The sequence below is a fragment of the Rhinopithecus roxellana genome, chromosome 5 (assembly GCF_007565055.1).
Source record: "Rhinopithecus roxellana isolate Shanxi Qingling chromosome 5, ASM756505v1, whole genome shotgun sequence".
NCBI classification, from domain to species: Eukaryota; Metazoa; Chordata; class Mammalia; order Primates; family Cercopithecidae; genus Rhinopithecus; species Rhinopithecus roxellana.
In genome coordinates, this window is record NC_044553.1 from 61,041,705 (window position 1) to 61,172,218 (window position 130,514).

General features: G+C 47.5%; 5 protein-coding genes, 1 long non-coding RNA gene and 1 other non-coding gene across 20 annotated transcripts; 3 read left to right on the plus strand and 4 right to left on the minus strand.

Annotated features, from left to right (window-relative positions):
• Window positions 1-18,602: 18,602 nt before the first annotated feature.
• Window positions 18,603-29,761, plus strand: HAUS4 (HAUS augmin like complex subunit 4). Of its 5 annotated transcripts, none has more exons than XM_010378367.2 (10): window positions 18,603-18,829; window positions 20,561-20,637; window positions 23,375-23,517; window positions 23,603-23,734; window positions 24,353-24,487; window positions 25,627-25,723; window positions 27,955-28,100; window positions 28,233-28,363; window positions 28,740-28,808; window positions 29,272-29,761. In XM_010378367.2, exons 2-10 carry the CDS (start codon window positions 20,583-20,585, stop codon window positions 29,453-29,455), a joined length of 1,092 nt encoding a protein of 363 aa, XP_010376669.1. In that variant the 5' UTR covers window positions 18,603-18,829; window positions 20,561-20,582; the 3' UTR covers window positions 29,456-29,761. The 5 variants fall into 5 exon arrangements, with proteins under 5 accessions (XP_010376669.1, XP_010376670.1, XP_010376672.1 ...); XM_010378368.2 differs by having other exon boundaries at window positions 18,609-18,821; XM_010378370.2 differs by lacking the exon at window positions 24,353-24,487 and having other exon boundaries at window positions 18,609-18,829.
• Window positions 21,052-44,999, minus strand: LOC104674140. Its single transcript, XR_749606.2, has 3 exons — window positions 44,857-44,999; window positions 42,599-42,648; window positions 21,052-21,413 (listed from the first exon to the last, which is right to left on the minus strand). It is a non-coding gene; the product is annotated as an uncharacterized LOC104674140 (long non-coding RNA).
• On the minus strand, window positions 44,836-44,908 carry TRNAR-ACG. The gene has a single exon. It is a non-coding gene; the product is annotated as a tRNA-Arg (tRNA).
• A 28-nt stretch (window positions 45,000-45,027) lies between the features above and the next one.
• On the plus strand, window positions 45,028-54,047 carry PRMT5 (protein arginine methyltransferase 5). 5 transcript variants are annotated; one of them, XR_749605.2, is made up of 18 exons: window positions 45,028-45,365; window positions 46,000-46,118; window positions 46,402-46,487; window positions 46,967-47,101; window positions 47,794-47,906; window positions 48,041-48,090; window positions 48,299-48,462; window positions 49,554-49,715; window positions 49,884-49,961; window positions 50,052-50,110; window positions 50,197-50,319; window positions 50,406-50,581; window positions 51,403-51,512; window positions 51,716-51,809; window positions 51,992-52,108; window positions 52,311-52,375; window positions 53,518-53,733; window positions 53,842-54,043. XR_749605.2 is itself a non-coding variant. In XM_030929681.1 (18 exons), the coding sequence occupies exons 1-18, from the start codon at window positions 45,256-45,258 to the stop codon at window positions 53,860-53,862; spliced, it is 1,851 nt and encodes a 616-aa protein (XP_030785541.1). In that variant the 5' UTR covers window positions 45,028-45,255; the 3' UTR covers window positions 53,863-54,043. The 5 variants fall into 5 exon arrangements, 4 of the variants coding, with proteins under 4 accessions (XP_030785541.1, XP_030785542.1, XP_030785540.1 ...); XM_030929681.1 differs by having other exon boundaries at window positions 53,518-53,586; XM_030929682.1 differs by having other exon boundaries at window positions 53,521-53,586.
• A 1,335-nt stretch (window positions 54,048-55,382) lies between these two features.
• On the plus strand, window positions 55,383-75,346 carry RBM23 (RNA binding motif protein 23). Of its 6 annotated transcripts, XM_030930766.1 has the most exons (15): window positions 55,398-55,568; window positions 56,682-56,789; window positions 63,544-63,619; window positions 65,047-65,162; window positions 66,588-66,635; window positions 68,991-69,164; window positions 69,714-69,767; window positions 69,920-70,037; window positions 70,127-70,279; window positions 70,361-70,498; window positions 71,854-71,919; window positions 73,785-73,980; window positions 74,063-74,188; window positions 74,285-74,354; window positions 74,435-75,346. In XM_030930766.1, the coding sequence occupies exons 2-15, from the start codon at window positions 56,749-56,751 to the stop codon at window positions 74,436-74,438; spliced, it is 1,380 nt and encodes a 459-aa protein (XP_030786626.1). In that variant the 5' UTR covers window positions 55,398-55,568; window positions 56,682-56,748; the 3' UTR covers window positions 74,439-75,346. The 6 variants fall into 6 exon arrangements, with proteins under 6 accessions (XP_010376661.1, XP_010376663.1, XP_030786626.1 ...); XM_010378359.2 differs by lacking the exon at window positions 56,682-56,789 and having other exon boundaries at window positions 55,383-55,568; XM_030930768.1 differs by lacking the exon at window positions 66,588-66,635.
• A 14,392-nt stretch (window positions 75,347-89,738) lies between these two features.
• REM2 (RRAD and GEM like GTPase 2) lies at window positions 89,739-94,231 on the minus strand. The gene is made up of 5 exons (XM_010378358.2): window positions 94,023-94,231; window positions 92,398-92,739; window positions 92,074-92,147; window positions 91,177-91,384; window positions 89,739-90,794 (listed from the first exon to the last, which is right to left on the minus strand). Exons 1-5 carry the CDS (start codon window positions 94,123-94,125, stop codon window positions 90,499-90,501), a joined length of 1,023 nt encoding a protein of 340 aa, XP_010376660.2. The 5' UTR covers window positions 94,126-94,231; the 3' UTR covers window positions 89,739-90,498.
• Window positions 94,232-99,590: 5,359 nt separating this feature from the next.
• LRP10 (LDL receptor related protein 10) lies at window positions 99,591-106,334 on the minus strand. Its single transcript, XM_010378357.2, has 7 exons — window positions 105,611-106,334; window positions 105,173-105,217; window positions 104,511-104,646; window positions 102,405-102,595; window positions 101,278-102,295; window positions 100,832-100,961; window positions 99,591-100,710 (listed from the first exon to the last, which is right to left on the minus strand). Exons 1-7 carry the CDS (start codon window positions 105,648-105,650, stop codon window positions 100,123-100,125), a joined length of 2,148 nt encoding a protein of 715 aa, XP_010376659.1. The 5' UTR covers window positions 105,651-106,334; the 3' UTR covers window positions 99,591-100,122.
• Between the last annotated feature and the right edge of the window lie 24,180 nt (window positions 106,335-130,514).

The window sequence follows — 130,514 nt, forward strand, 5'->3', positions numbered from 1 at the left end:
AAAATAAAAAAGTTAGCCAGGCATGGTGGCGTATGCCTGTAGTCCCAGCTACTCAGGAGGCTGAGGCAGGAGAATCACTTAAACCCGGGAGGTGGAGATTGCAGTGAGCCATTGCGCCACTGCACTCCAGCCTGGGCAACAGAGCAAGGTTACGTCTCAAAAGAAAACCGGGCATGGTGGCTCATGCCTGTAATCCCAGCACTTTGGGAGGCCGAGGCGGGTGGATCACGAGGTCAGGAGATCAAGACTATCCTGGCAAACACGGTGAAACCCCGTCTCTACCAAAAATACAAAAAATTAGCCAGGCATGGTGGCAGGCACCTGTAGTCCCAGCTACTCAAGGCAGGAGAATGGCGTGAACCCGGGATGCGGAGGTTGCAGTCAGCCGAGCTTGTGCCACTGCACTCCAGCCTGGGTGACAGCAAGGCTCCATCTCAAAGGAAAAAGAAAAAAGAGTTGGGAGTCTCACTCTGTCACCCAGGCTGGATGGAGTACAGTGGCACAATTATGGCTCACTGCAATCTCTGCCTCCTGGGTTCAAGCAATTCCCCTGCCTCAGCCTTCCAAGTAGCTGGGACTACAGGTATGCACCACCATGCCTGGCTAAGTTTAAAAAAATTTTTTTAGAGACAGCATCTCGCTATGTAGCCCAGGCTGGTCTTAAATTTCTGGCCTCAAGTGATCTCCCACCTTGGCCTCCTAAGTCACTGGGATTACAAGCATGAGCTGCTGTGCCCAGCTCCTGACCCTTTGTTTCTTACTGATTTTGGCCTCTTCTGTTCCTGATCTGACTCATTCCTTTCCAGGTCTGTGCTGATTGTCCTAGCCTCGGGGCTCCCCAACACTCTGTTCTTGCCACTGAGGCTACTTCTTCCTGAGGAAAAATAAATGATAATAGCTGATAAGGGCAGGCCATGACAAAAGAGCAGTGCCAGCCACCCCAACACCATCACTGGCAGGCTCCCAGGTATATCCTGCATCACAAGAGCTTCCCTTCCTCCTATTTGCTGGGAGACTAAATATTTCTGTTTAGTATTTACAGTTTTTTAGTATTTACAGTTGATGATGAAAGATTCGTGGGGTGCTGCCAAGTATACATCAAAAGGTAGGCCTTGTTTGGCCAACTTGCCACCTGATTTAATCAACAACCACTTGCAGAAAGGGGGAAAATGGAGGAATCATGGATCAACTCTGTCTTTTCAGATGACAGTCACAGGACAAGGGTTAGGCTTTGACTGCAGACTTCAGCTCTGCTCTGGCCAGCCCTGTTCACCACAGGCCTGAGTGGGTTATCAAAAATAAAGCTGGTGGCTGGGTGCAGTGGCTCACATCTGTAATCCCAGCACTTTGGGAGACTGAGGCAGGTAGAACACCTGAGGTCAGGAGTTCGAGACCAGCCTGGCCAAAGTGGAGAAATGCTATCTCTACTAAAAACAAAAAATTAGCCAGGCATGGTAGTGGGAACCTGTAGTCCCAGGTACTCAGGAGCCTGAGGCAGGAGAATGGCGTGAACCCGGGAGGCAGAGCTTGCAGTGAGCTGACTTCGCGCCACTGCACTCCAGCCTGGGCGACAGAGCGAGACTCCATCTCAAAAAAAAAGAAAAAATCTGGTGATGGTTCTCTCTCTGCCTTACTCCTTAGAGAGTATCTTCCCCTCCACCACTTGGAGCTCTCAGGGCCAGGGAAATGGTAAGATGCCATTTATAATCAGGCTGGAGACTCTCCTCAGTCAAGAAGGATGTAGAGAAAGACCTACTTCCAAGTACATAAAGCCAGCTGGATGAGAACCTTCAGATTGTACCTATAAAGAAGGGAATAAAAAGAGGAAAAGGGGCCGGGCGCGGTGGCTCACGCCTGTAATCCCAGCACTCCAGGAGGACGAGGTGGGTGGATCGCGAGGTCAAGAGATCGAGACCGTCCTGGCTAACACGGTGAAACCCCCGTCTCTACAAAAAATACAAAAAAATTAGCCGGGCATGGTGGCAGGTGCCTGTAGTCCCAGCCACTTGGGAGGCCGAGGCAGGCGAATGATGTGAACCCCGGAGGCGGAGCTTGCAGTGGGCCGAGATTGCCCCAGTGCACTCCAGCCTGGGCAACAAAGCAAGACTCCGTCTCAGAAAAAAAAAAAAAAAAAAAAAAAAAAAAAACAGGAAAAGGGGCCGGGTATGGTGGCTGACGCCTGTAATCCCAGCACTTTGGGAGGCTGAGGCAGGCAGATCACCTGAGATCAGGAGTTTGTGACCAGCTTAGCCAACATGGTGAAATGCTGTCTCTACTAAAAATACAAAAATTAGCTGGGCATGGTGGCGGGCGCCTGTAGTCCCACGTACTCAGGAGACTGAGGCAGGTGAATCACTTGAACCCGCGAGGCGGAGCTTGCAGTGAGCCAAGATCGGGCCACTGCACTCCAGCCTGGGCGGCAGAGCAAGATTCTGTCTCAAAAGGGCAGCCGTGCGGGGTGGCTCACGCCTATAATCCCAGCACTTTGGGAGGCTGAGGGGGGCAGATCATGAGGTCAGGAGATAGAGTCCACCATGCTGGCTAACACGATGAAAACCCTGTCTCTACTAAAAATACACAAAATTAGGCGTGGTGGCGGGCGCCTGTAGTCCCAGCTACTGGGGAAGCTGAGGTGGGAGAATGGCATGAACCCTGGAGGCAGAGCTTGCAGTGAGCCGATATCAGGGCACTGCACTCCAGCCTGGGTGACAGGGTGAGACTCCGTCTCAAAAAAAAAGGAAAAGGATGGCCAGGCACAGTGGCTTATGCCTGTAATCCCAGCACTTTGGAAGGCTGAGGTGGAAGGATCGCTTGAGTCCAAGAGTTCAAGACCAGCCTGGGCAACATAGTGGGACCCTGACTCTACAAAAAATAAAAAAATTAGCCAGGAGTGGTGTCGTATGTCCATAGTTCCAGCTGCTCTGGAGGCTGAGGTGGGAGGGTCACTTGAGCCTGGGAGGTTGAGGCTGTACTGAGTTGTGAGTAGTGATGGTGCCCTGTGTCAAGAAAGAAAAGAGAGCCATAGGACTGAAATAAGAAGAAGACACAGGTAAGCTAAGGCATTATTTAGTTTGGTGATTTAGAAGCTCTCATGCCCCCAGAGCTGGTCTGAGGTCATTCAGAGCCCTTATGGTAAAGTTCCACGAAAAGAGTCTAATGAATTTCAGTCCTCTCTGCCTTCTCCTACCTTACTGTGAGGAATACCTAAGAATGGGTCTCTTGCTTCTATAGGGGCCTTTAGAATATCCACACTTGGCACTGGTTGTGAAGGACTGAAGTTTTACCTTGAAAACATGAGTAAATCTTTACTGGGACATATAGATTAGACCAGAAAACTGTGATGATAGGAGAGTCATCAGAGACAAATTCTGTTTACTGTGGGTGTCATTTCACCTACAATTGACCTTACTTGGAAAAGATAGTGCTAATCCACGGGAAGGGAAGCAGAGTACCATCCAAGCAGGAAGCGATGGTTAATAAAATATGCTAATCAGGCTTAGAGGGTTCAAGCCAAGTGGGATGTGATTTTAGAGATAACCCAGTCACCTCATTTTACTGAATGAAGAATAGAAACTGAGTGATGATGTGACTTTCCCAAGGTCACACAGCTGGATAATGACTTTCCAACTTTTGAAGAGCAATAAAGGGTTTTTTGGCTTCCTCCCTTCCACCCCCTTTCATAGGGATTCCCACAGCACAAGTAAACTGTAAAGGTTTACATATTGTAAACGAGATAAGCACTTCATTATGATAGAGAATTAGGGAAACTTAGTGGGAAAACCAGGGAACATAAGCACCAATAATGAAAACGTCTGGTTCTTACTGATGTGTTTTTTGTTCATTAGAACTAACAGTAGCCAAAGTACCTTTAAAAGCACACTAGGGGCCGCGTGCGGTGGCTCAAGCCTGTAATCCCAGCCCTTTGGGAGGCCGAGATGGGCAGATCACGAGGTCAGGAGATCGAGACCATCCTGGCTAACACGGTGAAACACCGTCTCTACTAAAAAATACAAAAAAAAACTAGCCGGGCGAGGTGGCGGGCGCCTGTAGTCCCAGCTACTCGGGAGGCTGAGGCAGGAGAATGGCGTAAACCCGGGAGGTGGAGCTTGCAGTGAGCGGAGATCTGGCCAGTGCACTCCAGCCTGGGCGACAGAGCGAGACTCTGTTTCAAAAAAAAAAAAAAAAAAAGCACACTAGGAGAAACAGGGTGGGCGCACTAGCTCATGCCTGTAATCTCAGTACTTTGGGAGGCCAAGGTGAGTGGATCATTTGAGGTCAGGAGTTTGAGACTGGCCTGGCCAACATAGTGAAACCCCTGTCTCTAATAAAAATACAAAAATTAGCTGGGTGTGGTGGCTCATGCGTGTAGTCCCAGCTACTCAGGAGGCTGAGGCACGAGAATCACTTGAGTCCAGGAGACAGAGGTTGCAGTGAGCTGAGATCGTGCCACCACACTCCAGCCTTGATGACAGAGTGAGACTCTGTCTAAAAAAAAAAAAAAAAAAAAAAAAAAAAAAAAAAGGCAGGGTCAGTGGCTCACGCCTGTAATCCCAGCACTTTGGGAGGCCGAGGTGGGTGGATCACCTGAGGCCAGGAGTTTCAGACCAGCCTGGCCAACACGGTGAAACCCCGTTTCTACTAAAAATATAAAAAATTAGCCGAGTGTAGTAGTGGGCACCTGTAATCCCAGCTACTCAGGAGGCTGAGGCAGGAAAATTGCTTGAATCCAGGAGACAGAGGCTGCAGGGAGCCAACATGGTCCCACTGCACTCCAGCCTGGGTGACAGAGTGAGACTCCATCTCAAAAAAATAAAAAAAGGACATTAGAAGCAAAGGAAAAGCAAAGGAAACATACTGAGAGTCCCTGTCCTTGAGGAGGTCACAGTCTAGCCAGAGAGACAAATGCATACATAAAATGACTTGAAAAGATTACAAGCAACATGTCAACAATTGCAAAGTCATTATTAGAAACAAAAGGCGGGGCATGGTGCCTCAGGCTGGTAATCCCAGCATTTTGGGAGGTGGAGATGGGAGGATTGCTTGAGGCCAGTCTGATCAACATAGCAAGACCCCATCTCTATTCAAAAATTTTAAAAAGGTCGGGCTTGGTGGCTCAGGCCTGTAATCCCAGCACTTTGGGAGTCTGAGGCAGGCAGATCACTTGAAGTCAGAAGTTCGAAACCAGCCTGGCCAACATGGTGAAACCTGGTCTCTATTAAAAAACAAAAATTAGCTGGGCATGGTGGTATAAACTTGTAACCCCAGGTCCTCGGGAGGCTGAGGCAGGAGAATCGCTTGAACCCTGGAGGCTGAGGTTGCAGTGAGCCGAGACTGTGCCCCTGCACTCCAGCCTGGGCAACAGAGCAAGACTCCATCTCTAAATAAAAATAAAAAGGCTTAATGTCACAGGGTACACAGTGATGATAAATTAGACTGTCCAGCTTAGATTGTAGATCAGAAGGTGGTAGCCAGCAGGCTAAATCTGGCCTTGAAATGCATTGAATTTGGCCCACTGGGATTTATTTATTTATTTATTTATTGAGATGGAGTCTCGCTCTGTTGCCCAGGCTGGAATGCAGTGGCACGATCTTGGCTCACTGCAACCTCCACCTCCTGGGTTCACACCATTATCTTGCCTCAGCCTCCCGAGTAGCTGGGACTACAGGCACCTGCCACCACGCCCGGCTAATTTTTTGTATTTTTAGTAGAGACAAGGTTTTACCATGTTAACCAAGATAGTCTCAATATCCTGACCTCAGGATCCACCCGCCTTGGCCTCCCAAAGTGCTGGGATTACAGGTGTGAGCCACCATGCCCAGCAAGCGGTTGTTTTTTTAAATAATATTAATTAGGGGCTGGGTGTGATGGCTCACGCCTGAAATTCCAGCACTTGGAGGCTGAGATAGGAGGATGGATTGAGCCCAGGAGTTCTGTAGAGAACTTGCTTCTACAAAATAAAAACTAAAACTAAAATAAAATATTAATTAGAACCCTAGTTGAGGAAAGGAAAATGCCAGCTAATAAATGTAGAAGTAACAGAATCGAAAAACAACATTTTGTGAATATTAATAAAATTATTGATTCTGGCGAAGATGATGATCATTATTATTATTTTGAAATGGAGTTTTGCTCTTGTCATTCAGGCTGGAGTACAATGGCACGATCTCTGTTCACTGCAACCTCTGCCTCCTGGGTTCAAGCGATTCTCCTGCCTCAGCCTCCCAAGTAGCTGGGATTACAGGCACACACCACCACACCCAGCTAATTTTGTATTTTTAGTAGAGATGGGGTTTCACCATTTTGGCCAAGCCGGTCTTGAACTCCTGACCTAGGTGATCCCGATCTGGCAAAGATTATTAATTGGTGTTAAAAAAAACAGGTGAGGGCTGGGCGCGGTGACTCACGCCTGTAATCCCTGCACTTTGGGACGCTGAGGTGGGCAGATCACAAGGTCAGGAGATTGAGACCATCTTGGCTAACACAGTGAAACCCCGTCTCTACTAAAAATATAAAAAATTAACTGGGCGTGGTAACGTGCGCCTATAGTCCCAGCTACTCAGGAGGCTGAGGCAGGAGAATGGCGTGAACCCAGGAGGCAGAGCTTGCAGTGAGCCGAGATCGTGCTACTGCACTCCAGCCTGGGCAACAGAGCGAGACTCCGTCTCAAAAAATATAAAATAAAATAAAATAAAAAATAAAAATAAAAGACAGGTGAATTCGTTGGTGGACAAGTGGACATTCATACACTACCGTAACACTGCAGTCTCTTTTCTTTGAGACTGGGTCTTGCTCTGTTGCCCAGGCTGTAGTGCAGTAGCATAATCACAGCTCACTGCAGCCTTGACTTCCCAGGCAGGCTCAAGGAATCCTCCCACGTCAGTCTACCAAGTAGCAGGGACTACAGGCTCGTGTCACCACGCCCAGCTAATTTTTGTACTTTTTGTAGAGATAAGGTTTTGCCATGTTGTCCAGGCTTGTCTCAAACTCCTGGGTTCAAGCCATGCTCCTGTCTTGGCCTCTCAAAGTGCTGAGATTACAGGCATAAGCCACCTCGCCTGGCTCAGTTTACAGTCATGAGGCTATAAATGTAACTATGTTGGTGGAACCAGACTGTTGGAGGGTAACTATGTTAGAGGGAACAGACCAAATGTCATCGCCCATTTCCTGGAGTCAGTCTTAGCATCACCAATGGTAAACCAGTTCTGGTGTGATGCAGGTATGTAACTCAACCTAGTATATATTCTAGCTGCTTTCCACTCACAAAAAGAAGTAACTTGCAATTTACAGAAAATATTTGGGATAGAGAAACAAACTAAAGGACACTAGGAGGAAGCAACCAGGCAAGTCTAGAAGGTGAGGCATTCTGCCGGCAACTGGCCAGTTCTCTTCAGCAAGTCAGTATGCTTTTTTTTTTTTGGAGACTGAGTTTTGCTCTGTTGCCCCAGGCTGGAGTGCAGTGGTGTGACCTTGACTCACTGCAACCTCCGCCTCCCGGGTTCAATCGATTCTCCTGCCTCAAGCTCCCAAATAGCTGGGATTACAGGTGCATGCCACCACGTCCGGCTAATTTTTATATTTTTTAGTAGGGATGGGGTTTTGTCACGTTGGCCAGGCTGGTCTCAAACTCCTGACCTCAAGTGATCCACCCACATCTGCCTCCCAGAGTCCTACGATTACTGGTGTGAGCCACTGTGCAGCCCAGTATGATTTTTTTAAAAGTCAAAACTGCCGGGCGTGGTGGCTCACGCCTGTAATCTCAGCACTTTGGGAGGCCGAGACGGGCAGATCACAAGGTCAGGAGATCGAGACCATCCTGGCTAACACGGTGAAACCCTGTCTCTACTAAAAATACAAAAAATTAGCCAGGTGTGGTGGCGGGCGCCTGTAGTCCCAGCTACTTGGAAGGCTGAGGCAGGAGAATGGCGTGAACCCGGGAGGCGGAGCTTGCAGTGAGCCGAGATCTCACCACTGCACTCCAGCCTGGGCTACAGAGCAAGACTCCGTCTCAAAAAAAAAAAAAAAAAAAAGTCAAAACTGTGCTAGGGTTGGTCCAATGGTAGTGAGTTATTTCAGTTGATTGTTCACAGTTGTAGATCAAATTCCTTGTTCTCCTCTTTTCCCCCTTCTCACTACTGTACTTGACTATTAATTTTTTTTTTTTTTTTTTAAGACAGAGTTTCGTTCTTCTTGCTCAGGCTGGAGTGCGATGGCATGATCTTGGCTCACGCAACTTCGCTGCCGGGGTTCAAGCAATTCTCCTGCCTAAGCTTCCTGAGTTGCTGGGATTGCAGGAGCTCACCACCATGCCCGGGTAATTTTTTTGTATGTTTAGTAGGGATGGGGTTTTGCCACGTTGGCCAGGCTGGTCTCAAACTCCTGACCTCAGGTGATCTGTCCACCTTGGTCTCCCACAGTGCTGGGATTACAAGCGTGAATCACTGTGACCAGCCTAAAAAAAAATTTTTTTTTTTCGACGGAGTTTCGCTCTTGTTGCCCAGGCTGGAGTGCAATGGCACTATCTTAGCTCACTGTAACCTCCACCTCCCAGGTTCAAGTGATTCTCCTGCTTCAGCATCCTAAGTAGCTGGGATTACAGCATGCCCAGCTAATTTTTTTTTTTTTTTGAGACTGGAGTCTCACTCTGTTGCCCAGGCTGGAGTGTAGCAGTGTGATCTGGGCTCACTGCAAGCTCTGCCTCCTGGGTTCACGCCATTCTCCTGCCTCAGCCTCCCGAGTAGCTGGGACTACAGGTGCATGCCACCACGCCTGGCTAATTTTTTGTATTTTTAGTAGGGATGAGGTTTCACCATGTTAGCCAGGATGGTCTCGATCTCCTGACCTCGTGATCCACCCACCTTGGCCTCCCAAAGTGCTGAGATTACAGGTGTGAGCCACCGCGCCCGGCCCTAATTTTGTATTTTTAGTAGAGTTGGGGTTTCTCCATGTTGGTCAGGCTGGTCTCGAACTCCCAACCTCAGGTGATCCACCCACCTTGGCCTCCCAAAGAGCTGGGATTACAGGTGTGAGCCACTGTGCCCGGCCTAAAATTTTTTTTTTTTTTTTTTTTTTTTTGAGACGGAGTCTTGCTCTGCCGCCCAGGCTAGAGTGCAGTGGCTGGATCTCAGCTCACTGCAAGCTCTGCCTCCCGGGTTTACGCCATTCTCCTGCCTCAGCCTCCCGAGTAGCTGGGACTACAGGCGCCCGCCTCGTCGCCTGGTTAGTTTTTTGTATTTTTTAGTAGAGACGGAGTTTCACCGTATTAGCCAGGATGGTCTCGATCTCCTGACCTCGTGATCCGCCCGTCTCTGCCTCCCAAAGTGCTGGGATTACAGGCTTGAGCCACCGCGCCCAGCCAAATTTTTTTTTTTTTTTTTTTTTTTTTTTTTTTTTTTTTATAATGAAAACTTTTTTAATTTGTTTAGGTGCAGCAGTTCATCCCTGTAATCCTAGTACTTTGGAAGGCCTAGATGGAAGGATTGCTTGAGCCCCTAGGAGTTCAAGACACCCTGAGCAACATAGTGAGGCCGCATCTACAAAAAATATTAATATTAGCCAGATGTGGTGGTGCATACCTATAGTCTCAGCTACTTGGGAGACTAAGGTAGGAGGATCTCTTGAACCCAGGAGTCTGAGCTGCAGTGAGCAATGATCAAGCAACTGCACTCCAGCCTGGGTGACAGGGCAAGACCTCATCTCTAAAAAAAAAAAAATTCATTTTTTAAATTAAAAAAACCTGCTAGGGCCGGGCGCGGTAGCTCAAGCCTGTAATCCCAGCACTTTGGGAGGCCGAGATGGGCGGATCACGAGGTCAGGAGATCGAGACCATCCTGGCTAACACGGTGAAACCCCGTCTCTACTAAAAAATACAAAAAAAAACTAGCCGGGCGAGGTGGCGGGCGCCTGTAGTCCCAGCTACTCGGGAGGCTGAGGCAGGAGAATGGCGTAAACCCGGGAGGCAGAGCTTGCAGTGAGCTGAGATCCGGCCACTGCACTCCAGCCTAGGCGACAGGGCGAGACTCCGTCTCAAAAAAAAACAAAAAAACAAAAAAACAAAAAACCTGCTAGATTAAAGAAACTTAAGGGACATAATAAGTGCATAGTCCTGGACTCCCTATTGATTTAAATAAAGTTTTATAAATGATATTTAGGGATCAGCCAGGTACAGTGGCTCACGTCTGTAATCCCAGCACCTTGGGAGGCCGAGGTGGGCGGATCACGACGTTAGGAGTTCAAGACCAGCCTGGCCAACATGGTGAAACACCGTCCCTACTACAGATACAAAAAAAAAAAAAAATTAGCTGGGTGTGGTGGCACACGCCTATAATCTCAGCTACTTGGGAGGCTGAGGCAAGAGAACTGCTTGAACCCGGGAGGCAGAGGTTGCAGTGAGCCGAGATCGTACCACTGCACTCCAGTCTGGGTGATGGGGCGAGACTCTGTCTCAAAAAAAAAAAAAAAAAAAGAGAGATATTTAGGAGTCAACTGGAAAAATTTGAATATGGACAGAGGATTAGATGAGGAGAAAATTTACTGTGATGGAAAAGTCAAAATTGATACATTCTGAAACCATATATGTGCAGGATAATCGTTTTGTTTTTAAAATGTCTATATATTTATGAAAAAAAGATCTGAAAGGATATACGCAGAGATGTTAACGGTAATCGCTGAATAATAAGATATGTTTTGTTGTTGTTGGCTTCCATTTTCTGTTTTTATACAATGTTTGTGTACTGGCCTCTGTAATAATAATAATAATCTGTTACAAATAAAAACTGGTTGCCTTCATTTACAACTGTGAAATTTCACATAAAAATCTGGATATTTTATATGAAGAGCTGTATTTCTAAGGGTTTTTTTTGTTTGTTTTTGTTTTTAAATAATCAGAAGATCTGTCACCCCCGAGCTTCCATTCCCACATGGCAGCAATCATTCCATCATGACTCTGAACCCATCATCGCTCTCTACCCTAGGGCATTAGGTCCAGTTGTCCACTGGGACTGAATGATGGCTGCTCCTTTGTTTGGCGTAGTCTCTTCTTGGTTTGGCAGTCTCCACCACTCTGAAGTCTGTGCTCTTCACACATCATTTACCCTCCTGGCTCCTGTAGACTTTTGGGTCAGTATCCCATGATTTGTATGATTCTGATGGGCTCCCTCCCCATAAAACCTTCCATTATTTAATCATTTGAAGAAACCAATAAATTAATTTTGAAATGCTGCCCAAGAAATGCATCCATTTCAGAATTATCTGTGCCTGGGGTTTTTTTTTTTATAAGGCAACTCAGTCATGGGAAACCCCTGATGGAATAATCTACTTAGCTACTATGGCTGCATACTGCAAATTAGCTGAGCAAAATTTCTCTTCGGTAAGTGGAATGTAGAAAGTCTACTAAGTTGCTAACTTTCTTAAGGTTTTGCTTTTTTTGCCATAATACGTTAATCATAGGAGGTGTTTCAAAATTCACAATGTGTGTTCTTCCCAACCATGAAACTCCAAATGTCCTTTAGTTGTTCTATTTCTCCCACTGGTTCTGATATAATTTTTAAAGAAGAATATCTTTCATATGCAACTTGGTATAAAACAGTGTTACCACCAGCTTAAAATCCAAGGAGGCCAGGTGCGGTGACTCACACCTGTAATCCCAGCACTTTTGGAGGCCGAGGCTGGCAGATCACAAGGTCAGAAGATCGAGACCATCCTGGCTAACACGGTGAAACCCCGTATCCACTAAAAAATACAAAAAAATAGCCAGGCGTGGTGGCAGGCGCCTGTAGTCCCAGCTACTCTGGAGACTGAGGCAGGAGAATGATGAGAAGCCGGGAGGCAGAGCTTGCAGTGAGCCGAAATCGTGCCACTGCACTCCAGCCTGGGTGACAGAGCGAGACGGAAGGAAAGCTGGATGCAGTGGCTCATGCCTGTAGTCAGGAGTTCGGGAGACTGAGGCTCAAGAAGATGGCTTTAGGCCAGAAGTTCGAGACCAGCCCAGCAACATAGCGAGACCCTGTCTCTACAAAAAATTTTAAAAACTATTGGGGCCTCGTGAGTGTGCCTCTAGTCCCAGCTACTTGGGAGGCTGAGAAGGGAGGATCCCTTGAGCTGAGGAGTTTGAGGCTGCAGTGACCCATGCACTGCAGCCTGAGTGACTGAAACCGGTGCTGCTGTACTTCAGCCTGGGTGACAGAGTGAGACCCTGTCTCTAAATTAATTAATTAAAATCCAAGGAAATACTTTTATCACCCTGGCACATGCTTTCAAGTTATAGCAGCATACTCAATCATTATAACAAGAATTGTACACATTGTGCTTCATGTCTAGCTTTTCAAAATGATACTAGTCTTCCTGTCCTGAATCAATTTCCTTTATGGTCTTATATTCCTTTAAAAATCGTTTCAATCTGTCCCATTTTTGAGCCAAATTTCTTAGCTTTTCTTTGAGCTCTAAATTTTTCTATCAGGCCTACTTCATACACTAGTTCACAATAGTGTCTCAAAGTAAAACGAAGCTCATTCTAGTTTGTATAACAGAAATTTCTGTGAACAGACAGGCAACCCTTGAAGCCTCAAGGGCCTAGCTTTGAAATCCCCTTGGAGGTGTTAAGCAATTGAAAAAATGGCACATTGTGAACATTTGTTCTGAAATTTTCTTATGATGTCATAGGTTGTTACATATTTTTTTATCCACTTGTTTTCTTCTTAAATCATGTGCTTACAATAGGCATGAAATTTTCTAGCTTAATCATCGATAGCTGTAGCTCTGAATACCTTCATTTTGCAGTGAACACCCTTGAAAATAAATCTAAAATTTCTTGACTGCATGTAAAATTTGTTATTTCTGAAATTAGCTTCTCAGTCCATATAATATCAGAATGTATTCAAATACTTTCAAAGTGATATGGCTTATTTTTCAAGTTTTTCTAAACTATTGATCAGTTGAATATGATTCCACCCAGTCACAGTGGCTCATACCTGTAATCCCAACACTTTAGGAGGCCAAGGCAGGTAGATCACTTGGGCCCAGGAGTTCAAGACCAGCCTGGAAAACATAGCAAGATACAGTCTCTACTAAAAACAAAAAAGTAACTGGTCATTGTGGCATGTGCCTAGAATCCCAGCTACTTAGGAGGCTGAGGTGGGAGGATCACCTGAGCCTGGGAGGTCAAGGCTGCAGTGAGCCATGATCACACACACCTCTGCGAGACAGAGAGACAATCTGTCTCAAAAAAAAAAAAAAAAAAAAGATTCTAAGTTCCAATGCTATTTTAACATCCTAGCTTTGCAACTGGTTATTAAAGCCCATGTTTTTAGTAAGAACATGTTCTACTCAAAGATTTCTATTGGTATCACAAACAGAATACAGTACTAAATACTCACCTGGAATTTCTCTCTGGAATTTTTGTTTCCTGGCCTGAGTGTGGGAGGCAAAGTGCCTGCAATGTTCTTACAAATCTCCATTCTCTGCAAATTCTAAACAATGCAGCAAAGGAATGTCCAAGTCTTAAAGGTTACGTAGACTTTTTCTCAGACTCCCACTTACATTTATTACTAAATTAAAAACATACATGAATAGTTTATAGAAGACCAGGTCAACAGCAATGTCTCCGAAATGGTAGAGTTGGATTGAAGGCAGGAGTTATGTCTAATTTATCTTCCTACACCCCGACCTCCCACCCTTACGGGAGTCTAGCTCAGGAATACTTAAGTATGTTCTTGCCTTTATCATTAAAGAGCATTTAAGAAGTGAGTGATTGTATTTTGCATATGGCATAACAGAAGGTGAGATGAACAACACTAATGAAAGGACAGGCCTATAAAAGCCAATCATTCCATGGAATAAACAAAACTATGTAAGGTATTTGTAGCGTGGGGGTAGCTGAAAATTCATTTTTCAACAAATAAGTGCCTCACTGGAATTCGGAACAAACAAGTATGGAGATAGGTACCTTGGGGCTGTTAGAAGCACCTCCTTAAATACAAACCCAAACAAATTAAGGGCTTTTTTTTTTTTTGAGACAGAGTCTTGTTGTCGCCCAGGCTGGAGTACAATGGCGTGATCTCGGCTCATTGAAACCTCCGCCTCCCAGGTTCAAGCGATTCTCCTGCCTCTGCCTCCTGAGAAGCTGGGATTACAGGGCACCTGCCACCACTCCCGGCTAATTTTTGTATTTTTAGTAGGGACGGAGTTTCACCATATTGGTCAGGCTGGTCTCGAACTGCTGACCTCGTGATCCACCCACCTCACTGCACCCGGCCCAAATTAAGGTTTTAAAGAAAGTTTCATATTTATCAGCAATGAAACAACATTAACTTAAAAATTAATTGGTTGGGCATGGTAGCTCATGCCTGTAATCCCAGCACTTTGGGAGGCCAAGGTGGGAGGATCTCTGGAGCCCAAGAGTTCAAGACCAGCCTGGGCAACATAGTGAGACCCCAATGTAGTGAGTACATCGTTATTTGATTCAATTTACATAAGATTCTAGAAAGTCCAAACCATTCTATAGTGACAGAAAACACAGTCAGTAGTTGAGTAGGGCAGGGAGAGGCTAGAGAAAAGAATTACAAACGGGCACAGGTAAACTTTTACAGTATGATACATATGTTCACTATCTTGATCTTGGTGATGGTTTCACACATATATAGCTATATCAAAATGTGTTGAATTTTACACTTTAAATACTGTATGCCAACATACCTCAATGAAGCTGTTTTTTAAAAATCTGGCAAAAAAGAGGCAGAGAGAAGGACAGAGAGAGAGAGAATATGAATGAATTCTAGGGTTTTTCTTACAATTCTTTCTTGTTCAAGGACACCAGATGGTGTCTGATTATAAACTTTTCTTTTCAGCACTTCGCTGCATTTTTTCTTTTTTTTTTGAGATGGAGTCTCTCTCTGTCACCCAGTCTGGAGTACAGTGGTGCAATCTCTGCTCACTGCAAGCTCCGCCTCCCGGGTTCATGCCATTCTCCTGCCTCAGCCTCCCCAGTAGCTGGGATTACAGGTGCCCACCACCATGCCCCTCTAATTTTATGTGTTTTTAGTAGAGATGGGGTTTCATCGTGTTAGCCAGGATGGTCTCAATCTCCTGACCTCGTGATCCACCTGCCTCGGCCTCCCAAGAGTGCTGGGATTACAGGCATGAGCCACTGCGCCTGGCCTTTTGCTGCATTTTTAACTGCCAAGATGGAGTATAGGCTTAACTTTCTAGTCTTATGTAGAGCTGGCCTATAAAATCCTTCACTTCAGTTGGTCCTATCTCCTCTTGGACCTAGAATGCAGTTTATACTCTCCTTGTCTCTGCTTCCATTTCCTGGGATCTTTCCTTCATTCTAAATGATCCAAATTTTCTCTGTCCTTTCAGGCACAATGAAAGTAAGATTTATTTCATCTATCCTATCCTATTTCTGCAGAAAGAATTCTGTACCTTCTTCATATTTCTCTAGTATTTATAATCTAAAGCGCTCTTTTGACACCAATTTGCTGCCTTGTATTATTTGCTTTTCATGTGCATATGTCTTATCTTTTAGATTATGAAGATCTTTGGGACAAGGACTGGGTCATATTTATCTTTGTGTCTCTCCCAAGGCACTTAATAGGTGCATAATAATGTCAATTTAAAACACCTCACTTTTAGTCTTTCCAATGCACTTTCTCAGCCATTATCTCATTTGATCATTACATCAACACTATGAGATTGGAGGAGTTAGAAATAAGTTATTTCCTCCCTTTGACAGATAAGGACCCTGAAGCCCAAGGTCACACAACTTGTAAAGACAGAGATGGAACAGATAATTGCACATGAAGGTCTGATCCAATTCAAGGCTTCTTTGCATCACTATCCCCTCTGTCCTGCTACATCTGCTGCATCCTTCACCCCCTCATTCCCCAAAGTACTTTAGCCAAAGTTTTGTAGTACCATATTAGAGAACTTGACAAATCTGGGAGACAAAATTTCAGTAGATTTCCGATCAGCTCTGAGTCACCAAAGCGTACTTGCTATTTTGTTCCAAGTGCCGTTTGCTACGGACATTATGCCTGATATTTAGCGTTGCTGTGCTACAGAGTTGAGGAAGCATAAATGATTTTTAAAAGCTTTAGAAAATGACAGCAGCTCAATATTAAGCATGAAAGGTGGCAGCTGATGAGCTGACTAAGAATACAAAATTTCTTCACTGGACCACACCATTCCTCTATGTATATTAATAGAGCTCTCTAGCTGGTACTGAAGGAAAAGGTGAAACTCCCCGTCTCTCAGCACACCTAATGGAGATTCCTTCCCTACCACTCCAGGCTATTACCTTATCTGATGTAAGAGATGAGATATACTTGGCACAGTTTACTTAGCATTGCATATTTTCTTTCTTTCTTTTTTTTTTTTTTCCTAGAGACGGGGGTCGTCTCACCATGTGGCCCAGGCTGGTCTCGAACTCCTGGGCTCCAGTGACCCTCCTGCCTTGGCCTCCCAAAGTGCTGGGATTACAGGCATGAGCCACTGCACCCCGCCTATTTTCCTTATATTTAATTTTTATTTATTTTAATTTTTTTTGAGACCGAGTCTCACTCTGTTGCCCAGGGTAGAGTGCAGTGGCACGATCTCAGCTCACTGCAACCTTCGCGTCCTGGGTTCAAGCGATTCTCCTGCCTCAGCCTCTGGAGATAATTTTTTGTATTTTTAGTAGAGAAAAGGATCTCACCAGGTTGGCCAGCCTGGTCTCAAACTCCTGACTTCAGGTGATCCACCTGCCTCAGCCTCCAAAAGTGCTGGGATTACAGGTGTGAGCCACCGTGCCCAGCTCTTTATTTTTTAAAATTTATATTTTTAAAATAATTCACCAAAGGTGGGGGTGGGAATGAGGGTTGGGTTTAAGACTAAGACAGGTGGGCCGGGCGAGGTGGCTCATGCCTGTAATCCCAGCACTTTGGGAGGTGGAGGCGGGCGGATCACGAGGTCAGGAGATTGAGAGCATCCTGGCCAACATGGTGAAACACTGTCTGTACTAAAAATACAAAAAAATTAGCTGGGCTTGGTGGCACGCACCTGTAGTCCCAGCTACTCAGAAGGCTGAGGCAGGAGAATCGCTTGAACCCAGGAGGTGGAGGTTGCAGTGAGCAGAGATCCTGCCACTGCACTCCAGCCTGGCAACTGAGCAAGACTCTCCGTCTGGGGGAAAAAAAACAGATTAAGACAGGTGAAAGATATTTGGCAGGGCAGATTGCTTGAGGTCAGGAGTTCGAGATCATCCTGGCCAATATGGTGAAACCCTGTCTCTACTAAAAATACAAAAGTTAAGGCCGAGGCGGGCGGATCACAAGGTCAGGAGATGGAGACCATCCTGGCGAACACGGTGAAACCCCGTTTCTACTAAAAATACAAAAAATTAGCCGGGCGTGGTGGCAGACTACAGGGTCGCAGCTATTCGAGAGGCTGAGGCACGAGAATGGTGTGAACCCGGGAGGCGGAGGTTGCAGTGAGCCGAGATCGCGCCACTGCACTCCAGCCTGGGCGACAGAGCCAGACTTTGTCTCAAAAAAAAAAAAAAAAAAAAAAAATTAGCCAGGCGTGGTGGCTCGTGCCTGTAATTCCAGCTACTCGGGAGAATGGGGCAGGAGAATCGCTTGAACCCAGGAGGTGGAGATTGCAGTGAGTCGAGATCGCGCCACCGCACTCCAGCCTGGGCAACAAGAGCAAAACTCCGTCTCAAAAACAACAAACAAACAGGCGAATGAGGAATGAGCGCTAATAGGGAGTCTGTGGTGGGAATTCGAGAGGAAGCTGACCCTGAGGAAGCTGCGTATGGTGCCCCGCATGGGCTGGGCTGGGCGGGCAGTGGTGAGGAGACTCGCGGCGTGGGTTGGCAGGTCTGGGAAGGTTCCATGAGCCATTGGGACAGGTTTAGACCCCGCAAATGGCGACCTCGAACTTAACCCTTTGTGCCTCAGTTCTCCCCCTCTGTAAAATGAGTATGATGGTGACTTTCTCACAGGACGCTTTGAGAACTAAATGAGGCCTGGCAGGGCGAGGTGGCTCATGCCTGTAATCCCAGCACTTTGGGAGGCCAAGGCGGGTAGAACACGAGGTCAGGGGATCCATACCAGCCTGGCCAAGATGGTGAAACCCCGTCACTACTAAAAATACAAAAATTAGCCGGGCACGGTGGCGGGAACCTGTGGTCCCAGCTACTCGGGAGGCTGAGGAAGAGAATTGCTTGAACCCGGGAGGTGGAGCTTGCAGTAAGCGGAGATAGCACCACTGCAACCCAGCCTGGGCGACAGAGCGAGACTCCGTCTCAAAAACAAAACAAAACAAAACAAAACAAAATAACAACAACAAAAAGCAAACGAGGCAAGGCAAGCAAAATGCTTGGCCTAGTGCCTGACTCATCGTAGGCCCTCAATAAATGTTAGCAATTACTACCATTTTCTCAGCATCTGCCCTTCACTGGAGAGGCACTAAGGAGAAGGGGCAAAAAAGCCTTTCCGAGACCATCCTGTTTCCCAGTCCGGGTTCCACAACCAGAGCGTGCGAACCCAGGGCGTTGGGAACACAGGGCGCGCACCCGTTGAGGGGCGGGGCCTGCCGTTCCCGCCTCGAATGTGGCCCCGCCCCCACCTCCTTCGACGCAGCCTCTAGTGCACTTTCGGCTCCTTCCCTTTCCCGGGCCTTCCAGCTTGGTCTTTCCGGGCCTCACTTCCCCCAGCCCCTGCGCCCGGCCCGAACGAGAGGTTCCGGAGCCCCGGCGCGGGCGGATTCTGGGGTGTAGACGCTGCTGACCAGCCCGCCCCAGCCGAGGTTCTCGGCACCGCCTTGAGAGCTTCCGCTGCCCCAGGGTGTGCAGGTTTGCTTTAGAGGGTCGGCGGGCGGGGCTTCGGGGAAGAAGAGCTCGGGGAGAGTCATTCCGGCCAGTCCCCGGCCGTGGGCCGGAGAGTCGTCGCCCTTGGGAATCCTTGGCCGCTCAGACAGAAGGGAAGTAGGCGCGGGAGAGCCCGTTCTGCATTTTGATTCATCTCGGGCCCTGTAAGGGTCATATCTTGTGAAAATACCTGTAAAATCAATTTAACGTTCAGTGCAGCGTGTAAAGACAGCGCTACGACTTTAAAAGACGTCTGAGTCAGAACATTTAAATGCTTGGGTCCCTGTAACAGCGTTTTAACACGTCTGAGTGCAGAGGGTGGAGAATCCAGCCTGATTGAGGTTCACACCCTGTAACCTTTAAGAAGAGTAAAGAAAGGCACCCTAAAAAACGCAAGGGGACAGTTACCCTAGGGAGGGACGAACAGCTGGCTTTTTGAAATTTGGGTTGGCCCTCATTTCCAAGTGCGAAATTTGCCTGCAAAACTTTTTATTTGCAGTCATAGATCAACGATAAACAGAATTGTTAAAACACTGAGCTTAACTAAGTAGTGGCTTTTGTTGACAAGTCGATTGTGTTATTAATTCTTAATGTCTCGTCCAAGGCAGGAATCGTTATCTCAGTTTTGCAGGTGGAAAAAGTTTGGCACAGAAAAAAGCATTTTCCTTAAGTTCACAGAAGCAACGGCCGAGCTGCAAATTAAGTCCCAGCATTCTGCCTCCTCAGCTGCGTCCCCCTCTAGACCATGTTAGAAAACAAATGAGTAGTTACTTTGATGTTACTCATAAAACGATCGAGTAAACCAAATGTTCTATAAACATGAAGCGTTAAATCATAATAACCTTCAATGCCTCTTCGGCTTTGGGAGGCTCAGCTGCCCTTTGGAGTTTGATACCTTACACAGAGAAGGGGCAGAGCAAAAACATGTAATGTCAAGGGAAAATTTTTGTCTCCTGAGGCCAAACTGTGCCCATCTTTACCGCCCCTGTGTTGGTGTCATTCCTTTCAGCAAACTCCATGTTCTGGCAAAACACCCACAGCAGTCCCCGCTGCAGCCACATTACGCCTTTGCATTACTCTTTTGCCACTGACCTCGCTGTCAGTCTTCTTGTCATGCTCTTTCCTCCAGGTGTTCTTTTTAGGCTGTTATGTGAAAACCAGTTGTTGTTCAAGTGTGGAATGATTTGTCGTTCCTGAAGGATGATTCTAGAGTTAACGATAAAAAAAAACTACCAACAGATCTTAGATGAAAGTTAAAGAAGCACAAAAAAAGTATTATGGAATTTGATAGCTGAGTTATTTGGGGGGAAAAAGTAGACTTTGATTTTTTTCCCTTTTCCCTCAGTTCACTCATAACTGGGAAGCTGCAGCTCAGTTTTAACTTTGGCACAATGGTGGTGGTGGTGGAGAATCTTCTTGTTTAGACTCAGTGAATTGGAAAGCTCTCTTTTTAGGAGGCTCCTTTTGGACAGCTTGGAGCAAGTGCAAACACGTGTGTGCTTAGAATGTGACATGTTTTGGCACTTGCAAATCTGTTTGTCCATAAAACTTGTGTAAGAGCTTGGGACCCAGGGTGTGTGATACAGGCCCTCTATAAAAGTCATCCTTGAGGTTCCTTTCCAGCTTGTAGACAACAGAAATTTGAACCTAAGATAGTGTCCTTGAAGTAGCCAGCTGTTTATTCATCTTTTTGTTTTCTTTCACTTGGTTCCACAGATTAGAATCCCAAGAAAATCAAATGGCATCCGGGGATTTCTGCTCACCTGGAGAAGGGATGGAAATACTTCAACAAGGTAAGAGTAGCCATTTGCAAAAGGTTTGATGATTTATCCAGAGAGGTCTTATCCAGGTTCTTGTGTTTTCTAGTAAAAAGGATTTATTGGCTCACACGTGTAATCCCAGCACTTTGGGAGGCCAAGGTGGGCGGATCATGAGGTCAGGAGATCGAGACCATCCTGGCTAACACGCTGAAACCCCGTCTCTACTAAAAATACAAAAAATTAGCTGTGCATGGTGGCGGGCACCTGTAGTCCCAGCTACTCGGGAGGCTGAGGCAGGAGAATGGCGTGAACCCGGGAGGTGGAGCTTGCAGTGAGCTGAGATCGTGCCACTGCACTCCAGCCTGGGCAACAGAGCAAGACTCCATCTCAAAAAAAAAAAAAAAAAAAAGGATTTCTAAGTTTCCCCAGTATGGTTTTCCTCGCAGAAGCCTATGTTTCTGAGGAAACTGGAATACATGGAGATCCTTGAACACTCTCTTACTGGAAAACATACTATACTAATTCCTGTTAATGTTGGTTCAATATCTGCTTGTGTAGTGGACTAAAAACTCAAGATGCTCCCAGGCTGATGTTAGCAAGCATATTATAAAAATAAGGGTAGCCAGCAAATTCCTTGAAGGCGTCCTTCCTACCTGTGTCTTAAATATTCTCATATCTTAGTCTCTAAAATTTCAGATCCTTCTATATCTTGAGTTATTTCCATATCTCAGATCCTTTATATATCTTGAATCCTTCAAGAGCTTGCATTTTCTATATCTTGACTATTTCCATATTGGATGCTTCAGTACCTTAGAGAAAAAGAGAGATTTCTTATTTCCCAAGAAGACTTTGGATATAATGTTCCAAAGAATGAAAATTTGGGTGTTTTGGTAAGTAGAGGTAAAAGACCCCGACAGAGAGCATATGGAAAAAGAAATGGAAAGAAAGCTCCGTGAGCATATGGAATAACCAGAGGATCTCAATTTCTTACACTTTTTTCTCATGCCTATGCTGTTTTGTATCTACATGGGTTACTTAACTCTACTGACAATTCTAAGAATTTGGGCCAGCTGGGTGGGTGCGGTGCCTTATGCCTGTAATCGCAGCACTTTGGGAGGCCAAGGCGGGCGGATCACCTGAGGTTGGGAGTTTGAGACCAGCCTGAGCAACATGGAAAAACCCCGTCTCTACTAAAAATGCAAAAATTAGAGGCCGGGCGCGGTGGCTCAGGCCTGTAATCCCAGCACTTTGGGAGGCTGAGGCGGGCGGATCACGAGGTCAGAAGATCAAGACCATCCTGGCTAACACAGTGAAACCCCGCCTCTACTAAAAATACAAAAAAAAAAAAAAAAAGGCCGGGCGCGGTGGCTCAAGCCTGTAATCCCAGCACTTTGGGAGGCCGAGACGGGCGGATCACGAGGTCAGGAGATCAAGACCATCCTGGCTAACACGGTGAAACCCCGTCTCTACTAAAAAATACAAAAATCTAGCCGGGCGAGGTGGCGGGCGCCTGTAGTCCCAGCTACTCCGGAGGCTGAGGCAGGAGAATGGCGTAATGGCGTAAACCCGGGAGGCGGAGCTTGCAGTGAGCTGAGATCCGGCCACTGCACTCCAGCCCGGGCGACAGAGCAAGACTCCGTCTCAAAAAAAAAAAAAAAAAAAAAAAAAAAAAAAATAGCCGCGCATGGTGGCGGGTGTCTGTAGTCCCAGCTACTAGGAAGGCTGAGGCAGGAGAATGGTGTGAATCTGGGAGGCGGAGCTTGCAGTGAGCTGAGATAGTGCCATTGCACTTCAGCTTGGGCAACAGAGTGAGACTCCGTCTCAAAAAAAAAACAACAATTAGCCGGGCGCGGTGGTGCATGCCTGTAATCCCAGCTACTCAGGAGGCTGAGGCAGGAGAATCGTTTAAATCCGGGAGGTGGAGGTTGCAGTGAGCCAAGATTGTGCCATTGCACTCTACCCTGGGCAACAAGAGCAAAACTCCATCTCAAAAGAAAAAGAAAAAAAGAATTTGGGCCAGCTGTGGTGACTCACACCTGTAATCCCAGCACTTTGAGAGGCCAAGGTGGGAGGATCACTTGAGACCAAGAGTTCGAGACCAGCCTGGGCAATGTAGTGAGACCCTGTCTGTAAAAAGAAAAAAAAAAATTAGCTAGTCATGGTGGTTTGCCTTGTAGTGTCAGCTACTCAGGAGGTGGAAGGATTGCTTGATCCGGGGAGGTTAAGGCTGCAGTGAGCTGTGATTGTGCCACTGCACTCCATCCTAGGTGACAGAGTGAGACCCTGTCTCAAGAAGAAAGAAAAATTTGGTTAGTTGAACGTTTAACTTACTCTAAGTGTATTCTGTTAGTCTTGTTTATGTGACTACACATCACATCCAAAGTTGGAACTTCACATGTTGTTTTTTCCCCCCTACTTCAAGAACTCTATTAATTTTGGATCAATGAGGCATTTTGTGCATTGTGATTCCTACTAATGGTCCCTTAATTTTTATTCTATTTGTCTAATATGTACCAACCGCATTTCCATTTCTTAAGATCTTAGTTTATTACTTATTCCCCCTTAATATCTTTATATATAATATACATGCTTGTTACCTTGAGTATCACCCCTAGTTTATTTGTGGATTTAAAAAAAACTAATTAGATTTAGCAATCTTTCCTATAAAAATCCTAGGGGTTTTTTGGAAGTATTAAGTTATGCTCAATTATGTAAAGTAAGAGTCTGCACCTTTTTTGTTTTTTTGTACCTGTGGGGACATGATGTTAAGTGTGCAGCAAACAACTTCCTCCTTGTAACCTGAGTAAAGAGGACTTGTTACAGAACCCATACTTCAGCAAGCTTCTCCTGAATCTCTCACAGCATGTGGATGAGAGTGGCTTAAGCCTCACCCTGGCAAAGGAGCAGGCTCAGGTAAGGGCTTTGGAAGAAGAGATAAAAAGAAGGGAAAATCCTGAGAGAGAGAGAGGTTCCTACCTGAGATTTTTTGGATTTCTAGGCATGGAAGGAAGTTCGACTGCATAAGACAACATGGCTGAGGTCTGAGATTTTACATAGAGTCATTCAAGAGTTGCTTGTGGACTACTATGTGAAGATGCAAGACACAAATGTAACTTCTGAGGACAAAAAGGTGAGGCAAAGGCTGGGCGTGATGGCTCACACCTGTAATCCCAGCACTTTGGGAGCCGGATGCAAGCGGATCACTTGAGGTCAGGAGTTTGAGACCAGCCTGGCCAACATGGTAAAACCCCATCTCTACTAAAAATACAAAAATTAACCAGACGCACTGGCACATGCCTGTAATCCCAGCTACTTGGGAGGCTGAGGCAGGAGTATCGCTTGAATCCAGGAGGCGGAGTTTGCAGTGAGCCAAGATTGTGCCACAGCACTCCAGCCTGGGTGACAGAGCAAGACTCAGTCTCAAAAAAAAGTGAGGTGAAAGAAACTAGGTACAGGAACCACCAGGCCAACTGTGGCTTTGTCTTATGATGTGATCTAGGGGAAGTAGGAGCTTTGAGAAATGGGTTGTCAGAAGAGAAATGGACTGTAGTTATGGGAAGGAGTGGATGTGTTATCAGAGTTTGAAATACAAACATTGACAGAAGTCACTTGCAGCTGAGTTATCCAAGGGGAGATGACATATTTGAGGACTTTGAAAATATGTGAAAAACTGGTTCATGAGGATGGAAGAGGTGGAGTGGGAGAAGTTTTATAGTCACCTCTTTCTGTTTTTTATTCTCTCTGTCAGTTTCATGAGACCCTTGAACAGCGGCTACTTGTAACTGAACTGATGCGGCTCTTAGGTCCTAGCCAGGAGAGGGAGATACCTCCACTGCTGGGGATGGAGAAAGCGGACCTTCTGAAACTCATGCCACTCTCAGAGGTTGGCGGGGAGATATTGGAACCAAATAAATGAAATAGTTTAATTTCTCCCATATCTTTAAAATGTTTTTGGTCAAACTTTATTGTTTTTTTAAAAATGATACACATTCAGGGTGGTCAGACTCAAATAAGAAAAACGTTACACAGGAGCAAGTAAAAGCTGAAATACTGCATCTAGAAGCACAATATTGTTATAAATAGCTTGACATAAATGGTATTATACCCTTCATGCTTATATAGAGAGTATAAGGCTGAGTGTAGTTACTTCCGCCTATAATCTTAGCACTTTGGGAGGCTGAGGTAGGAGGATCAGTTGAGTCCAGGAGTTCAAGACCAGCCTGGGCAATATAGTGAGACCTCATTTCTACCAAAAAAAAAAAAAAGAAAAGTTAGCCAGGTGTGGTGGTGCACACCTGTAGTCCCAGCTACTTGAGAGACTGAGAAGGGAGGTTGTCTTGAGGGTGGGAGGTCAAGGCTGTAGTGAGCTGTGATCATGCCACCGTACTGCAGCCTGGTCAGAGTGAGACCCTGTCTCAAAAAAAGAAAAGTACAGTCTATTGTCATGTAATATATTTTAGATTTCTTTTCAAGTCAATACATAAATGTATATAAGATGATACCTTCTATAGCACTCTTAGCAAAGTATCTAGGCACATAGTGCTTAGTGTTATGTCATCAGTTTAAATCTCTGCTAGGATTCTACTGTATGGATGTAGAATAATTTGCTTAACCTTATTGATGGATATTAAGGTTGTTTCCACATTTTTGCTGTTAGAAACCACAGGGAGATGAACATTCTGGTTCATATGTGTCTTTACCTTTGTATGATTATTTCTGTAGTGTTGGTGCTAAAAGTGGGATTCCTGAGTCAGTGCATACTCATATACAATATTGGTACCTAATGCCAAACTGCTATCCAGAAAGGTATTTTCAGGACTCCTGGATCCCCCATGTGCTCACCAACATGGGGTCTTAACAGTCATTTTATTCTTCGCTAATGGATAGATGAAAAATGAGTCTCTCTGATGTCTCTTGATGCATTTTCTTTGGCTATTATTCAGGTTATCATCATGTATACATTGTTGAGATGTCCTAGTTCTTACAGTCTATTTGCATTTCTGCTTTTACTTCTTTGACTAGGATTTTGTGTGGATGAGGGCTCGGCTACAGCAAGAAGTAGAGGAGCAGCTCAAAAAGAAATGTTTCACTCTGCTCTGCTACTATGATCCCAATTCAGGTGAGTGCTAGCTCTCTGTTCTGCTCACAGCTGGACTTCAGGGTTCCTGGTCTGCTCTTTTGAGAATAATATATTTTGATTTTAGATTTGGGACAGAGGTTTAGAACCATCAGAGATGCTTATTTGTTTCATTGCTGGTGGAATAAAAACAAGGACTTTTTTTTGAGATGGAGTTTCGCTCCTGTTGCCCAGGCTAGAGTGCAATGGTGCCATTTCTGTTCACTGCAACCTCCGCCTCCCAGGTCCAAGTGATTCTCCTGCCTCAGCCTCCCGAGTAGCTGGGATTACAGCCATGCACCACCCCGCTCAGCTAATTTTGTATTTTTAGTAGAGATGGGATTTCTCCATGTTGATTAGGCTGGTCTGGAACTCCCGACCTCAAGTGATCCTCCTGCCTGGGCCTCCCAAAGTGCTGGGATTACAAGCGTGAGCCACCGCGCCCAGCCAAAACAAGGACTTTTGTAAGGACTCTTTTTATTCAGCAAGATACCAAGTGGGAGTGTCCTCCTGCTGCAGGGAAGAATGAGTTCTCTCAGGAGGTTCAGAATGGTTTAGGGAGGAAAGTTCAGACTCATAGAACACCTTATACTCTCTGTATAAACTTGGAGAGTATAATACCATTTATGTCAAGCTGTTTATAATAATGTGTTTCTAGATGTAGTATTCATATTTCAGCGTTTACTTGCTTCTGTATAATGATTTTCTTATTTGAGTCTGACCACCCTGAATGTGCATCTTTTTTTTTTTTTTTTTGAGATGGAGTCTCGTTCTGTCCCCCAGGTTGGAGTGCAGTGGCGTGGTCTCAGCTCACTGCAAGCGCCACCTCCCAGGTTCACTCCATTCTCCTGCCTCAGCCTCCCGAGTAGCTGGGATTACAGGTGCCCGCCATCACGCCTGGCTAATTTTTTGTATTTTTAGTAGAGATGGGGTTTCACCATGTTAGCCAGGATGATCTCAATCTCCTGATCTCAGGAGATCTGCCCGCCTCAGGCTCCCAAAGTGCTGGGATTACAGGCATGAGCCACCACACTCGGCCTCCCTAAACCATTTCTACGACTTAAGAATTAAGGTCCGGGCCTGGCGCGGTGGCTCACGCCTGTAATCCCAGCACTTTGGGAGACCGAGGCGGGTGGATCATGAGGTCAGGCATTCAAGACCAACCTGGCCAACATAGTGAAACCCCGTCCTTACTAAAAATACAAAAAATTAGCTTGGTGTGGTGGCGGGTGCGTGTAATCCCAGCTTCTTGGGAGGCTTAGGCAGGAGAATTGCTTGAACCTGGGAGATGGAGGTTGCAGTGAGCTGAGATCGCGCCACTGCATCCAGCCAAGGTGACAGTGCGAGACTCCATCTCAAAAAAAAAAAAAAATTAAGATCCAAATCTGGAATCAAAGGTAAGAGTGAAGATAATTTATTTAATAATTATGAGAACCAGAACCCCCCCCCCCCTTTTTTTTTAAACTCTGTCACCCAGGCTGGAGTGCAGTGGCACAATCATACCTCAATGCAGCCTCGACCTTCTGGACTTAAGTGATCCTCTCACCTCAGCCTCCCAAGTAGCTGGCACTACAGGCGCGTAGTATGCCTAACTAATATATATATATATTTTTTTGAGATGGAGTCTTGCTCATCACCCAGGCTGGAGTGCAGTGGCACGATCTTGGCTCACTGCAAGCTCCGCCTCCTGGGTTCACGCCATTCTCCTGTCTCAGCCTCCCGAGTAGCTGGGACTACAGGCACCTGCCAACACCCCCAGCTAATTTTTTGTATTTTTAGCAGAAATGGGGTTTCACCGTGTTAGCCAAGATGGTCTCGATCTCCTGACCTTGTGATCCGCCCGCCTCGGCCTCCCAAAGTGCTGGGATTACAGGCGTGAGCCACTGCGCCCGGCCGCCTAACTAATATTTTAGAATATTTTTTGTAGAGACAGGGTCTCACTATGTTGCCCAAACTGGTCTTGAACTCTTGGGCTCAAGGAATCCTGCCTTGGCTAGGATTGCAGTGCTAGGATTGCAGTGCTCCTGCCTTGGCTAGGATTGCAGTGATAGGATTGCAGGCATGAGCCACCATGCCCAGCCCAGAATGGGGCCATTTTTAATAGATTATTAGAAGAAAACCTGTTATAAGGTAGGATTTCTGGGGCTAGATATAGGATAGGGGCACTGGAAAGTTGCTTTAGAGGGGTTGTAGCGATTAGGGTTTTCCTGTCAGTCCTCTGCCCCTTTGCCCAGATGCTGACAGTGAAACCGTGAAGGCAGCAAAGGTGTGGAAACTTGCAGAGGTCCTGGTGGGTGAGCAGCAGCAGTGCCAGGATGCCAAGAGCCAGCAGAAGGAGCAGATGTTGCTGCTGGAGAAGAAGAGTGCTACTTACTCCCAGGTTTATCAGGGCATGGGACAACCCCTTTCCTTTATCCTGACCCCAGGAGCACTTTTGGAGAAGCCAAAGATTCCTGATCTAGGCTCCTTTCTACTATATTTATGCCCTCTTCTTCCTCCATCTGGGGCTCAGGTGCTTCTTCGCTGCCTCACTTTGCTGCAGAGGCTTCTTCAGGAACACCGGCTGAAGACTCAATCCGAGCTAGACCGCATCAATGCCCAGTACCTGGAAGTCAAGTGCAGTGCTATGATCCTTAAGCTGAGGTGAGCTGTGACCCCTGTGGATCTAAGGGATTCTGTCTCACCCTGATAGATATCAGCCCTCTATCCCTCACCCTAATCTCTTTCCTCTCCCTTATCCTAGCACCTTGTGGGTATCCAGTAAATGTCAAATAGGAGTATTAGCTTTTGGATTACCCAAAAGCTTTCAACATCCTTTCAGCATCCTTGAGACTTTTCTTTTACAGCCTTCTGAAATAGGCACTTTACTGTGAGATCAATTGCTCGGGAATTTAGAGTGACCTTGTTTATCCTATCAGTGCTTAGCCCACACCTTGACCATCAGCAGGTACTGTGTCCATTCCCAACCCTGCTGCTATCAGGGACCTTCCACTTGCCATTTCTTTCTTCCCTCTGTCAGGATGGAGGAGCTAAAGATTTTGTCCGACACTTACACGGTTGAGAAAGTGGAAGTTCATCGTCTGATTAGGTGAGAACTCCTAAGAGTCTGGTACAGCTGTTCACAGGTGGTTCTCACATTCCCTAAACTCATTTATTTAAAGATGTTGCCATTTTTGGCTGTGCACGGTGGCTCACACCTGTAATCCCAGCACTTTGGGAGGCTGAGGTCGGCGGATTGCTTGAGGTCAGGAGTTTCAGACCAGCCTGGCCAGTATGGTGAAACCCTGTCTCTACTAAAAAATACAAAAATTAGCTGTCCATGGTGGTGTGTGCCTGTAGTTCCAGCTACTCGAGAGGCTGAGGCAGGAGAATCGCTTGAACTCAGGAGGCAGAGGTTGCAGTGAGCCAAGATCATACCACTGCACTCCAGCCTCCGTGACAGAGTGAGATTCCGTCTCAAAAAAAGAAAAAGAGAAAAAGTTTTCATTTTTGTCTACTACTTTCTGAGGAGCAGCATCCTTATATTGTACCTTCTCTGCCCGGGCTCTTAGGGACCGTTTGGAGGGAGCCATTCACCTACAGGAGCAGGACATGGAGAAGTCAAGACAGGTCCTGAACTCCTATGAGGTCCTTGGGGAGGAGTTTGACAGGCTGGTGAAAGAGTACACCGTACTCAAGCAGGCAACAGAGAACAAGCGGTGGGCTCTCCTGGAGTTCAACAAGGCCTATCGTTGAGCTCTGGCAGGGCCAGGAAACATGGCTTCTGCACAGCTGCTGCCTCCTAATCTTCCTGCTAGTAGGACCACCTTCACCTGGGGCTGCCTTCACTACAAGGGAGTGTGGAAACGCTTATGCTTACTTGAAACACTGCAGTCATTTAGGCACCCTCGTGGTTTCCCTTTATTTTTTTTATAATGACTGGGCCTTTTCTGGAAAATCTAGCAAGCAGATTTATATAATTTTTATGCATAGCTGTGTGTCAGTGTCAGTGCTGTATTGTATTTGATTATCTCCTGAATAAAGTTATGATATTATATCTTAGGATTTTAGTCATTTTCTTTGGGCAAAGATGGAAAAAGAACATTGAAGGCTATGTGGGTAAGGAGGGGGGAACTGAGTGGATCCAAATAGAGACAGATATATGATGCTTATCCAAAGAGTAAGAAGTAGATGTGCCAGCTTGCCTACATCAAGTCTTAGAGGCTTCATTTTGGGAGAGAACCGTGGATTAAATTTGGGCTTGCTCTTGAAGAACTATAATGTCCAAAGGAGTGCTAGATGCTCAGGCAGGTGGGGAGCTATTTTCTAACTATGAGTATCAGTGTAGGAGTTATAATAAAGCAGCTGAGCCTGGAAGCAGTGACTCACACCTGTAACTCCAGCACTTTGGGAGGCCAAAGCAAGAGGATCACTTGAGCCCAGCTGTTCGAGACCAGCCTGGGCAACATAGCAAGACCCCAGCTCTATGAAAAACACTTTTTTTTTTTTTTTTGAGACAGAGTCTCACTCTCTCGCCATGCTGGAGTGCGGTGGCGTGATCTCAGCTCACTGCAGCCTCCGCCTCCCAGGCTCAAGCAATTCTTGTGCATCAGCCACCCTAGTAGCTGGGATTATAGGCATGCACCACCATGGCCAGCTAATGTTTGTATTTTTAGTAGAGACATGGTTTTGCCATGTTGGTCAGGTTGGTCTCGAACTACTGACCTCAAGTGATCCGCCCACCTCGGCCTTGTGAAGTGCTGGGATTACAGGCATGAGCCACCACGCTCAGCTGAAAAAATTGTTTTAATTAGCAAGTGTGATGGTATGTGCCTGTAGTGCCAATATCTCAGGAGGCTGAGGTAGGAGGATCACTTGAACCCAGGAGGTCAAGGCTGCACTGAGCCATGATGGCACCACTGCACTCAGCCTGGGTGACAGAGTGAGATCCTGTCTCAAAAAAAAAAAAAAAAAAAAGCAGCCAGTGTCCCGCTCAGTTATAGGAAAGGACACAAGCCACTTATGTTCCTGGTTCCCTTGGTGTGGTTTGAGGGCTACATTTTCCTCTAAAAGCAGAGGTTTGGAGGAGATCCCCCTGAGGAACCAAGTTCAACAGTCTACTTAGCTTAGAACAAGGCAGAGTCCTGGCTGGTGTCAAAATAGGGGACTATGAATAGAAACAGAAGGCCTCCACCTTTATTTAGAAGAGCCTACTTAGTTTCTGAAACCACTTTCTAGGGAAGCTGTCTTGGGGTATTCTTCTGCTAATATCAAATGATGATCTGGATTTATTTACAAGAGCAATTGATGTCTTTGACTCAACTTTTTTTTTCTTTTTCTCTTTTTGAAACAGGGTCTCACTTTGTTGCCCAGGCTGGAGTGTAGTGGCATAAACATGGTTCACTCTAGCCTCAACCTCCCAGGCTCAAATTATCCTTCCACCTTAGCCCCCTAAGTAGCTGGGACTATAGGCATGTGCCACCATGCCCAGCTAATTTTGTGTATGTGTGTGTGTATATATATATATATATATATATATATATATATTTTTTTTTTTTTTTTTTTAGATAGTCTCGCTGTGTTGCCCTGGCTGGAGTGCAGTGGCACAATCTTGGCTTACCGCAACCTCTGTCTCCTGGGTTCAAACGATTCTTGTGCCTCAGCCTCCCGAGTAGCTGGGATTACAGGTGCCCGCCACCACACCTAGCTAATTTTTGTATTTTTAGTAGAGACGGGGTTTCACCATGTTGGCCAGGCTGGTCTCGAACTCCTGACTTTAGGCAATCCACCCACCTCAGCCTCCCAAAGTCCTGGGATTACAGGTATGAGCCACTGTGCCTGGCCAATTTTTGTATTTTTTGTAGAGATCAATTGCTCAGAGATTCAGTGACCTTGTTTATCCTATCAGTGTTTAACCCATACCTTGACCATCGGCAGGCACTGTGCCCAATCCTAACCCTGCTCCTATCAGAGATCTCCCACTTGACATTTCTTTCTTCCCTCTGTCAGGATGGAGGAGCTAAAGATTTTGTCCAGGCTGGGCATGGTGGCTCACCTGTAATCCCAGAACTTTGAGAGGTGGAGGTGGGTGGATCATCTGAGGTCAGGAGTTCGAGACCAGCCTGGCCAACATGGTGAAACCCCATCTCTACTAAAAATACAAAAATTACCCAGGCATGGTGGTGCATACCTATAATCCCAACTACTAGGGAGGCTGAGGCAGGAGAATTGCTTGAACCCGAGAGGTGGAGGTTGCAGTGAGCCAAGATTGTGCCACTGCACTCCAGCCTGGGTGACAGAGCAAGACTCCATCTCAAAAAGAAAAAAAAAAAAAAAATTTTGTCCAACATGCCACTGCACTGCAGCCTGGGTGACAAAGTGAAACCCTGTTTTTCAAAAAACAAAATGAATTTTTCAGTAGGCTAGTGGTTACTGTATTAGTGCAGATATAGAATATTTACATTATTGCAGAAAGTTCTGTTGGACAGGGCTATAAGCCTGTATTTCCTCAAAACTGGAAGTAGGTCTACAGACTTGATTAGATATGGGTGAAACAATTTTGCAAAGAATACTTAATAAATGACATTACATACTTCACATTACATTACGCTGGAGACATCAGGTCAGAATTTGTCACTTAATTATGCTCAGTTTCATTGCTTGGTTAAGGTGGGAACTGTCAGATACCACATAGTGGTATTTCTCTGGTGTATAAAAATTCGTTTCCTCTTTGTAAGTAGCAGCTGGAAATGAACTTCAAAAATCTCAAAATAGTTCTTCCTGATACTTATAGTATTTAGCATTTCATCAGTCAATTAGTTTTGGTATACTAATCATCTTGAATCATACTAAAGTTTTAGTATTTGAAATAGTAAGGATAAAAACTTTTAAAATGGACCTTGACGCCAGGCGCAGTAGCTCAAGCCTATAATCCCAGCATCTTGCGAGGCCGAGGCTGATGGATCACTTGAGGACAGGAGTTCGAAACCAGCCTGGCCAACATGGCGAAACCCTATCTCTACTAAAAATACAAAAATCAGCCAGGTGTGGTGGTGCATGTCTGTAATCCCAGCTACTCGGGAGGCTGAGGCATAAGAATCACTTGAACCCAGGAGGCAGAGGTTGAGGTGAGCTGAGATCACACCACTGCACTCTAGCCTGGGTGACAGAGTGAGACTCTGTCTCAAAAAAAAAAATGGACCTTGATGAGGTGCAGTGACTTACCCCTGTAATCCCAGCATTTTGGGAGGCCGAGGCAGGTGGATCACTTGAGGTCAGGATTTCGAGACCAGCCTGGCCAGGATGGTGAAACCCCACCTCCACTAAAAATACAAAAATTAGCCAGGCATAGTGGCACATGGCTGGAGTCCTAGCTACTCGGGAGGCTAAGGTGGAGGATTGCTTGAACCTGGAATGGAGAGGTACCAGTTAGCCACCACTGCATTCCAGCCTTGGTGACAGAGTGAGACTGTTTCTAAATAAATAAATAAAAATTGTGTCCTCAATGTTTATAACCTATACACAGTAGTGGACACACAAAACAGTCTAAGAACATAAAGTAACAAGAAGTGCAAATACATATGGTTGCAAACCAGAAGTGAATCAATAATAGAATTTGGGGGCTGGGTACAGTGGCTCACGCTTGTAATCCCAGCACTTCAGAAGGTCAAGGAGGGAGGATTGCTTGAGTCCAGGAGTTTGAGACCAGCCAGGAAGCATAGGGAGAACCTGTCTTTACAAAAATAATTTTTAAAAAATTTTTGTTTGTTTTTTTGTTTTTTGTTTTTTTCCCCCTTCATAGGGGAAAGGGAACAAAAGTCATGTCCAATGTGGCCTGAGGGAGCACTACAGCTGTTTCTCTTGGTCCATTCATTTTGCACATTGACTGGAGGTGGAAGATTTGTCAGAGGTGCCCTTTATACATGCTGCTCTCTATTGTGGCAAAGATGGGAAGGAGCCTTGGAGGACAAGTAGAAGGGGCTGCATGAAAGTGACAGCTGAGGGGCCAGGTGCCATGGCTCATGCCTGTAATCCCAGCACTTCGGGAGGCTGAGGCAGGTGGATCACGAGGTCAAGAGATTGGGACCATCCTGGCAGACATGGCAAAACCCCGTCTCTACTAAAAATACAAAAATTAGCCAGGCGTGGTGGCGTGCACCTATAGTCCCAGCTACAAAGGAGGCTGAGGCAGGAGAATCACTTGAACCCAGGAAGCAGAGGTTGCAGTGAGCCGAGATCACGCCACTGCACTCCACGCCTGGCAACAGAGCGAGACTTCTCCTAAAAAAAAAAAAAAAGAGAAAGTGACAGTTGAGGTTTAGCATCTTGGACCTTAGCTGCTCTATTTCCCTCACACTGCTCAGAAAAGATTTGCACTTACCGCCTCCCTTCATTCTTTCAGTCGAACCTCTCTTTATTTGCCTCTTACCATGTCTGATAAGTCTTACAGATTATTCCCTTGTGATGAGAGGCAAAGGAAATCACCTTCAGAACTTGGAATAGGATCAACTCTGGGACTCTTGGATAAACAAAATCTGTTCCCTGAATATTCTCAATGAAAGGTGAATATGGAGGTGTCCTGGGGAGTGACTGCGTTCTTCCTCGGCCACCACAATCAGGAGACCCAGTGCCCCCTAAGGGCCAGCTTTGGCATCTCCAAAGGAGAAGGGTGCCCTTCACCCTATAAAGAATCTCTCCATATTGGCTGGACGCGGTGGCTCACGCCTGTAATCCCAGCAATTCTTTTGGGGGGAGGCTGAGGCAGGCAGATCACTTGAGGTCAGGAGTTTGAGACCAGCCTGGCCAACATGGTGAAACCAGGTCTCTACTGAAAATACAAAATTAGCCAGGTGTGGTGGTGCACACCTGTAATCGGGAGGCTGAGGCATGATAATAGCTTGAACCTGGGAGGTGGTGGCTGCAGTAAGGCAAGATGGGGCCACTACACTACATCCTGGGCAACAAAGCAAGACTCTGTTTTGGAAAAAAAAAAAAAAAAAAAAAAAAATCTGTCCATATTATCCATCTTGAAGGACCTGGACTAGGTTTTGTTAAAGGAACTAGCAGGCTTCCTTATACCTTGAGACAGCAAAAATATGAGTGAATTTTCAATGGACTAAACAATGTGTAGAAATAATTTACCCTAAAAGATGGTTTGTTTTTGAGTTGCTGAGGTCCCGCCAAAGTGGCTAAGTTCTGGTCTCAGGAAAAAAAAACTGAAGTTTGAAGAGTCCTAAATTTACCAAGCCTGGCTGAATAAAGAATGTGTAACCAAAAGCAAATGACCTGCCTAGGATTTACAAAAGGGTTATCTAAAGAGGAAGGTTGGCCAGGCATGGTGGCTCATGCCTGTAATTCCAGCACTTTGGGAGGCCGAGGCGAGTGGAACACCTGAGGTCAGGAGTTTGAGACCAGCCTGGCCAACATGGTAAAACCCTGTCTCTTCTAAAAATACAAAAATTAGCCAGGCATGGTGGCTCGTGCCTATAGTCCCAGCTACTCGGGAGGCTGAGGCAGGAGAGAGAATTGCTTGAATCCAGGAGGCAGAGGTTGCAGTGAGCTGAGATCATACCATTGCACTCCAGACTGGGCAACAGAGTCAGACTGTGTCTCAAAACAAACAAACAAACAAACAAAAAAACAAGGTCACAACCTGGATATATCTATATATGATTTATTTTAAAGAATTGGCTCATGTGATTATGGGAGCTGGCAAGTCTAAAATCTGTAGGGCAGGCCAGCAGGCTGAAAACAAGCAGAAGTAATGCTACAGTTTTTTGTTTTTTTTCCAACTTTCATTTTAGGTTCAGGGGGTACATGTACAAGTTTATTACATGAGTAAATTGTGTCACTGAGGTTTAGTGTATGAATGATCCCGTCACCCAGTTAGTGAGCATCGTACCTGATAGGTAGTTTTTCAACTGTTGCCCCCCTCCCTCCCTTCCCCTTCTAGCAGTCTCCAGTGTCTATTTCCATCTTTATGTCCATGTGTACTCAGTGTTTAGCTCTCACTTATCAGAACTAGTGGTATTTTGTTTTCTATTCTCGCATTAATTTCTTTTTTTTCTTTTGACACGGAGTCTTGCTCTGTCACCTAGGCTGGATTACACTGGCATGATTGCGGCTGACTGCAACCTCCACCCCCTGGGTTCAAGCAATTCTCCTGCCTCAGCCTCCTGAATAGCTGGGATTACAGGCACCCGCCACCACGTCCGGCTAATTTTTTTGTATTTTTAGTAGAGACAGGGTTTCACCATGTTGGTCAGGATGGTCTCGAACTCCTGACCTTGTGATTCGCCCGTCTTGGCCTCCCAAAGTGCTGGGATTACAGGCATGAGCCACTGCACCCAGCCCAGCCATGACTTTTTAATAATAGCCATTCTGACTAGTGTGAGATGGTATCTTATTGTGGTTTTGATTTGCCTTTCTCTAATGATTAGTGATATTGAACATTTTTTCATATATTTGTTGTCAACATCTATGTCTTCTTTTGAGAAGTGTCTGTTCATGTCTTTTGCCCAGGTTTTTTGTTTGTTTGTTTGTTTTCTTTTTCCGGGAGACAGGGTCTTACTCTGTCAACCAGGCTGGAGTGCAGCTGCAGCCTCAACCTCCTGGGCTCAAAGGATCCTCCCACCACAGCCTCCCTAGTAGCTAGGACTACAGGCACGTACCACCATGCTGGGTTTTTGTTTTGTTTTGTTTTGCAGAGATGTGGTCTCACTCTGTTGCTCAGGTTAGTCTGGAACTCCTGGGCTCAAGCAGTCCTCCCCGCTCTGCCTCCCAAAAGTGTTAGGATCACAGGGGTGAGCCATTGCAACGGGCTGAGAAAATTTTAAAATATTTGTTTCCTTTTTTTTTTCTTTTGAGAAGGAGTTTCGCTCGTTGCCCAGGCTGGAGTGCAATGGCGCTATCTCAGCTCACCGTAACCTCCGCCTCCTGGGTTCAAGTGATTCTCCTGCCTCAGCCTCCCAAGTAACTATGATTTTAAGTGCACCACCAGGCTCAGCTAATTTTTTGTATTTTTAGTAGAGATGGGGTTTTACTGTATTGGTCAAGCTGTTCTTGAACTCCTGACATCAAGTGATCTGCTGACCTTGACCTCCCAAAGTGCTGGGATTATGGGTATGACCGACCATGCCTAGCCTTTTGAGATAATATATTTAAAGTGCCTGGCATGTGGTAGAGCTTAATTAATATTAGCCTGGGCTGGGTATGATGGCTGATGCCTATAATCCCAGCACTTTGGGAGGCTGAGGTAGGTGGACCACGAGGTCAGGAGTTCAAGACCAGCCTGGCCGAGATGGTGAAATCCCATCTCTACTAAAAATACAAAAATTAGCCAGGTGTGGTGGTGGGCACCTGTAATCCCAGCTACTTGGGAGGCTGAGGCAGAGAATTGCTTGAACCCGGGAGTCAGAGGTTGCAGTGAGCCGAGATTGTGCTACTGCACTCTAGCCTCAGTGACAGAGCGAGACTGTGTGTCTCTCTCTCTCTCTCACACACACACACAAAAACAAAACAAAACAAAACAAAACAAACAAACAAAAAGAAACATAAATATTAGCCTGGCTAGGACTATCATGTTATTGTTATGAGGCAAGAATGATTGCTGAAGACTGTATAGCTACACAAGCCTACAGAGAAGGAGGGAGGCCTTGGCTAGACCTTCAAAAGCAAGGACATAAGCACAAAGATCAGGGATAGGTAACAAGTTTATTTATTTTTATTTTTATTTTTATTTTTATTTTTTTTGAGATGGAGTTTCGCTCTTGTTGCCCAGGCTGGAGTGCAATAGCACTATCACGGCTCACTGCAACCTCTGCCTCCTGGGTTCAAGTGATTCTCCTGCATCAGCCTCCCAAGTAGCTGGGATTACAGGCACACACCACCATGCCTGGCTAATTTTTTGTATTTTTAGTAGAGATGGGATTTCACTATGACCAGGATGGTCTTGAACTCCTGACCTCAGGTGATCTGCGTGTCTCGACCTCCCAAAGTGCTGGGATTACAGGCGTGAGCCACTGCGCCCGGCCAAGGTAACAAGTTTTATACGTATTTTAAAAAATATTTTACATGTAATATAAACATGCTTGTACAGAACATTTGGAAAATACAGTTTTTCCACATAGTTGAGGTCATTCTGTGTGTAAAATTTATAATGCGTGTCTCTTAATGGCATGTCATAAGCCTTTCTCCATGTTACTATATTTTCTTTGATAACACTGATTTTAATGGCTGCTGAAGATTTCATTGAGACCAAGTGTGGTGACTCACGCCTGTAATCCCAGCACTTTGGGAGGCCAAGGCAGGCGGATCATTTGAGGTCAGGAGTTCAAGACCAACCTGGCCAGTATGGTGAAACCCCCATCTCTACTGAAAATACAAAGTTAGCCAGGTGGTAGTGGCGTGTGCCTGTAATCCCAGCTATTTGGGAGGCTGAGGCAGGAGAATCACTTGAGCCTGAGAGGCGGAGGTGTCTCAAAAAAAAAAAAAAAAAAAAAGCCACCACTCCCGGCCCCTTTCTCCTTTCTTTTTGAGGTTTCTTTGCTTTTCTTGTCTGATTTTTATTGCAGATTAACAGTAGAATTATTTTATCAAGTAACAAAAGATTCCATCAGAATTGTGATTGAGGCCGGGCGCGGTGGCTCAAGCCTGTAATCCCAGCACTTTGGGAGGCGGAGACGGGCGGATCACGAGGTCAGGAGATCGAGACCATCCTGGCTAACATGGTGAAACCCCGTCTCTACTAAAAAATGCAAAAAACTAGCCGGGCGAGGTGGCGGGCGCCTGTAGTCCCAGCTACTCCGGAGGCTGAGGCAGGAGAATGGCATAAACCCGGGAGGCAGAGCTTGCAGTGAGCTGAAATCCGGCCACTGCACTCCAGCCTGGGCGACAGAGCGAGACTCCGTCTCAAAAAAAAAAAAAAAAAAAAAAAAAAGAATTGTGATTGAATGGGCCGGGCGCGGTGGTTCACGTCTGTAGTCCCAGCACTTTGGGAGGCGGAGGCGGGCAGATCATTAGGTCAGGAGATCCAGCATCCAGCCCATCATGGCTAACACGGTGAACCCCCGTTTCTAATGAAAATACAAAAAGCCGGCTGGGCGCGGTGGCTCAAGCCTGTAATCCCAGCACTTTGGGAGGCCGAGACGGGCGGATCACGAAGTCAGGAAATCGAGACCATCCTGGCTAACACGGTGAAACCCCGTCTCTACTAAAAAAAAAAAATGCAAAAAACTAGCTGGGCGAGGTGGCGGGCGCCTGTAGTCCCAGCTACTCGGGAGGCTGAGGCAGGAGAATGGCGTGAACTCGGGAGGCGGAGCTTGCAGTGAGCCGAGATCGTGCCACTGCACTCCAGCCTGGGTGGCAGAGCGAGGCTCTGTCTCAAAAAAAAAAAAAAAAAAAAAAAGGAATTGTGATTGAATGTTGTAAAAGTGAGAAATTAATTTGGTAAGAATTTACATCTTTGTAAGATTCGTTCTTTTCTTTTCTTTTTTTGTTTTTTGAGGTGGAGTTTCACTCTTGTTGCCCAGGCTGGAGTGCAATGGCACGATCTCGGCTCACCGCAACCTCCGCCTCCCAGGTTCAAGCAATTCTCCTGCCTCAGCCTCCCTAGTAGCTGGGATTATAGGTATGTGCCACCAGGCCCAGCTAATTTTTTGTATTTTTGGTAGAGACGGGGTTTCTCCATGTTGGTCATGGCTGGTCTGGAACTCCCGACCTCAGGTGATCCACCCGCCTCCGCCTCCCAAAGTGCTGGGATTACAGGCGTGAGCCACTGGGCCCGGCCTAAGATTCGTTATTTTCTAAGATTATGGCTTGTTTCTCCATTTTTTTTAGTCTTCTATTATATCTTTCAGCAAAATTTTTTTTCTTTTTGATAGGGTCTTGCTCTGTCACTCAGGATAGAATGCAGTGGTTTGATCACAGCTCACTGCAGACTCAACCTCCCGGGCTCAAGCAATCCTCCCACCTCAGCCTCTTGGGTAGCTGGGACTACAGGTGTGTGGCACCACACTCAGCTCTTTTCTTTTTTTTTTTTTTTTTTTTTTTTTTTTTGAGACGGAGTTTTGTTCTTGTTGCCCAGGCTGGAGAGCAATGGCCCGATCTCGGCTCACTGCAACCACTGCCTGCCTGGTTCAAGCAATTATCCTGCCTCAGCCTCCTGAGTGGCTGGGATTATAGTGCCTGCCACCACGCCCAGCTAATTTTTTTATTTTCAGTAGAGACAGGCTTTCACCATGTTGGCCAGGCTGGTCTCGAACTCCTCAGGTGATCCACCCACCTTGGCCTCCAAAGTGCTGGGATTACAAGCGTGAGCCACTATGCCTGGCTGCTAATTTTTGTTTTTAAGACAGGGTCTCACTCTATCGCCCAGACTGGAGTGCAGTGGCACGATCTCGGCTCAACGGTAATCTCTACCTAAAAGGCTCAAGGGATTCTCCCGCCTTAGCCTCCTGAGTAGCTGGGATTATAGGCATGTGCCATCACACTCGGCTAATTTTTGTATTTTTAGTAGAGACGGGTTTTCACCACGTTGGACAGGCTAACGCCCAGCTAATTTTAAAAAATGTTTTGTAGAGATGGGGTATTGCTATGTTGCCTAGGCTGGCCTTGAACTCCTAGGCTCAAGCAATCCTCCTGCCTCGGCCTCCCAAAGTGTTGGGATTATAAGCATAAGCCACTGTAACCAGCCTATAATTTTCTTTATGTTAGTTTCTCACATTTTTCAGTAAAGATAAATATTTTATAGTAGTGTTACTGTTACCACTGTGAATGGAGAAAATAATAATCAAAATAGCTAATATGTATTGAAGGTTTACTATGTGCAGGGTAGCTTCGAAATGCTTTACTCTGTTAACTAATTTAATACTTATAATAACTTTATAGGAGCTATTATTTACATTCCCATTTTGTGGATGAGAAAACTGAGGCCAGAGGGCTAGGTTCACAGTCCTAGTAAATGAATGAACAGGGCTTTAACCTCTTGCTATCTGGTTTAGCAGGCCATACTCTTAACTATCATATTATTGGGATTTTTTGAAATCAATTATGTCTTTTAACTGGTTATTCTTAGTACATGAGAAGCTACAGATTTATTTTATACTTATCTTGCATCAAGTGACTTCTCTGCATTCTAGTATTAATTCTCATCATTTTAAAATGGATTCTTATGAATTTTCTATGTGTACAATCATATCATCTACAAATAATGATAAATTTACCTCTCCCTTCCTAAAAGTTGTAGTCCCCTTTTTTCTATTTCCAATCTTATTATATTGGATTTTTCAGAATAATATTAAATAACTCAGTGATGAGACTAGATATTCTTGTATCTTTTTTTTTTTTAAGAAAAGGTCTCACTATGTTACCCAGGCTGACCTCGAGCTCCTGGACTCAAGGAATCCTCCCGTCTCAGCCTCCTGAGTAGCTGGGACTATGGGCACTTACAACCATGCAGGGTAGCTCATTTCATCTTTGTTGATCTTATATATACACATATATGATGAATATAAAAACTATTAATATTTATGGCCGAGTGCGGTGGCTCATGCCTCTAATCTCAGCATTTTGGGAAGCCAAGTTGGGCAGATCATGAGGTCAGGAGTTTGAGAACAGTCTGGCCAAAATGATGAAACCCTGTCTGTAATAAAAATACAAAACAAATTAGCCAGGCGTGGTGGCACACGCCTGTAGTCCCAGCTACTCGGGAGGCTAAGGCAGGAGAATTGCTTGAACCCAGGAGGTGGAGGTTGCAGTAAGCCCAGATCGCGCCACTGCACTTCAGCCTGGGCGACAGAGCGAGACTCCGTCTCAAAAAAAAAAAAAGAATACTTATAGAAAATGCAGTTAACGTACTGTGTTCCCTTATTTGACAATTAACAACTGTTAAATTTTGTGTTTTTTTTGTTTTTTTTTTTGAGACGGAGTCTCGCTCTGCCGCCCAGGCTGGAGTGCAGTGGCCGGATCTCAGCTCACTGCAAGCTCCGCCTCCTGGGTTTACGCCATTCTCCTGCATCAGCCTCCCGAGTAGCTGGGACTACAGGCGCCCGCCACCTCGCCCGGCTAGTTTTTTGTATTTTTTAGTAGAGACGGGGTTTCACCGTGTTAGCCAGGATGGTCTCGATCTCCTGACCTCGTGATCCGCTCGTCTCGGCCTCCTAAAGTGCTGGGATTACAGGCTTGAGCCACCACGCCCGGCCATATTTTTTGTTTGGTTTATTTTTGACCTATTCTATAAAGAAATTTGCTAATACCTTTGTGTTAATTATTGGTATAAACCCTAATTGGTTGTGTTATATAATTACTATATTAACATACTGTTAAGTTTTATTTATTAATTCTAAATATTTTAGGAATCTTATATTTATATCCATAAGTGAGGGTCTATAGCTTTTTTGGGAGTGTTATTTCTGACAGATTTTGATATTAGATGTGTTCTGTCTTCATAAATAAATTGGGTAGTTTTCCATCTTTTTCTATGTTCAGAACAGTTACTGCTTTCTATTCATTTTGACAGATAAACACTGTATAATAGAGATGACAAAAAAGAGAATGCAAATCTGCACAGATTATTTTGCCTCAGTAACTCTGCCACTTTTATAACTAGAAGACAGCCTTGATTGTGAAAAAGCAATTTGGAGCAGTAGGAGGGTCAAACACGCCATTATTTTGGTGTTGAAGAGTGTGGCTGGCTGGGCAGGCACAGAGGTGATTGAAGGTGGGCCTGGGGAGGGAGGCAAGCACTGAGGGAGTAGGGGAGAACAATAGAAGATGAAAAGAGGTTTCCAATGGGCTAGAGGTGTTTAAACAAGGACAAAAGAACAAGATAAGGTGGAACAATTGGGCCTGAAAGTGAAGAAAGCCGGGGGATAAGTGGGAGCATTATCTGGGAATGGGGACCCCTTTCCTCCAGAAAGTCTCCAGTGCTCCGTCCTGTTGGTCACTGGCTCCTGTTGGAGACAGTAACATTATTTCTCACCCAGGGTATTTGCCCTTCTGTCCCACCATTTCCCTATCTTCATCACAGCCAAGGCAAAAGCCCCATAGTATAACAGTGATTCACATGCTTCTGGGCCCAAAAGCTCAGCATGCAGGGCAGAGCAAAGCAGAGCATAATGTAGACTTCACCAACTTTGACTTAACACCTAGGGACAAGACCTGTTCAAGGTGCTGTATTTCTTTTCATTCCTTCCCTTCTTGCTCCTCTACAACTCATGTAGACAGACCCACGGTTACATGCTGTTTTTTATGGCATAGGAAAGTGCTATAGGAAAGCCTGAGAGCAACGTGGTACAGAGTTACTGAGAAGTGTTCAGCATGATGCTAGCCACAATGCTAAGGCCGTTTGGAATGAAAAGACAAAGACAACACAGACCAAAGAAATTCAGCCCATGTAAACTTACTTTAGGGTTAGTCAGAAATTCTAGGCTCTTTTTACATGAATCCTTTAGAAAATTATTTTAACTGATGGCAAAACTGACATTATTGTTTTATAGATTATCCTCTCTCCCTCTCACCCATGATGGGTTAGTTAACAACCAACAGAGCAGCTACCAGTTTGACATCAGGAGCGAGATGCCAGGAGCACAGATGGTCCACAATCTAGACAATTAGCTTCTAAAGAAAAAAAAACGTCTAACAAGTCTTCCATGAATGTAGAGTTTGGTTGGGCACAGCTAGGGCAGAGAACAAGCAGACCTCCTCAACAACTCTTTCTTTTACCTCTTAAAATGCTGGTGAAGGCCGGGCGTCATGACTGACACCTGTAATCCCAGCACTTTGGGAGGCTGAGGTGGGTGAATCACCTGAGGTCAGGAGTTTGAAACTAGCCTGGCCAACATGGTGAAACCCCATCTCTACTAAAAATACAAAAATTAGTCGGGTGTAGTGGTACACACCTGTGGTCCCAACTACTTGGGAGGTTGAGGCAGGACAATTGCTTGAACCCGGAAGGTAGAGGTTGCAGTGAACTGAGATCATCGGCCTCCTGAGTAGCTGGGATTACAGGCGCCTGCTATCACGCCTTTGGTATTTTTATTAGGGACGGGGGTTTTGCCATATTGCCCAGGCTGGTCTCGAACTCCTGACCTCAGGAAGTGCACCCGCCTCCACCTCCCAAAGTGCTGGGATTACAGGCGTGAGCCACCACGCCTGGTGGGTTTTCCAGCTTTCATTCTTCTGGGGCACTTGCATTGCACCCAGGGTTCCCCAGAATTTATCCTACCCCACACTCTTTTCGTATTTCCTATGGCTCTGTCCCCAACGAGCTATGGTGATCTCAGTCTCATGACCTCAGTTCTTTCTTCTGGCGACCTCCATCTCATCTGGTTCAGATCACTGTTCATCCAACTTTCTATTACACAGCGCCCCCTAGACCTTCAATTCAGCATGAATAAACCCAAACCCTGATTTCCCAAACCCTCTTGCATTTCTCTCTCACTGCATGGACAGAATCCTAGGCATCACCCCTGACTGCTTTCTCAGGACTCCCTGCCAGTCGGTCCCTAAGTTCTGCCAGCGGCGCCTGCGTGGGGCCTCTTGTATCGTGTTCTCCTCTCCATCCTTGTTGCCGAGCCCTCAACACCAGTGGGCCCCCTGCCTTCAGAAGTTCCCATTTCCCTCCCTGTGTCTTTCCTTGCTTCCTTTCTTTCCATCTCTCTAGCAGCTATTGACATGGGAAAATGTAGATTCTCTCTGGCCTCCACGCCAGCCAATTTCATGACTGCTGCCCACTGTAATTAATGAATTCCTTTTCTCTATCTTGAAGTGTGTGTGTGTGTGTGTGTGTTTAGGCGTTTATTCACACCTTTTGTGTTTGAAACACAGAACACAAATCACTAGGAAGTAGTAGCTGAGTTAGCAGTTTATTTTAATATGTAACATAATAAGGTGACAAAGCCCATTTTAATAGCACCAGCCATTAACCCTGTTTTCTCAATGTTCATATGCACGTAAATAATGACACAAGGAAAACACTTTTGAAGGTAGTTATGGGAAAAGCTGACATTAGATGGCTGCAGAACCCAACCAATTTAGGACCCGAAAATGAAAGCGTTAAGATAATAAAGAAGCTTCAAACGACGAAAAGTAAGGAAAATCAGAAAATGCTCATGAAGTAAAATCGTGAAGAGCCCCACCGAGCCAGCCAGGAGTCGAACCTGGAATCTTCTGATCCGTAGTCAGACGCGTTATCCATTGCGCCACTGGCCCTGAGACGAAAGTACGTTTTTCCGTGATGCTCCTTCAAGGTTGTACTGCAGCGTTTCATGGGCGATGTAGTCTCTCAACGGAGTGTGCAGATACACTAAGCATTCTGGGAGATTGAAGTTCGTCAGGAACCAGACTCTGAGATTGGTGGATCTTCAGGAGCCACGCCGTACGCCACTGCGCAGCCCGCGGATTGGCGGGAAAAGCCACTCCCCATCCCTCCCGTTCGGGAGCTGTGGCAGACGCTCTGGTTGTTAAGGCGACTCGTCCCGCCTTCTGGGTCTCTAGTTTGGCTTTGTGATTGGCTACTAGTATCAAGGAATCCCGGCGTGGACAGCGCGAGGAAAAAGATGGCGGCGATGGCGGTCGGGGGTGCTGGTGGGAGCCGCGTGTCCAGCGGGAGGGACCTGAATTGCGTCCCCGAAATAGCTGACACACTAGGGGCTGTGGCCAAGCAGGGGTGAGGGCCAGACCTCCACGAGCGGAAAGCGGGGTCTGAACTCGGGGACGGAGAAGGGCAGACTAGTCATCCCAGAGAAACTGGGGTGAGGGGGTCGGCTAGGATGAGGAGGGGAGAGACTATTACTCTTTGGAGGGGAGAAGCCTCGGACCCAGTAACGTGAGGAAAAGAACTTGTGGGGGGCCTGTGGTCACTGAGTCCCAAAGTTGGGAGAGTTGTTGAGTAAACTCTAAAGGGCTCTGGAGGTCGCGATTTATTGTCTGGGAGTGGGAGGAGGTGTTAGGGGGCAGTGGAGAGAAGAGGCTAATCTTGACGGGGGAGGCATGGGCAGAACTGGGGCAAATCTGGATGTGATGGTCTTGGAAACATAGTGACACCTGAGGAGAAAAAAATTCTACTTGTGGATTTCCATCGTTTTCTCCTTACTCATATTTCCCATGGCTGTGTTTTGGGGAGAAATTGAGGCACAGTACAGCAGAGATATCCCCCAAGGTGGTCTGAACTCAGCAGCCTAGTAGGGTGAACTGATGGCAGCTGAAAGGGCTGTGCAAAATCAAAATAGCCTAAATCCAGTTGCTTGGCTTTCTGGCACTGCTGCTCTCTTTACATGATTCTGGGTCTGTCGCGGTTGTAGGTTTGATTTCCTCTGCATGCCTGTCTTCCATCCGCGTTTCAAGAGGGAGTTCATTCAGGAACCTGCTAAGAATCGGCCCGGCCCCCAGACACGATCAGACCTACTGCTGTCAGGAAGGGGTAGGGACCATCCCATATGCCCCTTAATTATTAGAGGCAATAACAACTTCTGCTTTATCGGGGCCCTGATTCTTCTCCTTTTCTGACTTGGATATATTTGTTAGTCCCTGGGATATAGATAATTTGTTTTCTCCTTGCTTCTCTATTCTGCATCAGGCTATCCCATGTCTATGTAGAAAAAACCTTTGTCTCATTTCTACTCTCAATTCCCAAAACTAAAAATTGAACAAGTAAAGTGCTGAACCTTATTCAGTATTTGTCTTTCTTGGGTGGGGGAGTGCAGACTGGAATACTCTAATTGTGGGAAAGCTTTCTCCATGGATTCGTCCAGACTCAAAAGTGGAGAAGATTCGCAGGAACTCCGAGGCGGTAAGACTCTTTGACTTCTCTGCTGGATCTTTCTAACCAAGCTGGGTAGGGAGAGTGGTCCCCTCCCACCCCCAATAACTTGGTAAATCAACTGATACAATGAAATTAAAGCTATTAGGCTGGACCCCATGGTGCACACCTATGATCCTATCACTTTGGGAGGCTGAGGTTGTAGGATCACTGGAGCTCAGGAGTTTGAGACCAGCCTGGGCAGCATAGTGAAACCCCATCTCTATAAAATATACAAAAATTAGCCAGGCATGGTGGCGCATTCCTGTGGTCCCAGTTACTCAGGAGGCTGAGGTGGGAGGATCAGTTGAGCTTGGGAAGGTTGAGGCTACAGATGAGTGGAGATTGTGCCACTGTACTCCAACCCCTGGGTGACAGAGTGAGACTTTGTCTCAAAAAAAAAAAAAAAGAAAAGAAAAGAAAGCTATTTGCTTGTTAGCTCAACCTTTTCCTTTTCATCTCCATTCCAGGCCATGTTACAGGAGCTGAATTTTGGTGCATATTTGGGTCTTCCAGCCTTCCTGCTGCCCCTTAATCAGGAAGATAACACCAACCTGGCCAGAGTTTTGACCAACCACATCCACACTGGCCATCACTCTTCTATGGTATAGCTAAGGGGCTCCTTTCCTGCTGCATATCATGGTAGTCAGATTGTGCTAAGTACCTTCTTGTGCCTAGCCATTCAGTGAAGGGTGTGTTTGGCAGAATTGAAGTATCAGTATTGCCGGGCACAGTGGCTCATGCCTGTAATCCCAGCACTTTGGGAGGCTGAGGTGGGCAGATCGCTGAGCTCAGAAGTTCGAGACCAGCTTGGGAAGCCTGGTGAAACCCTGTCTCTACAAAAACCAAAACAAAAACAAAAAAACACAGATTAGCTAGGTGTGGTGTCACACGCCTGTAGTCCCAGCTACTTGGGAAGCTGAGGTGGGAAGATGACTTGAACCTGTGAGGCGGAGGTTGCAGTTAGCTGAGATTGCACCACTGCACTCCAGCCTGGGTGACAGAGCCAGACCTTGTCTCAAAAAAAAGGTCAGTATTGCACACCTCTCCATCTAAAAGTGGTATGAAGAGAGTTTCAAAACATGCAAATGTAATTATTTCGGAAACTTACGTAAGATAAGGCAGATATTTACATAAGGATCTATACATAAGGTACATGTTCACTTACAAAATCACAAATTGGGAAAAGCATATAAAGGGATTAATGAGGTCTGGATGAAGTTTTTTGATTGAGGGAAACTTTCTGGAGCCAGTGAGTTCAAAAGAGTGTTCTAAAAGGGTGACTGTTCATGTGCAGTTCTGGATGCGGGTACCCTTGGTGGCACCAGAGGACCTGAGAGATGATATAATTGAGAATGCACCAACTACACACACAGAGGAGTACAGTGGGGAGGAGAAAACATGGATGTGGTATGTCTCCCTTTGCTGCTGTGATAGGGTGAGGGGAAGTACAGGGTGAAACCTGTAGGGAGGTCTCCTTGAGCTATGGTGATTGGTCGGCCATATCTAGTTGACTGTACTTTTCTGTATTTGACTCTGAACAGGTGGCACAACTTCCGGACTTTGTGTGACTATAGTAAGAGGATTGCAGTGGGTGAGTCCATGAGAATCCTGGGATGGGTGTTGCTTCTCTGACCTCCCATGAATAAGATTCAGGAATTTTGTATATAGTATACAATTTTGCTACTTACCCTCTGTCTCAGACTGCCTTTCTCTTAAAGAGGTAAACAGATTTTTCACAAAGGAGCAAGGAAGGGTTTCTTGCCTGGCAGTGGTTGACAGTTTTTCTTTGTCTCATGTAGCTCTTGAAATTGGGGCTGACCTCCCATCTAATCATGTCATTGATCGCTGGCTTGGGGAGCCCATCAAAGCAGCCATTCTCCCCACTAGTATTTTCCTGACCAATAAGAAGGGATTTCCTGTTCTTTCTAAGATGCACCAGAGGCTTATCTTCCGGCTCCTCAAGGTGAGTGGTAGGAGGGTTCTAAAGGTGGTCCAGCTATACATCTTGCCTTATTTACCTGTGTATGATCGTTTTTTCCTGTGAGGCTGACTCTTTTTCTTTAGTTTCTGGGGAGCAATTTCAGTGAAGTTGGGAGTCTTGAGAACAAAAAGATAAATGCCAGTAATAGCCCTAGAAACCTTTCAAAACAAACCAAACCTCATGAGAACTTTGCAGAAGGTTTCATTTAGGAAGTTACAGCAAGGATCCATGAGGCTCTTTGGGTGTTGATGATACTTTTATGGCATAAGAGGACCTTTTTTTTTTTTTTTTTTTTTTTTGAGACAGAGTCTCACTCTGTCACCCATACTGGAGTGCAGCGGTGCAAACTCAGCTCACCAGAACCTCTGCCTCTCAGGCTTAAGCAATTCTCCTGCTTTAGCCTCCTGAGTAGCTGGGATTATAGGCGTGCACCACTGCTGCCCGACTAATTTTTGTATTTTTAGTAGAGACGGGTTTTACCATGTTGGCCAGGCTGGTCTTGAACTCCTGACCTCAAATGATCCACCCACCTCAGTCTCCCAAAGTATTGGGATTACAGGCGTGGGCCACCACGCTCGGCCAAGAGGGCTTTTTACAAGTTTACTGAAACCTCATGCTGCCTTTGTTGGTATTGGAACAGATGCTAGAGAACGGGTTGGTCTGGGCCAGGCACAGTGGCTCACGCCTGTAATCCTAGGACTTTGGGAGACTGAGGCAGATGGATCATCTGAGGTCAGGAGTTTGAGACCAGCCCGGCCAACATGGTAAAACCCTGTCTCTACTAAACATACAAAAATTAGCCAAGCATGGTGGCACGTACCTATAGTCTCAGCTACTTGGGAGGCTGAGGCAGAAGAATTGTTTGACCCTAGGAGGTGGAGATTGCAAGTAAGCCAAGATCAAGCCATTGCACTCCAGCCTGGGCAACAGAGCCAGACTCCGTCTTTAAAAAAAAAAAAAAAGGAGAGCTGTTGATCTGGGCCATATTTTACACTGGGCTCTTTGGCCATATACCATAATATTCCAGAATCTTGGTTTGCGGGCTGTGTCTGATAGTCTGACTTTTCTTACAGTTGGAGGTGCAGTTCATCATCACAGGCACCAACCACCACTCAGAGAAGGAGTTCTGCTCCTACCTTCAGTACTTGGAATACTTAAGCCAGAACCGTCCTCCACCTAATGCCTATGAACTCTTTGCCAAGGGCTATGAAGACTATCTGCAGTCCCCGCTTCAGGTGGGTCTGGAGTGCACGGAGAGTAGGAAGGTGGGGTGAAAATGTATCTTGAGAATATATGCCTCCAAATATTACTAAAGCTCAGAAAGCAGTGGAAAGTTTTTGATATTTTAGTGCATTGTCCTTCGCCAGAGACTGGCTAACTTTATCCTTTTCCTCATTCATCAGCCACTGATGGACAATCTGGAATCTCAGACATATGAAGTGTTTGAAAAGGACCCCATCAAATACTCTCAGTATCAGCAGGTACTGTGTGGTATGCAGGGTGAGGAAAGCACAGGGCTAGCATGACCTGGAGAGACTGGGATTACAACCATAGGATATTCTCTCCTCCAGGCCATCTATAAATGTCTGCTAGACCGAGTACCAGAAGAGGAGAAGGATACCAATGTCCAGTGAGTGCTTTCCCCTCAATCCCAGGGACTTGCATACCTACATTTGTATATGCCAAGTCTGCTTGACTCTTCCCTTTCTTTCTTAGGGTACTGATGGTGCTGGGAGCAGGACGGGGACCCCTGGTGAACGCTTCCCTGCGGGCAGCCAAGCAGGCTGACCGGCGGATAAAGCTGTATGCTGTGGAGAAAAACCCAAATGCCGTGGTGACGTGAGTAGCAACCTGCTTGCTGGGAAGTTAGTCCCCGTTGCCAAATTTCCTTAACATGTCTCCTCACCTTATTGTCTCTGTTTCAGGCTAGAGAACTGGCAGTTTGAAGAATGGGGAAGCCAAGTGACCGTAGTCTCATCAGACATGAGGGAATGGGTGGCTCCAGAGAAAGCAGACATCATTGTCAGCGAGCTTCTGGGCTCATTTGCTGACAATGAATTGTCGCCTGAGTGCCTGGATGGAGCCCAGCACTTCCTAAAAGGTGCCCCCAGGTTGGGGTGTAGGTGGAGGGTGATGATGGATGAGACATCTACCTGGGAGGAGGGTACAGGGTTTAGGGAAAAATGAGTTGGACCTGGGTCACATCATATGAATTTGAGAGCTACTGCTCCACTGCCTCTGTGCCCTTAGCAAATGAAGTCATCTCTTCAAACCTCAGTGTTCATATTTGTAAAATGAAGGGAGTGGGCCAGGCGCTGTGGGAGGCCAAGGTGGGAGGTCAGGAGTTCGTGACCAACCTGGGCAACGTGGCAAAACCCCGTCTCTACTAAAAATACAAAAATTAGCCAGGCGTGGGTGGTGCACGCCTGTAATCCCAGCTACTTGGGAGGCCGAGGCACGAGAATCGTTTGAACCCGGGAGGAGAAGGTTGCAGTGAGCCAAGATTGTGCCACTGCACTCCAGCCTGGGCAACAGAGCGAGACTCCGTCTCAAAAAAATAATGAAATAAAAAATAATGAGGGGAATGGACTCCTTGAGCTGACATATGTACCCTGAGCTTAGCTTTCATCAGAAACTTTTGTGGGACTTTGTGACCCCACAAAAGTTAAGAACTACCAGATTAGACTATCTTGGGTTCTTTCAGTTTTTATCTGTGTAAATTAACCTAGAAGTGGAATCATCCGTGACAGTAGTTGGAAGGCTGGCTTAGTAATGTGACAACATGCATTTGTCTCTTTCTTCCATGCCCATGCCAACGTTGGTTGGTTTTGACATGGGAGGTTTGATCCTTCTGATCCTTCAGTTAGTACAGACATACCATTTCCCTCCCTCTGGAACTAATTTGACTCTCCTGCTCTGCAGATGACGGTGTGAGCATCCCCGGAGAATACACTTCCTTTCTGGCTCCCATCTCCTCCTCTAAGCTGTACAATGAAGTCCGGGCCTGTAGGGAGAAGGACCGTGACCCTGAGGTAAAAAACCACTCTCTGGAAAGTGGTACTCTTTAGTCCTCTTCTTTTTCTGTATTTGCATCAGCTATTTTCTTCTGCTGGGGATGAAGAGGCGAAGAAGTTAGGGATTGGGGAAGCACTAAAGTAAAACTTTTTTTAATCCTTGGGGAAGTAGGTATCTCCTGTCTGTCTTCCCCAACACTCTCTCTCTCTGTCTCTGACAGGCCCAGTTCGAGATGCCTTATGTGGTACGGCTGCACAACTTCCACCAGCTCTCTGCCCCCCAGCCCTGTTTCACCTTCAGCCATCCCAACAGAGGTAGATTCTTTTATGACTGTCCTCTGACTAGAGGGGTGTGGGCTTTTTCCTTCCTCCTGCTTTCTTCCCTTGCTGTCCCTAGTCTGCCTTATCTACTCTTCCCTTCCTGGGTCTTGCTCATGCTTTACCAAGTTGTCTAGAGCTTCTGGCCCCTTGTCATCCACATGATTATTTCCTGACAGATCCTATGATTGACAACAACCGCTATTGCACTTTGGAGTTTCCCGTGGAGGTGAACACAGTACTGCATGGCTTTGCAGGCTACTTTGAGACTGTGCTTTATCAGGACATCACTCTGAGTGAGTGTCTAAGGCAGTGGATGGCAGAGTATGAGGGTGTGCTGCCTGGGCAACTTATATGTACATGTGTCATTTAGGTTTATGGGGGGCCCAGTACTCAATGAATGGAGATCTTTGTGTGATTAGAGAAGAGACCCTCTTCAACATAGGCAAAAGGCACAGCCATGGAGACCTCTGTTTTTTCATTATTTTGTCCACACAGGTATCCGTCCAGAGACTCACTCTCCTGGGATGTTCTCATGGTTTCCCATCCTCTTCCCTATTAAGGTAGGAACTGCTTTTAAGACTCCGTAGGTTAAGGAGTAACTTTTGCCTTTGGTGTTGTGCCTCTTTCCTTCTCCCAGGAAGATAGTTGACTATATGACTCATGTTCTCCTGATTTCATATGCTCATGGATCCCAGTGGTAGGTGTTGGGAGTATTTGCAGTGGCCTTCTGCCTGGCTTTCCCGCATCTATTCTGGCTACCCTTCTGTCCTCTACTTTGAGCAAGAGCCATCTTTTAAAAACTCAAATTTGATCTTATCTCTCTCTTCCCCCCCGCCCCCCCCCCCCCCTTTTTTTTTAAGAGACAGAGTCTCGCTCTGTCACCCAGGCTGGAGTGCAGTGGTGCAATTTCAGCTCACTGCAAGTTCCGCCTCTCCGGTTCATGCCATTTTCCTGCCTCAGCCTCCCTAGTACTTGGGACTACAGGTGCCAGCCACCATGCCTGGCTAATTTTTGTGTTTTTAGTAGAGATGGGGTTTTACCGTGTTAGCCAGGATGGTCTGGATCTCCCAACCTCATGATCCACCCGCCTCAGCCTCCCAAAGTGCTGGGATTACAGGCGTGAGCCACTGCGCCTGGCCTGATCTTACCTCTTTTTTGCTTAAAACTTTTCAATGCCTTCCCATTGTCTTTAGGATAAAAGTCAAAATCTGGAACATTGCTTGTAAGACTTGATGTGATCTAGTGTTTGCTTGCCTTTGCAGCTCCTGTCCCCTTGCTTACACTGCTTCAGCCTTATGGACCTTCTTTTGGTTCTAATTGTCGATCTTCTTTCCTACCTCAGGCTTTCATGCCTCTCTTTTGCCTGCAGAGTTCTTTGCTTGTCTCTTCACACCGTTAACCTATCTTCTAGGTCTCCTTTAAACATTTCTATTGTGAGATAAACTTTCTCTGACCTCCTAGACTAGGTTAGTGTTCCCTTTCATAGGTGTTTTTCTAGCACTCTGTACATGTTCACAGCACTCACCACACTTTTGATTATTTGTTCAGCGTCTTATTGTTCAGCGTTCTGATAGGCTTCAAATAACTTTCATGAGGGTTGGGACAGTCTTGTCATGTTTATCATTTTATCTCCACACCTACCTTAATACACTGCCATGTATAATTCATTAGCTCCACCCTGAACCTGTCTTTCTTCTTACAGCAGCCCATAACGGTACGTGAAGGCCAAACCATCTGTGTGCGTTTCTGGCGATGCAGCAATTCCAAGAAGGTGTGGTATGAGTGGGCTGTGACAGCACCAGTCTGTTCTGCTATTCACAACCCCACAGGCCGCTCATATACCATTGGCCTCTAGCCCTGCGTGCAAGTGTCCAGAGCCTTGGAAGCAGCTTCATGTTCTGCTCCTGTAGTACAGAAGGTGCAGTACATCTATAGGCTGTGATTCCCCTTGCCCATCAGAGAGGAGCATTTCAATCTGCTTTCCTGCCTTACATCAAGGTGGGCAAGGGATTATAATTAATTGCAGGGCTCAAGCCACCATCTGTGAAGACCTCAGGCCAGGGGGTGAGGAATTAGTGCTGGATTCGAAGCTACGCACTCAGCCTCAAGAGCTCCCTGGAATATCCCTGAGAACATGGGGTTTGAACAGATGTTCAGCCCTTCTCTGTTCTTGTTTTGATGGTTTTGTGTAAGAGGAAATACAAATAAAGTTATAGCCCTTTCCTGCACTACCCTGCCGCCCCCTGCCGCTGTTTTCCCACACCTCACTTAGACCCAGGCATGTTCAGATCTGTCCTCTTACCCTGTCCAAGACCTAAAGGGGCCTAGTTGTATTCCCTACTTAGGAAGCTAAGCAATGACTATTGTACTTCTGGATATAGACCTTTCTGACCAGTTACAGTGAGCTCTTGTCCATTAGAACCTGTGGTTAGGCTTTTCTCTGGGGAGGAGGCATAGAGTTTGCCACCTTGGTAAAAGATGGAATAGTGAGTGAAGCCAGTTTCTCTTCCTGTATTCTTGAGCTACTGCACTGGCAACTGGTTACCTCTCCTTTGTTACCTCTTGGGAAGGCTGGAATCCATCCAGGAATCTCCAGCAAGAAACTACCAATTTTTTTGAACAAAACCACAGGTTTACAGTTTGAAGTCCGTAAGAGGTCTAGTCCAATTTTCCATTTTACAGAGGGGGAATTTGAAATGGGTGCAATGATGTGATATTAGTATCCAAGTCAGAATTGGAAGTCCGGTCCTCCGACTCTGGCTCTCCCCATGTTACAACCAGCTACATTTTTGGTAGCTACAGTAGACCACAGAAGTGTCTAGGGGCTCCTGGAGGCCCTTGCAAAGTGAGGGTGGACATCAGTTCCTTCTTTCCCGTTAGAGGACTCAGTACTGCTACATCCAAGGAGTCACCTGAGAAACTTTAAAATTTACCCTTGCAGTGGGAAATGTGGGGGCACTGATTTGAACGGAAGTTATGATCTGTGGGAGCAGGCTATGACGATAGGGCAGAGTGTGGACCAAGACAAGTCTGTGGCAAGATCTGCTTTGCCCAGGTCCCAAGCAGCGAGGTCAGGAGAGGTGGTCGGGAGGGTTGTTTAGGTAGCCGGCTCAGAACGGGGATTTGGAGTTCACCATCTCCGGACGTGAAACAAACGCCGCTGTTCTCTACAAAGCTTAACCGTAACGACTGACATGACTCCTTCGGCAAATCCGAGTAGGGACGGCCAAGGATGTAAATTGTGCCTCGTTGGCTCCGCCCATCGCACTGGTCTAGTCAACTTGAGCACCGGGAGTGGGGTCGGTGGCTCCTTCACTCCCGTTCTCCGTCCCGTTTTCCCCGCCCTCCGCAAGTCTTTTAACCAATGAGAGAGTGACGGGCGGCTACCAAAGGACGCTTCCATTTTCTGGAGTCTCTGAGGTTAGCCAATCAATGGGAACTCGTTGGTTGCTAAGACGCAGTTGAGTTTGCTCCACCCATACTTAGGACGTTAGCCAATGAGAACCTGTACTTTGGACGGTTGCCGCGAAACCAGTGAGGTTACTGCCAACACCGGGGTGTCTTAGCGCATGCGCAGATTGGGTAAGGTTCTGGAAGACGGCGGAGCTTCCGCCATTTTGCGGGAAGAGGAGCAGCTCTACCTGCATCGCTGCTTTTCTTGCCTAGACTCTAGGAAATATCTGAGCTTCACTCCCCACAACATACCGAAAGGAACGGAGAGAACCGGGACCCCCCTGCGGGGAACCGGAACTGGTGAGAAACCCCAAAACCTGGTCCCCACCAGACGTCACCAATGCGTGACGTTGCTGCACGGCGCCTCCCCCTGACGTCACGGGCAGAAAATAGCGTCACGAAGAGATTCAGGGGAACTTTTAACGTTAAAAAAACCTTTGTTTTGACCTTGAAGTGTTAGCTACTTAAATGTAGCCCACTGGCACGACTTTAGAGGTGGGCACCCTCGTGGCTGTATCCTGCACCGATAAAGATGCGGTTTCTAGAATTCTGTGATTTTTCTTTCTGGGTCCCTACAGCCGTGACACTTAGGGTCGCCCACACTGGAAAGGGAGCATCGACCCTCCGCGGCCTAAGAGGACACACATCATCAGTTTCAGCCACTCGCACCACTATTCAGAGAGAGAGAAGGGAATTGAGCTTTCTTCCTCAATCTCTAGTCTGTCGAAGATTCATGTTCACTATGTTGACCTTTATGGGCTTTTCCCTTTTAACTTTTTCAAGCACTCATTCCAGTAGGCGTATGATGAGGCCACACATGAGGATTGAGCTCTGGGACACTGGCTCCCGCAGAGATTGTGCCAGTTGGTTGCCTATAGGACCTTTTTTTTTTTTTTTTTTTTTTGAGACGAAGTCTCGCTTTGTCACCCAGGCTGGGGTGTGGAATGGCGCGATCTCGGCTCACTGCAGCCTCTGTCTTCCGGGTTCAAGCGATTCCACTGCCTCAGCCTCCCGAGTAGCTGGGATTACAGGCGCTCGCCACAATGCCCGGCTAGTTTTTGTATTTTTAACAGAGATGGGGTTTCGCCATGTTAGCCAGGCTGACCTCGAACTCCTGACCTCAGGTGATCCGCCCGCCTCGGCCTTCCAAAGTGCTGAGATTACAGGCGTGAGCCACCGCGCCCGGCTTATAGGACCATTTTTTAAAGCTACACGACATGGGGTGGGCAGTCCTTCAAGTAGTTTTTATTTGTCTCATTGTTCCTCTTTTATTAAACTGCCTTCAGTTTGTAGGTGTTTGTGCTCACCTCAGTGATCAGACCCAAGAGATGGCGCTACCGTCACCCTTGGGGCTCCACCTTTTCGTGAATTCTTCCCAAATTGGTCTGACAGTGGTTCTCTCTACTCCTTTAGCAGTGGAGTCTACCTGCTGGCTTGTGCTGTGACGAGGTCTAGGAACTGACGTGATTGTGGGTCTCTAATGCTGTTTTTGGAGCAGGATGGAAGAAAACACGATATTCTGTATGTGGATGAGATTGAGTGGACCTTGACCCATAAGTTGGGACATGAAGAGAGAGTTTGAAAACTACCAGCCTGGGCCAGGTGCAGTGGCTCATGCCTGTAATCCCAGCACTTTGGGAGGCCGAGACAGGCGGATCACGAGGTCAGGAGATCGAGACCATCCTGGCTAACATGGTGAAACCCAGTCTCTACTAAAAATACAAAAAAAAAAAAAAGGAAAAAACTGCCAGTCTGAAAATGCATAGTGTTTGCTACCTTATTGCCTTTAGGACTTCTAGAAAGACACTAAACCCAGTGAGATTGCAAGTTTCAAAATATTGTGTTGTATATGTCTGCTTAAATAGATGTATTTGTTTCTGAGTGAAAACTTTTTACATAGAGGTTTATTTGTAGAGGCTTGTAAACTTAAGTGAAAGTTTTAGTGTGTGTGTTAAGTTGTTCCTTACCCTGCATTAGCACTCAACAATGAGCAGTTCTTGAAATCAAGCATTTCATTTGGAGGGGAAAAGGCAGATTGTAAAAAATAGTTTATAACAGAAAATTTGTGTAGAGTTGGCAGCCAAAATGACTGAAACAGCTTGAGTATCAAAAACTTTTCTTTTTAAGCCGGGCTCGGTGGCTCATGCCTGTAATCCCAGCACTTTGGGAGGCTGAGGCAGGCGGATCACCTGAGGTCAGGAGTTCGAGACCAGCCTGACCAACATGGAGAAACCCCATCTCTACTAAAAATACATTAACCGGGTGTGGTGGTGCATGCCTGTAATCCCAGCTACTCAGGAGGCTAAGACAGGAGAATTGCTTGAACCTGGGAGGTAGAGGTTTCAGTGAGCCGAGATTGAACCATTGCACTCCAGCCTGGGCAACAAGAGTGAAACTCTGTCTCAAAAAAAAAAAAAAAAAAAACTTTTCTTTTTAGACCCATTTTCCCATAGTGAACAAGATAGTGTATATTAGCCTAATACTTTTAAGCATACACTGTACATGCCTCAGATATAGGAGACTCACAATGAGGTTTAGCTAATGGGACTGATTATTTTGAAAAACCTATCAGAAGAACATTCATGTTCAGTGAGTATATATTTAAAAGTAGATATCTTGGTATACTCCACGGTGTCCTTTTTTTTTTCCTTTAAAGTTAATTACAAACCATATGAGAAGTAACCTGATATAATAGATATAACGTTAGATTTGAAGTCAGAAAACCTTTCTGATTAAGAATTAGCTCCTCTGGCCGGGTGTAATGCCAGCATTTTGGGAGGCTAAGGTGGGTGGATCTCTTGAGTCCAGGAGTTTGAGACCAGCCTGGGCAACATAGTGAGACCATGTCTCTACCCAAAAAACCCCCTAAAATATGAGAAGTTAGCCTGGTATGGTAGTGCACACGTGTGGTCCCAGCAACTTGGGAGGCTGAGGTTAGAGGACTGCTTGAGCTAGAGAGGCAGAGGTTACAGTGAGCTGAGATGGCAACACTACACTCCGGCTTGGGCAACAGACTAAAACCCTGTCTCAAAAAAAAAAATTAGTTCCTCCATTTGAGCTGTGTGACCTTTTCTGTTTTGGAGATTGAGACAGAATCTCAGTCTGCTGCATAGGTTGGATTGCAGTGGCATGATCACAGTTCACTGCAGCCTCAACTTCCTGGGTTCAAGCAATCCTTCCATTTCAGGCTCTCGAGTAGTTGGGACTACGGGCACGCACCACCGTGCCCAGCTAATTTTTATATTTTTTGTAAAAATGGGGCCTCACTGTGTTGCCCAGGCTGATTTTGACCTGGCCTCAAGCTATTCTCCAGCCTTAGCCTCCCAAAGTGCTGAGATTGCAGGTGTGAGCCACCCCCTCTGCCCAGCCCTTGAGCTATGTATGACTTTTAGCAGTTCAAAAAACTTTAGTCTTAAAAAATTTGGGTATGAATCATATATTACCTGTCTGCAGCATTTGTTAAATTTGATTGCTAAATAAATATAAAGTCTTATTACAAAAAGTAGAAGGCTGGGCACAGTGGCTCATGCCTGTAATCCCAGCACTGGGAGGCTGAGGCAGGCGGATCACCTGAGGTCAGGAGTTTGAGACCAGCCTGGCCAACATGATGAAACTCCGTCTCTACTAAAAATGCAAAAATTAGTGGGCGCGTAGTGGCGGGCACCTGTAATCCCAGCTACTCAGGAGCCTGAGGCAGGAGAATCGCTTGAACCTGGGGGGCAGAGGTTGGCATGAGCCGAGATCGTGCCATTGCACTCCAGTATGGGCAACAGAGTGAGACTCCCTCTCAAAAAAAAAAAAAAAAAAGCCCGGACACGTTGACTCACGCCCGCCCGTAATTCTGACACTTTGGGAGGGCGAGGTGGGTGGATCACCTCAGGTCCGGAGTTCCAGACCAACCTGGCCAACATGGAGAATCTGGACTCTACTGAAAATACAAAATTAGCCGGACGTGGTGGCACATACCTGTAATCCCAGCTATTTGGGAGGCTGAGACAGGAGAATCGCTTGAACCTGGGAGGCAGAGGTTGCAGTGAGCTGAGATCATGCCACTGCACTCCAGCCTGGGCAACAGAGTGAGACTCCCTCTCAAAAAGAAAAAAAAAAGGCCGAGCGTGGGGCTCATGCCTGTAATTCCAGCACTTTGGGAGGGCAAGGTGGTCGGATCACCTGAGGTCGAGAGTTCGAGACCAGCCTGACCAACACGGAGAAACCTGGTCTCTACTAAAAATACAAAATTAGCTGGACATGGTGGCATATGCCTGTAATCCCAGCTACTCGGGAGGCTGAGACAGGAGAGTTGCTTGAACCTGGGAGGCAGAGGTTGCAGTGAGCCGAGATTGTGCCATTGCATTCCAGCCTGGGCAACAAGAGCAAAACTCCATCTCAAAAAAAAAAAAAAAAAAGAGATTGAGTTCACTGGTTTTTATGTATACCGATTTGATTTGGGTTTGATTTCCATATTAAGCCTTAAATTTGACTCCAAGTAATTTTTTTCTTAAGAATCTTCTCTCTCCATAACATGCTTAGCACAGTGTCTAGCAGTTGTAGGTACTGTAAATCATAGAATCATAGTTGTAATGATTACACTTACTAAGTTGTCAAAATAGGATATGGACTCTCAGGGCAGCCAGGGCAGCAGTGTTGCATAGTGCATTAGCTGCTTTAAAAAGGACGAAGTTCCTTTTTTTTTTTTTTTTTGAGATGGGGTCTTACTCTGTCGCCCAGGCTGGAATGCAGTGGTGTGATCTCAGCTCACTGCAACCTCCGCCTCCCAGGTTCAAGCGATTCTCCTGTTTTAGCCTCTTGAGTAGCTGGGACTACAGGTGCCCGCCACCACGCCTGGCTAATTTTTGTATCTTTAGTAGGGATGGGGTTTCACCATATCGGTCAGGCTGGTATTGAACTTCTGACCTCAGGTGATCCACCTGCCTCGGCCTCCCAAAGTACTGGGATTACAGGGTGAGCCACCATGCCTGGTCAACAAAGTTCTTACAGTTATGAAAAAGTCTGATTATGATAGCCTCCTTGCATACAAATTCCTCAGGTTTTGGGTTTTTTTTAAAAAGCATGGTGTACATTTAACGGGCACACAATTAAACTGTATACATTAAAGTGTACACTTTCATACGTTTTGATATATTAAACACCCGTGAAACCGTCACTCCCAAAGATTTGTTTGTTTTTGTTTTTTTGAGACAGTCTTGCTTGTCATCCAGGCTGGAGTACAATGGCATGATCTCGGCTCACTGCAACCTGTGCCCTCTGGGTTCAAGCAGTTCTTGTGCTTCAGCCTCCTGAGTAGCTGGGATTACAGGCGCTTGCCACCACACCCGGCTAATTTGTTTTTTTGTTTTTTTTGTTTTTTTTTTTTGAGACGGAGTCTCACTCTGTTGCCAGGCTGGAGTGCAGTGGCGCAATCTTGGTTCACTGCAACCTCTGTCTCCTGGGTTCAAGCGATTCCCCTGCCTCAGCCTCCCCAGTAGCTGGGACTACAGGTGCGTGCCACCACACCCAGCTAATTTTTGTATTTTTAGTAGAGACAGGGTTTTACCACGTTGGCCAGGGTGGTCTTAATCTCTTGACCTCATGATGCGCCTACCTTGGCCTCCCGAAGTGCTGGGATTACAGGTGTGAGCCTCCATGCCCGGCAATTTTTTTTTTTTTTTTTTTTTTTTTTTAGAGACAGCATCTTGGTCTGTCACCCAGCCTGAAGTGCAATGGTGCGGTCTCAGCTGGCTGCAACTTCCGCTTCCTGGGTTCAAGCGATTCTCCTGTCTTAGCCTCCCAGGTGGCAGGGATTACAGGCATGTGCCACCACGCTTGGCTAATTTTTGTATTTTTGTGTTTTTTTTTTTTTTTTGAGATAGAATCTTGTTCTGTCACCCAGGCTGGAGCGCCGTGGTGCGTTCTTGGCTCATTGCAACCTCCACCTCCCGGGTTCAAGTAGTTCTTATGCTTCAGCCTCCCAAGTAGCTGGGACTACAGGTGCGTGCCACCACACCTGGCTAATTTTTTGTATTTTTAGTAGAGATGGGGTTTAACCATATTGGCCAGGCTGCTCTCAAACTCCTGACCTCATGACCGCACCCAGCCTTAATTTTTGTATTTTTAGTAAAGATGAGGTTTCACCATATTGGTCAGGTAGGTCTTGAACTCCTAAACTCAGATGATCCATGTGTCTTGGCCTCCCACAGTAGCTGGGATTACAGGTGTGAGCCACAACTCCTGGCCCCAAAATTGGCCCCAAAGTTTTTCTTGTGCCCTTTTAAAATCCTTTTCTCCCAGTCCTTCCTCTCACTCCTATCCCTAGGCAACCATTGTTCTGCTTTCTGCTTTCTTTGATATAGTTGATACAGTGATTAGTTTGCTTTTCATTTTGGAGACTGACTCTCGCTTTGTCTCCAGGCTGGAGTGCAGTGGCATGATCTCGGCTAACTACAACCTCTGCCTCCCGGGTTCAAACGATACTCCTGCCTCAGCCTCCTGAGTAGCTGGGTCTACAGGTGCACACCACCATGCCCAGCTAATTTTTGTATTTTTAGTAGAGACAGGGTTTCACCATGTTGGCCAGGATCTCTTGACCTCGTGATCCACCCGCCTCGGTCTCCCAAAGTGCTGGGATTACAGGCGTGAGCCACCGCGCCTGACCTAGTTTGCGTTTTTTAGAATTTTATATAAATGGAATTGTTCATTGTGCACTTTTTGGGGGGGGTTGTGGGGGGCTGGTTTCTGTCACTCCGTGTAATTATTTTGAGATTCATCCATGTGTGGGTTGATAATTCCAGACCAATAACATTTGAATAATTTATCCTGTTGGTTTTATTTGGATTTTCTGTTTTCTTATTTGACAAACTGGTGGTAGACAGCCTGGGGAAAGGCAGTTTCTAGATGTGAGAGCTTCGGGGAGGCACATTTTACCTTGCCTACCAGAGAAAGGTTTCAAAATGGGGTTGGTCGAGCCTGTCTTAATCATCATATTTCTGAGTTACCTAAACTATAGTTGATATTAGATAGAAAATGCTTAGGGATAAGGCCCTAATTATTGGTGTTCGGGGTATGCAGAGAGGAAGACCTTAGGGCAAATCTGCATTTTGGTGTTGCTTTGACTTGCTTCTGATTTTTAGTCTTGCCTCTTTACCTTTTTATTGGAAATAATGTGCCCTTTTTTTTTTTTTTTTTTTTTTTTTTTTTTTTTTTTTGAGACGGAGTCTCGCTCTGTTGCCCAGGCTGGAGTGCAGTGGCCGGATCTCAGCTCACTGCAAGCTCCGCCTCCCGGGTTCACGCCATTCTCCTGCCTCAGCCTCCTGAGTAGCTGGGACTACAGGCGCCCGCCACCTCGCCCGGCTAGTTTTTTGTATATTTTAGTAGAGACGGGGTTTCACCATGTTAGCCAGGATGGTCTCGATCTCCTGACCTCGTGATCCGCCCGTCTCGGCCTCCCAAAGTGCTGGGATTACAGGCTTGAGCCACCGCACCCGGCGCCCATTTTTTTTTAATTACTTTTTCTTTTTATATTTTTCTCACATCTGTAGCAGCCAGGCCTATTTTTATTATTTAAGTTTAAACCAGGTATTTATTCAGAATTTTGAACAGTAGAGTGGAGACCTAATATCCATTTTGTAGTGAACAGTAGTTTTGACTACCATCATTTTCTCTTCATAGAACAGGATAGGTATTTTGTTTCTTCCTAGGTGTTGTTTCCTTCTATATCCTTGACTTTTTTTTTTTTTTTGTATTCTTTTTTTTTGTTTGTTTTGTTTTTGAGACAGGGTCATACACTGCTGCCCAGGCTGGAGTACAGTGGCACGATCTTGGCTCACTGCAACCTCCACCTTTTGGGTTCAAGTGATTCTCCTGCATCAGCCTCCTGAGTAGCTGCGATTATAGGCATGTGCCACCACACCCAGCTACTTTTTATATTTTTGATAGAGACAGGTTTTCACCATGTTGGCCAGGCTGGTCTCAAACTCCTGACCTCAGGTGATCTGCCTGCCTTGGCCTCCCAAAGTGCTGGGATTACAGGTGTGAGCCACCGCGCCTGGCCTATCTTTGACTATTCCAAGCCACAAAGCAGAACTAGTTCAGATCTATAGGGTGTAAAAATAAACCTAAGAGTAAGTGACAGCTGGTAAGGTTTCTCCGCAGTTCAAGAAACAGAACTGAAATCTGTATATCCTGAAGTCTTCTTCTTGGAGGGGGAAAGAAATGTGTGGTGCTGGAAAGGGAGGAAAAATATAAAACAGGGTCTTACATATTAATATCCTCTCCCCAGATCTGACAGGATGGCATCTGATGACTTTGATATAGTGATTGAGGCCATGCTGGAAGCTCCCTATAAAAAAGAAGAGGTAATATTTTCCACCTCACTCCTGGAATTGGGTTAATAAGAAAGAGTAGTTGTCGATCATGACTTTCAACTTTCAGCATTTTATGAATCCTCTTTCCCTGCTTATTTATTATGTACAATAACTAATCATAAAAGGCATAGTCTTAGTAAGCTTTGCTGGAGACTATGGTTAAGAGCCATACTTTTAGAGAGGACCAGAAACCGGAGTGGGCACATAATGGTGCTGGTAATCTGTGCTTTGCTCAAAACTCGAAGTGACACAGTAGAAAGTCACTGTACCTCAGACCTAGCACCAATTTCATTTTTTGTTTTTCTGTTGAGACAGAGTCTTGCTCTGTCACCAGGCTGGAGTGCAGTGGTGTGATCTTGGCTCACTGCAACCTCCACCTCCTGGGTTCAAGCGATTCTCATACCTCAACCTCCCAAGTAGCTAGGATTATAGACAAAAGCCACCACGCCCAGCTAAGTTTTGTATTTTTAGTAGAGTCGGGGTTTCACCATGTTGGCCAGAATGGTCTCGATCTCCTGACCTCATGATCCATCCACCTTGACCTTCCAAAGTGCTGAGATTACAGGTGTGAGCCACTGCGCCCGTCCCAGTTTCTTTTTTAATATACTTTTTATAGAGACGGTCTTGCTGTGTTGCCTGGGCTGGTCTCGAACTCCTGCGCTCAAGGGATCTGCCTGCCGTGGCCTCCCAAAGTGCTGGGATTACAGGATTGAGCCACTGCACCTGGCCCATTTAACACCAATTTTCTTACTTGCTTGCTTTTCCCTCCCTCTGCCCTCTCCTGCCATCCCTCCCTCCTTCTCCCTCCCCCACCTTTCTTTTTTTCTTTCCTTTTCTTTCTTTTTCTTTCTTTTTTTTTTTTTTTTTTTGGAGACGGAGTTTCACTCGTTGCCCAAGCTGGAGTGCAGTGGCGCATTCTCAGCTTACCACAACCTCTGCCTCCCAGGTTCAAGCGATTCTCCTGCCTCAGCCTCCCAAGTAGCTGGGATTACAGGCATGTGCCATCACGCCTGACTAATTTTGTGTTTTTAGTAGAGATGGGGTTTCTCCATGTTGGTCAGGCTGGTCTGGAACTCCTGACCTCAGGTGATCCGCCTGCCTTGGCCTCCCAAAGTGCTGGGATTAGATAGGTGCCACCGCGCCCAACCTAGCACCAATTTGTAACTCTCTGGGAAATGTCAGTAGAGCAGATGTTGGGTAACCAAAGTTTGACATCAAAATCTGTCATGCTGATCTCTTCCTTTTAGGTAGTTTCCTTGATTCCTCTCTTACTCCCTTTGTTAGGAAATAAGGGTGCTCAAAATCTGGCTAATCAAGTGCTTTGATTTCTTCCTTGCCCACCTTTGTTCCCTTTGCCCATTGGAATCTGTGTGTCTGCCACCTTATACCTTGTGATATTTTCCTGGTGAATGCCTCAGGATGAGCAACAAAAGAAAGAAGTTAAAAAGGATTATCCTAGCAATACCACCAGCAGCACCAACAACAGTGGCAACACTGGGACCAGTGGAAGCAGCACCATCGGGGAGACAAGCAAGTGAGTGTGGGAGGAAGAAATGGGTTGGCACCTTGGGGAAGGGAAACAGTTTTGTCCATTGGAAAAATAACCAGAGGCTGGGCGCGGTGGCTCAAGCCTGTAATCCCAGCACTTTGGGAGGCCGAGACGGGCGGATCACGAGGTCAGGAGATCGAGACCATCCTGGCTAACACGGTGAAACCCCGTCTCTACTAAAAAATACAAAAAACTAGCCGGGCGACGAGGCGGGCGCCTGTAGTCCCAACTACTCGGGAGGCTGAGACAGGAGAATGGCGTGAACCCGGGAGGCGGAGCTTGCAGTGAGCTGAGAGCCGGCCATTGCACTCCAGCCTTGGTGGCAGAGCAAGACTCCGTCTCAAAAAAAAAAAAAAAAAAAAGAAAAGGAAAAATAACCAGAATAGGGAGATCGTTTCTGTTAAGAGTGCTGACTTTTAGTAATGGCTCCACGTAGGTCATGAGCATAATGGTGACTTGATTTATTTACCTAGTCTTCACTTTCCAGTGTAGATTTGTGGATTAGTCCTAGCATCAATATACTTCATTTGAATAAAATAGCAAGAGGAGCCAGGGGTGGTGACTCACACCTGTAATCCCAGCACTTTGGGAGGCCAAGGTGAGTGGATCACCTGAGGTCAGGAGTTCGAGACCAGATTGACCAACATGGTGAAACCCCGTCTCTACTAAAAATACAAAAATTAGCTGGGCGTGGTGACAGGCACCTGTAATCCCAGCTACTCGGGAGGCTGAGGTAGGAGAATTGTTTGAACCTAGGAGGTGGAGGTTGTAGTGAGCCGAGATTGCACCATCGCACTCCAGCCTGGGAAACAGAATGAGACTCTGTTTCGAACAAACAAACAAACAAAAAATAGCAAGAGGATCCCTGATTTGGAAACACCAGGTTTTGCTTGGCATTAGGGGGAAATATGGCCTCTTCAGATGCCTGACAGCTTTCAGGGCTGCAAGTTGGTATTGTGCAGTTGCTGTGAACTACTGCTGGATCATCTTTGGGGCTTTGGTCTTTCCATGCTTTCTGTTTCATTCTGGCCTTACTGTAATTCCTTTTCTTTGGCAGCAATAACGAAACCTTCTCTTTAAGAATTTACACTCCTGACCTGGCGCAGTGCTCACGCATGTAAACCCAGCACTTTGGGAGGCTGAGGCAGGTGGATCACTTGAGGCCAGGAGTTCAAGATGAGCCTGGCCAACATAGCAAAACCTTGTCTCTACTAAAAATATAAAAGATTAGCTGGGCATGATGGTACATGCTGTAATCCCAGCTACTCAGGAGGCTAAGGCAGGAGGATCGCTTGAACCTGGAAGGCAGAGGTTGCAGTGAGCCGAGATTGCACCACAGCACGACAGAGCGAGACTCTTTCTCAAAATTAAAAAAAAAAAAAAAAAAAAAGAATGTACTCTCTTTCACAGGAAGAAGAGGAGTCGGAGCCATAGTAAAAGCAGGGATAGAAAGCGCAGGTCAGTAATTCTGGGCCAGGCACAGTGGCTCGTATCTTTAATCCTAGCACTTTGGAAGCCAAGGCGGGGAGGACCACTTGAGGCCAGGAGTTCCAAACCAGCCTGGGCAATATAGCAAAATCCTATCTCTACAAACAATTAAAAAATTACCCAGCTGTGGTGGTACATATTTGTACTCCCAGCTACTTAGGAGGCTAAGGCTGGAGGATTGCTTGAGCCCAGGAGTTTGAGGTTGCAGTGAGCCGAGATTGTAACACTAAACTCCAGCCTGGGCAACAGATTGAGAACCTGTCTCAAAAAAAATTAAAAAAAAAATTAAAACATTTAGCTTAAAACACAAACACATTATACAACTTGGCAAATTTTCTTTATGTCCTTATTCTATAAGCTTTTTTCTACTTCTAAATTTTTTTTGTCTTTTACTTTTTAAACATTATTGTTATTGTTGAAAACTACGACACAAAGACACATGAACCTAGGCCTGCAGAGGATGTTTCACCTCTGCATCTTGTCCCACTGGAAGGTCTTCAAGGGCATTAATACACATAGAGTTGTACTCTGCTATAACAATGCTTTCTTTAGGAGCACCTCCTGAAGGACCCACCCATATATTCTAGAATAATGATAATAAGTATAGTAAATACACGAATCAGTAACATCTTTATTTTTTATCGTGAAGTATATACTGTACATAATTGTTTTATTTTTAAACAATTTTTAATTGATGCATAATAGATGTGTGTAGTTTCTGATATGTGTGAAATTTAATACATATAATTTGTAAAGATCAAATCAGTGTACTTGAGATATCCTTGACTTAAATATTTGTCTTTTCATTATGCTAGGAAACATTCAAATTATTCTCTACTAGCTATTTTGAAATGTATAATAGATTATTGTACGTTGTAGTAATAACCCTACTGATCTCTTGAGCACTGGGTCTTGTTTTTTCTTTTTTCTTTTTTTTTTTTTTTTAAGACGGCGTTTCACTCTTGTTGCCCAGGCTGGAGTACAGTGGTGCGATCTTGGCTCACTGTAGCCTCCGTCTCCCGGGTTCAAGTGATTCTTCTGCCTTAGCCTGCTGAGTAGCTGGGATTACAGGCATGTGACACCATGCCTGGCTAATGTTTAATGTCTTTTTTTTTTTTTTTTTAAGAGACAGAGTCTTACTCTGTTGCCCAGGATGGAGTGCAGTGGCACGATGTCGGCTCACTGCAACCTCCACCTCCCAGGTTTATGCAGTTCTCCTGCCTCAGCCTCCCGAGTAGCTGGGATTACAGTCACGTGCCACCATGCCTGGCTAATTTTGTATTTCTGGTAGAGATGGGGTTTCTTTTTTTTTTTTTTTTTGAGACGGAGTCTTGCTCTGTCACCCAGGCTGGAGTGCAGTGGCCGGATCTCAGCTCACTGCAAGCTCCGCCTCCCGGGTTCCCGCCATTCTCCTGCCTCAGCCTCCCGAGTAGCTGGGACTACAGGCGCCACCACCTCGCCCGGCTAGTTTTTTGTATTTTTTAGTAGAGACGGGGTTTCACCGTGTTAGCCAGGATGGTCTCGATCTCCTGACCTCATGATCCGCCCGTCTCAGCCTCCCAAAGTGCTGGGATTACAGGCTTGAGCCACCGCGCCCGGCCAGAGATGGGGTTTCACCATGTTGGTCAGACTGGTCTGGAACTCCTGACCTCAAGTGATCCACCCGCCTCGTTCTCCCATAGTGCTAGGATTACAGGCGTGAGCCACCACACCCAGCCTAATTTTGTATTTTTAGTAGAGACGGGGTTTTTCCGTGTCGGTCAGGCTGGTCTTGGACTCTCGACCTCAGGTGATCTGCCCACCTTGGCCTTGCAAAGTTCTGGGATTACAGGCATGAGCCACCGCGCCCAGCCCTGGGTCTTATTTTTTCTAATTAATGATATATTTGTACCCATTAATCTACTTCTGTTCATTCCACCCACACCCCCTATCCCTCCATCCTTCCAGGCCTCTAGTAAACACTAGTCTACTTTCTATTTTCATTAATCTACTTCTGTTCATTCCACCCACACCCCCTATCCCTCCATCCTTCCAGGCCTCTAGTAAACACTAGTCTACTTTCTATTTTCATGAGATCCAGTTTGTACATAATCGGATGTGCTGTACTTTTTATACAACTGGGAGTGCTATAGATAGTAGTTTGGTTTACACCAGCATCACCACAAACACATAAGTAATACGTTATGACATGACAGCGGCTGTAACATCGCTAGGTTATAGGAACTTTTCAGCATCATTATAATCGTATGGGACCACTGTTGTATATGCACTTGGTTATTGGCCTAAACATGATGTGGGCCTGACTGTAGTTGTTTCCATCTGTAGTCGTAGTCGAGATCGGGATCGGTATAGACGGAGAAACAGTCGGAGCCGAAGTCGAGATCGGCAGCGTCGTCACGGTAGCCGTAGCTGGGATCGTCGACATGGTAGTGAGTCGCGAAGTCGGGACCGTCATCATGAGGATCGTGTGAGCTACAGGAGTCCTCCACTTGCCACTGGGTATCACTTTTTGCTAATAAGATTCACCTTGGTATAATAATATGGATAAAACAACAAATGCACTATGAACCCTGCTTGAGGGTGCTTATTATAACACATTGTGATTGGCAGGATACTCAGGCACAGAAAGGGTTGGTATTCAAAATTTACTGTTGGGCATGGTGGCTCATGCCTGTAATCCCAGCACTTTGGGAGGCTGAGGCCAGAAGATCACTTGGCCCCAGGAGTTCGAGACCAGCCAGGGCAACATGGCGAAACCCTGCCTCTACGAAAAATGCAAAAATTAGCTAGACGTGGTCATGTGTGTCTGTAATCCTAGCTACATAAGGAGGCTGAGGTGGGAGGATAGCTTGAGCCTGGGAGGCAGAGGTTGCAGTGACCCGAGATGGCGCCAGTGCACTCCAGCCTGGGTGACAGCGGAAACACTGTCTTAAAAAAAATAAAAATAAAATGAGATGAAGTACTGGAATCTGGTTTTCTCACCATGGAAGACCCAGCATTGGACCAATGAGAATAAAGTTTCACCTTTTGTTTTTCTCTATTCTTTAGTTATAGGTATGGACACAGTAAGAGTCCTCATTTCAGAGAGAAGAGCCCAGTCAGGTGAGTTGATAATGAACACTTTTTTAGGGATTGTGAGGTATGAGTAAAAGGTTATTTGAGCCAAATAACAGGAATGCGTAGTACTTGAGGGTTAGCTGGAGAACAGTGACCAGGTATTGGAAGGGCTGGTCTTAACACATTTCACTCTTTAGGGAACCAGTTGATAATCTGAGTCCTGAGGAGCGTGATGCCCGCACAGTTTTCTGTATGCAGTTAGCTGCCCGCATTCGGCCTCGAGATCTGGAGGACTTTTTCTCTGCTGTAGGCAAGGTAACCCTCCCACCTTAGTTTTCTTCTGAGTAACTTAGCTTCTATCTCCCTTTATGCCCAATTCAGGATTTCTTTTGTGTCCTGGATAGGTTCGCGATGTACGTATCATCTCAGATCGGAACTCACGTCGTTCTAAGGGCATTGCCTACGTGGAATTCTGTGAAATCCAGTCTGTGCCACTGGCCATTGGGCTGACTGGGCAGCGGTTGCTGGGAGTGCCTATCATTGTACAGGCTTCACAGGTGAGCAGGCTGAGAAACAGACATAAGATTTTAAGGGGAGAGGGAGTGTGGGACATGACCCATCATTTCCTCCTTCCCCAGGCAGAGAAAAACAGACTGGCGGCCATGGCCAACAACCTGCAAAAGGGCAGTGGTGGACCAATGCGCCTCTATGTGGGTTCCCTGCACTTCAATATCACTGAAGACATGCTCCGGGGCATCTTTGAGCCCTTTGGTAAAGTGAGTAGAAGTGAGAGAAACCTCTGAAGGGAATTGGAAGAAGTGGGGAGGGTAGGGTGAGTGTTTGAGTGTACTTCTGTGTTCTGCCTGGCCATGATTAACCTGCTGCATACATCATAATGGGCGTATGAGTCTCTGCTGTGAAAGTTTGGCTCCATCTCTGTTCATGTGCTTAGTAGACAAATAAGTTAGACACAATGAAATCAAATAATAGGCCAGATTAGGGAAGATTAGTAGGTAAGATTAAGATTACTAATTAAGAAACGGGGTACAGTGGCTCATACCTGTTGCAGCACTTTGGGAGGCCAAGGCAGGTGGATTGCTTGAACCCAGGAGCTTGAGAGCAGCCTGGGCAACATGGCAAAACCCTCTCTCTACAAGAAATACAAAAATTAGCTGGGCATGTTGGCACGTGCCTGTAGTCTCAGCTACTTGGGAGGCTGAGGAGGGAGGATCACCTGAGCCCAGGGAGGTTGAGGCTGCAGTGAACTAAGACCATGCCACTGCACTCCAGCCTGGGTGACAGAGATCTTGTCTCGGAAAAAAAAAAAAAAAAAAAAAAGACAGTAGAAATATTTTGGTAAAAGGTGGCCTTTTTTTTTTTTTGAGGCTCACTACACCCTGCTAATTTTTGTATTTTTTGTGGAGACGGGGTTTTGCCACGTTGCCTGCCCACGTCGGCTTTCCAAAGTGCTAGGATTACAGGAGTGAGCCACTGCACCCTACTGTTTCTTTTTAAAAGAAGGTTTGTGCCAGGCACTGTGGCTCACTCTATAATCCCAACACTTTGGGAGGCTGAGGCAGGAGGATCACTTGCACCTGAGAATTTGAGAGCAGCCTGGGCAACCTAGCAAAACCTCATCTTTACAAAAAATAAAAAATTACCTGGGTGTGGTGGCCTATGCCTGTAGTCCCAGGTACTTGGGAGGCTAAGGTGGGAAGATTGCTTGAACCTAGGAGATCAAGGCTACAGTAAGCCATGATTGTGCCACTGCCCTCCATTTTGGGCAGCAGAGTGAGACCCTATCGCCAAAAAAAAATAATAAAAAGATATGTAATTTGTTGGGTAGAAAGCTAGAAATATTGGCGGATCATCATGGCTCACTCCTGTAATCCCAGAACTTTGGGAAGCTGAGGCTGGTGGATCATTTGAGCCCAGGAGTTCAAGACCAGCCTGGCCAACGTGGTGAGACCCCATCTCTGCTAAAAATACAAAAATTAATGATTGCACCACTGCATTCCAGCCTGGGCAACAGAGTAAGACTCTGTCTTTAAAAAAAAAAAATCTGGGTAGGAAAGATTGAAGATACGGACTAGTCAAAAATTTACTAATAATTTCCACTATTCTACTACAGATTGATAATATTGTCCTGATGAAGGACTCAGATACAGGCCGCTCTAAAGGTTATGGTTTCATCACGGTGAGTCTCTAGTCTTTTAATTTTTTTATTTTAGTTTGGGTTTGTCCACTTGTCTGATTTTGCAGCTTAGCTTCATCCTCCTCCTTTAGGAACTGTCTAAATGACCCGTAAACCCTGGTACCCGAAGCTTGGACTAGCCTTCTACCCCTTGAGATGAGTGCATTGCTTGAGATCTTGGCTTTGCTCCTACATTCTGTCAGTGGCCCTGGTATGGGGGTGTCCAGGAGTTCAAGCAGCTTCCCTGGTGCTGCAACTTGGCTCTTTGGGTAATAGTAACCAGGCTGCAGCTAAAAGGTTGGGAGTGTGAGGGAATTAAGTACGGGCTTTTAAAGACATGCTTTATAGAGCTGATGTTTCTCATAACAGGGGTGAGAATAGGAAATTATGCTTCCCTCTGGTGCTACCCCATTTGAAGCAATTTCTGCACTGAGAAGGATCAGTTATTAATGTAGCACTATGGAGAGAATAGTGAGGCCACCTAATTATGGGCGAGTTTCACCTTTTCCTAACGTTCCAACAAAATTGTTGCCAATTCCTATAACTGGTTCTTCCAGCCCCGTGTGACTCCAGGCTGAGAACTGGCCACCAGCCACAAAATCTGATAGAAGCTTATATTTTCTGGGCTTAAACCAGGCAACATACACCCCCACAGTTACCCACAGGGCACAGGGCAGTAGGTTGTATTCTATCTTTGGAATTACTCACCTCAAAAATACCCAGTAAAGGCAAGCCGTGTATAACACCTGCCTAGGACTGTCAGTACCACATGCCAGGCCCTAAGGCAGGTAATACTGCTAGCTAGCTAAACAGAGCTAGCTGTGGTGTTGAAAATTCTGTGGTGGCAAGTGACTTTTGTAACCTTTTCTAGCTCTCTATGTGACTGAGATATGGAAAGGCTTCTGTGGGGCATTTTTGCCCTTGTGTTGTTGCCTTTTAGGTCAACAACCTTGACACTTACACAAACAGCAGACTGGGAATCCTCTTTGTACCAGGGTGTTGCTGGGTGCTGCTGATAAAAGGGACTAGAGAGTAAAGGCCTTCTGGTCAGCAGGTCACTTAGTCAGCAGCTCTGGTGTGTATGTCGGGGTGTGCTTGCTGCCTTGCTGTCAGCACTAGGGTGTGTTCCCTCCTAAGCCTGGAATTAGTAGTTCCAGATTCCTAATACTTGACTAAGAACTAAAACTTGGCCGGGCACGGTGGCTCATGCCTGTAATCCCAGCAGTTTGGGAGGCCAAGGTAGGTAAATTGCCTGAGGTCAGGAGTTCAAGACCAGCCTGGCCAACATGGTGAAACCCCATCTCTACTAAAAAAACAAAAATAAAAAAACTAGCTGGGTGTGGTGGTGGGAGCCTGTAATTCCAGCTACTCGGTAGGCTGAGGCAGGAGAACTGCTTGAACCCAGGAGACGGAAGTTGCAGTGAGCTGACATGGTGCCACCACACTCTAGCCTCAGTGACAGAGTGGGACTCCATCCCCCCCCAAAAAAAAAGAACTAAAACTTACTAGTACAGAGAACTGAATTAAAAGCCCAGGAGCCTTGGCTCTTAGCCTGTCTTCCATTTGATATACCCATTTGTGAAATAACTTGTCAGGCTAGATTTCCTACAATAATAAACTTTTGCATTATTAGATTCTTAATGGAGCTGGAAGATTGAAAAGTGACTGCCATTGAGTTCGTTGGAAAAGGTCCTTTTCAGAGAACCATTTTGAGGTGATGGGCATAGGTCATATTTTCTGGGAAAGAAAAGTTTGTACCTCAGTGAGCATACAATTTTCCTGGGATAGTAGGACTAGGGAGTGTTACTGGGGCTTTGAGAGCATGTCTTTGGTGAGGAGGTGGCTAACATGGCCTGGGTTTCTTATAGTTCTCTGATTCTGAGTGTGCCCGGCGGGCCCTGGAACAGTTGAATGGCTTTGAGCTTGCTGGTCGACCTATGAGGGTTGGCCATGTGACTGAGCGACTGGATGGTGGCACAGACATCACTTTCCCTGATGGGGACCAGGAGCTGGATCCGGGATCGGCAGGTGGACGTTTGCAGCTCATGGCAAAACTGGCAGAAGGTAAAATATCTCCACAAGGTGAAGAATAGGGGGTTGAATTTTAGATCAAGGGTTGGGGCTTAATCCCACCTTTTCCTTTTAGGCTCTGGAATCCAACTGCCAACCACTGCTGCTGCCGCCGCTGCTGCTGCCGCTGCTGCCCAAGCTGCTGCCTTGCAACTGAATGGAGCAGTTCCCTTGGGGGCCCTGAATCCAGCAGCTCTGACTGGTAGTCTTGGACATGGAAAAGGAAGGGAAGGTTTGGGGGTCTGGAAAGAAGGAGTGCGCTGTGCTTGCTCACTCACTCTGCCTCTCTTTGTTCTAGCTCTGAGTCCAGCCCTGAACCTTGCCTCCCAGTGCCTCCAGCTGTCCAGCCTCTTTACCCCCCAGACCATGTGAGTCTCAGGGCCTCGCTCATTCTAGTCTTTGATTATTCTTTATCCTTTGAATTCCCATTTACCTCTTCTTTCCACAGGTAAATCAGTGGCACCTTGTGCCTCTGGATCCTGCCACTTCACATCTACTCTTCCATGGCCCCGTTTCTTCATTTTGTGGACCAAGCCATCCTGAGGGTATGGACATTGTCTCTGAGGAAATTGGGGCCACCCTTAAGGTACCAAGAAGAGCTCCTGCCCATGGCTCCACTGGAAATGGATTCTGTTGAACAAAGCCCCCAGTTGAAGAGAACAGAATCCACACCTGTATTGAATACCTGTTTCTCCATGTGTATCGTCTCTGAGATTACCTTCTTGCCCTTTCCAACACCTTAGTGATTCCTCAATTCCTCCCCCATTGGGAAGGCCATAGGGCATTAACTGAAGGAACTGGCCTCTCTCCTTTTCCTGTACCTTTACCCTTTAGTCTGTCAAGGAAAACCTTAGGACCTCGGAATCAAGAGGACTGAGTTTGTGGGTGAACCTTGAAGGTGCTCTTTCTGCTACAGGAGCCCTGGGAGATAGCATGGACATGTGCATTGAGAAGCCAGCCTCAGACCTTAGCTTGAAGTAGCTTGAGGCAAGACCTGCTGTAGGCTCAGCATCTTGCTAGGAGGCATGGGAGTGATCCATCCTGCCAGGCATTTAGGGGCTTTCAGAAATTTAGTAAAAGGTGGAGCGTACCTTTCCAGTATCTTCCATCTTCATATGTATATTTGTCCTCCCTCCCATTTCCTCCTTTTGTCCCAGGGTGGGAGGATGGAGGGAGGCTGCTACTCTCTACCACTTCCTGTGTGCTTCTACTGTGGCCTCAACCCTGGCAATTAAAGCTGCTCCCATCCCCTACCTGGGCATGTGTGAGCCCTTCTCACTGGATTTTATACCCTTGTGTCTGTGTACATAAATATATATACATATATATATATATATAAACTTTGTACAAAAGGCAAGCCGCCTCCTCGTGGCGGCTGTTGCCCATTTGTGTGTGGTCTTTGTTATGTATCTCTCTGACAACTTCTCATGAGCCCAACTCATGATGTTTCTAGGGATATAAAACATTAGTAACACCATTGTGTTTCTTTTATTTATTTAACCACCTTTAGAAAGAGTGAAAACTCACACCTGGGTGGGGTTCCCATTCTGTATCTGCATTACACTCTTGATCCTATGGTTGTCTTCTCCATCTCTCTTCATCTTAACTATCTCCATCCCAACTACCCACTGGACAGAATTACCCAAACAGCCAAGTTGCAGCACTGGGACAGACTTAAGACTTAACAGGCTCCTTTTCTGTGCCTAATGACAGATCTTATCTTTCCAGCAGATGGCACTATGACAGTACTACATTCTACACTTTTTTTTTTCTAGTGGGGGGGGGTTGTGATCTTGAAGATTTAAGTACCAGAGCTAAGCTGAGCATTCTTTATTGGCCTTTGTACCTACCTTTGACGCTCTTTGTAGTAGCAATTCCAGTCCAATATCCAAAGGGGTTTGGGTCTTGTTTAACAGCAGGTTCCCCTGACCTGATGTCTGCTATTGTTCCTCTGTCAGTCACCGCAACCCATCAGCCACCGCAACCCTTGCTTTCCATATGACTCTGCCTGGGATAACACAGGCCTGGGACCAGTGAATTCTAGGGAACCGAGTATTCCAGAAATACCTCTGTGAAAGGGAAGGTGCACCTACCACTGCCTTAATAATAAGGAGGTGGGAGAGGCTGTCTCACCCAGCTTAGGGACCAAATGAAAGGAGAAGGCCTGAATTCAGGGGCAGGGCTCTGTGGGGCTCCTTTTTTGATCTCTATGGCAACAAAATGCTAAGACTTTCTTATGCTAAAAATATGGATAATTGCTGTTAGGTTTTAATTTGTCAGCTCTCAGACTTCTAAGCCAGTGATGTTAGCCTCTGGGGTTGCTTTTAACACAAAATCACATACTTGAAGCCTGCTTGAGTCATAAATGGCCAGTGGAACTCTAGCTCCCAAGTCTGTTCACTGCTTCTATAACAATACCACAGACTGAGTAATTTATAAAGAAAAGAAGTGTAGGCTGGGTGCGGTGGCTCACGCCTGTAATCCCAACACTTTGGGAGGCCGAGGTGGGCGGATCACAAGGTCAGGAGTTCGAGACCAGCCTGGCCAACATGGTGAAACTGTCTCTACTAAAAATACAAAAATTAGCTGGGCATGGTGGTGGGCGCCTGTAATCCCAGCTAGTCGGGAGGGTGAGACAGGAGAATCACTTGAACCCAGGAGGTGGAGGTTGTAGTGAGCTGAGATTGCGCCACTGAACTCCAGCCTGGGCAAAAGAGCGAGATTCCATCTCAAAAAAAAAAAAAAGAAAAGAAAAGGGTATTTCTCACAGTTCTAGAGGCTGGGAATTCCAAGAGCATGGTTCCTGCATCTGGTGAGGGTCATCCCGTGGCAGAAGGGCACAAGGTAGAAACAAGTACATGAGACAAAGGGACCATGAGCCAAACTTGCTTTGTAACAGCCCTCTCTCGTGATAACCTGCTCTGTGATAGTAACATTAATCTGTTCATGAGGGCTCTGTCCTTGTGACTCAGTCACCTCGTATTAAGCCCCATCTTCAACACTGTTGCATTGGGAGTCAAATTTCCAATGTGAACTTTTGGGGGACACATTCAAATCACAGCATTTCTGATTCTTCCAGGCCTAGATCTTAGCTGATGTTGCTGTTCTCCTGGTTACCACCCCATCCCTTCCCCCATCTGATCCTAGTTTGCTTTCTGGACCTGGGGAAGGGAAGGAGGATGCACTATTTTTAGATAAAAGCTGCTGGCTATGACCCAGCACCCCTACAGTTATTGATTTGGCTTCTAATGTATCTTGAGAAGTGCAGTGGGTACCATTTTTATTAGTCATTCTGAGGCCATGAACTGGATCTTCTCAGGGCTGGCTTGGCTCCTTCAGACTATTATAAATATCCACAGGCCTTGCCTCCCTGCCTTCATCTGCTTGGTTTCCTTATGTTTCCATCCCTAGCTACTTTGACCTTCCTACACTCGGATCCTTCCACCTCACTTCTTTCTTCTTGTTAGTTCCTCACGTAGCCTCTTGCTGGGAGAGAGACAATGTTGGAAATAAGGAAATATCTAAGACAATTTCCAGTCTTACTCCATATAAGGTGATGGTATCTAGTGAGTGACAGTTGGTGTCAGTATGTGACTCAGTGCCTTCTTGTTACTCATCCCTCCATACGTAGTGGTTAGAGTGGAGAGAAGTGGGCAATGAACAGACTCTGGACCCAGCTTAAGGTAAAAGAAACTTCCCTCAACATCTACCTGCACATGGTGGCTGGCAGGGTAGGGGTGACATTGTGACCCAGATCCTTTGCCCAGCATAGTTAGAATTTCCCTACCAGTCCTCAGTTCTAGAAAAGATTCTCACCTGATTTTTGGCTTCCAGTCTATGCTTCTATATTCTCTAAGGTGGCGGCATTTCTTCCCTGTTCTTTAAACTGCTGTGCTCTTGACACAGGAATTCTGCCTGCTTCCTCAGACTCCCAACAACCCCCTAGATAGGATTTACCAGTAGAAGCAGAGGCTTGACCTGTGAACCTTTAGTCCTGGAGCATATGATGAAGGGAATTGAGTAAAAACTTGGAAGGATGGGGCCAGGCGCGGTGGCTCACGCCTGTAATCCCAGCACTTTGGAAGGCCGAGATGGGCAGATCATGAGGTCAGGAGATCGAGATCATCCTGGCTAACACAGTGAAACCCCGTCTCTACTAAAAATACAAAAAACTAGCCAGGGGAGGTGGCGGGTGCCTGTAGTCCCAGCTACTCGGGAGGCTGAGGCAGGAGAATGGCATAAACCCGGGAGGCAGAACTTGCAGTGAGCAGAGATCTGGCCACTGTACTCCAGCCTGGGTGACAGAGCAAGACTCCGTCTCAAAAAAAAAAAAAACAAAACTTGAAAGGATGGAATTATATCACAGTCCCTCTTTTCCCTGTAATGGAAAGGCTTTAGTTAAAATCAGGCAGCAACACTTGGACAGTGAAAAGAGACTCTGAAAGGTGAGGTGACAAAAGGTGGCATAATGGTCATTGTTAACATTTATGCAAGGTTGGTTGTAGGTTAGGTGTTATAATCATTTTTTTTTTTTTTTTTTTTGAGGCGGAGTCTCGCTCTGTCGCCCGGTCTGGAGTGCAGTGGCCCGATCTCAGCTCACTGCAAGCTCCGCCTTCCGGGTTTGCGCCATTCTCCCGCCTCAGCCTCTCGAGTAGCTGGGACTACAGGCGCCCGCCACCTCGCCCGGCTAGTTTTTGTATTTTTAGTAGAGACGGGGTTTCCCTGTGTTAGCCAGGATGGTCTCGATCTCCTGACCTCGTGATCCGCCCGTCTCGGCCTCCCAAAGTGCTGGGATTACAGGCTTGAGCCACCGCGCCCGGCCGGTGTTCTAATCATTTTATGTGTATTAAGTCACCAAATCCTCACAACAATCCTCTAAAGTAGTTTATTATCTTTACTTTGTAAACAAGGAAGCATATCCAAATAGGTTAAATAATTTTCCCCATAAGCACAAAGTTAGCAAGTTAGGGATTCCAATCCAAGTACTCTGGCTTCAGATCCCTTGATCTTAACCTTACCTGCCTCTCAGCACCACTGCGGAAGACAAGGCCTTGGAGTCAGGAAGTGTCACATTTCCTATCCCTGCACCCATAGCTCTCAGTAGACTCAGAATTTTTCCACTGCCATGTCTTTGCTTATCTTGAGTGACAGTGTTTGTGGGTGAACCTTGAAGGTGCTCTTTTTCTGCTACAAGGGCCCTGGGAGATAGCATGGACATGTGCATTGTGAAGCCAGCCTCAGACCTTATCTTGAAGCAGCTTGAGGCCAGACCTACTGTAGGCTCAGTATCTTGCTAGAGGCATGGAAGTGATCCATCCTGCCAGGCATTTCTCTTCCTTTCCTCCTTCTGCTGATAAAAGTCCTGTCCTTGAAGACCTTGAAGCTTTCCTAGGTGGAGTTAATCTCTCTTTTCAGTATTCTTTGTCCTCTTGTGGGTCATCTTACTCTACTTTTATTTAGTAAATAAAATAATTTCAGTAAAAATTATTTTATTGAAAACTGCATTACTTGATGGTTACAGCCTGGTGAGACCAGACTTAGATGTCTTTCTCATGCTTGCTTTGCCTTGCACATATTAAATGTCTGTAGAATTGAATGAATGTTCTCTGTGTTAAAGTCAGCACCAAGCTTTCCAAAGGCTGCCCCTTCTAGGACGCTTTTCCCAGGAGCCTCATCCATTCCTTCCTCACTCCACAAGGAGAGAAGATGCAGCTTTACTCTTTTTGATGTTACCATGGTAGCCTGTGATACTTTCTTTCTAAAGTGCTGCTTGCCATCCACCAGAAACTGATGCTTCCATGGCAACCAGGTGAAGGCAATAGTCACGAGCTGGATGCAGGAAAGGAATTCCGGTCTGAGAAGCTGCATATCTGAATCTTCTAGCTTCAGACATCCTTTCCCTTCTCTTCTAACTTTTGGGCTTTATATCCAGGACTGGTTTGCTCTCTGGTATGCCCTTGGTTGAGAGAGCTCTGTGAAAGTGAGGTGAAGCAGACCAACCAACTTAGATTATGTGGGAAGGTGGGGGCAAGGAAAGAGCTGATCAAAGATCACTTCAGAAAGTTGGATGAAGTCTATTAGTTGTTCAGATGATCTGCTCTCAAGAGCCTGTAAGAAGTTGGCTGGAGTTGCTGGAAAGCCATTAAGCAGTTATTTTTGAGAGCAATGGGTAGATGGATGAGGTGCCTGAAGACTGGAAAGGAGCCAGTCAGTGCCAGATTGTAGAAAGGGGGAACAATGACCTTGACAATCGGAGACCTGTCAAACTTGCCAACGTTCCAGAAAGGATGAGAGTTTCAGTCAGCTTTCAGGCATCAGGAAGCCTATTTGCTTAGAATTAGTGGTGCTAAGAATTTGCCTCCTCTCAACTCCTGAGCATAAGCAAGCTAGGGGACCTTCACCCTGTAGCTGAGTGTCACACTCTGGAACCACACCGCATGGTTCAGATCCTTCTTCCCTCACAAACTAGCTGAATAAGCTTGGGTAAGTTCCTTCACTTCTCTCACACTTCATCTGTAAAAAGGAAATAGTAACACCTATCTCATAGGGATGTTGTGAAAATTCATTGAGAAGGGTTTGGAACTTGGCTTATTACTGTCCTCAGTATTTTCATTCCTTTGGATGCCTACTCACTCGGTTTTCTAGCTGACTTCATCCTCCCCAACTTCAGAGCTCAAGGTTTATGGGGAAAAGCAAGGGCGGTGCAATGGTGAAAATAAATCTTCATTTTTAAATAAATAAATTGTTCCTGGGCTAAAGCCCCACGCTCACAAGGTCTTGGGTCACATATAACTTGCCTAGTTTTCAGGAAAACAAATCCCACTAGCCCAATCTCTTCATGCTGGAGACTCTGTCCATATAGTTAGATTTTAACCAGACGGTTTTGAAAAATCAAAATGAGCCCTCCTCACAGGTACCTTCAAGGTACCTAACACCATTAGCTTTGTCTGGCAGGGGAAAAATGCCAGGGCACTCTGTTTTGTTTTGTTTTGAGACAGGGTCTGGCTCTGTTGCCCATGCTGGAGTACAGTGGTGCAATCACAGCTCACTGCAGCCTCAACCTCCTGAGCTCAAATGATCCTCTTGATTAGCTGAGACTACAGGTATGTGCCACTATGCCCAGCTAAGTTTTGTATTTTTTGTAGAGATGGGGTCTTGCTATGTTGTCCAGCTGGTCTTGAACTACTGGGCTCAAGTGATCCTCCCTCTTTGGCCTCCCAAAGTGCTAGGATTATAGGTGTGAGCCACCACAACTGGCTGAGAGCACCCTCTGTTACCACCCTTTCATTAGCATCTCTCCTAGCCTCCCCCAAGCACCCATCTTTGTTGGTCTCCAGAGCCTAGCCCTACACTGGCACTTTCCTTTCTGAATAAGTATTATATTTATTTATTTATTTTTATTTATTTATTTTTTTGGAGACAGTGTTTCGCTCTTGTTGCCCAGACTGGGGTGCAATGGTGCGATCTCGGCTCACTGCAACCTCTGCTTCCTGGGTTCGAGTGATTCTTCTGCCTCAGCCTCCTGAGTAGCTCGGATTATAGGCATGTGCCACCACGCCCAGCTAATTTTGTATTTTTAGTAGAGACGGTTTTCTCCATGTTGTCAGGCTGGTCTTGAACTCCTGACCTCAGGTGATCTGCCCGCCTTGGCCTCCCAAAGTGCTGGGATTACAGCTGTGGTCCACTAAATACGGCACTGGGCCTTATTTATTTTTATTTATTTATTTATTTATTTATTTTTGAGACGGAGTCTCGCTCTGTCGCCCAGGCTGGAGTGCAGTGGCCAGATCTCAGCTCAATGCAAGCTCCGCCTCCCGGGTTTATGCCATTCTCCTGCCTCAGCCTCCTGAGTAGCTGGGACTACAGGCGCCCGCCACCTTGCCCGGCTAGTTTTTTGTATTTTTTTTTTTTTAGTAGAGACGGGGTTTCACCGTGTTAGCCAGGATGGTCTCGATCTCCTGACCTCGTGATCCGCCTATCTCGGCCTCCCAAAGTGCTGGGATTACAGGCTTGAGCCACCGCCCCGGCCTATTTATTTTTTTTGAGACGGAGTCTCGCTCCGTCGCCTAGGCTGGAGTGCAGTGGCCGGATCTCAGCTCACTGCAAGCTCCGCCTCCCGGGTTTATGCCATTCTCCTGCCTCAGCCTCCCGAGTAGCTGGGACTACAGGCGCCCGCCACCTCGCCCAGCTAGTTTTTTTTTGTATTTTTTTGTAGTAGAGACGGGGTTTCACCGTGTTAGCCAGGATGGCCTCAATCTCCTGACCTCGTGATCCGCCTATCTCGGCCTCCCAAAGTGCTGGGATTACAGGCTTGAGCCATTGCGCCCGGCCCATTTATTTATTTTTTTGAGACAGAGTCTCACGCTATCACCCAGGCTGGAGTGCAGTGGCATGATCTCTGCTCACTGCAACCTCTGCCTCCTGGGTTCAGGTGATTCTCCCGCCTCAGCCTCCCGAGTAGCTGGAATTACAGGCGCCCACCACCATGCCCGGCTAATTTTTGTAATTTTTTTTTTTTTTTTAGTAGAAACAGGGTTTCACCATGTTGGCCAGACTGGTCTCAAACTCCTGACCTCGTGATCCACCCACCTTGGCCTCCCAAAGTGCTGGGATTACAGGTGTGAGCCACTTGCCCGACCTGAATAAGTATTTTAAATCAGCACAGGTCCTCTGCTTAAAGTCAAGTTGTAATTTGAACACAAAAATGAAAAATCATGCAGTAAAATGCCATCACGGAGCTTCAGTTGCCAATCTTTCCCCCAACCTTCCACCAAACAACAAAACCCTATAAAGGGTTACCTGTTAGTCCTATGGGAGGCATGTTGGACTTTGTAGACCATAACTTAAATGTTTATCTCCAGATGATGCTGTGCTTTGAGAGTTTAGCAAGCTGCTTTGATGCCTAAATAAGGGACATAGGTTGCAAAAGGCATTACTACTTCCACTGCTCCTTTATATAATGCTTGAGAAATTACAAAGATCTTTGCTCTTTTATTTAGTCCTCATGACTTTGCGACAAGGCAGGTATTCTTCGTTTTAGAGTTGGGATAGCGTAGCTGAGTTCAGCAAACCAGACAGGTTAAGAGTGACTTCATCCACAGACCCCCATCCAGGAAACATCCTGAGCACTAACTGAAAAGCATTCAAGGGCTTACTGAATTTGCATTCACATCTGGAGTTTTCAAGGCCACTAAGCTATGGAAACTTGACATCAATATTCAAATAGATGAAAAGGGACCTTGAGCATATCCATCAGAGAGTCACCAAGATGATAAAGGCCTGAGAAGCAGTATGCTCTTGTCTGGTGTTTGTGTCCTTTGACGACTGCACCATCCACCCAAATTTTGCTGCCTTCTTTATAGGAAGGGCCTTGTTCTCATGTGGTGGGCTGCCCACTGTTTCTCCTCTGGGCATTTGCTCATGTAGTTTGAGCACAAGGAATGCTTTTCCTTCTTTCTCTCATCTATCTATAGCCTACGTATCCTTTAAGGCTCAGTTTCTAAAATATGTCTTCCAAATTTACTGTTTCTTCCATTCAGAATTCCTGGAGCACATGAGGTAGCCCCAAGTTAGATAGAGTGTGGTATTGTTTGCTGCTGTTTTGCCTGTTTTGTGCTGTACCACCTCATCCATCTCCCCAGCTTAATTGTAAGCTATTTGAGGGGCAGAGATTGTGTCTTACTTGTATTTGTTTTCCCCATTGGGCCCAGCACAGTGATTGGCATATTGCAGATGTTTAGTACTTGAGAGAAACAAAATGTCTTTTTTTTTTTTTTTTTTTTTTTTTGAGACAGAGTCTCGCTCTGTCGCCCAGGCTGGAGTGCAGTGGCCAGATCTCAGCTCACTGCAAGCTCCGCCTCCCGGGTTTACGCCATTCTCCTGCCTCAGCCTCCCGAGTAGCTGGGACTACAGGCGCCCGCCACCTCGCCCAGCTAGTTTTTTGTATTTTTAGTAGAGATGGGGTTTCACCGTGTTAGCCAGGATGGTCTCGATCTCCTGACCTCGTAATCCGCCCGTCTCGGCCTCCCAAAGTGCTGGGATTACAGGCTTGAGCCACTGCGCCTGGCCACAAAATGTCTTCTTGCATTTGTGGATGAAAGATTAAAATGTCCAGGAAAAATTTACTTAGATTGATGTGGATTTAAACTATGTTAGATTAATAAAAAGATGTATGTGTGTGAACTTCCTGGGAGTGAGGGTTTAACCCAGAGGACTTCCACACATAACCCTGACTGTCTTTCAGAAGAGAAGAGCCCCTGTTCCATTCTCTCTAGAGGGGATCAGATGCAGCAGGGCCTAAAAGCTCCTCTGTAGGCAGAGGCCCAGAGTGGAGAGATTTCCAGATGCAGGACTCCCCACTCCTCTGGCCCTCAGGGGAGAGCACACAAGTCTATGCTCTGGGCCAATGAGGGGGTCTTGTGGGCAAAGGGGAGTGGGAGTAGTAGGGGCTGGGCAGGGGCTGGTAAGGGAACATGGACTCCAAGACAAAATTGCAGTGGTTAAGAGATGCATGAGGACAGAAGGGACCTTACCTGGCATGGCAGCTCAGGCCCCAGTGCCCTCTGCTGACCTCTCACCCCAGCCAAGATCAATGGCTCTACTGTGCCTTGATCAGAGAAAGAGAGAATGGCGTGGCTCTTGGAGCAGGCCTCACCTCTCCCAAGTCTGGCGGGAGCCTGGCCTCAGCTTCTGTCTGTTCTGAGCTATTCCCTGTAGGCGTCTGGAGGGAACACACAGATGGGTTGGGCTGATGGGACTAGCTGGGTTGGGGGAGGGAGGCTCGTGGTGTATGGCTCCCCTCATGGGGGAGGTCTTGCCGTCGTCATCTTCCATACACGAAAGATGTTTTAAGCTTCTGCCACATAAAAGGCACTGGGCCTTTCTTGTTCCTCATCCTCCTCTCTGGCCATATCTGACCACTGGTGATACTCTCCTAGAAACCCCTCCTCTGGCAGTAGTCACAACAGGCTCAATCCTAGTTCTTCCACTACCTCTTTGGCAGTTGCTTCTCCACCTTCTCCATCTATATATCCCCAAGAGCTCCTTTTTCCCTCTTTTTTCTCTGGACCGCTGGGGCTTTGTTTTAAATTATTTTGTTTCTTTTCTTTCTTTCTTTCTTTTTTTTTTTGAGATGGACCCTCACTCTGTCGCCAGGCTGGAGTGCAGTGGCATGATCTCGGCTCACTGCAACCTCTGCTGCCCAGGTTCAAGCGATTCTCCTGCCTCAGCCTCCCGAGTAGCTGGGATTACAGGTGCCTACCCCTGCACCTGACTAATTTTTGTAGTTTTTGGTAGAGACGGGGTTTCACTATCTTGGCCAGGCTGGTCTTGAACTCCTGGGCTCATGATCCACCCGCCTTGGACTCCCAAAGTGCTGGGATTACAGGTGTGAGCCACCGTGCCCGGCCTATTTTGTTTCATTTTTGAAGAGGTACTAAACAACATAGTTAAAAGTTCCAAAGGAAGGCCAGGCACGGTGGCTCACACCTGTAATCCCAGCACTTTGGGAGGCCGAGGTGGGTGGATCAGGAGGTCAGGAGTTTGAGACCGGCCTGGCCAAGATGGTGAAATCCCCATCTCTACTAAATACAAAAATTAGCTGGGCATGGTGACGGGCACCTGTAATCCCAGCTACTCGGAGACTTAGGCAGGAGAATCGCTTGAACCCAGGAGATGGAGGTTGCAGTGAGCTGAGATTGTGCCACTGCACTCCAGCCTTGGCGACAGAGCAAGACTCTGTCTCAAAAAAAAAAAAAAACTTCCAAAGGTAGAAAAAGGGCATACAGACTGGGCGTGGTGGCTCAGGCCTGTAATCTCAGCACTTTGAGAGCTGAAGCAGGTGAATCACCTGAGGTCAGGAGTTTGAGACCAACCTGACCAACATGGAGAAACCCCATCTCTACCAAAAATACAAAATTAGCCAGGCATGGTGGCACATGCCTGTAATCCCAGCTACTCGGGAGGCTGAGACAGGAGAATCGCTTGAACCCAGGAGGCGGAGGTTGCGGTGAGATCGCGCCATTGCACTCCAGCCTGGGCAACAAGAGTGAAACTCTGTCTCAAAAAAAAAAAAAAAAAAAAAAAAAAAAAAAAGAAAAGAAAAAGGGCATACAATGAAGACTCAGTTCCCCATCCCATCCCGGTCTTCTACTCACCCAGTCCCCTTCCCAGAGGCAGCCAGTACCACCTTTTTTTTTTTTTTTTAAGACGGAATCTCACTTTGTTGCCCAGGCTGGAGTATAGTGGCAGGATCTCAGCTCACTGCAACCTCCACCTCCTGGGTTCAAACAATTCTCCTGCCTCAGCCTCTTGAGTAGCTGGGATTGCAGACATGTGCCACCATGCCCAGCTAATTTTTGTATTTTTAGTAGAGACGAGATTTTGTCATGTTGGCCAGGCTGGTCTCGAACTCCTGACCTCAGGTGATCTACCTGCCTTGGCCTCTCAAAGTGCTGGGATTACAGGCATGAGCCACCCTGAGCCTGGCCTGTCACAAACCCTTTTGTGAATCTGATGAAATTCATGAACCCTATTCTCAGACACATGCATGACTACACAAATACATCAGATTGTATGTGCCATTTCACAAGACGCAGACTCCTTCAGTAGTCTGGGGTAAGGATCTCAGCCTGTACTGTATCTTCTCCCTTAGTATAATTATGGATCCCCTTGCAAAATGAAAATCAGGATTACTTGTTCGAAGAATTTTAAGAACACAACAGCAGAACATTAAACTAAGCTTAGGGCCCTGTGTGACTGCACAAGTCACCTTTTCCCCTTGCTCTTCTACTACTATCTTTATGGTAATTATTCTCAAATCTGTTTCTCTTGTCCCAACTTGTTCTGAATTTCGGATTCAGCTCCAGAGAACTGCTGAAACCCCATACAGATGTTCTTCTAGCATCTCAAATTCAGTTTCTCCAAAATGGAGCTCCTTACTCTCACTACCTCCTTTGCCCCCTGACTCCAAGTTCCTCACCATCCTCTCACCACCTACAACTTTTTCCTGTCTTTATACCATCCACTAAGTTGCCAAGTCCCATTAATTCTGACCCTCAAACCCATGCCTCCTTCCTTTCCCACTGCCACCCTCCTCGGGATGGCCTTTCATTATCCTCCATATGTATCACTCTTACTGGTCCTTAAACTCAGCTCCTCAGGACTTACCTCTGCAGCTCCAATCCATACACACCTCTCCCAGCCTCCTCTTCCCAAAGGACCATCCTAATCATGACTTCCACATTCAGAGACCTGCAGTGACTCTCCCTGCCTACAGAGTTGGGCACAAACTCTTTTTCCTGGCATTTAAGGTCCTTCACAGTGGGAGTCCAAACCTTCTTTTCTGTGCTCATCTCTTACCCCTCCACTTCATGTCCCTGAGGTTTCAACCCAACTGTACAGCCATCTGGTCCCTTAATGGGCCCAGTGTGTTTTCCTGCATTTTAAAATTTGAGCTGCCTCTGTTCATGGTCCTCAGAATTTAGAACTTGCTTACTCCACTACAGGCATGTAATTTCTCTGGACCTTTCACCACAGCTGCTGCACATGGCCCTGCCCATTGTGTCCCTACATCTTGACTGCTGTCCCCTCTTTCTCTTCCTCCCATCCTTATTGGAAAGGGAGCCTCAGATGCAAAACTGGATAAAATCACCATTAAGTATCAAGCAGAGCCGGGCGCGGTGGCTCACACCTATAATCCCAGCACTTTGGAAGGCTGAGGCAGATGGATCACCTGAAGTCAGCAGTTCAAGATCAGCCTTGTTAACACGGTGAAACTCCATCTCTACTAAAAATACAAAAAATTAGCCAAGCGTGGTGGCAGGTGCCTGTAATCCCAGCTACTCAGGAGACTGAGGCAGAAGAATCACTTGAACCCGGGAGGTGGAGGTTGCAGTGAGTGGAGATCGCACCATTGCACTCCAGCCTGGGCGATAAGAGCAAGACTTCATCTCAAAAAAAAAAAAAAAAAAAAAAAGTATCAAGCAGACATAGAATCCCAACTCTGCTGCTTACTGGGTAACCTCAGGCAAGTTACTTACACTGCGTTTCTTCTACTGTTAAACAGGTAGTAATACCTTATATAGTTTTTTTGTTTTGTTTTGTTTGTTTGTTTTTTTGAGATAGAGTCTCGCTCTGTTGCTCAGGTTGGAGTGCAATGGCACGATGTTGGCTCATTGCAACCTCCACCTCCTGGGTTCAAGCAATTCTCCTGCCTCAGCCTCCCGAGTAGCTGGGATTACAGGCACACACCACCACGCCCAGCTAATTTTTTTGTATTTTCAGTAGGGACAGGGGTTTCGCCAGGTTGGGTGGGCTGGTCTTGAATTCTTGACCTCAGGTGATCCTCCTGCCTCAGCCTCCCAAAGTGCTGGGATTATAGGCGTGAGCCACCGCACCTGGGCTTATCTTTTTGTTTGTTTGTTTGTTTGTTTGTTTAGAGACAAGTTTTTTTAAAGAGACAAGTTTTTTAAAGAGACAAGTTCTATCACCCAGGCTGGAATGCAGTGATTACAGGTCACTTCAGCCTTGAACTCCTAGGCTCAAGTAATCCTCCCGCTTCCCGACTAGTTAGGACTACAGGTGCACTGATTTTTTTTATTTTTTTTTATTTTTTTTTTGAGACAGGGTCTTGCTCTGTTGCCCATGCTGCAGTGCAGTGGTACAATCACAGCTCACTGCAGCCTTAATCTCCTGGCTCAAGCGATCCTCCCAGCTCAGCCTCCCAAGTAGCTAGGACTATCCGAATGACACCACGCCCAGCTGATTTTTTGTAAGACAGAGTTTCGCCATGTTGCCCAGGTTGGTTTCAAACTCCTGAACTTGAATGATCCTCCTGCCTCAGCCTACCAAAGTGCTGGGATTACAGGTGTGAGCCACCATGCCTAGCCGATTTTTATATTTTTTGTAGAAACTGGCTCTCACTATGTTTCCCAGGCTGGACCTTATATAGTCTTTAAGGAATTAACATACAAAGTGTATAAAGTCCTAAGGATAGTGCCATTATTCATCTTATTATAACTACCCATGCTGGGCTGGTCCCCTTGGCTCCTCCCCAGCTGCAAGGACTCAGGAAGCATTGCAACCCTCTTTCCATCAAGTTCTGGGAGGCTGTGTGGGGTGGAATGGAGGCTGGCCCTCAGGTGCTCAGGTAGCTGTATTGTGTGTCTAGGGGTGGTGAGGGGAGCTGCTGCCTCTGCTCCCTTTGTTCAAACTCATGGCTCAGGCAGCAGCAGGCGTGGGCGTCCCCAGGGGAGGCAGTGACAGTTTCAGTACTCACACGGGCTTTGCAGGTGACAGCTGGGGCTGTGGAGCCCTGCCAGAGGAGGCACAGAGAGACCCCATCACGCATGGGATATGGGCCCCACTTTGAACCAGCGCAAGTCAAAGCTGAGTACCTCTGGGAGCTAAATGTAGCCTCTAGCCTGTTCCCTGAAGGATAGAGTGGGGTAAGGAGATGAGGCTCAGAGTCTAGAGATTTGGTCCCACTGTGTCACTAATTTACAAATGACTTCTAGGAGGTCCTTGTTCCTCTCCAGGCCTGTTTCTCATCGGCAAAAGAAGTGGGCCCGATTATCTGTAAGGGCCTGTGGCCCTTTGACACGGACTATCCCAGGTCAAGTCAGTTCCAAAGCCTCCTTAGAGAGTTAGGTTCCTTGCTCCTCTGGGCCTGAGTTTTCTGGTGGGTAACAGCAGTTTCCATCAACACCCATTTCCTCCCACACAGACTCCAAGAACAGAGTCAAACGTGAACAGATGCAGTATAAAAATTATTTATTGAAAAGGGAAAGGGTGGCCTCTTGCTGGTGCCCCCTGGGCCCTAGCCCAAAGGGGTTGCCACTGCTCAGCATCTGAATGCAGCAAGTCTGTCCACCCCTTACCTTTAATAATCTTAAAGGGGAAGTGCCATGGTGGACTAGTAAGTCAAGTGAATCAAAGGCTTCCAGGCCCTTGCCTTTAAGAACTCCTTAAAGGCAAAGTGGACACACGCGGCAGCAGATGAGAGCCAAAACGTTTTCAGGAAGGTCCCTGGAGGAAGGGTCTCCATGATCTTTACCTTTAAGGCTCTCTTAAAGGTGAGACAAGTTCACGCAGCGTACAAAGGAGGCAAACTCCTTCAAGGAATCTACAAAGCACTTTTCCAGATCTCGCTTTTAGAATCTCTTTACAGATGAGGTGGCCAAGCGCGAATTAATAAAAAACAAACTACCTTGCAGAATTATTTTTCTTCCCGACCCAGCAGAACCCGCCCCGCTCACCGGCAGCCTTCAGGTCTGCGTCCTTGCCTTCTAGGCGCCCTGAGGCCCGAAGGTCCGGAGAACGCGTCGGGGAGGGTGTGGAGGTACCGCCCAGCGGCCCCGGGCCGCCCTCCGCGGTCACACCGGGGCATCCTGGGAGTTTTTGGTTTCCTAGACGGCCTCCACCAGGGAAGCCGGACGGGGGCGGGGCGGGGCGAGGGGGGCGAGCGGAGGGCGCGGTGACCATGGCGACCGCAGTGGCCATGGCGACCGCGGCTCAGAGCACCGAGAGGTCGTGACACGACCTGGAGCGCTGCTTGAAGAACTTGGCGTTGCGCGGCACCAGGTTGGCGAGGAACCGCTTGGCCTTCTTGGTGAGGCTCTCGCGGCGTGCGGGCGCCGCAGGGCCCTCGGGGCTGCCCGGCTCGGGCCTCTGGCCCCCGGCGCGGCTTCGGCCCTGCCGCAGGCGGATCTGGCGCACCGCGCCCTCGAAGAGCTCCCGCGTGTTGTGGTGCAGTGCGGCCGACGTCTCGATGTGCTTGCAGCTCAGCGTCCCGGCCAGGTGGCGGCCCTCTGCAGGAAGGGACCGGCTCAGGCGCCCGCTAGGCCGTATGGGACCTGGGGCGAGGGTGGGTCTAGGGAGGGCCTGGGCGTGCGGTGGCAAGGGATTGGTACTAGTGACTCTTGCAACTGAGAGAACTTGGCTGAGCTCATATGGTGGGGCGGTGGAGGTGCGAAGGAGAGGGAGAAGGAGGCCTAGTAGAGAGGTGAGGGGAAGTGACAAGAAGGGATTCTCAGGGTCCCCGAGTGGGGCATCGGGAGTGTGCCCTTAGCCTGGGTCTGATTGCAAGTGAGAGCGTCTGCAATGGTAAAAAGGCCTTAGGGAGAAGAGGTGACCTGGAAGGGAGAGCGTTCCCCTGAGATCGCAAGTATGGAATCTGTTCAGGATACACACCCTCCAGTGATACCTCCCGGGAGCGGGCCAAGTCGCTCTTGTTTCCAACAAGGATAACGGGTAGGTCGTGGTGCGGCCTCCCAGCCCGGAGCCGAAGTAGGGTCTCTGGAACTTTGGAGAAGCTCCGTCGGTCAGTGACTGAGAAGACGATGAGAAAGGCGTCCCCGGTCTGAAGGCAGTGGTCCCGCAGCCACCCTCCTGCATCCCCCTGCAGACAGGCAGAGGAACGTTAGGGCTGGAGGCATAGGAGATCCTGTCCAGCACCTACACCTCAAAGAGGAGGAACAGGGCTATCAGGGAGAAAGAAGCCACCTGCTTAGGATAGTAGAGCTAGTTAATGGCAGAATCTCCATACCCAGAGTGTTTGTGGAGGAGGAAGAAGTTAGTACTATGAGGATCCTAGACTAGGGTAGCCATCCTAATTTCTTAAGCTTAAGCTCTTGATTCAAAAATGAATATTATTCACACGTCTGTAATTTGGCCTCTTATTTCTACATAGTAACCTTTATGTCCAAATATTCAGAAGTCCTCACTTTTTTCCCCTTCCCTGATATTCCAGATCCCTGAGCTTTTGTCCTGTCACATCAGATTCCTTCAGACTGAAACATTTATGGATGGAGTCAATTTCAGGGTGTCCAGCCTAGCTTGGAGCTGCAGGGTTTGTCAAATTCCCATTCTAAGTTTCCTCTGAGTCAGAAGATCCTGGAAAGACTGTGGCTCTTAACGGCTATGGACTGTGGTGTGGGCCTTTGCTTTCTGAAGTGATATGAATGAAAGGTCAGGTTCCAGTACATGTTGAAACCAGGACCAGCAGTCCCACCAGTCTTCAGCCAGACTTTGCCCTTCCCCAGTTCTCCCAGCTTCATTACCTGCCTGCAGCCACATCTTAGTTCTCACCTGTTCCCATATATCATAAACGACTAGAGTCACTTCCTCCTTATCCACCATGATGCGTCTTTCATAGGTATCCTCTGTTGGGAAATAGGGAGAAGGAATAAAGCCCATTAGGAGATTTCCCAACATTTGTGAGACCTGGTAACCAGGGGCACCTCAGATATCAGCACCAGGGAGCCCCACCCCTCTTCAGGGAGGCTGCCACAGAAAGCATTGGAAAAGCTTCTGTTAAGCTTTGTCCTTCAGGGGCTGCTCAGGTCATGAGCACTTCGTTCCCTGACCAGGGCCCCAGAGCCCCCTCAACCCCTGGAGGGCTTCCTCAAATACCTGGGTTCTCTGGTTCATGAGCACTGTCTCCCTGGAGACCACCAAAAGTGCCTGCTAGGGTGCTCTTGCCCACGCCGCTCTCCCCCACTAGCATGACCTTGAAGATGCCATCCTTTTGAGCAGGGGCTGCCTCCCCTGAGCCCAAGGAGTCAGAGGAGCCAGACGATGAGGCCTGAGGTGGCCAGTCAAGTTCATCTACAGCCTGGGCCCGCCGGAGCTGATGCTTGTAGGGGACAGGCATACTGCCTCTTCGTCTGGGGGCCCCAGGGACAGAGGGTAGCCCGCTCCGGTCCAACTCTGCCAACAGTTTCTCTGACTTCTTTAGTAGTGTGGTATCTGCTTCTAAAATAAAATGGGAGGGCAAAGAAAAGGACGCTATGAATGGGATATGCCCAACCATATGCAGAAGGGTCAATCCAGGCTGTTCCAGTACCAGAGGCCCAGCTACACCCACTTGATGACCATTACCCAGAAGGAACTGAGAATGTCTGGCCTGACCTCTTACACTAAAATCTCTAGAAGCCTGAACTGGAGTTGACATGATAGCTTCTCCAATGTGGTCCCAACCCCAACTTATTCAAAGCGTGCCCCATGCAGGGAAGGGACCTGAATGCACGCTCACACACCCGCTCACACTTTACACTGATATACAGGCACATCCCCAGACTAGGCCTCTGGCCCTGTGGGGTGGAGTGGGAGGGGGGTTTGGGGAAACTGCCTCTTTTTGCATCAAGAGGCCCTTCCTCCTCCTGTTTCCGGCACTGGTAATCCCCAAACTGAGGAGCAGAGAGGATGAGAAGCTGAAGCTGCTGCCTAGTGTCTGGGGAGTAGGTAGAGCAGAGTAAAAAACTTTGTAGTGAGCTTCTTCCTAGGAAAGGGACTTTGCTTTTTGAGATGATGTGCCTGGTGGGGCTCTGTGGGCTCTCTCTGTGTGTGTGTGTGAGAGAGAGAGGGGCTGCCGCTGCTTCCCGTGGCCCTGTAGGTGAGCATCCCTCATTGCGTGGTTGGGTGTGAGATTCCTGCATCCCTGTCTGTCCCTGTGAGTGGGAGAGAATATTGTGTTCATAGAGCAGTAGAAGTAGAGAGTGTGTGTGTGTGAGTGTGTGTGTATGTGAGAACGAAAGGGAGAGTGACAATGCGCGGGTCAGGGTAACTGGAGGAGGAACAACAGACACAACAAAGGGGGCTGTAGGGAGGCTGGAAATAGCCCAGGATCAATACTTGGCCAGAAGCCAGGACCTCCAAGAGCCAGAAGAACCCTTACAACAGTTCCCCAGGGTAGCCCCTGCCTGTGATTCCCAGGCTTGTGGGCTGCCCCTTTCCTCTCCCCTTCCTTCTTGCCCATCCCAGCCTCAGGAATGAGGCTGAGCTAGGGGCCATGTACCAGTTTCTCAAGCAAAGCCCTGGGAGTGATGGGGGAGGGGGCATTTAGGCGGCTCTTCCCCTCCACCCTAGCCCAACCTCAATCCCTTGTGTGAGCAGGGGTTTTCTCCACTTTCTCAATTGCTCTTCCCCTCTTGCTGACTGGGCTCAAGCTCCCTCAACCCCTAGTTCTGACCTCCCCACCAAAGCTTCAGCTCCCACCCCCATGGTTTCAGCTGGAACCTGCCCAGGTTAGCCCTCACCTGGCGTGGGCGTCCCTGGAGGGGAGGCCCGGCGGCTGCCAGAGGGGCAGAGTGCTGTGGTTTCTGTGTCCATGTCCATGTCTGTGTCCGGGTCCGTGTGCATCGGTGTGCGTAAGCGTGTGCAGCCCAGCAGCTCGCAGCACCCGCTCCCTCACTCAGCAGCACTGTCAGCTTTTCCCTTTAAATACCACCTCCCCCCCCACACACATGCCCTCCCCCCCTAGACACCTGGGGAAATTGTCCCGCCCCCTGATGAGGTCACACATGCTAATGAGCAGTGATGTCAGCGGGATTCCCTCCTTTCTGCCCCCCCTCCCTTTTCTTTGTGTCGCTTCCCTCTGGGAGCACACACACTGCAGAGCTTGGTTGAGTTACAACAGAACAGTCAAGGGGCAGAACAGACAAGGGTTGCAGGAGGTGTCAGTGGGTAAGGGAGCTGAGGGTGACAGAAGGCAGGGACCTGGGGAGGTGAAGGTCTTTCTCCAGCAGCCAGGACTATGCATCATTTGTCTCTGTATTTCTAGACACTGTCTAGCCTAGAGAGCGTGCTCAGTGGTTGCACAGGGGCAAGAGGCAGAAAGACTAAAAGCTGGTCCGAAAGACAAAGAGATACAGGCCAAAAGAGGTATGGGGACTGAGGGTCAGCCACCTGCCACCTTTTCCTTCTCCACCCTGCCTCTTCTGGGCTAAGAGCCACAAAAGTAACCATTTCCCAGCCCCTAGTCAGATGCGGGCTCTGAGGAAGGAAATTCAGCTGCTTCATTTGGGCAGCTTCATTTTGCCACTAAGTTCAGGTAGAGGCAAACCATTGTGGAGACTCCTCCACCTTCTCTCCCTGCTAGGCCCACCAAGCCAACGATAATCAGAGCAGGAAAAAAGGGAGAGACAAAGCTAGCTATCTCAAACATGAAGTTCCCAATCTTAAGTGGGTGGGGGAGGGGGGAGTGCCCACTACCCCCCAACTCTCCTATCCACTGTTAATGTTTTTTAGTGTAGCTGCCAGGCCTTCTGGGCTATGCAAGGCAGATACACAATGGGTGATGTGTGCCTGTTTATAGGAAGCCCAGATAGCACATCTCTTTTACTGTTCTTTTTCTGCTCAGTTCCCTTTCCCTTCAGGTTCCTTCTCCTGCCCCTTTCCTTCTCATCCTCTTTCCTGACACCCTTAAGCTCCCAGACACACATTTTGATTTCCTTTCCTTGCCCTGTTTTTGCCAGATGCTGTGCTAAGTACTTTCTTGCATTATCTCCTTTCATCTTCTTCACCCCAAGGCCCACAGTGGTAGGTGGGTGCCCTGTCCCTAAAGCGATCTTGCAGCTGGAAAAAGGGAACACCAAGAATCCCACCCACATCTTTCCAGTGCCAAGGATTTTTCATTTCTACACTGTGCTGCTTTCCTTCTCTTAAATATTCCAACTGTCTCCCATTATTGGGAAAAGTCTATATTGCAATCGTCAGTGGACTTTTCGGGGAAGAGGCAAATAATAATCTTGGGAACCATGTGCAGTGACACTTCACTTATTTGGAGGTCAGCTATAGGGCAACAGTGCAGGGTTTGAGGGAGCAGAAAGGACCCCTCAGCAGCTAGAATACTCATGTGCTTTACTCACTGGGTAGACTCTCCAGTCCTCAGTCATGGCCTACTTACTTTTCACTTACTTTTATTCACAATTTTTATGTGTCCATGTGTGCTCCTGTACTAGTAGATTAGAAACACATTTAGAGTAGCAAGTGACCCCTTGTAGTCAGGGAGGCAACACCACACACACACACACACACACACACACACACACACACACACACACACATTTAAAGCATTCATATGCATTTTATAAATGGTCTAAGGTCGTTTAGCATAAAAGCAAATAGCTCCCCGTGCCCCTACTGTTACAACTTCAGAAGACACTGCTGGAGAAAAGCCATTGGTTTCTGTGAATGATCCTCAGTTATGCAGAAAATTTTTATTATATTGCAGATACGCTGAAGACAAGTGTAACATTTTAGAATGACTTCCTTCCAAAATGAGTATTTTTTTCAGAGACAGGGTCTCGCCCTGTTGCCCAGGCTGGACTGCAGTGGTGTGATCATGGCTCACTCTAACCTTAACCTCCCGGGCTGTGCACTTGCCCGTGTCCAGGCTCCCTCAGGAATGGGAGGTCCCGCGGAATAGCGGGACAAGGGTGAGATTTGGAACAGAGCCATGCCGGGTCCAAGTCCACCACTTGGTAGAGACTGGGCCAATCTTCTGATTTCCTTGAAACTCCTCCTGAGCCTGCAAAATGGGGTTTATGATGCCCATGGCCCAGCTCTGTTGTGTGGGTTCACTTCAGGTGATGAAAACTCTGGCATCAGCAGGCACTCACTTTTTTTTTTGAGACGGGGTCTGGCTCTGTTGCCAGGTTGGAGTGCAGTGGTGTGATATCGGGTTCAAGTGATTCTCCTGCCTCAGCCTCCTGAGTAGATGGGAATACAGGCGCGCACCACAATGCCCAGCTTATTTTTGTATTTTTAGTAGAGACAGTGTCACAATGTTGGCCAGGATGGTCTTGATCTTTTGACCTCATGATCCACCTGCCTCGGCCTCTCAAAGTGTTGGGATTACAGGCATAAGCCACCGCGCCACATCCGGGCACTCACTCTCTAACCAAGGTGCTTCTGTAGCCTTGGGCTGTGTGGCTGGGGGGTCCTTCTCCCCTCTCAGAGAGGCCTGGAGCTTGGTTCAGGCCCAGGATTTTTTTTTTTTTTTTAATCTATTTATTTTGAGACCAGGTTATGAGACTGGCTAGTTTTTAGTATTTTTGGTAGAGACAGGGTTTTGTCATGTTGTTCAGGCTGTTCTTGAACTCCTGGCCTCAAGCGATACACCTGCCTTGGCCCCTCCAAAGTGCTGGGGTTACAGGCCTGAGCTACTATGCCTGGCAGAATTTTGTTTCTTTTTTTTTTTTTTTTTTTTTTTTTTTTTTTTTTTTTGAGACGGAGTCTTGCTGGGTCGCCCAGGCTGGAGTGCAGTGGCGCGATCTCGGCTCACTGCAAGCTCCGGACCTCCCGGGTTCACGCCATTCTCCCGCCTCAGCCTCCGAGTAGCTGGGACTACAGGCGCCCGCCACCTCGCCCGGCTAGTTTTTTGTATTTTTAGTGGAGACGGGGTTTCACCTTGTTAACCAGGATGGTCTCGATCTCCTGACCTCGTGATCCACCCGCCTCGGCCTCCCAAAGTGCTGGGATTACAGGCTTGAGCCACCGCGCCCGGCAGAATTTTGTTTCTTAAGGACTGAGTTCTGGTATCTTTGTTTTTTTTTGGAGATGCAGTCTCTCTGTCACCCAGGCTGGAGTGCAGTGGTGCAACTGCAACCTCCGCCTCCCGGGTTCAAGCAATTCTCCTGCCTCAGCCTCCCAAGTAGCTAGGACTACAGATGCATGTCGCCACACCCAGCTAATTTTTTGTATTTTAGTAGAAACGGGGTTTCACCGTGTTGCCCAGGCTAGTCTCGAACTCCTGAGCTCAGGAAATCTGCCCACCTTGGCCTCCCGAAGTGCTAGGATTACAAGCATGAGCCACTGCACCCGGCCCTGGTATCTTCTTTTATCTTAGATTCTAGACTGTGATTCACAGCCTGAGCCTTATCTCATGCTGAAAACACCTCACACCTTCCCACCAAGAACCTCGATGTGGATCCCACACCCCTAAGACCAAGCATCTTGGATATTGGTATCTATCTTGATGGAATTTTAAGTTGCTTCATTTCTTTTCTTGGGCCCTGGTGGAAATAAACCTGAGTGACTACTCCCCAGTGCCATCACTTGGGCAGGACTCTCTGTCTTAGTTTCTCCATGCTGCCTGTACAAGGTCAGTCCCCTATCCCGGCTAGCCTGGGGCTTCACTATGGCTGACAAGAGTATTATTACTGCCTATGCCTCGTACAGCACACAACCAGAACCTAGAGAAACTTCTTTCAGGCCCACTGATCTATAATCACAGGCCTCCTTAGTGAACTCTTTCCTAAAGTCCTCCTTCCAGCATTTGGAAGCATTCCACCACGAGGAGCAGTTTTACCTTAAGTCTTTGTCCACTTTCAATTTGCAATACCACTAGGAGAGAAAAGGTCTGGATGAAGGGGAATGAAGATTATCAGGCTGCAGGTATTTGAGGTGGCTATGGGGGAAGAGAAGGGCAAAGAAGAGGGCAAAGACCAGACTATGGAGAGGCAGGGGAGGGATAATCACTGCTTCACTCCAAATGGGCCTGATGTTGAATGGACCCAGGATTGTTTGCACTTGGGAAGGAGGGCCCAAAGGGAGAACAGTAAGCAAGAACCAGGCTCTGGAAGAACCAGGCTCTCCAGAGCCCTCTCCCCAGTCCCTGGAGAGGGTCAGCAGTGAAAGGAGCTCAGGTCTTCCCTGAGCCAAGGTGCCAGGGTCCCAGAACTGCACATGGGCCCACATCCCTTTCTGCTACTTCCTCAGGCTCTTGCTCACTAGAAGAGAGGAAAATTGTGCAATTAGTGCTGGGTTTGAGGATGCTGACAGGGTGTAATCAACAGGGCCTCTCCACCAGGTGTGGGGCTAGGCTGGGTACTGGGCTCCACCAGGTGTGGGGCTAGACAAGGAGAGCCTGAGGGGAGCCTCTTTTCCCAGGGACTGGCTCCGTTAGGGAATTCCTCAGTTTTGCTCCTGAGGCATCACTCCCACTCCCACAGCTTCCTTCTACACCTTTTGCCTCGATCTTCCTCCCAAACTCTGGGGCAGCTTCTGTCACTTTGCTCACTAAGGGCTGGGTTCCAACATTGCTTACGAATCATTACCTCCATCACCCACCCCAGCTCTGCAACTCTGGCCGCTGCTTGTGCTCTCAGGCCCAGGGGCTTGCCTATAATCCTTGCCCTCTTGTCTCCTCAGTTTGCTTGTTCTGTGGACACTCCTCTTGTCTCGAATTCACAGCTCTATTCCAACTGCTGACAGCACTCTTTAGATTCCAGTTTGGGCCCTCTTCCAGGAAGACCTCTTGGATTTGGCCATGGTGATGCCAGCACCACACACCCTGAATGTTTGTGAGCTTTCCCTCCACTCACCTTTGCCTGCCTTGAGGTATCCTGGCTGAGAATCCATCTGTCTTGCATAGGACAGACTGCTAAATGCCTGGTAGGTGTGGAGGGTGGAGGGTAGGAGACATGACTCCTGTGTCCCACTAGGGACAGTTGCTCCTATGTTCTGGGCTCGGGGAATGGTCTATAAATGAGAACCTTCCTGACCACAAGGCCCAGCTGGCTCCCCTGACTTCTATCTTGGCAATGAGGAAACAGGCTTGGTGCACACCCCTGGAGTCAGTCACTGCAGAGCTGGGCGCCAGGCATTTGAGTGGAAATGGAGAGGGTTGATCCTTAGGGTTCCTAGAATGTTTTTACCTTCTGTGTGGTATAAAAATCAAGAGAGCAGTGGTTGGGAGATGAACAGGAAGAGGGCAGGAGGTAGAGGGCCAAGCAAAGGGCTCCACAGGGAGGAGTGGGATGAGGTGAGCATAGACTGAGATGGGCAGCGGCAGGGCTCAGGCTCGCAGCTAATTTGCAAAATTTTGAGATATATCATTCCTTTATTTTTTACCTCAACTTACTGAGCAACGCATAGCTATGGAACAGAAGCATTTGTTGCACTCTTTTTGTGAGCCAGGCCTTGTAGGAGATTGTGGATGGCAAAACCTCAGGTTCTGTCAAAATCTTCCCCTTGGGGGCTGGAGGATCTCTAGTTAATTGGCATTCAGGTGCTTAAGGCCACTTTTGGGTGGAGGTTTGGCAAAGATGGAGTGTCCAGACCTATGATCCTCTAATAACTTTACTTTTTAAAAACAGCCACCCAAATGGTGGTGGCGTGGGGAGCAGGTGATGGTGAAGGGACTGGGGTCTCTGGCCGTGGCCATGTACAGAGGAGACTGTGAGCGCTCTCCCTGCCTGAGGGACACCTAACTTTATAGCATAGACTGAGGGTCAACAGGAGGCCCACCAAGTCCCTCAGATCCAGGGACAAGAAAGGAAGTGGTGGAGGGGAGGCTGACCCACCTCTTTAGAGCCCCCAGGGGAGAGGCCCCAGTAGAGCCCCCAGGTGCCCTCAGGTAAGCAGTGGCTCATCCTCTGCCTCAGCTACCCACACCCCCGGCTCAGCCAGTGGCACCAGTAGCACATCGTCCTCATCTTCTGGGGCCAGGACTGCTGTGTGGGGTCCAGCGGGGCTCCGGGTTGGTCCTGGGGGCCCCAGGCTGGGCAGGAGGCGGCCTCGCAGGGCCTGCACCACTCCAGACAATAGTGATGGCTCTAGAGGCAGTGAGGGCAGTGGCCCTGGGGCTTCGGGGACAGTAGTGGGGGCTGGAGACATGCTAGCAGATGGGAGGGGAGCTTTGATGGGCAGTGGGGGTGCCTGCTCCCCATCTTGCCCACCCACTGCCCCGCCCTCACGGGCTGGACCTGTGCCACCATCTAGGGCCTCAAGGGGAGCAGCGGAATGTGTGACCTGGGATCTGGCCTCAGAGGCCCGAGCTGGGGTGTTGGTTCGAGGGAGCAAGCCCCAGCGGCGGAGACGGCGTACCAGGCGGCGCATCAAGCGGCCCCGCTGACGACGGCGGGCACCTGAGCCACCTCCTGGAGTCATATCCTGGCGTAAGATCTGTAGCAGAGAACGCAGGTTGCCCAGCACTGAGTTCTGCAAGGAGATGAGGAGGCCTCAGAGTCAGAGGGCCAAAGGTTGAATGAAGGAGGGTACAGGGGTGGGGCCACAGCAGAACTGGGACCGGGAGGTGCTAGGGTGGTGGGGAGTGACTTACATCATTAGGATTCTCTGTAGGAAAGTCTTCTACAGGCGGGATGGCACCCTGGGCAATGAGCTGCCCGTAGGAAGGGGGTGCCTGCTGCTGCACAATCTCAGCCTCCATCCGGGAGAGGGGGGCAAAGATGCTAGAAGGAATGATGACTGCTCAGTCGCTGGTAGTTCTTGGCCAGAGTAGACCACCTCAGCCTGGACAGTCCTCCTGCTTCCACACCCGGGCCAGGCCAGCTGGAGCTGTGCCATGGCTTTCCCAAAGGTCATCTGAGGTCCCTCCTCCCTTGAAACTGCTTTCAGGATCTGGACCTGTCCCTTACAGGACACAACTGATAAGCTGACCATGGAAGCCTCTCCCCAAGGCGGGCGCTTTCATGGTCTCCTGTAGCTGCACGGCCCAGCCTCACCCTCAGGATCTACTCCTCTACTGCCAGTCCCACTCCCACTGACCTGTACTCCTGGGTGCGAATGGCATAGAGCTTGCAGGTGCAGCCCAGGGCGATGACCAGGAGCAGGCCGCACACTAGGCTGCCAATGACTGCGGCGGTAATGACCTTGCGGGGCAGAACATAGGAGCAGTCCCACTCATCACTGCCGTCCGCACAGTCTGGCTGCCCGTCGCACACCCATGTCTCATATACGCACTTCTCATCCCGGCATCGGAAATTGCCAGGCTGGCAATGCCGACAGCGTCTCTCGTCTGCTCCATCAGCACAGAAAGTCTGGTAGTTGCAGCGGTCAGCAGGCAGGTAGCAGGCTGTGGCACCAGAGGTGCCAGCAGCCCCGCAGGGGAAGTGTCCAGGTGGGCAGCCTGGACAGTCCTCCTCATCTGTGCCATCAGCACAGTCCCACGAGCCATCACAGCGCTGTGCCTCACTGTAGCAGCGCTCACCTAGGCCTTCGCCAGCCCCCAGGCCAGAGCCTAAGCCACAGGGTCTATCCCAAGGCAAGCAGTAGCCCCGCACATGGTAGGTGGCATTGAAGCCACGACCACTGCTCCAAGCAACTGTGTGGTAGGACACAACAGCCTGGCCAGATAGTGTCTCCACAGTGACAGCCTTGCCATTGCTGAAGTGGGTGAGACTACGCAGTAGTCGGGAGCTCTCAGGGGGCCCAGGGCCATCAAACACATGCACTGCATCTCCAAAGCCCAAGTCCAGGGCTGTGAAGCGCACGGCCAGCCGCCGGCCATCATGGGGGTCCAGCAGCCAATGGCAGGACTGGGGGTGGGAGACTGAGGCAAGGTGTGTATATCCAGGGGAGGAGAAGACCCCATAGAAGTCCTCCAAGGTGAGATTGCAAGGCAGGGAGGGGATGGGCCTTGGGGTCAGGCCAGGAAAGGGGTCTGAGCTGCAACCTGCTTCATCAGAGCCATCGCCACAGGCATCAATCCCATCACAGCGCTGGACAGCAGATACACAGCGGTGGTTCAGGCACTGGAACTCTTCCTGCAGGCACATCAGCCAATCTGCAGAGGCACCATGGAGAGGGGCTGTGAAGCACCAGAGCCCTCAGGATCCTCCCCTCCTGCCTGGAGCTTTCACTGCCTGCTCCTCAAACATCTCTGTCCAGCCTACCTTGGCTGTAGGAGAGCAGGAAGCCCTGGCCCATGGGTGCTCTGGCCCCAGCATAGCTGTAAGTGATGGTGACGTTGCCTCCGGGCAGCTGCAGAGGGCTGGGAGGTGCCTCACATAGGGAGATCGGTGGCTGGAGAGGGGAGCGTAGGGTTAAGTGCTCTGAGCCACAGGCCAGGTGTAGTTTCTGGAACCTATGGGAGTAGAGGAGAGCAGGACATGAGATGCTCTTGACTGCTGCTGGCTTTCTCCTCCCCCGGTGCCACCAGGCTCCTAGTATCCCAGGAAGCACAAACATCTGCTTCTCCGTGATCTAAATGGTCAAATAAAAACTCAGCCTATCTATTTATTTAGAGACAGAGTTTCACTCTTCTCACCCAGGCTAGAGTGCAATGGCGTGATCTCGGGTCACTGCAACCTCCACCTCTTGGGTTCAAGCAAGTCTCTTGCCTCGGCCTCCCAAGTAGCTGGGATTACAGGTGCCCGCCACCACACCTGGCTAATTTTTTTTTTTTTTTTTTGAGGCGGAGTCTCGCTCTGTCCCCCGGACTGGAGTGCAGTGGCCAGATCTCAGCTCACTGCAAGCTCCGCCTCCCGGGTTTACGCCATTCTCCTGCCTCAGCCTCCTGAGTAGCTGGGACTACAGGCGCCCGCCACCTCGCCCAGCTAGTTTTTTTGTATTTTTAGTAGAGACGGGGTTTCACCGTGTTAGCCAGGATGGTCTACGATCTCCTGACCTCGTGATCCGCCCGTCTCGGCCTCCCAAAGTGCTGGGATTACAGGCTTGAGCCACTGCGCCCGGCCGCCTGGCTAATTTTGTATTTTTAATAGAGACAGGGTTTCACCGTGTTGGTCAGGCTGGTCTCGAACTTCTGGCTTCAGGTGATCTGCCCGCCTCAGTCTCCCAAAGTGCTGGGATTACTGGTGTGAGCCACCATGCCTGGCAGCCAAACTATTTTTAAGTCAATGTAATCAATGGGGATCTTCCTAACATGGGCTGGTATCACCATAAGACCATAAGATATATCCTAGAGCCCTTTGGAAAAACTGACTTGTGTTCCAGGACTGAGTTAAGAAGAGGTGCACTGCATTCCAGTTGTTGTAGCACTGTCACCCAAGTATGGTACCAGCAGTAACTGGTGATTACCATACAGTTCAATTAACCAGAACTCACCATCTTACCCTACCCCATTGTGCCAAATGTGAGACCTGGGTTGGTTTTCCATGGCATTCTGATCCCTTTGCCCTGCCAGCCTCTCCACAGATTGCCTCTCTTTGCCTACCTTTTTCTGGGTGAATTCATGGAAAATGAACTATGTGAGGCAAATAGCCAGGTACTCAATATGATCCCCAAACAATGATCCAAGGTCAGGGGAACCTGGGGAAACTTGGAATGTTTAAAAGATCCAGAGAGGCTGAGGAATGTTCTAGGCTGATTAAGGAGTAGTTCGGAATCTCACACAGGACATGCAATGAATGGGAGGACTCCTCAGAACAGTTCTATCTGAGCTGAGGACCGTTTGTAGAGTGGCCTCTGTCCTTTGGAGATGCCCAGGACCCAAGCTAGATGTCCACTTCAGCCCAGCTCCACCTCAGTTCATTGAGTCTGGTCCAGAAAAAGTCAGGCTTTTAGGGCACACTAGGCCAAATCAAATTCTACTCTTTCCCTGTTGACAAGGATGGAAATTCCATAGAGAAGTGATCCCTGAATGGGCCAGGCCCAGTGGCTCATGCCTTTAATCCCAGCACTTTGGGAGGTCGAGGCGGGTGGATCACTTGAGGTCAGGAGTTCAAGACCAGCCTGGCCAATGTGGTGAAACCCTGTCTCTACTAAAAATACAAAAAAAAAATTAGCTGGGCGTGGTGGCAGGCACCTGCAATCCCAGCTGCTCAGGAGGCCAAGGCAGGAGAATCACTTGAACCCGGGAGGTGGTTGCAGTGAGCTGAGATTGTGCCCTTGCACTCCAGCCTGGGTGACAAGAGTGAAACTCTTGTCTCCAAAAAAAAAAAAAAAAAAAGAAAAAGAAAAAGAAATGTACCTGAAGACTTCCAATGGAGGGGAAGGGGCAAGGGAGAAGAATGGGTTCTTGCTCTTGTTCCGCTTCTCACCTGACAGTGACAGTCTGTTCCTTGCTGCCCAGGATAAGCCAGGTGCAGTTGGCAGGGGAGCTGCGGCTGTTCCGGACCAGGGGCCTCTGTAAGGTGCCCTGCACTTCTAAGAGCACTGCTGGGGGGTCCTCACAAGCTGGAGAGAGGAAGGTAGGACACTGGTAGTACACAGCCCTTAGCATCTCACCCTTCCCCTTCCGCTTGGAGGCTTGAGGTTTCCAAAAGTCTGGGCTCTGCAAGGAGGAGCAGAGTATCTGCCCCTGCCCACACACATCCTAGAGTTACAGCCCTCTGGCTTCGCTCTTTCTCTCCACATTCTTTATAGCTTCACCAGTTAATACTAATACCACGAACAATTCTGAGGTCTGCTTTATGCCAGTCACTGAACCAGGAGAAGCAGGAAATACTGCCTCTACCCTCAGGGAGACTACATCCTGGTTAGGACGATCAAGCATAGATGTTCCCAGAAAAAAATAAAATAGTACATAGCAACTACCAGATGAAGGTCCACACCCAGCCTCAGTCTCATCTATAAAATAAAGGCTAAATGATCTCCCCTCTAAAACTATGGTAGGTCCCATGGAATTCAGGGAACAGAGAGTCCTTCTCGAGTGCCCCCACATTCCCAAGCCCACGGAGCCCCAGAGGTTCCCTCAACTCACCAAGATTTGGGAAAATAATCCGGTCTGGATGGGCCAGAGCGCCTCCTAGAGGAGGAACGAGAAAGGGCAGGAGAGTGAGACACCCCTTAGGAGTTTTCTTCACCTGAGCAACTCAAGGAAGCCATCCGGGACTTTCGGGCAGTTAATAGGAAGAGGGAGTGGGGGGTGGGAGAAGGCTGCGGCATGGGACTTCCGGAAGGAAGGTCCGGCAGCAGGGCCTGTGGGGTTGGTGGGGTGATCTGGGGAAAGCCGGAGAGAGGACGAGGGCCCAGCGGAGCGGCTGAAGACTTCCTGGAGGTTGGGGCCGGCAGTGCTGGGGGTGGCGGCAGGGGCTGAAGGGAATGGGCGGGCAGGATGGAGTGCGAGACCGCACTGGAGGGAGTTGAAGCTGCTGGCCCGGTGACAGAAGGCTGGGGGTGATCTCGTTTCGGCTCTTACCAAGGAGGAGGAGGAGGAGGATGAGGGTGGCCAACAGCATCCTGGGCTGTCCAGAGGTGCCGGAAGGGTCCCGGAGCTTCTGTGGTCTACCCGATGGGGTCGCGGCGGAGCCCCGGCCGCCCAGGCTCCCCGGTGCCGCCTCCCCAAGGGGGCTCCATGGCCCGGGCTCGACTGGTGCTCTGGATGCCAGGGCTGGGGGCGGGGAAGCGGCGGCAGCCGGGGAGTAGGGGCGGTGCCTTTCGCCAACTTTGGAGTTGTTTTCTCTGGCCGCCGCCGCACTCTTTCTCCCGGGGCTGGCTCCCGAAGTCCCGGATCTCGGCACTGGGTCGCGCCCTCACCTACAGTCCGCCCGCAGGCCGCGAGCGCCCCTAGTCTGGCCTGGCCGCCACCTGCCGGGGTTTGAGACCACTTCCTCTTCGGGCCAAACTTTGACGACTTTCAGCCCCTACGGCCGGCCGGGTGCTGCTCCACTCCTCTAGCGCTTGCAGCCCGCGGAACGCGACAGGGAAGCGGGGGAGGGGGAGAGGTGGTTCGGCCCGGCGCTCCGGCCCCTGCCCAGGAGGTACCCCCGCCCGCCCAGGGGTTGGAGTAGCCTGGGCGGGTGACGAGCCCGGTCCCACCCCTGCCAATCAACGAGCGGGCCACACCCACTTGCTCGCCTTAACCCCTTTCCGGCTCTGCGGGACTTGTCAGACGTGCCCTTGACTGGCAGCTTCAGCTTCCACATTTAACCCTGCTTTGTTTAATCCTTGGGGTGTAACACGTTTGTCGTTACAGGACACGTTTGTCACACGTTTGTCAGACGTTTGTCAAAGGACGTCTGCTTATTCCATAACTGTGATGTCTTTCCTTTGGGCCCTAAGCTCAGTACTTTTCTTGTCCCGGGGTCTGAGATCCGGCAGCACTTTTTGGAGTGAGACTTTATTACAGCTATTACCACACGGTATGGTAACTATTTGTTCGTCATTCCCGCCTCCGTCCCGCCCCTTCTCTGCAAACAAACTTCCCGTAGGCTGGGGCCTAGACTGTTTACCTTTGCACCTACAGGGCTTCTCTCCTGCTGAGACACAGGAAGAACTCAATAAATGGTAAATAAACGAATAAGTACTCCTTCTCCATTTGCTGGCTGTGACCTCCAGAAAATTACTTAACCTCTCTGTTCTTCTCAGGTATAAAATGAGGTTTGTGATAGTGCAACTTCCTCTTAAGGTTGTTGTTAACATTTAAGGAGAGCAAGTTGCCTGACATACAGGAAGTGCTCCATATCGGGTAGCAACTATTATTATCAGTCACAGAAGGTGTTTCTAATTTGTGTGAGCTGGGGGTTACCGATTTCCTGTGGCACTGATAGATAACATTAATAAACAATATTGAAGCTCAGAATTTTCAGTGAAAAATAAACACAACAAATAGCAAACAATTTTAGATTTTTCCACTTTTCAGGCACAGATCTAAGTAAGCACTCTACTAAATACTTAGGAACTACTTTAGTACATACTAAATACGTTAACACTTTATAAGTATTTGCGGGTTTAATTCTCTCAACAACCGTGTGAGGTAGATACTATTGTTACTTCCAATTTCCAAGGTATTCCAAGAAATGCAGGGACAGAAAAATTAAGTATTTTGCCCAAAATGTAGTACAGTGGGCCCTCCATATCTTGGGTTCTGCATTCGCAGATTTAACTGATCGTAGACGGAAAATATTGTCAGGGGTGGGGTTGGGGGAATTGAGTGGAATTGCATCTGGTTTTTTGTTTGTTTGTTAGTTTTTTGAGACGGAGTCTTGCTCTGTCGCCCAGGCTGGAGCGCAGTGGTGCAATCTCCTCTCACTGCAACCACCACCTCCCGCCTCCCGCGTTCAAGCAGTTCTCCTGCCTCAGCCTCCCCAGTAACTGGGATTACAGGTGCCCGCCACCGCCATGCCCAGCTAATTTCTGTATTTTGAGTAGAGACGGGTTTCACCATGTTGGCCAGGCTGGTCTCCAACACCTGACCTCAGGTGATCCATCCGCCTTGGCCTGCCAAAGTGCTGGAATTACAAGCGTGAGCCACTGCGCCTGGCCATGAAGCTAGGGTTTGAACCCCGGCAATCTGACTCTGGATAGAGTGCACATTCTGATCTTAACCACTTTCTCTCTTCTACAAATGATATAAAATATAAAATAGTTTTGTTTTGCTTTGTTTTGTTTGTTTGTTTGTTTTTGAGACAGAGTTTCACTCTTGTTGCCAGGCTGGAGTTTAGTGACTACCATGTAGGCTCACTGCAACCTTCACTCCTGGGTTCAGGCGATTCTTATGCCTCAGCCTCCTGAGTAGCTGGGATTACAGGCATGGGCCACCATGCCCGGCTAATTTTTATATTTTTAATAGAGATGGGGTTTCACCATGTTGGCCAGGCTGGTCACAAACTCCTGACCTCAGGTGATTCACTCGCTTACAGGAGTTAGCCACTGCACCCAGCAATTTTAATTTTTAATTTTAATTATTTTTTGAGACAGGGTCTCACTCTACAAAATTGTGTAGTGGCACAATTTTGGCTTACTGCAACCTTGACTTCCTGGGCTCAGGTGATCCTCCCACCTCAGCCTCCTGAGTATACACGCGTGTGTCACCATGCCGGGCTAATTTTCATATATATATATATATATATATATATATATATATATATATATATATATTTTGAGACGGAGTCTTGCTCTGTCGCCCAGGCTAGAGTGCAGTGGCGCGATCTCGGCTCACTGCAACCTCAGTCTCCTGGGTTCAAGTGATTTTCCTGCCTCAGTCTCCCAAGTATCTGGGACTACAGGCACGTGCCACCATGCCGGCTAATTTTTTGTGTTTTTAGTAGAGATGGGGTTTCACTGTGTTAGCCAGGATGGTCTCAATCTCCTGACTTTGTGATCTGCCTGCCTCGGCCTCCCAAAGTGCTGGGATTCAGGCGTGAGCCACTGTCCCCAGCCTAATTTTTGTATCTTTTGTGGAGATGGGGTTTCACTATGTTACCCAGGCTGGTCTTCAACACCTGGGCCAAGTGATCCTCCTGCTTTGGCCTCCCAAAGTGCTGGGATTATAGGCATGAGACACTCCACTCAGCCTATTTATTTATTTATTTATATTTAATTTTATTGTTTTGAGACAGAGTCTCACTTCATTGCCCAGGCTAGAGTGCAGTGGCACAATGTTAGCTCACTGTAACCTCCACCTCCCCAGCTCAAGTGATTCTCATGCCTCAGCATCCCAAGTAGCTGGGATTACAGGCGCCTGCCACCATGCCTGGAAAATTTTTGTATTTTTAGTAGAGAGGGGTGGGTTTTGTCATGTTGACCAGGCTGGTCTTGAACTCCTTACCTTAAGTGATCCACCTGCCTCGGCCTCCCAAAGTGCTGGGATTATAGGCATGAACCACTGCACTCAGCCCTATTATCTTTATTTTATTTAATTTGAGATGGAGTTTCGCTCTTGTTGCGCAGGCTGGAGTGCAATGGTGCGACCTCAGCTCACCACAGCCTCCATCTCCTGGGTTCACGCATTTCTCCTGCCTCAGCCTCCTGAGTAGCTGGGATTGCAGGCGTGTGCCACCACGCTCAGCTAAATTTTTTTTTTCTTTTCTTTTTTTTTTTTTTGAGACAGAGTCTGGCTCTGTCATCCAGGCTGGAGTGCAGTGGCGCAATCTCAGCTCACTGCAAGCTCCGCCTCCTGGGTTCACGCCATTCGCCTGCCTCAGCCTCCCGAGTAGCTGGGACTACAGGCATCCGCCACCATGACCGGCTAATTTTTTTGTATGTTTTTTAGTAGAGACAGGGTTTCACCGTGTTGGCCAGGATGGTCTTGATCACCTGACCTCGTGATTCGCTCGCCTTGGCCTCCCAAAAGTGCTGGGATTACAGGCGTGAGTCATTGTGCCCGGCCTAATTTTTGTATTTTTAGTAGAGACGGGGTTTCTCCATGTTGGTCAGCCTGGTCTCGAACTCCCGACTTTAGGTGATCCGTACGTCTCAGCCTCCCAAATTGCTGGGATTATAGCCGTGAGGCACTGCGCCCGGCCGGCCCTATTATTTTTAAAGGCTAATCAAATAAGCAGTGGGAGTGGAAAAGGGATAAAGAAATCTGCAACTGATTGTGATCAACTAGTTGTAAACACCACTGTAACAGGCCAGTCAGAACAGTTTTCTTTTTTGTTTGATTGTTTTTTGCTGTTTTTTGAGACAGGGTCTCACTCTGTCGCCCAGGCTGGGGTGCAGCGGCACGATCTCAGCTCACTGCAACCTCCACCTCCTGGGTTAAAGCGATTCTCCCACCTCAGCCTCCCAAGTAACTAGGATTACAGGCGCGTGCCACCATGCCCAGCTAATATTTGTATTTTTTGGTAGAGACGGAGTTTCACCATGTTGGCCAGGCTGGTCTCAAAATCCTGACCTCTGGTGATCCACCTGCATCGGCCTCCCAAAGTGCTGGGATTACAAGTGTGAGCCACCGCACCCAGCCTCAGAAGGGTTTTCTATTAATAACATTTATTGTTGTAGGGCTTCAGTTGGGCCTGATACCATAGAGTTGGCCATAAAAAGTCTCTTCTTCCACTTGGACCTTGGTCCCACGTCCTAACTCTCTTTGTGCTCCCAGGATTAATGAGAAGATTGAATAGAACTGTGAAGGTGGAAGCGAGGGATGTTTGATACCTTCAGGAATCCTTGATATCTTCAGGGATCCTGAAACTAATCCCTTGAATCTCCTGCAGATTCGGATTGGGATAACTATAAATGACAAGCCCAGGAGTTTGAGACAAACCTGGAAAACACAGTAGGACCCAGTCTCTACAAAAAGTACAAAAATTAGCTGGCTATGATGGTGTGTACCTGTAGTCTCAGCTACTTGGGAGGCTGAGGTGGGAGGGTTGCTTGAACTCATGAGGTTGAGGCTGTGGTAAGCCAAGACTGCACCACTGCACTCCAGCCTGGGAAATAGAGCGAGACCCCATTAAAAAAAAAAAAAAGAAGAAGAAGAAGAAAAGAAAAGAAAAGAAAAAGAAAAAGAACCCTGAAGGTGAGAAGCAGATGCAAAAGGAAGCAGGACAAAGAGGTTGGGGAATTTGAAAATGTTTAGGTCCTAAAAGTGGACGGAAGTTTCTCCTGAGCGCTGGCTGTATTCTTGTTGGATGCCTGGAACTCCTAAGACTTCACTTTAGCTTCAAGGAGCTTACAGTCTAGTTGGAAAGAGAGGTCAGATACATAAATTGACAATGCCAGACAGCCATGGGGAGTGTCCATGGGAATGGGCATCACAGGGAGTAGGAGTTTGGAAAGGAAGCAGGAAAGGTGGTAGTGAGATGGGAAGAGTTATGGGGGTGAAGAAAAGGGGAAGAGAACCCATGGTCTGGAATGCTGAATAAACTAAAATTTGCAGAAAATAGTCAAGACCTATGCTGTTGGGGATAATCATCATCAGGAAGAAATGGCACCAGGGTAGAATAAACTTTCATTCTATAAATATTTAAGTGCCTTCCAAGTACAAGACACTGTGGCAGACACTGGGAGTTAATATTCAAGAGTGAATGCAAACCAAAAAAAAAAAAAAAAAAAAAAGATGAGGGAAAAATTCAAGATGACCTAGGTCTTTATAATGAGTTTAAGCTTTTTTTTTTTTTTTTTTTTTTTTTGAGACAGAGTCTCGCTCTGTCGCCCAGGCTGCAGTGCAGTGGCATGATCTTGGCTCACTGCAAGCTCCGCCTCCAGGGTTCACGCCATTCTCCTGCCTCAGCCTCCCAAGTAGCTGGGACTACAGGTGCCCACCACTGCGCCCGGCTAATTTTTTGCATTTTTAGTAGAGACGGGGTTTCACTGTGTTAGCCAGGATGGTCTCGATCTCCTGACCTCGTGATCCACCCACCTCGGCCTCCCAAAGTGCTGGGATTACAGGCGTGAGCCACTGTGCCCAGCCCGAGTTTAAGCTTTAATTAGCTTAGTGAGTTTCAGTGTCCAGGCCCATAAAAATCATATCCTAAATGATCAAGTACCTTTGGGAATGGGACTGTGAAAATATTCTTGGAAATCTTTAAGGAACTATGAAAAATAGTAAAAGTAGTGGGAAATGGACAGATTTTATTTTTAAATTTTTATTTATTTATTTGTGGATATGGGCTCTTGATATGTTGCCCAGGCTGGTCTCAAACTGCTGGCCTCTAGCCATCCTCCTGCCTTGGCCTCCCAAAGGGCTGGGATTATAGGCGTGAGTCACCATGCCTGGCTGATGTTTAGTTTTTAAGATGATAATATCTAACTTTTATAGAGGACTCACCACATCAGGTACAGTTCTAAGCACTTCACATTACATTATCTCATTTAATCCTGACCACACTAGGAAGTAGGTGTTATTTTTTGTTCTCATTTTTTAATTGAGGAAATTGAGTCACAGACAGTTTGACACTTTGCTCAAGATCAAACTACTAGCATGTGCAAGAGCCAAGACGTAAGTCAAGTTGTCTGAATCAGAATCCCAGGTGTTAAACATGGTAGATTCTAGAATCTTCAGAGCAAGGAATTTAACACCTGACTAATTTCTAGAATGGATGCTAGTCATTTACTTGTCTGTGTTCAGACTAATCCTGCTGCCTCTTCCTGCAAACTACACTTCCCAGGCTCTCTGGCCAAGTGACTTTGGGCTAGGTTCAGCCAGCAGGAGGCACTAGTGGGAGACGGGAGGGGAGGCAGGGAAGGAGGACCCAGGGCGGGCCCCATCCCCTCTGCCTCAGCTTTGTCTTTAGCAGCAGCTGTGCTTCTTCCATGGTTCCAGTTCCCACTGGGTAGCCTGGCTTGTTAGGTGCTGGTGACACCACCTTCTCCCTTTGTTCCTCCAGCTTCCTGCTGTTGCTTATCTCTGGGCTACCTCACCATCTCCTTTCAGACTTTTAGCAATTTCATCATATTTTTCTAGTTCTTTGTTAAATTTCCTCTACTGAATTAACTGTTATGGACTGTTTACCTGACCAGATTCTGACCCATGGAGGTAATCATCACTAGTACCTGGCATAGTTCACCGACTAGACACATCATTCTAAAATCATTCTTGGCTGGGGGTGGTGGCCCACGCCGGTAATCCCAACACTATGGGAGGCCAAGGTGGGAGGATTGTTGGAGCCCAGGAGTTTGAGACCAGCCTGGCAACATAAGGAGACCCCATCTTTACAAAAAACAAAAATAAATTAGCTGGGCATGGTGGCATATGCCTGTGATCTCAGCTACTTGGGAAACTGAGGTGAGAGGATCACTTGAACCCAGGAGGTCGAGGTTACAGTGAGCTGTGATCCCAACACCTCACTCTAACCTGGGTGCATTCCCCGTCTCAAAAAGAAAAAAGTTAATTAATTAAAAATAAAAATCGACTGGGCGCGGTGGCTCACACCTGTAATCCCAACACTTTGGGAGGCCAAGGCAGGCAGATCATGAGGTCAGGAGTTCAAGACCAGCCTGGCCAAAATGGTGAAACCCCGTCTCTACTAAAAATATAAAAATTAGCTGGCCAGGTGCGGTGGATCATGCCTGTAATCCCAGCACTTTGGGAGGCTGAGGTGGTTGGATCACTTGAGGTCAGGAGTTCGAGACCTGCTTGGCCAGCATGGTAAAACACTGTCTCTAGGCCGGGCGCGGTGGCTCAAGCCTGTAATCCCAGCACTTTGGGAGGCCGAGACGGGCGGATCACGAGGTCAGGAGATCGAGACCATCCTGGCAAACATGGTGAAACCCCGTCTCTACTAAAAAATACAAAAACTAGCCGGGCGAGGTGGCGGGCGCCTGTAGTCCCAGCTACTTGGGAGGCTGAGGCAGGAGAATGGCGTAAACCCGGGAGGCGGAGCTTGCAGTGAGCTGAGATCCGGCCACTGCACTCCAGCCTGGGCGACAGAGCGAGACTCCGCCTCAAAAAAAAAAAAAAAAAAAAAAAAAAAAAAAAAAAAAAAAAAAAAAACACTGTCTCTACTAAAAATACAAAAAAATTAGCCAGGCACGGTGGCAGGTGCCTGTAATTCCAGCTACTCGGGAGACTGAGGCAGGATAATTGCTTAAACCCAGGAGGCAGAGTTTGCCGTGAGCCAAGGTCGTGCCCTTGCACTCCAGCCTGGGCGACAAGAGTGAAACTCCGTCTCAAAAAAAAATAAAAATAAAAAATACAGGCCGGGCATGGTGGCTCACAGCAGTAATCCCAGCACTTTGGGAGGCTGAGGTGGGTGGATCCCCTGAGGTCAGGAGTTTGAGACCAGCCTGGCCAACATGGTGAAACCCCGTCTCTACTAAAAATACAAAACTTAGCCGGGTGTGGTGGTGGGCGCCTGTAATCCCAGCTACTCGGGAGTCAGGCATGAGAATCGCTTGAACCTGGGAGGCGGAGGTTGCAGTGAGCCAAGATCGTACCACTGCACTCCAGCCTGGCGACAGAGTGAGACTCTGTTTCAAAACAAACAAGCAAACAAACAACACCAAAAATCAGCTGGGCGTGGTGGCGAGCACCTGTAGTCCCACCTACTTGGGAGGCTGAGGCAGGAGAATTGCTTGAACCTGGGAGGCGGAAGTTGCAGTGAGCCAAGATCGTGCCATTGCACTCCGACCTGGGCAACATAGCAAGACTCCATCTCAAAAAAATAAATAAATAAAAAGTAAAAAAAAAAATAAATAAAAATACAAATCAATCTCTTTTTTGGGAGTATTACTTAGTACCATAAGCAGACTATCTAGATTTAAGCCAATAGGAAAATATGGGCTGAATGATAAAACGACTAGTACCCTAAAGTTGAAATAGGTATTCATAATGCACACATCAAAACTGATGTCAGCCTGGAGAGTCCTAGTCAACATATACGAAAATTAATTAAGGCCGGGCACAGTGGCTCACGCCTGTAATCCCAACTTTGGGAGGCTGAGGTGGCCAGATTGCTCTAGCTCAGGAATTTGAGACCAGCTTGTACAAAATGGTGAAACCCAATCTCTACAAAACATACAAAAATTTGCCACTGCTCTCCAGACTGGGTGACAGAGTGAGACCTTGTCTTAAAAAAAAAAAAAAAAAAAAATGAATTATATGAAGATGTAGAATAAGAGTTAATTAGATTCTAAGATGACATGAATTGGAATTGGGAGCTAGAAGACAAAATAAGGAATCTAAAGATTTTGACAACCTAGGATGATGGATCTGAGAGATCTACAATGACAGAGGAGATAAAAATGCAAAATCCTACAACTTAGGTAAAAAACATCAACTTACAGAAAGGACAGGTGACTTAATTATTGTTTATATAAAGTGGAATTAAGCCCAGAAACTTGGGAGGCTGAGGTGGGAGAATTTCTTGAGCCCAGAAGTTTGAATCCAGCCAGGGCAACATAGCAGGACCCCTTCTTTAAAAATAAGAACTAGGAGCTGGTCGTGGTGGCTCACACTTGTAATCCCAATGCTTTGGGAGGCTGAGGCAGGCGGATCACTTAAGGTCAGGAGTTCAAGACCAGCCTGTCCAACATGGTGAAACCCCGTTTCTACTAAAAATGCAAAAATGAACCGGGTGCGGTGGTGCGTGCCTGTAATCCCAGCTACTTGGGAGGCTGAGGCAGGAGAATTGCTTGAACCTGGGAGGCGGAGGTTGCAGTGAGCTGAGATTGTGCCATTGCGCTCCAGCCTGGGCAACAAGAATGAAACTCCATCTCAAAAATAAATAAATAAAATAAAATAACAAAATAAAAAATAAAAACTAGGGACCAGGCACAGTGGTTCATGCCTGTAATTCCAGCACTTTGGGAGGCCAAGGTCAGAGCACTGCTTGAAGCCAGGAGTTTGAGACCAGCTTAGGCAATATAGCAAGACCCTGTCTCTACAAAAAATAAAAATACAAATAAATTTAATTGACAAATTAGAGATGTCTGCTGATGTTGAATGAATAGCATGGCGTGGTTGCATAAAAGCTAACATACTAGAGAAGCAGAACTGGCCAGTACTGCCATTTATCAGCTGAATGAACTTGGCAAGTTTTCAGTTTTCTATGCCCAATTTTCTCCATGTATAAAATAAGGATGATGCTAATGTTAGTTTAAATTATCTATGGCTGCATAGCAAATTGCCCCAAAATTTAGGGCTTAAAACAGTGACCATTTATTTTCTCACAGGTTTTGTGTGTCAGTAATTCAGAAGTAACTTAGCTGGGTGATTCCGGCTTGGTGTTTCTCATGAAGGTGCAGTCATCTGAAGACTCAACTGGGGCTGAAGGATCCATTTCCAAGATGGCTGACTTACATGTCTGGCAAGTAGGTAGTGGCTGTTGGTAAGAGGCCTCAGTTCCTCCCCATATGGGCATCTCCATAAGCTGTTTGAGTGTCCTCATACCATGGCACCTGACTTCCCCCAGAATTGGCAGTGTAAGAGAGAGCAAGGCAGAAGTCACAATGCTTTTAATACTCAGTCTCAGAAAGCACCCCCCATCATTTGCAATATCCCTTAGTAACACAGGTCTGCCCTATGCATTATAGGAGGAGATTACACAAGAGTACAGATACTGGCAGGTAAAGATCACTGACGTCCATCCTGAATGCTGGCTATGCTAGTCTACACTAGTCTACACTGTGGCTCCCAAAGGTTCATGTCCTTCACAAATGCAAATCTGTTCAACCCTCCCAAGGGACTCAAAAGTCTCCTCCCATTACAAAATCAGCTTGAAGTCCAGAATCTTGTCATCTAAAACAGGCCTCCAGGTGAGGTTCTTCTGGACTAATTCCTATGAACAGCTTGAGTAGCTCTTCTTGATCTGAAGACCTATGAACTGAAAAGAGAACTTATATTTTCCGTCCTACTCCTCCATCACCAACATACAATGATGAGATGTGGGAAAAGCATAGGATTACCTCTACAGATATTTCTATTCACAAAAAGAGAGAGGTCTGCTGGGCATGGTGGCTCACACCTGTAATCCCAGAACTTTGGGAGGCTGAGGTGAGCAGATCACCCGAGGTCAGGAGATCGAAACCATCCTAGCTAATGTGGTGAAAACCCATCTCTACTAAAAACACACAAAAAATTAGCTGGGTGTGGAGGTGGGTGCCTGTAGTCCCAGCTCCTTGGGAGGCTGAGGCAGGTGAATCGTGTGAACCTGGAAGGCAGAGCTTTCAGTAAACCGAGATTGCACCATTGCACTCCAGCCTGGGCAACAGAGCAAGACTCCGTCTCGGAAAAAAAAAAAAAAAAAAAAGAGGTCCCTGGTGGCAGGGAAAAAAAGGGATAAATAAATATAGGAAGTAGTCACTATTCTATAGAAATTCTAAAATACTGAAGGATACAGGTTGGCTGTTCCTTGAGTAGAGCTCAGAGCCTGAGCATAATTTCTCATAGCTCTTGGCTCCAGCTTTGGGCTCTTTGTGCTCTGCCCTCTGAGCCACCTTTCCTTTTCATAGAAAGGCTCATGCTCGCAGCTGTGTTGTTTTCTCAGCCTGCTTTTGCCGTAGAAGTGTGGGGGTCAAGACTGGGCATGGTGGCTCATGCCTGTAATCCCAGCATTATGGGAGGCTGAGTCAGGTGGATTTCTTGAGGTCAGGAGTTCGAGACCAGCCTGAGCAACATGGTGAAACCCCGTCTCTACTAAAAATACAAAAATGAGCCAGGCGTGGTGGCACACGCCTGTAATCCCAGCTACTGGGGAGTCTGAAGTGGGAGAGTCACTTGAACCCAGGAGGTGGAGGCTGCTGTGAGCCAAGATCATGCCACTGCACTCCAGCCTGGGTGACAGGGTGAGACTCCACCTCAAAAAAAAAAAAAAAAAAGAAGTTTGGGGGTCCAAAAACTTCTTATATATTGCCTCTATCTGTTTCAATACAAGCTGGTAGCGTTTCTGCCAATACAATTTTCTTAAAACTTTTGTGACCCTCCAGTGAATCTTATTGGGGTTCACTCAATTAGATAAAAGTCATACTCACAAATCTCTTTGAGATAAACTCTTTTCTACCTCAGGCTTCAGTTTAGACTGGTGAGGGGCAACACTCATAAGTTTCTTTTTTTTTTTGATGGAGTCTTGCTCTGTCACCCAGGCTGGAGTGCAGTGGTGCGATCTTGGCTCACTTCAACCTCTGCCTCCTGGGTTCAAGTGATTCTCCTGCCTCAGCCTCCTGAGTAGCTGGGACTACCAGCACATGCCACTACGCCTGGCTAATTTTTGTATTTTTAGTAGAGATGGGGTTTCATCATATTGGCCAGGCTTATCTCGAACTCCTGACCTTGTGATCCACCCGCCTCGGCTTCCCGAAGTGCTGGGATTACAGGCATGACCCACTGCGCCCAGCCATAGCTTCTTTTTAAAATTTTTTAGAGACAGGATCTTGCTCTGTCACACAGGTTAGAGTACAATAATATAATCATAGCTCACTGCAGTGTAGAACTCCTGGGTTCAAGTTATTCTCCTGCCTCATCCTCCTGAGAAGCTATGACTACAGGTGCATACTTTCATGCCCACTATTTTATTTTATTTTATTTTTTTGAGATGGAGTCTCACTCTCTTACCCAGGCTGGAGTGCAGTGGTGTGATTTTGTCTCACTGCAACCTCTACCACCTGGGTTCAAGCAATTCTCCTGCCTCAGCCTTCCAAGTAGTTGGGATTACAGGCATACGCCACTATGCCCAGCTAATTTTTTTGTATTTTTAGTAGAGACAGGGTTCGACTATATTGGCCAGGCTGGTCACAAACTCCTCACCTTGTGATCTGCCTGCCTTGGACTCCCAAAGTGCTGGGAGCCACCGCACCCAGCCCATGCCCACTAATTTAAAAAATTGTTTTGTAGGATGGGACCATGCTATGTTGTCCAGGCTGGTCTTGAATTCCTGGCCTTAAGTAATCCTCTCACCTCGACCTTCTAGCATTCTGGGATTACAGGTGTGACCCACCATGCCTGGCTCTTACGTTTCTTAAAACCTATATTGTTAGGCTGGGTGCTGTGGCTCACACCTGTAATCCCAGCACTTTGGGAGGCCGAGGTGGGTAGATCACATGAGGTCAGGATTTTGAAACCAGTCTGGCCACCAGCCTGGCCAACATGGTGAAATCCCATCTCTACTAAAAATACAAAAATTAGCCAGGCATAGTGGTGTGTTCCTGTAGTCCCAGCTACTTGGGAGGCTGAGGCAGGAGAATCGTTTGGACCCAGGAGACAGAGGTTGCAGTGAGCCGAGATCACGCCACTGCAGTCCCGCCTGGGTGACAGAGTGAGACTCTGTCTCAAAAAAAAAACCAAAACCAAAACCAAAAACCAAAAACCCCAAAAACCATATTGTTAGACTAAATGGTTTCCTGAGTACCACCTTAGATCCTTCTGATATTAACAAAGCATGTTACACTCAATCTTGGCTTTGTCTTTATACTGTGTTTTCCTGAGAGTGCCCTGGATTTGATATTTGCCCAGAAGCTATCTTAAAAATTTAACATCATCATTTACTGTCTGCAGAGGCTGAGAATTTTAAAATCCAACAAATCCTGGCTCTTTTTTTTTTTTCCCCCTTTTGAGATGGAGTCTTGCTCTGTTGCCAGGCTGGAATACAGTAGCAAGATCTTGGCTCACTGCAACCTCCGCCTCCTGGGTTCAAGCGATTCTCTTGCCTCAGCCTCCCAAGTAGTTGGGACTACAGGTGAGCGCCGCCATGCCCAGCTAATTTTTGTATTTTTAGTAGGACGGGGTTTTACCATGTTGGCCAGGATGGTCTTGATCTCTTGACCTTGTGATCTGCTTGCCTTGGCCTCCCAAAGTGCTGGGATTACAGGCGTGAGCCACTGTGCCTGGCCTCCTGGCTCTTTTTAAGTTTTTTTTTTTTTTTTTTCCTAGCTATCTCTCTCACACTTTACTATAAGCAGCAAAGAAGAAACCAGGTGTTAACTTCAACACTCTCCCTGAAAATCTCTTAGCTAGATTTCCCATTCATTAATTACATTTTTTACTTTCCTTGTTACTACACACTAACTACAGTTGCTAAACTTGCTGAATAACGAGAATCCTCTTTCTTCCAGTTTCAAAACACATTTTCCTCAGTTTCCTTTAAATCTTCACTGGCCACCACTTCAAAGGCCATCATGGCTGGGTATGGTGGCTTGTGCCTATAATCTCAGTGACTTAGGATCAGTTGAGGCCAGGAATTTGAAATCAACCTGGGCAACATAGTGAGACCCTTGCCAAAAAAAAAAAAAAAAAAAAAAAGCCACCATGGTTCTACTAACTGTCACTTCCAGGCATTTTAGACTTTCACTAACACTCTTCTCAAAGTCTTTCTAGTTTCTGCCCTTTGCCTAATTTCAAAGTCATTCTTACATTTTAGGGGTTTGTCACAGCAGCACTCCACTTTTAGTGCCCAAACCTATTAGTTATCTATTGCTGAATGAGAAATCATCCCAAAATTTCACAGTTTAAAATATAAAATAAACATTTATTGTAATCATTTTATATTGGTCAGGAATTTGAAAGTGACTTACCTAGATGACCCTGGCTCAGGGACTCTCATTAGGTTGCAGTCAAGTTGTTGGCCAGGACCGTAATCATCTAAAGGTTTGACCATGGCTGGAGGATCTGCCTCCAAGATGGCTCACTCATATGCCTGGCAAGTTCATGCTGGCTGTTGGCAGGAGGCCTCAGTTCCTTACCTGTGGACCTCTCTATAGGACTTCTTGAATGTCCTGCAACATGGCAGCTAGCTTTCTTCAAAACGAGTGATCCAAAAGACAGCAAAATATATTTTTTATTTTAGATTTTAGATTTTTATATAATGTCTTTTGTTGCTTATTACTCTTGGAAGTCACACACTGTCACTACTGCCAGATTGTATTAGATAAATAAGTCACTGGCCAGGCAGGGTGGCTCACGCCTGTTATCGCAGCACGTTGGGAGGCCGACGCAGGTAGATCACCTGAGGTCAGGAGTTCAAGACCAGCCTGGTCAACATGGTAAAAAATTAGCCTGGTGTGGTGGCGTGTGTCTGTAGTTCCAGCTACTCTGGAGGCTGAGGCAGAATTGCTTGAACCTGGAGGTCAGAGATTGTAGTGAGTGGAGATCGCACCACTGCACTCCAGCATGGGTGACAGAGCAAGACTCCATCTCAAAAGAAAAATAAATAAATAAAATATATTTATTTAATATATACTAATAATGAGTATTTATAATAGTATATAATAATAATGAGTATTTACACTGTACTAAAATATCATGTCCTTCCTCTACACCACTGCCGCCTTCCTTCCTTTCAGTTAGAGTAGGAGCCAAAGTCTTTACAATGACTTACATGGTTTTATGGGATGTCACCCCGTGACCTGTCTGATCTCCTCTTCTATTGCTGTCTTCCTTGCTCATTCTGTTCCAGTCACACTACCTTGTTCAGTAAGGCGTGAATATGGGAGCCATGTACTCACCTCAAAGTCTTGGCATTTGCTTTTGCTTTTGCTTGGAGTGCTCTTCTTCCTGAGAACCACTTGGTTTGTTTCCTCATATCCTCAGGTTCTTGGTGGGGCCTTCTCTGACCCCAGTGCACAAAATTACACTCCCAACAATGTCTGTCTCCCTTCCTCAATTAATTTTTCTCCTTAGCACTTAGCACTATCTAATAAACTGTTTTATTAATTTATCACATGTATCCCTGCTCTTCTCACAAGAATGTACGTTCCATGAAGGTGGGGTCTGTTTGTTTATTGCCGTATCCTCAGTGCCAAAAACAATGTCTAGCACATAGTAGGTATTCAATAAATGCTTTTTGAGTGAATGAATCAGTGACCACTAGTGACAGGCATCACATAGATTATGTCTTTTAATCTACTCAACTACCCTTTGTATTATTAGCTCCACGTTAAAGGTGGGGAAACTGAAGCTCCAGCAGGATATATGATTTGTTGAAGGTCCCAAACAGTAAGTAGTAAAGACTAGATTCACACACGAATTGCACAAGTCCAGAGCCCTTGTTCCTAGCTACTACGTGTTACTGCCTCCCCATGTACTGGAAGCCACATTGTAAAAGATTAGTAAAATGAAATAATGCAGAGGAAGGTGACAGGAATGTTGAGATGTCTCTAAGTCATGTCATATGATAAGCTGTTTATGAAACTAGAAAGGCTCTTCAACTAAAGGAAAGGAAAGCTTAATCTTTTTTTTTTTTTTTTTTTTTTTTGAGATAGGTTCATACTCTGTTGCCCAGGCTTAAGTGCAGTGGCACGATCATGGCTCACTGCAACCTTTACCTCCTAGGCTTATGCAATCCTCCCACCCCAGCCTGCCAAGTAGGTGGGACTACAGCCCCGCACTACTATGCCTGACTAATTTTTGTATTTTTTGGTAGAGACGGGTTTTCATGTTGCCCAGGTTTGAGCCTTAAGCTCGAACTCCTGAGCTTAAGCAATCCTCCTACCTTGGCTTCCCAACGTGCTGGGATTACAGGAGTGAGCCACTGTACCTGGCTAGAAAGCTTAACTTTAGTGAGGGATAGAATACATGAAAACCAGATTCAAATATTTGACAAGCTGTAGTGTAGAACAAGAATTTGTTTATTCTGTATACTCTGAAGGCCAGAAACTGGAATTAATGGACCAAATAAAGTCAGCCTACTTCCTGCTTGAGGTACAGAAGCTGAGGGCAAGTGTTGATATAGAGGGATACCTGTCTGGGGCTATCAGTACTCCTTGACAACTCTGTGACTCATGAGTTTCAGGATGGTTCACTTCACAGAAGACAAGGGCAAAGGGAGCTTATTGAAGTAAGTTGTCTTGCTTTGTCGCCAGGCTGGAGTGCAGTGGGACAATCTGGGCTCACTGCAACCTCTGCCTCCCAGGTTCAAGCGATTTTCCTGCCTCAGCCTCCCAAGTAGCTGGGACTAGAGGTGCACGCCACCATGCCCAGATAATTTTTGCATTTTTAGTAGAGATGGGGTTTCACCATGTTGGCCAGGATGATCTCAATCTCTTGACCTCATGATAGGCCTCCCAAAGTGCTGGGATTACAGGTGTGAGCCACTGTTCCCAGCTAGGCTTTTTTTTTTTTTTTTTTTTTTTTTTTTTTTGTGAGATGGAGTTTTGCTCTTGTCGCGCAGGCTGGAGTGCAATGGCGTGATCTTGGCTCACTGCAACCTACACCTCTTGGGTTCAAGCGATTCTCCTGCCTCAGCCTCCTGAGTAGCTGGTATTACAGGCATGCGCCATCATGCCCAGTTAATTTTTGTATTTTTAGTAGAGACAAGATGGGGTTTCACTGTGTTGAGCAGGCTGGTCTCAAACTCCTGACCTCAGGTGATCCACCCACCTTGGCCTCCCAAAGTGCTGGGATTACAGGTGTGAGTCACCACGCCTGGTCCACAAAGTGCTTTTATGGAACAATTTTGGCAAATATCTGGGTTGGAATACAGATGTAGAGGGTAGGTTAAAAAGAAATGATTGGCCAGTCGCGGTGTCTCATGCCTGTAATCCCAGCACTTTGGGAGGCCGAGGCAGGTGGATCACGAGGTCAGGAGTTCAAGACCAGCCTGACTAACATGATGAAACCCCATCTCCACTAAAGATACGAAAAAATAGGCTGGGCGTGGTGGTGTGCACCTGTAATCCCAGCTACTCAGAAGGCTGAGGCAGGAGAATCGCTTGAACCCAGGAAGTGGAGGTTGCAGTGAGCCGAGATCGTGCCACTGCACTCCAGCATAGGTGACAGAGCAAGACTCCATCTCAAAAAAAAAAAATAAAAAATAAAAAAGAAAGAAATGACCAGTGAAGGAATATAGACAGCTTTTAAAAACTTTTGCTTGCAGCCAGGCATAGTGGCTCATTCCTGTAATCTCAGCACTTTGGGAGGCTGAGGTGGAAGGATCAGTTGAGTCCAGAAGTTCGAGACTAGCCTGGGAAACATAGTAAGACCCCTTCTCTGCAAATAATCAAAAAGTGACCAGGCATGGTGGTAGATGTCTGTAGTTACAGCTACTCAGGAGGCTGAGGCAGCAGAATTGCTTGAGCTTAGGAAGTTCAGGCTGCAATGAGCCATGATTGTGCCACAGCACTCAGCTTGAGTAACAGAGTGAGACCCTGTCTTAAAAACAAAACAAAACACTAACAACAAAATTTCTATGTTTGAAGGGAGAGAGGGAACTGAAGGCCTACATATAGTTTTGGGAGCTGGCTTCCTTGTGCTTTGGAAGAGAATAAGATGCAGTTCAATTTTTTTTTGTGCAGTGGTGCGATCGTGGCTTACTGCAACCTCCGCCTCCTGGGTTCAAGCGATTCTCCTGGCACAGCCTCCCAAGTAGCTGGCACTACAGGCACGCGCCACCACGCCCAGCTAATTTTTGTATTTTTAGTAGAGATGGAGTTTCACCATGTTGGCCGGAATGATTTCGATCTCTTGACCTCAGGTGATCCATCCACCTTGGCCTCCCAAAGTGCTGGGATTACAGGCAGGAGCCACCGCGCCCAGCCGCAGTTCAATTTTTTATGTGGGGTGGGGACACCCCTCAGAAATTTGAGTGTAACCTCAAATCTTGTCCATTTTTTAAGCCTCTGGTATATTAAAAAATTAAGGCTGGGCCCAGTGGCTCATGGCTGTAATCCCAACACTTTGGGAGGCTGAGGCAGGCTGTCACCTGAGGTCAGGAGTTTGAGACCAGCCTAGCCAACATGGTGAAACCCCATCTTTACTAAAAATACAAAAATTAGCCAGGCATGGTGGCGGGCACCTGTAATCCCAGCTACTCAGGAGGCTGAGGCATGAGAATCGCTTGAACCCAGGAGGTGGAGGTTGCAAATGAGCTGACATTGTGCCACTGCATTCCAACCTGCGTGATGGAGCCAGACTCGGTCTAAATAATAATAATAATAACAACAACTAAGAAATGCTAAGATGGTTTTGAGAATACTTGGTATATTTAAACATTTAACAAATAAAAACTTGGTACAAACAACACAGCCATATAGTACTATTTACAAGAACCGACAGGAATTTTTTTAACTACAAAATTAGAAATTTGAGGGCCTTTATAAATGTGAGGCTGAGACCAAAGGATTCTAATGGCCCCAGGGTGGGGATATGGACAGGGGCATGGGTCCAGGTTAGAGATCCCTCAAGAGGCGTGGGTGTTATATCCAAAGCCTCAGGGAATTGGCACAGAAATGTCCCACTCTTAGATAAAGGGGACACAGAGCCCTGCTTGTCTTGGTCAGAGGGAGTTCTGTGATAGCATAGGCCCTGCAGTCCAGGAGTGCAGAGTCTCACCTGGACTCTTACCCTGGGACCCCGGGGACAGGCATCCTGGAGTGATTCGTGTCTGAGGCGCCCACAGGGGGGCAGTGTGACAACTCGGAGGCGCTCCAAGGAGAGGGCACAGAAGTGCCAACCTTCCTCCCCCCGCGGATCATCTGTCCTGTACCACCCACCACCCCCCGACTCCCTCTCCTTTCCTGGAGTTGGTGAGGGCTGCCCACCAAACTCCACACAGGGACGGCAGACGGAAACTCTGACGTTTCCCTCTGCAGCTGGAAAGCTAAGAGCGGCTTGTCTGCCCGTCTCGCCCAGAGCCCCACCCCTTTAAGTACAGGTGTCCAGGGTGGAGACATAGAAAGTGGAACAGGGGAAGGGAGAGGCTAGTAGTACCCGCGGCCCTGGTGGGACTAGCTTTGCCTCCCCGTCTCAATTCCTTGGGTTCTGTTTGCAGTCCCAACACCCAGCACAAGGGGGCGCTACCACACTGCAAACCCTGCCCCGCAGGTCTTGTACATAGAGTGGGCACAGCCATAAAGAGTGGGATGTGTTCCTCTAAGTCCCTTACCCAGCTTTCCTCCACTCAGAACCTACATGCAATCTTGTGCAGGGATGAGGTGGGGAGACCTCTGGAGCACAGGCCAGCAAAGCGGAGGAGAGTCTGGGGAATCTGACATAGAGCTTAGAGGGATATAGGGAAGAGAGGCCTCCTGGCTGGGCCCTCCAGGTCAGAGTCTAGGTGTGGGCTGGGCTGAGAGTGCAGCCCGAAGGCTGGTTATTTCCAGAAGAGTTCGGTCAACACAACCTGATACCAACCACTCCCAGATTAAGGGCAGGCAGGAAGTGGAGAGCTGACACCTAAGCAGGAGGGAATGGGGCCGACAAGGAAAAGTAGGAGTTCTGGGGGTATGAACCTCTTTACTTCAATATATTTTTCCTTTTTAAAACCTTTTAAAGATTGAGGTAATGGTTGGTCTGAAGATAATGTGTTATCTCAACTGATTGCTCACAGTCAGTTACAGATCAAACTCCTTGTTCTGTTCTTATCCCCCTTCTCACTACTGCACTTGACTAATCTAAAAAAAACAAGTAAGTAAGATAAAATACACCATGAAAGGCCAGGAGTGGTGGCTCACACCTGTAATCCCAGTACTTTGGGAGACTGAGGCAGGTGGATCACGAGATCAGGAGTTTGAGACCTGCCTGGCCAACGTGGTGAAAGCCCATTTCTACTAAAAATACAAAAAAAAAAAAAAAAAATTAGCTGGGCGTGGTGGCAGATGCCTGTAATCCCAGCTACTTGGGAGGCTGAGGCAGGAGAATCGTTTGAACCCGGGAGGCGGAGGTTGCAGTGAGCCGAGATTGCACCATTGCACTCCAGCATGGGCGACAGGGGGAGACTCTGTCTCACACACACACAAATATATATGTGTGTGTGTGTGTGTGTGTGTATACATGAAGTTCACAAAGTACACTAAGTTTAAGTGTTCAGCTCAATGATTTGAGTTACGTATTCACTACTTATGTGTTCATAATACGTACATATGTATACAATACTTATGTAATCACAACTACCACTGGTAATTCAACAAACTTTTATTGAGTGCCTCCTGTGTGTCTAGCACTATTTTACCCTTTTGTAAGAAAAGTGAGGCTAGAACCTGTTTTCCAGTGGCTGTGATAGGGTTGGTATTATGAATTATAGTAATTCCTTGACAGAACTATACCATCACCTGGTATGAGAGAGCAACATGATGGCAACTCACAGTGGCCATCACCTTGGACTCCAGAATGGGAAGAATTGTCTACCATGTCTGAATACACTAACTCACAGAACTCCAGGGGACATAACTGGATCCAGTAAATACAGTCAGGGCAGCCATACTCCTAGCACAGAGTGAGGTGCTGAGCAGGTGAGAGAGCCTTTTGGGGAATTGATCCTGCTCTCTGGCCTGGTGCTACATGTCTGGAAGCTGGGCAATGAGTGATGTCTTTGACAAACCAAAGTGCAATGGAGCCTGTTGCATGTGTATGAATCCACTAGGCCTTCTGACACACCAGTCTTTTTTCTCAACTTTGTGGTCAGCCTGGCCTTGCCTCACCCAGACCCCATCCTGCTCCAAGTCAGGGAAGTGCCCCTAGCAGGAAATTGAGTGAGTGAGCAGGATGTAACCCGTGATGAGGCAGCTCCCAGACCTGGCTGGTCCCTGAGTCAATGAGCTACTTCGGGCACTCAAAGGAAGCCCTTCCGCCCATTCACTACTTCCACTGCCTCTTCTGTCACCTCTACCATCCCTCCCTACCCAGGTGTGGGTCTTTGGAGGCAGGGAGCTGGTCTCCTTCTTCGCTAAGTCACAAAGGAATAAAGGACTCTGGGGGCAAATGGCCTCAGCATGGAGACAGAGGAAGCTGCTCCTTGGGGATGCCAGTGACTGCCCTGGCCAGAGGGCTGCCAGTGATCTTGCTTTGGAGCCCCTAGGGCCAGGACTGGTGGCAGGGTAGGACGGAGGGGGCTGGGCCTGGCTGGGGAAGGCTGGCCTGGAAGAAGCTGAGCCATCGGCCCTGGGCCAGGGTGGAAAATATGTGTGTGAGCTCATTTGGAAGGTGGCTTCTGGCCAGTCAGGCCTGCCTCGCTTCCAGGCCCTGGCTGCCCAGCCCCTTGCAGGCGGCCTCTGGTCTCCCTACTTTCACAAGACTGAGCGAGGAGGGCAGAAACCCCCAAGGCTGGGGCTAGGTGTGCAGACTTGAGCTTTTAGATTTGGGATGGTAGGTAGGAAACGGGTACAGGAACTGCAGGACAATGGAGCAGTCTTGGCTGGGGTTTCCTTGGGGCCTTTGGGAATGGGTACCACTGCTGAAGCCCTCCGCCCTCCCCCCAATGCCCTCGCACACAAACATTCACCAATCCCACCCTTCCCTTAGCTGCTGCCATTGTCTCATTCCATCCCTTTGGCTTCTGAGTCTTGGTGCCACCTTCCTTCTCTCAAGAAGGGAGGTGATGGCCTGGCAAAGTGGGGTCCTTTTCCCTCTGCACTCCTACCCCCCATAATATTGCTGCACAATAAGCAAATACAGCCGGGCATGGTGGCTCACGCCTGTAATCCCAACACTTTGGGAGGCCAAGGTGGGCGGATCACCTGAGGTTGGGAGTTTGAGACCGGCCTGACCAACATGGAGAAACCCCGTCTCTACTAAAAATACAAAATTAGCCGGGTGTGGTGGCGCATACCTGTAATCCCAGCTACTTGGGAGGCTGAGGCAGGAGAATCACTTGAACCTGGGAGGCAGAGGTTGCAGTGAGCCGAGATTGCGCCATTGCACTCCAGCCTGGGCAACAAGAGTGAAACTCCATCTCAAAACAACAACAACAACAACAACAACAACAAAAAACACAGTAAGCAAATACATATGTGTTGACAGATCCCCAGAACACACACTGCCGTGAAGACGCCCAGCTACCCAGGGTCCATGCTGGAAGAGACACCGAGAGATTGCCAGGATCTGCCAGTATAGAAACATAAATAAGTAAATTGGAAAGATCTGGGTTTTAAATTTGGACTAACAACCAGTGACCTTGATCAAGTCATTTATCTTTCTGGGTCTCAGTTCCCTTATTTGTAAAATGGGGACAATATTAGTGCCTGTGTCATTGTGTGTTGTAAGGAGCTCAGCAAATGTTAGTTTCACCATTGCTGGAAGGGAAGGAGGGATACAGAGGGGAAAGAGACCGCTGGAAAATCTGTCAGATAGTGGGGAGAAGGGGCCCTGGGGGAGGGACAGTGAAGGACCAGCAGAGCTAGCCAGATTGTGTTCTGGGGTCTGGAGGGGTGTGGGGGTGTCTCTCTGCCCAGTCCTCTCTCCTTTAGAGGACCCAGCTCCTCTTAGATCTTCCCTTCCCTTCCCGCTGACCCAGAGCCTGGCTGGCAGTCCTGGAGTCATGGGCCCAGCTGGTGCCAGGAGCCCTGGAGAAAGGGAGGTGATGACAAGGGAGTCCGTGGCCCCCCTCCAAATGTGTGGGGTGCAGTCGTGGGCAGAGTGCTGCTCCTCTTCGGCCCTTGCCCCTAGTCCAGCGTCTCCTTAGCGCCAACACTCCTGGGTTCTGCCCAAACCTCCTTGAAGATTCCCCTTGGCTCCCTCCTGGCTGCTCCAACTCACATGTGCTGCTTTCGAATAAAGGAACTTGGAACCATAGAAACTGGGTCAGGCCCAACGGACAAATCGGGGTAGGGCCAGTGAAAGCAGAGTTTGCAGGTCTTTTGGAAGCCACAGGGCCCTCTGCTCTCCCCTCACCCGAGCCTGACCTGGAGGTTCACTCAGTGGGACCTTGTGATCACTAAGGCACCTCCCAGGGTCCCCGGGCAGCCTCACTGGGGTGGATCAGGCAGGCCCAGGCACGTCAGAAGCACGGGACCCTGCCGTCTCCACCCTGAAATTCTCTCCGCTTGTTTTAATTTTTGTTTTTGTTTTTTAAACCAGTCACATTTAGCAGTGGGGGGTTTTATAAGCCCATCTTTTACCTCTTCCCCCTTTGTCTCTGGTCCTCCATTCCCATCTCTCCCCCTTGGCTCCAGAGAGCATCTTGTGATTCCAGAATCAGGGCCAAACAATTTCCTCGTGATGGGGAAACCGCACTCCAGCGCGGGAGCCCTAGGCTCCCCCTCCTCTTCTCTCTGGCAGTCCCCCCTCCCCAGGCTCCTCCACTGGCTCCAGCTGTGTTTTGCAAAACTCCCACTGGATAACATCTGTAATTGCCTCCAGATGTGGACCACAAAAACACAAAGGGGCCATGAGCTCATCTTTGAGTTCCTTGCCACCCGCACAGACCCTACCACCCTCAGATGCCCCTGACTTCCCCTGCCACCTTGTCAAGGTCCCCATCCCCTCTGGTAAGGGTGGTGGGGAGGTGGTGTCCAATTCCACCGAGACACACAGACTCTGCCAAACAGCTGTTGGCAGGGGAGGTGCAGGAGGCCAGGTGTAGGGTCAGGGTTCCTGGCAGACAGGAAGGTGGGGTACCCCTTCTGCCAAAGCAATCACACTAACCAGCCCTGAATAGCAGCTGGATAGACTGACTGGCATGATGGGCCAGGACTCTGCAAGGCAGGCGGCGGAGGGAGTCTGGGCTAGAGCCCAGGGTGGGCTGGGTGGAGGCAGGAAGGGAAGGGGGGTGAAAAAAAGGGGCTGCTCTCCTCCAGCTGAGCTGACTCAGCACTGGGCTGATTCCTCCCTCCGGGCTGGTTTCAGAGGAAGGGTGGGTGGATAGCCTGGGAACCCTGTCTGGGGCAGGAGTTTCTAAGGAAAGAGGAAGCAAAGCCTTGTTATTCTGCCCTTCCAACCTGACCATCCTGGTTCTTCCGGACAATTAGGATGAGATCTCTGTTTGGCCAGAGACAGGCTGCTCCTAATAGGCACAGCAGCAACACCTATCTCTCTTTCTCCCTTGTTTCCTTCTGTCTCAGCAGCAGAGCCCCAGGCCTGGAAGAGGCTTCTTAGGTCCTGAGGGCTCGGAAGGACATGCCAGTGAGCCCAAGGCTGAATATGATCATGGGACTCCCCCTGCTTCAGGCAGAGACGCATGAGGAAATGGAGGGTCTGCGGGTGGGTCACAGGACAGGGTAATGCAATTTAGGAAGATTTTCCAAGTGGCCTTAGCTTGACCACTTCCTCTTGTCTCTGAGCCTTGGGTCTCAAGGCA

What these genes read in the sequence shown, in the direction of transcription:
- HAUS4 (XM_010378367.2), top strand. Translation starts at nt 20,583, where the DNA reads ATGGCATCCGGGGATTTCTGCTCACCTGGAGAAGGGATGGAAATACTT. An exon ending in TAACTTCTGAGGACAAAAAG is followed by an intron (nt 23,735 to 24,352) that starts GTGAGGCAAAGG and finishes TCTCTCTGTCAG; the next exon opens with TTTCATGAGACCCTTGAACA. An exon ending in AGAGTGCTACTTACTCCCAG is followed by an intron (nt 28,101 to 28,232) that starts GTTTATCAGGGC and finishes TCTGGGGCTCAG; the next exon opens with GTGCTTCTTCGCTGCCTCAC.
- PRMT5 (XM_010378364.2), top strand. Translation starts at nt 45,256, where the DNA reads ATGGCGGCGATGGCGGTCGGGGGTGCTGGTGGGAGCCGCGTGTCCAGC. An exon ending in GAGAAGGATACCAATGTCCA is followed by an intron (nt 50,111 to 50,196) that starts GTGAGTGCTTTC and finishes TTTCTTTCTTAG; the next exon opens with GGTACTGATGGTGCTGGGAG. An exon ending in CCATCCTCTTCCCTATTAAG is followed by an intron (nt 52,376 to 53,517) that starts GTAGGAACTGCT and finishes TTCTTCTTACAG; the next exon opens with CAGCCCATAACGGTACGTGA.
- RBM23 (XM_030930766.1), top strand. Translation starts at nt 56,749, where the DNA reads ATGCTGTTTTTGGAGCAGGATGGAAGAAAACACGATATTCT. An exon ending in GGAAGAAAACACGATATTCT is followed by an intron (nt 56,790 to 63,543) that starts GTATGTGGATGA and finishes TCCTCTCCCCAG; the next exon opens with ATCTGACAGGATGGCATCTG. An exon ending in AGAGAGAAGAGCCCAGTCAG is followed by an intron (nt 69,768 to 69,919) that starts GTGAGTTGATAA and finishes TTCACTCTTTAG; the next exon opens with GGAACCAGTTGATAATCTGA.
- REM2 (XM_010378358.2), bottom strand. Translation starts at nt 94,125, where the DNA reads ATGCACACGGACCCGGACACAGACATGGACATGGACACAGAAACCACA. An exon ending in TTTATGATATATGGGAACAG is followed by an intron (nt 91,385 to 92,073) that starts GTGAGAACTAAG and finishes GCCTGTCTGCAG; the next exon opens with GGGGATGCAGGAGGGTGGCT. An exon ending in CCGGGAGGTATCACTGGAGG is followed by an intron (nt 90,795 to 91,176) that starts GTGTGTATCCTG and finishes CCCTTCCTGCAG; the next exon opens with AGGGCCGCCACCTGGCCGGG.
- LRP10 (XM_010378357.2), bottom strand. Translation starts at nt 105,650, where the DNA reads ATGCTGTTGGCCACCCTCATCCTCCTCCTCCTCCTCCTTG. An exon ending in CCTGCTCTCCTACAGCCAAG is followed by an intron (nt 102,296 to 102,404) that starts GTAGGCTGGACA and finishes GTGCCTCTGCAG; the next exon opens with ATTGGCTGATGTGCCTGCAG. An exon ending in ATTCGCACCCAGGAGTACAG is followed by an intron (nt 100,962 to 101,277) that starts GTCAGTGGGAGT and finishes CATTCCTTCTAG; the next exon opens with CATCTTTGCCCCCCTCTCCC.